We start from the raw sequence: 144,179 nt of genomic DNA, 5'->3' as shown, positions 1-144,179 counted from the left end.
TCTTATCATCTGAGTGCTTCATCACTGAGCTAATATAAAAATTCAGAAACTTGGCAGGCATGGTGGCTCACACCTGTAATCCCAGCACTTTGGGTGGTTGAGGTGGGCAGATCACCTGAGGTCAGGAGTTTGAGACCAGCCTGGCCAACATGGTAAGACCCCATCTCCACTAAAAATACAAAAAAAAATTAGCCAGGCATGGTGGTGGGCACCTATATTCCCAGTTACTCGGGAGGTTGAGGCAGGAGGTTCACTTGAACCCAGGAGTCAGAGGTTGCAGTGAGCTGAGATCATGCCATTGCACTCCAGCCTGGGTGACAAGAGCTAAACTCTGTCTCAAAAAAATAAAATAAATTCAGAAACTTACTGAAATTCCATACTCCTTCTACTTCACCTGAGTTTAATCTCATTGTTAGGCAAGTCATTTTGTTTTTAGTTTTTCTTTAAATTTTGTTCCATTCAGTTAACTCAACTCTACTCAATGCAACTGAGGTCAATTCAAATCAATTCGATTAAGTTTTAGAACATTCCATTCTGATGTCAAAACTGATATTGGACTTTGTAAATTATTTTGTGTATCTGTGTAAGTGATTATATGACTTTTCTTGTTTAGTTTATTAATATGGTGAATTGCTGTGATTGACTTCCTAATGTTAGATGATCCTTGACTTTCTAATATAGACTCCACTTAATCATGACATATTCTACTTATATCGATTTGTGGATTAGATTTTCTAAAATTTGTTTAGAATTTTTACATCCATGTTTATGAGGGATATTATTCTGTAGTTTACTTTTTAAATAATGTCTTCGTTTGGTTTATGTCATAGAATGAGTTGGGAAATGTAAATTTCAGTTTTTCTCAGAGTTTGTGTGCAGTTGGTAATATTTCTTCCTCTAATATTTGTTTACCTGGAAAGCCATCTGGACCTGCAGCTTCTCTGTGGAAAGTGTTTTAAACACAAATTAAAATTATTTAGAATATTAGAATATCTAGATAGGGCTATTCAGGTTACCTGTTTCTTCTTGAGTAAGCTTTAGTAGTTTATTTCTTTCAAGGAATTTGTGCATTTCATCTAAGATGTCAAATACATAAGTATAAATTTGTTCATTTTTAAAAATTCTTTTAGATCCATAGACTTTGTAGAGATGACATCTCTCTCGGTGCTGATATTGGTAATCTGTCTATTTTTTTCTCCTCATCTGTTTTGTTAGAGGTTTATTAGCGTTCTCAAAGAACCAGTTTTTTTAGCTTTCATCTGTTTTCTTTATTGTTTTTCTATTTTCTGTTACAATGATCCCTACTCTGATATGTATTACTTCAGTTTTCCCCCTTATTTTGGGTTTCATTTATTCTACTTTTCTAGTTTCTTAAGATGGAAACTAAGAATCATTGATTTGAGACTTTTGATTTATTCATAAACTTTATACTCTGGGTGAGGGAATCAGACAATTAAAAATAACCACAAAGCATGAGTTAAATAGCATGTCAGAAGGTTAGATGTGCTGTGAGAAAAAAAGAAAATGACATAGAAGATGGTTAGGATTGACTGAAAGTGTAGATGTTAGTTGAATGATTACAATTTTGAATAGAGTGCTCAGTGTAAGCCTCACTGAAATGTGGCATTTAGGAAAAGACTTAGAGCTGAGTTAGAGAATTAACCTTGCACATTTCTGTAGGAAGAACTTTCCAGCAAAAGGAAAGAATCAATGCAAAGGCTCTAAAATGACTGAAGTGTTGGAGCAAAAGCAAGGAGGCCAATATTGTCAGTGAGTAAGGAATGAACTAGAGTAGTTGGGAAAGAGCTTACAGTGTTCCAAGGGAGGTCCCTCTTACAGTATGGAATATGTGTTTTCTCCATTGGTAATATTCTAGCTGTCTTATCCCCAAAAAGGAAATATCTTACCCCCAAATCTTAACCCCAAAAGGAAAAAATATCTTAACCCCAAAAAGGAAAAAAGAAAGAATACACATTGCACAAAATTGGAAAATTAAAAGAAAAATGCCAAATATCTCTATTGACATTAACCACAAACTATTTATAGTTTTACCACTCGCTTTATCTCCTCTCATTTTTACCATCCCTGCAGACTGAACCATAACCTTCATGTGGTATTTTAAAGGCTCAGCTTTCAAGGGTAAAAAAATTGACTTCCTCATTTAAAAGAAAAAAAAAATTGGATTTGGCCAGATTCCACTGACATGTATACGAGTTTTTTCATGAATAAAATGGCAAAGGTGTTCTTGGAAAAAAATGCATTAATAATTTCTTTTCAAGGATCCCATGAACATTTTTGAAGAAATAAATTGTGTTGTCAGAAAGAATGCAAAGATTTTTCTCGCTGATTTAATAAAAATGGATGACACATTTTAAAATATTATCATGGAACACCTAAGTGTTGTTTTTCTTGTATTTTCTTCTTGGATATAGACTTTTTCAAGTTTTCAAGGTTTTATCATTGCCAGATAAGCTGGTATATGGAACAGGCATTGTGGCACTTTAATTATGGCCAGATTACAAAGAATTATTTTTAACTTGTGCTTCTGAGAAACTGCATGCCTTTTTAGATTTATATTCATCTATATACCCCTTCCATTCTTGAAGTGTCTTATGATGTCATTTGTAACTGTGCTCAGGAAGCAATCATGACAAAAATAAATAAAAAACAAATGATTGAAAAAGCAAGCAAATATTTTCTGATCTTTACAAAGATTCCATGTTTAAGTCAAAGTCTTCTTCAGGTGGTTTTCCAAACCAGTAGCTTAAGCAGACACATAAAAATGTTCACATTTGCAACAAGACTCTTTCTGTGGTCCACTGAGGCTGGCAGGCTCTTTGTCTTTTTCTGCTTTCATGTCCAGTAGCACTAGTTTGCCCACTTTGTACTTATGTACAGTAAATACTGCCTATGTACAGGAAAATACTGCTTTTGGATGAGCTAAAAAAATACTGATTTGATTAATGGAAGAAAATCTGTAGCTACAATCACTAGTGTTTGTCACTAGGTCACTCTCATATAGCCCAATCCTTTTTCCCCACAACACTAGAAACTGTGACATGTGGAGTCATAGTAGAGGAAACTAGACAGGTGAACTTAGCAGTCATTCATCTGAGTTCATAACAACAGTGATAGTGATGGCGACAACCACAATTTAAAAAGCAATTTTACATTTAATGTGGTTGAATTTTGTGAGAGATTAGCATATTGTTATAATAATATCAGTAGTTAATAAATTAATATTAGTTAAGCCTTACATACAAATTTTGAAACTGTGCAAATCTCTCCAGATTAAAAATTCCGTAAGCATCAGGAAATCTCAAAGCTTTGGACCAAGTGAATTTTAAACTATGTTTTATGCAATCACAACATGTTAGCAAATCAGTAGAGTAACAGAAATAGAGAACACATTTGTCAGTATTAGTCTGACATTACCTGAGATATGAAGGAGGCAAGGTCCTCAGTAATGGGTATCTTGCATAGAATGCTATCACCTTGTTATACCGTCTCACCTATCTTTGAATGCTAAGATGGGTTGTCTTGCAGATAAAGTTATCTTATTATGGATAAGTTCACCTTGTGAATATGGTTATCTTCTTGTAGGTAAGATAGATTCATCTTGTGAATACTCTGTCCATCTTGTGGAAAAGAACTTTGAAATTCACAGTGAATGAATAACTTGTATTAATATAAAATCATTCAGCCATTAGGTATTGACATTAGGACTTGAACCTAGGCGTTCTGATTAAACCCCCGCTCTTTGTATTGTATCCTGGCAATTTTTAAAATTGGGCCCTCTTTTAGTCCTCCTCAAGTACTGAAAATGATCATTGTCTCCTCCTCTTGTTTCTTTTGTCTGACTTTCCCATCCCAAATATTCACACCTGAGTTCAAGTCACATGTTAACGATAGATTTCAGAACTCGAGTAAAGAAAGTGGCCACATCTGATTATATACATTGGAATGCTGCTGTCTGAAGAATCTTGTTTTAGGATTCAGTGTCTTTCAACATCAAAACAGGATAGCCTGAGATACATCTGGTATCTTCTTGTCAGCATATCTTGTTCCATAGGCTATGCTGTAACAAGAAACATATGGAACCGGTGTTTGGTAGCAATTTCCAGCAGGGAATGGAAAGATGAAGGCAAACAGCTAGAGTGGAACTAGAAGGTCGTTCTCAAATATACACCTCTGAGTCTCCAGAACATCAGAAGGGTCCCCTCACCTCAGCATTCCATTCACCCTTGAAACTCTCCATTCTCCCTTAACCAAGGAAGTTTCTTATTTATTGTTTCATATAGCAAGCTTCCAGTGAGATTTATTTTTAATAGAAAGGCCTCTGACTGAAGAAAATTTTGTAAGCCATGAGAGAAGAGTTGAGGAGTGGGGTGAGTGGTCATTAAAGAATTCCTGGCATCTTCGGGGCTGGGCCTGTACTTTCCACTTGACCAACCCATGCTCTAGCACTAGATCCCTTCCTGTCTCTTCACTTCTACTGTTAATTTCATAGGGAGGTGAGAAAATATGAAAAGAATGTACCTGAGATGAGGGCTTTTAATCCAAAGGCATATAACTAGTTTTAATAGTCATCAGGTACTAAACTCATTTTGATTCTGAGAACTTCCTAAGTATCTAGGTTAGATCATGAGAGTGGTGGTTCTGCCCTTTTAAAGTATACCATTGCTTTGAAACCATTATAATAACTTCTAAAAGCATAATTTTCAGGCATCCAAGTATGTGATGGAAGAAAACCCATAACCTGTCAATGCTTTGCAATGATATCACTGCTCGATATACTAATGGAGCTAATTACCACACAGTTGTTGTATGAGACCTCTAGTCTATTAACATCCTGCATTAGTCACCCTGAGTAAAGACAGTATCTGGTCTTTTGCAGTTTTTTTTTGTTTGTTTTTTGTTTTTTTTAAATAATGGCAAGGATCACAGAGTAAGGTGCAAAATCGTTATGGTAGCTCTGGTGCTTTGTGAGGGTTGCAGGCCATTCTTTTTACTCTTCATTATCCAGTATGTCATCTTTGTGGGCATCATCTGAAAGTTTATTTCATTCAGAAGTGTTGCAAGACATTCTGATTTGACCATATTAGAATTACCCATCCTCCCTTTACAGCCTCAGTTCTTTATGGTTCCTCGTAAGCTTGACAGGCTTCATTTGGTATTGATGAGAGTTATTCCTGTTATAATGTTTTCTACCCTCTTTCCCAAAGCTTCTTTGATGCCAAATGTACGTTAGGAAGCAATACAAATCCTAGTCAATAGTTAATTCTTCTTCTTCTTTTTTTTTTTTTTTTTTTCTAGTGACATTACTTTCATGGATACACACTGGCAAGGATATTTAGAATTTTATGCTTTCCTTTTTATAAAACTACATACTGTCTTTCTTAACTCATTTTCCCTGTGAATATATACATGCTGCCAGAAATTATATTTAAACGACTTGCTTATTGAAGTAGTTACTGCAATTTTCATGCTTTCAATGTGAAGGCATTTTAGATTTGGTGTATTTAAGGGTGTAAAAGCGAGGAGAATGCTCTCTCTCTCTGCGTCCCTGCTCCCAGTTACTGCCTCAAAATTTGAAAACCACCTTCCTTCTTATGTAAAAGGACAAAGAGGCTGGGTCAGCTGCCTGAGCCTTGTGCTTAAATTGAAGTGTGATAATTCATGTCTTTTTTTCTTCTTCTTCTTCTTGAAGATAACTGCTATTTTCACCACGGAGAGGAAAAAAAAAGGGTTTTACTGTACATTTCTATAATGGAGCTAAAAGAGTTCAGCAGCCTCTCTGAATTGAAAGGTCTAATTAGATTCTACTTTAATGTAAGATCTTGGCTTCAAGGTACTTAACTAAAAGAGAGAGGGCTTTACAAGAGGAAGCTATAAAATGTTTAAACATAAGCATCTTAAGCATATAACTAGGAAATGAAATACAATGCACCAGATAAACTGGGGATTTTCTAATCCATTCCCAAAACTATCTTTTGTGCCAGCTTCCATTCAATGTGTTTCCTATTCTCATAAAGGAGGTGGTGAATAAGAGGAAGGTGAACTCTGAGAGAAAAGATCCCAGATAGATCTCCACATTTAAAATACAAGGAAGATGTTATAATACCATTACTTATTCAAAGAGATTATGGCTTCTTCTGCTTCTTCTGAAGGGCAATATTCCCACATTTTATTATAGATGAAAGATATGGAATGTCATTTTTATTTTTATTTTCTAATTTCTCCAGACTGGCAAAATAGAAATTCCTAATGAATTTACCAGAATTAAGAAATAGTAAGCAGTGCATTATTATTACTCAGTTATCCATATGGAATATTGAGATGAATGTTTCTGAAATGTTATCTGCATATGGAGCTTCACAACTTGAATTATTCAATGATTCTGTGATTATATGCCCTGAAATCCTAATTCTTTAAGACCTTTTGTGAATTGGGACTTTGCAGAGGCAGGTGGAACATGTAACTCCTCCATTTATCTAAGCCATTTAGTTAAAACAGCTGCCTGTCAATGACAGGTTAAGCTCAAGGGAAAAAGAAATTTCTTAGACATGAGCTCCAGAATCTGGAATTCTCTTCTACCCGAGGATTACTTTTGTAATTGAAAAACCTTTATGAGTCCTTCAACTCAGCAATTTTATAAACTTGCCTGTATTTTTCTTTTGCTTTCTCCCATTTAAAAACGTCTAGTGATTTTTACTGTGATTTTAATAGGAACAAGTATTTTTTTGAGAAAACATGGTTTCTGGCCTCTGTGCTGTGTTATGCAAAATTAATGAGGGTTAAGTTTTTCAAATAAGTAGAGCCTTAAAGGATGCTTTTAAATAAATGCAATGATAAAGAGGTTCCATTTGTTTGTGCCTGTTAACTTTTTTCCCTTAAAATAATATATTTGTTCAGGAACTTAAAGATGCTTTTCTAGCATTCAGGAAGCTGAGTGACTACTATGTGCCTACCACTCCAGAAAGAATAAAATCTCATACCAAACAAAGATAAATTGATACATTGATGCATTTTAAAATGGCTGGATGAATTGAGACAGGCTAGTGTGATATTTTCCAGAAAGCAAATGAACTGACTTAGGGCACCGGGCCCCACATTTTTTTTTTTTTTTTTGTAGTGAAATTACAAGTATATTAGAGTTCCTGTATATTCAGCTGCCAGTTTTCACTGTTGTTAAAATTACTATGGTACATCTGTCCCAGTTAATGAATTAATGTTGATATATTGTTGTAACTAAAGTCCATACTTTATTCAGATGTCACTATTTTTTCTCTATTGTTTTTTTTCCATTCCAGGATCGTATGCAAGGTATCACGTTGCATTTAGTCGTCATGTTCCCTTTGGTTCCTCTTTTAAAGTAAGGATTGTTCACACTTACCTTGTTTTTTGAAGATTTGACAGTTTTGTGAATTGATGGAGAAAAGCTACAGGCACCCACAAAATGGAACTTCTTCATCATTGCATTTATTTAGAAGCCCCCTTTAATGCCCTCCTTATATGAAAAATTTAATCTCTAACGTCAGGTAGAATGTCCATCATGTTGTTTTCTGATGTTGTTTCTCATGGTTAATGGGTTGGGGTTATGGGCTTGAGGCAGGAAGTTCACAGGGGAAAATTACTGTTCTATCATATCATCAGTGGTACATGTTATCAGTGTGATTTGTCAATGTTAATATTGATCAGTTGGGTGAAGTAGCATCTGTCATGTTTCTGCACTGTTAAGTTTCTTTTTCCCCTTCCTCCATACTGTACTTTTTGGAAGGAATTACATGCAGTGCACACTAAGAAGTAGAGAGTTTTGTGTGAACACTTTGAATGATGAACATTTACAAAAATTATTCGGCATTTCTCCGTGTGGGAGGTTTTGTGTACATCTCCACTGATAGAATTGTGTACATCTCCATTGATAGAATAAATTTCTATCACTGACTTATATCAGTATGGACTCATGGATATTCACTGTATACTGTGGGTTATAATCCAATACCATATTATTTATTTTATTGCTCAGATTGTTCCATCTTTGACCACTGAGAGATATTTCCAGTGTTGCTTTGACATGCACCTATCATTGTGTTTTCTAAGTACTTTCATAATTTCTGGTACTACATACAGCTTCAGGATCATCTTGTTTATTCTCTGTCCCAGCCCTTGCATTATCTATTTCTTCAAGGAGGCCTGGTTTGTTTTATTGATTTGCTCTTTGTACTGTTGTTACTGGGTTATTACACAGAGTTATTACAGTGTCCACCATGGTAGCATTATATAAAATAGCTGCACTGCCCTAAAAATCCTTCATGTTTCGCATATTTATCCAAACCCTTCCCCAAACCTTGGTAACCTCTGACCTGTTTTTCATTTTTATAGTTTTTGCCTTGGAACCCTGCAGTATGTAGACTTCTGACTTTATTCACTTAGTAATACTAATTTAAGAGTCATCCATGACTTCATATGGCTTGCTAGCTCATTTTTTTTAAATTTTTAAGCAGTATTCCATTGTATGGATATACCACAGTTTGTTTATCCATTCACTTATTGAAGAACATCTTGGCTGCTTCTAGTCTTTGACAATTATAAATAAAGTTGAAAAAATATTCACATGCAGAGTTTTTGTTTTTGTGAATGTAATTTCTCAAATCGTTTTGAACTATCTAGAAGAATTATTGCTAGATTAAATATTAAGACTATGTTTAGCTTTGTAAGAAATTGAAAGTGTTTTCTGAAATTGCAGCATGAGAGTTCCTATTGTTCCTCATTTTTGCCAGCAATTAGTATTTTCACGTTCCCATGCCCCAACCCCTTTTACCCATTCTACTAGGTGTGTAGTGGCATCTCATTGTTGTTTTAATTTGTATTTCCCTAATGACAAATGGTATTGAGCATCTTTTCATATGTTATTTGCTATCTGTATACTTTCTGTTGTGAAGTATCTGTTCCAATCATCTACTTACTTTTTCAATTTTGTCTTTGTTTCCATATTATTGAATTTTAAAATTTTGTGTATATTCTAGACGTAAATTCTTTATTCACTTTGTGATTTGCTAATACATTGTCTCTGCCTATGGTCTGTCTTTTCATTCTTTTGGTACTGAGTTTCACAGAGAACATATTTTTAATTTTGAAGTCCATTGAATCATTTTTATTTCAAAGATCATGTTTTTGGTGTTGTATTTAAAAATTCATCGCAAGCCTAAGATCATGCAACATTTTTTCTAGAAATTTTATATTTTGCATTATATACTTGTGTCTCTGATCCACTTTTATTTAATTTTTGGGTAATTTTGAGGTCTTTGAGTTCTTTCTGTGTGTATGGACATCCACGTGTTGCAGTATCACATGATGAACAGATTATCATTATTTTATTGTATTGCTTTTGAACCTTTGTCAGAATCAGTTGGCTGTATTTGTGTATTTCTGAGCTCTATACCCTATTCATCTACATATCTTTTTTTTGCCAATACCACACTACTTGATTCTGATAACTTTATAGTAAGTCACGAAATTCAGTAATGTAAACTTTGTTCTTTTTTAGAAGAACAATGGACCTAGGAGAAACTATTAGAGGACTTTTGCATTTCCATATACATTTTACAATCAGTTGGTTGACATCTATAAAAAATTCTTAGGACTTTGTTTGAGACTGTTGAGTCTGTAGACCAAATTAGGGAAAGTTGACATCTTAAAAATGTTGCACCTTCTAATCCATGGATATAGAACATCTTTTCATTTATTTAGATATTTGATTTATTTTAGAAGTGATTTCTGCACATAGATTCTATACATATATATATTTTAGATTTATGTAACTCTCATTTTCAGTGCTACTTCAAATAGTTTTTTAAATATTACATTACAATGGTTCATTATTGGTATATAAGAAAGAAAGCAACTAGATCTGAAGATTTACCTTTCATCCTACAACCTTGCTATACTTGCTTATTAGTCTCAGAAATGTCTTTTTCAATAGATTCTGTAGGGTTATTACAAAGACCATCATCTCATTGGCAGGAGAAGATGGTTGTATTTCTTCTTTTTGCCTTACTGGTACTGCCTATGGATTTTATTTTGAATTTGAATAGGAATAATAAGAGAGAACAGCTTTTCCTTGTTCTTGATGTTAATGGTAAAGTGTTCAACGTCTCATAAATACACTGTTAGCTGTAGATTTTTAGTATATCCTCTTTATTAGGTTAAGAACATTCCCTTTTACTTCTCGTTTTGCATACATTTTATTATGAGTTGGTGTTTCATTTTGTTGAATGCTCGTTATAAAAATCTATTGATACAATCATATTGTTTTTCTCATCTAGTGTGTCATCTAATCAATTGCATTGATTAATTTTTGAATGCTAAACCAGCCTTGCATTCCTGTTGTAAATTCCACTTGGTTATGCTTGGTTATGAGGCATTGTCCTGATGATATATTAAGGGATTTGACTAGCTCATATTTTGTTGAGGATTTTTATCTCTGTATTAATTAAAAATTAGTTTGTGGTTTTATTTTCTTGCAATATCTTTATTGGGTTTTGGTATTAGGGTAACACTGTCCTCATAAAATGAGTTGAAAGGTTCTCTTGCATCTATTTGTTGGCAAAAATTATGTAAAATTAGTTTATTTCTTATGTAAAAGTGTGGTAAAATTTACCATTCAGCTGGACCAACTGTTTCCTTTTTGGTTTTTGGAAGATTTTTAACTACTATATTACCTTCTTTAATAGACATAAAGCTATTCAGGTTATCTGTTTCTTTGTGAGTAGAGTTTTGTAGTTTGTGCCATCAGGTGATCAATTTATTTTATCTAAGTTATCAAATTTGTGGATGTAAAATTTTTACAGTGTTCTCCTACCTTTTAAGTGTGCAGGGAATCAATAGTAATTATCCCTCTCATTCATTCCTAATATGGCAGAGTATTCCTTTTTCTCTTATCCTTGGCTAGCCTGGCTAGAGAGTTATCATTTTTATTCACCTTTTTGAAGAAACAGAATTTGAGTTCATTGATGTCCCTTACTCACTTTCTGTTTTCAATTTTATTGACTTCTGCTTTAAATTTTATTTTTTTTCTTCAGCTCTCTTTAGGTCTGAGCTGCTCTTTTTTATCTAGTTTCCTAAAATGGAAACTGAGATTATTATTTTTATTATTTCTTCTTTTCTAATATAATATATAATTATTATTATGAATATATTATTAGCTGCATTCCACAAGTTTTGAGGTTATATTTTCATTTTCATTAAAATAAAAATATTTTTATGCTCTCCTGAGACTTTTTCCTTATTCCATGGGTTATTTAGAAGTGTGCTATCTAATTGCCAAATATATGCAAATATTCCAGCTGTCTTTCACTCCTTGATTTTTAGTTTAATTCTGTTGTGGCTTGAGAACATACTCTGTATGATTTCTATTTTCTAAAAAGTGTGAATATGCATTTTGTGGACCAGAATGTTGTCTATCTTGATGAATGCCTCCATGTGAGCTTAAGAAGAATGGATAATCTGACACTGTTGAGTGGAATATTCCATAATTGTCAATTAGATCAAGTTGATTGATGTGCTGTTCAGGTCATCTATAATCTTACTGATTTTCTGCCTACTTGATCTTTCAATAACTGACAAAAGAGTGTTGAATCCTCCAAATATAAATCTGTGCCATTCAGCTATAATTCACTCTTATTATGTAAGAGGCCTGTTGGTGTTGAGGTAGAGTGTGGAATGGGGAAGGAGGACTTTATAATCTTCTTATTAAGACTCAGTCTTTTAATGGGCCTGTGTCTCAGAAGTAAAGCCTTCAGAAGTGTTTCTGTTCCCCTTCCAAGAGCATAGCTTTTATCCCCCATTCTCTCACTTGCTTCCCTGGCTAGGGCATTCCCAATCTATTTACTTGAAGTCCTATTCCAAACTGGAATGTCCATTCCTGAACTAAGGTACGGTTTTACATTTGCCCTCTGCTGCATTCCTTACCTCTATAAACTAGGCTCTTATTAGGGGGTAGAATCTGTGTGGGTTTTAGGATTACTCTTCATCCCTTCCCCAGCCTACATTAGGAGGAGTTCTTTCTCAGGTCCCCACCATAAGGTCTTGAGGGATTTCTGTAATAAAACCTCACATAAGTGTGGGACCTCCCTAAGACTGCTATTCTCAAGAATTTCTCATTCTCACACTAGTCTGAACTTGACCTCTCTCAATTCATCAAAATAGCAATTTAAGCATTCCTATCAGCTAGGGATTACAGTGGCTTCTGCTCCAGACAGGCAAGCTTTAGGAGCTGTATCTCTCTGGATGCATCTCTCTCTCTAGATTTTAGGGTGGTAGTGTGTTCTGTGACTACGGTTCTCAGATTTATTGAAGAAACTTACTGATTTTTAGTTAGGTTAGCTTTTTTTCTTGTTGCAAAGTTGAGGGTGACAACTTCCAAGCTGTTTATGTGTTGAACTTAAACTAAAAGCTCTGATCCATGCTTTTAATTAGTTATGTAGCCCAGGTCTTATAATTTAACCTCTGAGCATCAGTTTCACCCTTGCTCTTGAAAAATAATGATGAATTATGGACTCTAATTTCCTACAAGCAAACATAATTGGATGCCAAACTGTTAATGGACATGGAGACCTAAACATGGGCCTTTGAAGCCTGTCAGCCACATAGGTAGTTTAAAGTCCCTGAGAGTGTATAGAGATTTATCTTAACATGAGTAAGCTACTGTATTAAAACATCACCAGCTCTTTAGCATTGTTTGTGCTAATCAAATAATCTATTATCAAACTTAGAATCTAAAGTGGAGTTTAACAGCTTGCTCTAATAATCAAAATATAACAATCACTCATGAATTCACTCTTTCAACCTTACATTTTCACTCCCAACCAGTGTGGTACATTCAGAAGATTATGCTACCTTCATGATAAAATGAATAAGGTTACTGAAGAAAGCAAAATGAACCAAGAAAAAAGCCAAATGAGTTTTTCCTTGATGTTTTATATGACAGAAGGGTTCAGTGACTTGATGTGATTATTCTGATAATCACTCATTTTCACAGATGCTTAATATTATGGATTAACATATTAGAACAATGAAAAAGAAACTATATCAAACAACAAGACTTAGAAACAAAATAAAATGTGTTGGTCTACATGATTGCAAGGCCTTTTAAATGATTCATTTAATATTATTTCATCAAAATTTTAAGCACAAGTATTTAGAAAGGTCGGAGTTAGTTATGGCAAGGTATAATTACATTTTTAAGCTGGCTGTATCCATCAACTAATGACCTTCTCTACCTCATTCTCAGACTCGAATAGAATTTGGAGTAACCTATGTTAAGTCTTTGGGACCAAATCATTTAGTACTGCTTAGTGGTCTCTTAAAACCAAATAGACGCTAACAAAAGTTACCATTAGAGTCACTGTTAGTAACCTACTAACAAAATGAAAGATAAAAATGACTCAATCATCTCCATAGATACAGAAAAAGCATTCAACAAAGTTCAATCTTCTTTCATGATATAAAAAAACTCTCAATAAAATAGATATAGAAGATAATTTCTTCAACAAATAAAGTCCATTTATGAACAGGCCACTTCTATTCAACATGGTACTAAAAGTACCAGCAAGCTCAATCAGGCAAGGAAAAGAAATAAAATGCATTCTAATTGGAAAGGAAGAAGTAAAATTATCCCTGTCTTCAGATGACCTGATCCTGTATGTCAAAAACTCTAAAGACTCAATAATTAGGACTAATAAATGAATTCAGTAAAGCAACAGGCTACAAAATGAACATGTAAAAATAAGTTGCATGTCTTTATACCAACAGTGATCTATCTGGAAAAAACATCAAGAAAACAATCTCAATTACAGTAGCATAAAATAAAAGTTTAGAAATAAATTTAACCAAGGATACGAAAGATCTATACACTGAAAACTGTAAAGCATTGATGAAAAAAATTTATGTATGAAATTCTCATATGTAAATGAGAAAATATGTTTGTGGATTGGAAGAATTATATTGTTAAAACAGATCTAGAAAAAGGAAATACAGTTTTACCAATTTAGCACAACTGAGGCAATTCTATTGCATTTTCAGGTATTTTCTCATGCCTGGGATCTTAATATTGTTATAATCATAATTTATACAAATCATATTCCCCTCTTTCTCTTAGTGGTAAATTAAAGGCACCTTTTCAAGTTACTGCTTTTTCTTAAACTGCTTTAGATGCCTAAAAACCCATTCAAAGATCACTCCAGTTTACTAACAAGGTAACTGGAGAAATGATTTCATACTTACAAACGAGGAGCAGCACTTGAGAAGTAACAATGGGACGTGTTCTAATTAAAAGCTTGAAAATGGTCTCTTGTACATTTAAAATAACATTTATTTATGGAGAGTAAATAAAAGATTAATAATCCTAGGTCGGAACTTGGGTAATGGCTAAGGCAAATAATTGTTGCTACAGTGATATTATCTGGATGTGGAAAGTCTTTGAATTATTGACCCGTGTCTTAAACAGAAAATGATTATCATTATGTTCTGGATCTTATAAAATTATGAATTTTATACAGATAGTTATTGTTGCTTCCTACAATATGTTAGTAAAGATAATATGTTTTCTTTATGACTGATACCACACTAAACTGAATCGACTACATCAGCATAATCTCAAGTTTCATAGGCTTGTGTTTAAGTACGTGAACTTCAACCCAAACCATATAATCCTTGCTTATTGCGGTGGATATTGTGAGACCAAATTTTTGTCAATTCTCATCAGTTTACATGAATTGTTGCTTTTACTTAACAGACTTTTATATTGTACATGAGGAGTGATTTTATTGTTCATATAAATAAGTTTGTACTTAAATTTTTGTTGTTAAAATAAAGCATTACTCTATTCAAATATTACTTTGTCTCATGATTGTTTGCTCTGTGCTTTTTCACAGATTTCACTGACCAGCAACACTCCAGTAAAAGTGCAGTCAAAATTTATGGAGTCTGCAGTAAATACGAAGCTAAAGTAACAGGTAAGTGAATCATAATGCATTCTTTTCAAAATACGTTATTTATTCATAACTCAAAAGTAAGTGTTTGATACTCCTAATGTCTGTTTTGCGTTTCTGGAGCACATATCATTCCTTGCGGAAAGTCGTATCCTTCTCAGTTAGATAAGAGATTGTTATGAATGACTTTTGAAAATTTATCTCATTAAGAAGAAGGCTACTGAGCTATCCAGATGACCTAGAGTGAAGGGTATTTTTTTCTGATTAATTTTTAAATAATATTGCTGAGATGGATTTATTTAAGGTTAGTGTGTGTTACTTGGATATTTAAATATTGTCTCATTAGACACATACCTGAGGTTATGATAATTCTAAAACATTTTTATATATTTGGTTTTTAAGGGTTAGTTTAGGTATCCTGGGTGCTTATTAAGTGCTGAATAACTGGTTGAGTTTGATGAATTCCCTGATATTTTTTCAGCAAATGTTTTATATAATTCTGACACAATGCCTTTGAAACCTCACAGATTCATCTTTGGAGACAGAATTGCATAGACTGTTCCACAGATTTGATGAAGGCAGAGTTCTGTGTACTATGTAATGGATTTCTGGATAATAGAGAATAGAATATTATAAGAAGATAGTACTTTTTGTTTAATTCTCAAGATCAGTCTTCTTGTTTTCAGAAAATCTCAAAACCAAGAGTAACTTGAGAAACACCAGGAATCTTTTCTCATATGCATATACACATAGACCATAGGTAAAGACGCATATTAAAGATTCTATACACATTCACATATGTAAGATTTTCTTTTCCTCTTTCATGAAGTCAGTGTGACTTGTTGGTTTTTCCAGCAAATCTTATCTCTGGAAAGAACTCAAAAATGGAAAACTCTGGAAAGAGCTCTATTGCCTGTTCTCTGAGCATTGACCAAAACTCACCAATACCTGCTTCTAGAATCTGTAGTAATTGCTAATACACTGGATCAGATGTTTGTTTGTGTTGACCTCATAGCCAGCTGCTGTGTTGGCCTATTGGCTGCTTAGAACAGAAATAGGAAGCAGCACACAAATATTTCCTTTGAAATTGATGACTGCAACATTGGAAAAGTATTGACGTTTATGTCAAAGAAAAATAATTATCAAGTGAAAAATGTATCTATGACTAATATTATTAGAAAATTTTCTGTAAAGTCAACCTCTTTAAGGTTATCGTGTAAGCTTCATTGTAGTAACACTGTTTACATGTGAAGCAATATAATTTTTTCATGAGAAAATATTATAGAAATTCAGGTTGTACTTTAAAAAACTAGGTTCTTTAAGGCCAATATTTTGAAAGGTAATTGATACGTTAGGCTACATTATTTTTAACTAGATAAAATTGATAAAATTTTGGTCATATTCCTTTTGCAAGAAAAGAAGAAGAAAGATATGGAATCTCTGGTTTCATCTGAGGGTCTAGTCACTATTTGATGTGTCTCTGATGATGGGAGAGGAAAGACTGGCTTTTTATATAAGTTCAATATTCCTGCGGTGCCTAACAGTCTAGTTCCCAGTATTCAGTCTGTCATCATCCATTTGTGTATCAACCAATCTCATTTTGCTCCAAGAAAATGATTAAATTGCTTAAGCCATAATTTCATTTGGGTTTAACAGTTTCAACTATCTTGTCATCTTGTCACTACTGTCATTGTCATCCAAATAATTTCTCAACTACCTAACTCTGCATAGTTTCATGCTTTCTGGTTTAAAACTAAGTAAAGCGATATGGTCTCTGCCCTTTAGGAGTTTATAATCTTAGAAAAATTTTGTTATGGAAACCCTGAAAAACCTCTATTTATTTTGTTTAACCTGTGATTGTTTTCCTTAGCTCTTTTCCAAGTTCCTATCTGCAGATATATTGTCTCTAATTCAAACGCAGAGGCTTGTAGTTCTGTGTCTGTGAATGCCTGCATGAGCTTCTGCAGGTGCACTTAAAAGCATGTGTCCATATCTTAATTAGGTGGACACATCTTATCAGGCCGTAGACTTGGTGTCATGGACTCAAAGAAAAAAAAAAGATGGTAGATGGCTGGGTGCAGTGTCTTATACCTTTAATCCTAGCACTCTGGGAGGCTGAGGCAGGAGGATGGCTTGAGCCTAGCAGTTTGAGACCAGAATGGGCAACATGGTGAAATTTCATCTTTACAAAAAATACAAAAAATTAGCTGGGAGGAATGGTGTGCACCTGTAGTCACAGCCACTTGGGTGGCTGAGGCAGGAGGATAGCTCAAACCTGGGAGGTCAAGGTTGGAGGGAGCCGAGATTGTGCCACTGCACTCCAGCCTAAATGATAAAGTGACCTTGTCTCAAAAAACAAGATGGTAGAAACATTTTCACAATATTCCAATTCAAATTTAACTCTGAACTCAATGCTTTGCCCAGTACACCACTCCTGATCAGAGATGAGTTGAGGGCACAGGAAGACACTTTTACTCAAAGTCACTTTGTTGCTTCCGGAGCAGCCTGATATTAACTTAATCCAGTGGCTCCCATCTAGGAGGCAGCCATTCCCCTCCTTCCACAGCATGGAGATGTAGATCCCAAGGTGCTACTGACTTCAGTCACCCTGTAACAAACAGAGGAACACTGAGAGTGGTCTGAGGGGACACAGGTGGATTTCTGCTCCTTATCTCTGTGTCTTCCCTAACACAGCCACCTCGAGACTGTGCACATTATTAATAGCTGTCATTTCTCTTTCTGAACAAATCACCTCCATGCAATTTGCACTCGAGGGTGCTGGAGAGTGTCCTGCCTATCTCTGTACATTAAATAACCTTATTGTGCTGCTGAGCCTGGCTGTGTCTCTCCCTTTCTCTGTGGCAGGTGTATTTATCATTTTCCCCACTCTGACATTCCTAGCTTCAGCTGCCAGACCAGGCCTGGTGCCTTTCTCTCAGTAGATTAGTTTGCATTCTATGGGATTAAAAAGGTTTAGAGAGCAACTGGGAGTTGGCAGGAAGAGCCTGAGCTGTTTGGAAATGTCAGAAAAGTGTCAAGACTGCCAGTTTTCTGGGGGATAAAATGGGAGGAGGAACAGTAGCACTTTTCAATCAGATTCTAGTAGACAAAACATCACAAGAAAGCAGTCGCAAGGATCTCTAAGATAATAAGAAATTCTTGTATTCTGAGAAGGGTAGGAAGAGAAAAGAGGAGGCAGTGGTGAGGGAGAAAAACAACTCTCTTTTTTCATGAGCAATTGAAAGTTGACAAATGGGACAGCCCAGTACATCACACTATGGTGTCACTCTTTGGTCTTAGTCAACCTTGTGGAAACCAGTCATGGGAAAAGAAGCCACAGGAAATGAGGTGCTCTGAAAACAAACATGTGACTAATGCATCTGGCAGCATCTCACGTTCCCATTTCATTTTTGGCTTATATTCTGATTTCTTTCATTATTTGTGGAGGAGGGGGCTTTTGTCTTTGATGTGTTTCCTTAGAGAGAGGAGACACTTCCTCGTGCTCAGAAAAAAGCCTTGATCTCCCAAAAGTTCTGAGCAGGTGACAAAGGAAATGTATGAAAGATTTCTTTTAATGCTCTATCATATGCTGAACTGCAACTGCTGAGAACAAAGAGAAATCACTGTATTTGAAAACTCTAAAAGGTAGATTAAGCATGAAAAATGAACCAGAGAGCTTTATTACTGTACTATATGTATATGGATAGATTGGCTTCACCATCCTGCCATTGTTTTCTGCCTTTACTAGGAGATGTATTCTTGGAAAGAGAATGTGATTAGTGCACCAAGAAAAAGGACTGAGACCTGAGAAACTTGGCAAAGCATTTCCTCAGATTTGGCTGAATTTGAAGTGAAATACTCATGTCATTCGGGAGACCTCCACAGGAGTAATTTCCCCCATCCCAAACATGAGCTTATAGCACATTTTTATGCCTTCTTTAGCAGAGAAGGAAGAAGGAAGAGCGAGGTTTTTGACTTTTTCTGCATGGCATGAAGGATGGGAGCAGTCTTTAATTACAAATCAAGAGGAAGAGTTTCAGTCAACCTCTTGAACTTTGTACCTCATTTGTAAAATAGGTTGGGTAGAGGGTGGTGACTGGCCCACACAATGTTTAAGTTTACTTGTAGAATCCTTACTAAAGTCATACCTGCAAATTTAACAGCTCAACTAAGCTAAGGAACTCTCTGCCCTGCCCAGGTGTTCTCTGTGCATATGTTAAGATGAAATCATTTTCTTTGATGTGATTAGTCCTTAACCAGACATTGAGAATTTGAGGGCCAGTGTCAGGGACATCTAAAGCTATAGGGTTGATCAATGGGAAACTTCTTTTTGGCCAAAGTGTTTTTTTTCAACCACAGCAAAGTCAGATAATTGCTTCTAAAGGAGAGCAGATTCCTAAGGGGATGCAGATGTGTTTCCTAGCTGAGTGAAAGAACTGGATTTTGTCTTCCTGGGATAAATCCCCTACTCAAGTTTTTTACCGATTAACATGTGTGAGGCTTCATTTCACCAATGAATCCTCTCTTCTGTGTCTCTGCCCTCTTCTTTTCCACAAGATTCCTCCCCTCTATGTGTATGCTCAAGCCTCCCTTCGTTACGCCTTCACTTGATGGTTCTACTCAGATCTCTACATCTTCTTTCATTCTTTTCACTTAGACATTAACACATAAGAGATAATGATGTAAAACAGGACAGCAAAGGCCCTCGCTCTCAGGCAAATTAAATTCTAGTATGCTGTGGGGAGAGATTACAGAGGAAAATGATGAATGATAAATACATCCATAAACAAGATGCTTTAACATAGTGATAAATACTTTAAAGACAATAAGACGAGGTGATATGGAAAGTAAGTGAGCGGTGAGACAGAGGACTTACTTGAGATTGTGAAGTCTGTAAGGTTTCACTGAGGAAATGACATTTCAACAGAAACTTGAAATGACAAGTCAGATCCAGCCTCTCAAAGTTCCATGACAAAGCATTCAAGGGAATAGGGGTAGAAGGTGCCAGCTTGGTGAGGCCCGAGGAGCTTGGCACTGAGAAGAAGGCCAGTGTGACTATGTCTCAGTGTGCAGCTGGGAGAATGGCAGGAGATGAAGGTAGAGATGGGAGGGCTGGATCCGGAGGACCTGAGGCCTGATGAGCTGTGGTTAGAATTTGGAGGCTCACTCTGGAGGATTTTAAGAAGAGGCTGACACAATCTGATTTATATTTTTAAAAATCACCCCTGCTGTTTTGTGGTGAACTGACTGTGGAGAAGCAAGAAGGCCAGTTAGGAAGCTACTCTAGTAGTGTAGGTGACACATGATGATGGTCTGGACTTGGGCCATCCATAGAGGCATGGAGATGGATAAGATGCAATTTTGAAATGAAATCAACAGTATCTGGGGATGGAAGCACAGGATTCTAAGAATGAATTTCAGGTCAGGTCTCTGGCTTGAGTGTTTGTGTGTGTGGAGATAACAGTGACTAAGATGGGGGAAGTTGGGGGAGGTACAGGTTTGAATGTTCATGAAGGATAAGGATCTGGGTTTGGCCTGCTTCCTTACATTGTATCTGTTTCAAATAAATATTATAATTTCCATGTGGGGTAGGGGGAACTATCACATCTTTTCCATTTCTAGGTGGTAGAACTTCCTATTAGACTGATACCATTGACCTCTCTCTGCCCCTTCTTTTCTGGGAGAATAACTCACTTGATTAGAACCTTTCTGAGAAGGAGCTAGTGTGCTTAGTTCTGCTTCTCCCACCAACTTTTCTCCTTGAGATTTGCCTTCAGTTGGGTTCATCATCTGGAATTACTGTGATCCTTCACTTCTCATGTCACATGCATTCAATGGTCACATCCATTCGATTGATGAGCCATGTTGATTCTCTCTGTTGTAGCTCTCTTGTGTTCCTTTTTTTCCTGTCATTCTCTGGGTGCAAATCCTCAAAACTTATCATCTGAAACCTTGACTGCCAGCTTATATGCTCCTTTGATGTTAAATGAGCATTTTGTGTCAATGACTTTCAGTGGGTTTGGCTAGAAGAAAGAAATCAAACTCCCTCAGACCATTCACAGTTTAGCCCCAAATAGCTCTTTTCCAAATCACGCTCTTTAAAAAAAAAAAAAGAAAGAAAAAAAGTGTGTGTGTTTCTTCATGGCAGTCTACATTGTCCTGATATTTTCTCTCCTCAAATATAAATGTAGAACGTGACAAAGAGCACAATAAACACACTGAAAATTTCATAGAAGTGTTTGTGTTTACACACATCTTCCTCTGGCCTCCAGCTCCACATTTTAAGTACTTCTTATCATGATGCTTTGCGAAAGTAGACTCTCAAGCCATAACTGTCAGATTAAAAAGGAAAGAATTTGGGCCGGGCGCGGTGGCTCACGCCTGTAATCCTAGCACTTTGGGAGGCCAAGGCAGGCAGATCGCCTGAAGTCAGCAGTTCGAGACCAGCCTGGCCAGCATGGCAAAACCCTCTCTCTACTAAAAATACAAAAATTATACAGGCGTGGTGGTGCGTGCCTGTAATCCCACCTACTCAGGAGGCTGAGGCATGAGAATCGCTTGAACCTGGAAGACAGAGGTTTCAGTAAGCCGAGATCATGCCACTGCACTCCAGCCTGGGTGACATAGCAAGACTCTGTCATAAATAAATAAATAAATAAATGGGAAAGAACTATCTAAGAGAATATATGATGTCCTGAATTCTGATAGACTTCATGAAGGCACCAGTTGTCTAAAGAAGGCAAGTGAATTAATAGGGGAGACGTGTAGAGTCAGAAAGAGGACAAGATAAACATTACTATGTTCAGTGTAATCTGTTTCTTTCCTTTTCTAGAACTTTCATGAAAGTCCCAAAGGATTCTCACAAGCATATTTTAAGATGCCTTTTGTGGAATCACGTCCTAGATTCCAGACTTGTTTTACCCCAATCTGCAAGTTACCTGGCCCCTTGCTGAATGATACAATGTAACTGATGTTCAGGAGTGTATACAACCTGATTTTTTGTTTGTTTGTTTCCTTTTGCTCTAGTCAAATATGTAATTTTCTGGTATTTACCCGAAGCTATGGAGCTACTCTTGAATAGCTTTGAGCACTCTATGTATCAAGATCAGATTTTTTATTTACATCAGAACATTTTTTGAAGAACACAAGGTCAGTACAAACAATGGTTCTGATACCATCAACAAGAAGGAGATAAAAGTGCACTGATCCAGCTGGGCGCGGTGGCTCACGCCTGTAATCCCAGCACTTTGGGAGGCTGAGGCGGGCAGATCACGAGGTCAGGAGATCGAGACCATCCTGGCTAACACGGTGAAACCCCGTCTCTACGAAAAATACAAAAAAATTAGCCGGGCGTGGTGGCGGGCGCCTCTAGTCCCAGCTACTCGGGAGACTGAAGCAGGAGAATGGCGTGAACCCGGGAGGCGGAGCTTGCAGTGAGCCGAGATGGTGCCACTGCACTCCAGCCTGGGCGACAGAGCAAGACTCCATCTCAAAAAAAAAAAAAAAAAAAAAAAAAACGCACTGATCCTCAAAAACTGAAAGTGGCAGTAATTTCTAATATGCTTTTAAAGTGTAGTGGCCCAGTGACCTGCTACTGATATCATATTATTACTATTACTAAACATTTTCAATTACTGAATAACACCTGGATCTCACAATAATGTTTTAAGATAAGCAAGGTGAGTATTTTAAATTCACACTTGTACTGATGAAGTGACTGAAGTTCAGAAGAAAGAAATAGCCCAAAGTCACAATGTTAGTGAGTAGTCCGGTGAGAATGTGAATCATCATCTATGGGTCTACACAGACACTCTTTTGCAGCATTGTTCAGCAGATTTACAAACTAGGATTTGACAGTATCCCAGAATGAATTAACCAGACTAGGGAAAATCAGGGCAAGTTTACACACACACACACACACACACCCCAAGGCAATTCATGGGGCTCAAGAAAAAGTACAATATTCGTCTTTTAGTCTTTCAGTTTTGCTACATTCAATATCTGTATTAATTTTTGTTTCTGGATGGCATGCTAAGACAGAGATAGCAGCTAAATAAAATCAAATGCTGCCTATCTTTCTGAGTTTCACAGTTTTTATCTAGAAGCTTAGCATTCACTAGATCTAACCAACTGCCATATACAATGTGAGAGAAAAAAAGTTTTCATAAAGATCTTGATTATCCCACCAGTTCTTTTTTGCATCCATGTCCAAAACTCTGCCAAATCTGGGGAGAGTTTCCAGTGGAAAACAATTTGGGATTGAAGGTTTTCCACTTTGTATAAAATTGGGATTGAAGCCATAGAAACAGTGCCTTTGGGGATGATATGGGCGGTGCCTCTTTTCATCTGGACACTGTGCTCTGAAGTCTCTGGTGACTTCCCACCTAGGGCCTTGGCTCATCCTACTCCAGCCTCCTGGCATGCTATTGCCCTTGCTGCTGGTGCAAATCTCATCCATATTTCTTGCATCAGACACCAGATCCAGTCAATCATATAGATTCAGAATCTGTATTTTGCTAGGGCTGCCATAATAACATACCACAAACTGGATGACTTACACAATTGAAATGTGTTGTCTCACAGTTCTGGAGGCTAGAAATCCAAGATCAAGATGTGGTTAGGGTTGGTTCCTCCTGAGGGCTGTGAGGGAAGGATCTGTTCTGGGCCTCTCTCCTGGGCTTGCAGGGGGCTTTCTCCTTCTTCTGTCTTCCCATCATCTCCTCTTGGTACTTCTCACATGAATACCCTGTTCTCTGCTGCTTGAGCGTGTTTTTCAATGCTATTCCCTGTATTTTTTATCCCTGCAAGTTCTTGCATACCTGGACAGAGTCTGTTTTCTTCATTCCTTTATGCACTGATCTAGAAGAGCATCCTTCACGTAGAAAGATTTTAAAAAGTGGATTATTGAATATCCACAATGAAACTCCTGAATAGGAGTCTTTGAAAGCAAAAATGAAATCCCTTTGGCAACATTACATTGCCTAGCTCTTTTGAACAGGATGTCCTAACATTTAAAGCCTCTCATCAGCTGAGAGTACATCAGTATTATTTGATCACATTTCTATATAGATTCAAGGATAAACCTTGCAAGAATATATGAGTTTGTAGTACAGATTGGGACTCCATCCGGGCCTCTTTTAATTCATATTCTTGTCTTTGATTCTGATTTACTTTCAGTTAGAGCACTGATTTACCTTGTTTGGTCTTTTCTCACTTTGTTCTTCATAAGCCCTTTGTTGGCTTTCTAAAAGTTATTGCCACTGAATTAGATTTTAATGGAGTTAATATATCAGTATGTTATTTAGTGTTTTAGTCTGTGATTAATCCTAGAAAAGCTGGGTGAGTGCCTTACCAGAGGGCTGCATGTTCTCCAGGTTGCAGCATTATTCATGTCAGATGCAAACAGACAAATACAGAGCAGCAGGAAAAAATGAGGTGAGGAAGCTGGGGAGTCCAGACTTTGGTGCGAGAGAAAGGAGGGGAGAAATGTTTTTATGCAAGCTCAGTTTTCAATTCTACGGTCTCTAATGAGGCAAGCAGACTTTAATCCTGCCATAGCTAGGATGAAAATGTTATTGATTCCTGATCTACGTTTAATGATGAATTAATAGATTTGCCTTTATATTCAACTACGCAGCACACTTAATCTAAACAAAGAGCAGGTCCTTAGGTTACATGGACCTGAGACTTAAGAGTTCTCTGTGCCTCTCTCTCCTTGCCCAATGAAAAGGAGCTTAATCCTTATTTTGCTCCTGAAAATAATATGTATAACCAGTTAAATCTGATCCCCAATTTGTATGAATGTGATAAAATATGCATTAGCCTCCCGCTATTGCTTTTCTTATGCACAGGCAAAGAGAACACCAGCAGAAAGTTTACCAGAACTCCCCTCTCAAACACAGATGGCTACAAAAACCTGAGAAACCTACGCTAGCCCATTTACACTTTTCTGTCCAAAAGATTTCCTGAGAAGCTGGAAATTCTGCCAGTCTGGGCTATGATGTCGGCACTTCCTCCTAGTTCCATTTTCTCTACCTGCAGCCTGGCTGGCAATGCATTTACTCCTTCTATGTGTCCTGAGCTCAGGGTAGGACAGAGTGATTTTTCTGTTTTTTTTTTTTTTTTTTTATTCAAGACACCTGGAGCTACAGGTCACTTTTGAAACCAGCAAAAATAGCCTGCAGTTCTAGGTTACTTTGACATAGGTAATGACTTAAAATTCCTCTGAGCTTAGATTTTACACTTATGATTCTTCAAATTAGCTCTCATTATCCCTGCAGGTTTCTGCCTTTTGAGCTTTTAAAGTCACAGATTTCAAATATAACCAGGGCACCAAAGTCCTTAGCTTCTAAAATCACAAACCCCTGTAGGATGGGAATGATAATGCATGTATGGTAGTGGGGGTAGTGGGAGTTATAGTTAGTGAAATAAAGAATTGAAGAATTGTCCTATGGTGAATGGAAGAATCAGTGCTAGCTATTAGCTACAAAGGTACCGGCTAATACCTCACTGAATCTGTGCCAGAACCAGACAAAACTTTAGTAGGGGAGGAGGACTATGGAGGGTTACTGAAAGAAGATATTACTCCTCTCATCGCTCCATCCTTTTACATATACATATTCTTGTGCCATGCGAAGCAAAAATAAATACATATATTAGGCTGGAATTTCATGTATCTTGCCCCGTGTTTGTGATTAGGTTTAACTTTTACAATCCTACACTGTGGGGCTTCACTAATATAATATTTCTATGGGCAACACATATGTTATGAACCACTTATGGGCATAAATAGCAAATATTATTTTTGTTACATATAATCAGAAACCTTGAAAGGGAACAAAGATGCCATCGAGACTGTCTGCGTGTCTCTGTGCAAACGTGACTGTCCTTACAGAAAGCAGTAGACATATGGCTATCTGGACTGTTTTCAAAGGATATGGACATCCCTCCTTTGAATAAATCATTCCTGCTGTTTAACAACCTTTACAGTTGGGACGTGCCTTCTCATAAAGAACTTGCTTTTAGAATTGACCAGGGTTTTTCCATTTTGCTGGGTGAGATAGACTGCTTTGCATTGTTTGACCACATACTAATGCTTTTGTAGAGAAATAATTCATTACATGGTGAATGCGGGAGGGTGGTGGATATTTTTTCCGAGAAGTGCTCTCTTCCCTCCCTTAAACTTCTACAATTTCAGGTTGGATTGTCTCACAGATCATCTTTTCCTTCCCCTCTGGGTTACCGTGCGTCACACTAGATGGCAGTAATACCCCAGTTTGAGAGTCCATTTTACATCTTCCCTCCCCCATTACAATCTTTTCTTGTCCATAGCAATATGGAATAAAACATGCAAATAAAATCCCTTCATTTTGTACAAGGTTCATTCAGAAAAGCTGATATACAATTAAAGCTGGTAATGAAAAAAATGTGTTAAATGATATAGAAAACTCAGGCATTGTGAGTTTTTTTGTGTGTGGTGGGTGCGGGGACCAGTCTCTGGTTTGTTTCTTTGTTTGTTATGGTTGTTTTTCAGAGAGATATAGTTTAATTACAAAAGAAAATTTGTTAGGGCCAAAAGTCTAAGCTTAAGTGGTAAGGTAAAAGTGTATTTCTGAAAAAAGAAAAGAATTCAGTCGTGCTATTAGCTTATTCTTTTCTCAAATCCTGTGTTTCTTCCAGCAGATTGGCTATGCTTTTATGCAACATTAACCTGGATTTTCTAGACAGAGATGGTCAGATGCAAGCTCACGGCCCTATCTATATTGCCCATTAACAGGGAGTAGAATAACTGAAAGGAAAACAAAACCAATGCAAAAGCTCCTAATACAATGAAGACCCCTTTTCATTGTGTTTGTGTAAACCTGGAGATTTGCAGATGATTTGGAAGGAGACAAATTTAGCTTTTGTAAAATATTCTTGGACAGCTAATCCAAACTTCCAGAATGCCCTACTAAGGGAGAACCATCTGAGAGTGAGATACAAAAAAAAAATGACTCTATTCTGATTGGCAATCATTCATTTTACATGTAAAGTAGTAAAAACATTATCAAAACAAGCTCATCAAACATTTAACTTGATGTTACTGGAATGTTATTGTTTTTTTTTTCCTCTTCCAGTTCACAGCCCTAGGCTTTATATAGAAATTTGCAGATGCAATGCTCTCATTTTAAAGGAAAGCATGCAATCACCTTTTAAAGGTAACTAACTACACAGAAAACTGAAGCAGCGTCATAAGAAGCGATGTGAATTCATGAGCAAATATGAAGAACGTTACTCACCCCACATGTGAAAATGCTCAGTGCATTATTTATAGACATTGTTTGACCAGGGAGATCAAGGTCATGTGTGGACTCCTGGGCAATGGGTCAAATCTTGAGAGACTGCCCCGATAATCCCTGCTGACAGTTTCTTGGATTGTGTTGGTGTACTTAAGTAGATGCATTTTCCAACTTGGAGGGAACAATGAAGAACTTTAAAAAAAAATTTAGTTAGCTATTCATTTATCTGACTTGATCACAACTCATTAATTTTGATCAAAAACAGTGTATACGGTAGGGAGGTTGCTCTATTCACATGCTCTTTTCCTAAACTCTCTGAATCATTCCACTAAGAGAAATATACAGTTAACCTTTCCCAGTGACAATTGCTCCTTGCCTTCTACCCCTCGCCAATACTGTTTCCATATATTCCAATGTCCAGAGTAAAGCAGACTCAATAATTAATAGTGTGACTCAGAAGAAAATACTAAAATCTTGGAATGCTTACTCTAGAAATTCTAATGGAAAATTATTTCTAAATGTTTTTAAAACTTATTATATGTTAAATATTGCAGAATTCCATATCTTTAAGTTGTCACCCATACTAGGCCCATTGTTTTTGTGTCACCCTTGAGTTCTCCTGTGTGATACAGAAGATGTAGACTGACTTGCTCAAGTAATCATGGGACATGATATTGAGGTCCTGACCTCTTCTAGCATTACATGGGCAGTGGCATAAGGTGAGGAGGTTGGGAGGAGTAGGACACCCCAGTACAAGCAATAAGGAGGTACATTGTGGAGAATTTCAAAACAACAGTAAACCTCACTAAAATAGGTCTGGTTTTTATTATGACCATGCACCAGCCATTCTAACAGTGTCAGTAATGAAACTGTTCCCCCTACCAAGCAGATCCTCCCCACTTCATGTCCCTCCCTTGAGGGCTGCTGAAAGGGGAAGTTCTTGATGCCTTCATCCCAGCTCAGAGGGGCTGTATTTTCTACCTAGGTTTATATGTAATACTAACATAAACAAAACAAAAGCCCGCAAGTTCTCTCATCTTGCCTTTTGTAATATTTCCCAACTTAGTCTCTATCTTTTCTTCAATTTTGATCTGGAGATTTCTTATAGTATTCTTGTGAGCACTGAGGATTTTTTGGCAATTACCATGTACTGTGAATACAGAACACTTCTAGATTGACCTCGGTTTTATTGACATCAATTCATTTAGCTCTTTCTTTACATCCAGGATCAGTAGATCAGAAATCATTGAAGATAACAGAATCCTTCATATTAACAAAATACTATAAAAGCAAAACCTGCAGGAAGAGATGTCCCTATTTAATAAGCAATGAAATTGGAGATAATAGAAGATGGCAAAAAGGCCTTCTGTGGAGGACAATGGACACAAACTTATTACCAAAGTCAGTATGAATCAGGGTAGCCCCTAAACAGGCAGCTCAGGATATTGGTTAGACACCTCTGCATCAAAGTATTTTTAGGACAATTAAATCTGTCAATGGTTGAATTATAAAAAAAAATATGAATGGAAAGCAATGCTGTCATCATTTATACAGCCCAAAGAGGTACATAAACAGGATCCAGAATTAAAAGCATAGATTTTGAAGTCATGCAAAATAAGATTGTAGTCTTGACCCTAGCACATACTAAACATATGACATTGCTTAAGCTATTATTTAAGACTTGAGTTCTCATCTGATTAACTGGTTTAAGATAGTATAACAATAGCATGTAATGGGGTTGCCATGAGGTTTACATGATACTATATAGATAAAATGCTTACCTCAGTTCTTGGCACAGAGAAAACTTTCAGTGCTTCTTAGCTGCTTGATTCCATATGGAGTTCCACATGCACAGTGAGTTCTCTCTGGCCTAGGCTAGTCACCATATAGGTCAATAGTGGGTTTACAAGCCTCAAGCAAATAATCACTCAGGCTTCTCCTCTTATCTTTCCATCTTTACTCACTTTCTCACACTTCAATCCCTTTCTCACACTTCAGTCCCAATTGCTTGGTTAATTAGATAGTGTCCCATGCCCTCTTGTCTGTGTATATATAACAATATTATACGTCTAGCATGAGTAGTAAATTATTTCCAGAGAAAAAAGGCAGAATCAGTGCAAACTGCAGTCAGAGAATTTTCCATGGGATGGGAGAAGCTGGAGGTCACCTTCAAAGAATAGACTGGATATGAGGAAAGGGAGCAGGAAGATCCATCTCCTCAGGGCTGGGGGAAGGTCACCAGCACAGGAACGTGGAGATGGGTCTTGAACAATTTGAAATCAGGTTGGTGAGGTGGGCAAGGCTGCATGGAGAGACCTCTGAATGCTGAATAGAACTCTATTGACAACGGAGGACACCACTTGGGATTCCAGATTCAGAACTGAGGTTGAGTTGTGGACTGAGTGCTAGGACTGAGATTGGAACTGGGAGTTCTAGTTAGGGTTGGAAACTGAAGCTGGGCTTGGGAGAATGCGGGATATTCATGTTTCAAAGCAAAAGTACCTGTATAGATGCATACATTTCAGAGAATCCAAATCTCTTGAGGTTAATCAATGGATTTCTGTTTAACAGCCTCTGTTGCCCTCTCTCTATATATGTGTGTATATAGTAATATGTTATGTGCGTGTGTGTGTGTGTTCATATATACATATGAATGTAGTATAGTTATTCAAAGCAGTGACTGGTCTTGTTGCGGGAAATGCTGTCTGGTAAGTTTGTTAAACTGAATTATAAAAATAAGGAATAACATTCGTTCAACTCCATGCTAGACACTTCATATATGTTACCTAATTTCATTTTAACCTAATGGAAATGGAGGAGAGAGATTGCAGTTGGGGTGGAAAGGGACCTGGAATCAAGGAAACCAGCCAGTAATCTGCTGCCAAAATCCAAATTGGAATTGATAAAGCAAGCTCTGGAGTGTGGTGAATGAAAGTGGGAATGGAAGAGAAGGGATAATATGTGAGAAATGTAAGAAAAGGAGCTATGACTTCACTTTGAAGCGGAGCAGGTAGAAGGGTTTTTGGAGAAGGAACGCAGGAAGATGTGGGTGAATTTAACAACTGCATGGGCCGCGGGTTCTGAAATGTTTCTAAGTTGCAACGTGCTCGTGCTAACATATAAGGGATTATTGTATTGTTTTACCTATCCATACAACTCTTCAAAAGGAATACTTGACCTCCTGCTGCACATTATCCTACTTTAAATAATGACCTTCCAGCTCTTCTCTGACTTTGTATTCCCCTTGATTCAAGCAGGTGAGGGAGAAAATACAGCTACAGGCTGGCTTACTTCAATTATATCAAACCCCATGACCTCCTCTTTTCCAATCAGGACATGGTTACCCTGGCAACCAGCTTCTCTGTTTTCTTCTCATTTTCTTTCTCCAGAAGTACAAGTTAGTTTACATAGACTGGCTGAAGAAAACCTATTCACTATGTCCTGCTTTTGACAATGTGGTTCTTCTAAAGAAATCACAGTGTTTCTCTTTCTTAAATGGGTCAGGATTTTTAAATGCCATGTTTCGCTGAATATTTTAAAATGCAACTTAAGCTGAATACACTAGGTCATGGAAAACGCGATCTCCTCATGAAAGCAATACATTTCACTCTCTCCGTGTTTGAAGCTGACATGGTAATAGGTGGTTTGGTGAAATCAGGAAACATTAACAATGCCCTCCTGAACTTAAGGTCCAAACTGAGATAATGAAATCATGATTTATTTTTCTCAAATCTTCCATTCTCCTTTCTTGTCATCATTCAACTGGCATTCACAGAGAGAAACATCGGAGAATTCAGGGATGAGCTGGGGTAGAAGATGATGTTTTTCCTAATGTAGTAGTTTTTGAGGAGGAAAGTTAATTGTTACAGTGGGCAAACAAGGTCTCAGGCCTCATAAGAAAGAATAGACCTTTGGTACAAGAAAAGATTGCACTCACCCTTCTGGCCTTTTTGTCCTATTTTTTTTATTCAGTACAAGTCCAACTGATATTTAGAGCCACCCACTAGAAGAGCTTTAGAAAAGATGTCTAGAAAAAAAATCAAGACCATAACTATTATTTTCTCACCAATATCAACTCATATTTGAGTGGTTTTGAACTACTTGCAGAAATTTGGTTTTAAAAAGCAAAAGGGAAGTTTAAACAAATTGAAATCGCTAGATTTATACTGGGGGATGACAAAATCTGGGCATCGATGTACATAGGTTGTTTGTTTGTTTGTTTGGAGACAGAGTCTTGCTCTGTCCCAGGCTGGAGTGCAGTGACGCGATCTCGGCTCACTGCAACCTCCACCTTCTGGGTTCAAGCAATTCTCCTGCCTCAGCGTCCCAAGTAACTGGGACTACAGGTGCATGCTGCGACACCTGACTAATTTTTTGTATTTTATTGGAGATGAGGTTTCACTGTGTTGTCCAGGCTGGTCTCAAACTCCTGAGCTGAGGCAATCCACCCACCTCACCTTCCCAAAGTGGTAGGATTACAGGTGTGAGCCACTGCACCCAGCTTATGTTAAAGGGTTTTTGAAAAATTAAATTGTTAGGGATTTGGGAATTCCTAAACTTTTAGAGATTAGTTTAGAATTTCCTGAATCTAATGAAAATAGGGTGGTCAAGGTGGACTTCACTTAAGAAACAATGTGGTTTCTTTAGGAGAATCAAATTGTAACCAATTTCTTTCTTTTTCCTTTTTTAAAAATTTTATCTAAAAAACTTCTGGTGCAATATTAAAAAGCAATATAGCCAGCTGAAGTGATGACCAACAGAAAGAAGAGAGGCAGCAGAGGGAAGGCCCACGAACCTCACCCCAGCTAGTCCCCCATGGGCTGGAGGCCAAGGGCAGACTGAGAAGGTGGCATGGGTGGTGGGAGAAGGAGGCAAGACCACCCACCAAAATGAACAGGTAGATCCAAACATTTATACAGGAAACATCTGACTGAATGGAAGAAGATCTTGGGGAGATGAGAAGCACCTCCACATTGTTTTTTCCTAAAATGTGGAGTTGGGTGGAGAGATTTGAGAAAAAAAAAAAAAAGGAAGGAAATGAGGGATGACCTTTGGGAACACTTGAAGGAAGAAAATTCTGGACAGAGGATATCTCCAAAGAAAGGTTCCAGAAAGGAAGTGTGTCTAAATTTTTGAAGAAGAATAACAAAGTTGACAAGGAGTAGATGATGTGAGAGTGAAGTCAGAGAGATATTAAGGCAGGGGAGAGGGTGGGGTAGCAGGTTGTTAAAGATCATTGTAGGAAATCGTAGGGCTGTTGCCTTTTATTCTATGGGATAATATCTGCTAAAAGCTGCTGCATGTTACTATTATTATATCCACAGCCTGTGACTTTGCAAAAACAGGGTTGGTACTCTGTCAGATTGTAAATATCGAAGGCTTGCAGGCCATATGATATCTACTGCAAGTGCTTGACCTTGGTGTTGTAGCACAAAAGCAGCCATGGGCAACCTGTGTAAAATGGCATGACTGCGACCCCAAAAAATGTATTTACAAAAACAGGCAGGTAGCCCACAAGCTATAGTTTGGCCGCCTCTGATCTAAAGAGTTACTCTGATTTATATCTATTTTTTCTGGAAAAAATTAAGCTTAGGGGAAATGAAAAAAAAAAAAAAAAACTACATTCATTGACTATCTGTTATGCATCAGAGACTGTCCTAGGAATTACGTGTGTGTGTGTGTGTGTATACACACATACAAATAGACATGTATTTGTAAATACATCTCTGTAAACTAGAAGAGGAAGAGAATATTCTCAGTCTCATAAAAGCTTTTACAAAAAAAAAAAAACAATAACCCTACAGATAACATGATACTATCACACATAATGGTGGAAGATTGAATGCTTCCTTCCTAAGATAGGGAACAATTCAAGAATGTCCACTTCTACCATTCATATTCAACGTATTACTGGAATGCTACCCAGTATAGATATACAGTATGTATATATACACACATATATACATTATGTAATTATCTATTTACATCCCTATAATTATCTACTTAGCCAAGACAGCTTTATCTCTCATGAAAATAACTTCAGTAGCCTCCTCCCTGATTCTACTTTGCATATACACCTCAATTAATTCTGTCAATGTGATTTTTTAAAATATAAGCATGCCAAATGTTTAAAGAAAGAATAATATTAATCGTATACAATTTCTTTCAGAAAACAGAAGAGAAGGGGAAGATTCCCAGTTCATATTATAAGGTCAGCATTACTCTGATACCAAAACCAAAGACAGTTACTGTAGGAAAAGTACAGAACAATATCCCCCATGAGCGTAGACACAAACATTCCCAATACAGTATTAGCAAATCAAATCTAACAACATATAAGAAGAGCAATACACTAAAACTAAGTGAACTTTATTCCTTTATTCCAGTAATGCAAGGCTGAATCAATGTTTTAAAAATCAATCAAAGTATTCTACAAATTAAAAATAAAAACAAGTAAAGGCATGCGATTATACTATTTGATGCAGAAAAAAGTATTTGACAAACTTTAATCCCATTCATGATACAATCTCTCTGTAAACTTGAAGAGGAAGAGAATATCCTCAGTCTCATAAAAGCATTTACAAACAAACAAACAAACAAAGCCTACAGATAACATGATACTATCACACCTAGTGGTGGAAGACTGAATGCCTCTTTCCTAAGATGGGGAACAATTTAAGAATGTCCACTTTTACCATTCATATTCAACATATTACTGGAATGCTACCCAGTACAATAAGGCAAAAGAAAAAGAAAAATGAAAAGAAAAGAAAAGGCATATGAATCAGAAAGAAATAAATCTGTCACAATTTAATTGACAATTATAATTCTATATTCTAGCAATGAGCAATTAAAAACTGACAGTAAAAATAAATATCATTTAGAATAATTCCCCCAAAAAGAGAAATACTTAGGTGTAAATTTAACAAAACATTCATAGGATCTATGTAGTAAAATCCATACAATGCTGATTTATAAAATAAAAGACCTAAATAAATGGAGAGACATATTGTAGTCAGGGATTGGAGTAATCGACATAGTAAAGGTAGTAATATTCTCCAAATGGATCTATAGATTTAATGCAATTGCCAACATAATACCAGCATGATTTTTTGACAAACTCATTGTAAAATGAGTTTGGAAAGGCAAAATACATAGAATTACTAAAGCAATTTTGAAAACGGTAAGGTTGAAGAAATCACAAACCCAATGTGATTTTGTGTCTCCAAACAGAGTGGTCCTGGTAAAGGGACAGACACATAGATCAATGGAACAAAATAGACACAGCTATGCAGAGCTGATTTTTGGCAAAGAAAGGACTACTGTTCTCTCTTTTGCATCTTCATTCTTTCAATTGGTCAAGTCTAAAACTAGAATCACCCTGATTCTGCTCTTCCTCTCACATCTTTATTTAACCTATTAGAAAATCCCGTCAGCTCTTCCAGAATCTGATTACTTCTCAACTTCTCTACTGTCCACACTGCAGTTTGGACGATTACCTCTTGTTTAGACTTGCAATAGACTTAATTGATTTCAATACTTTCACACTTGGCTGTCATATAGTCCATTATCCATCCATACTGTTACCAAAGTGATCATTTTGAAAGTTAAGAGAGATTATACCCATCCTTGGCCTAAAAGTCCCCAAATGGCTTCCCGTCTCACTGAGAATATAAACTAAAGTGATGACCAGGGGTTTAAAGGATCTTACATGATCTAATCTGGCCCCCACTATCTCTCTTCTCTCTCTTCTCTCTCTTTCTGTCTCTCTGTCTCCCTCTCTTATTGATTGTCTGAAGTCATACTGCCTTCCTTGATGTTTCTTGAACATGCCAAATATGCTCTAGCCTCCTAGTTTTTGTTCTTATGCTAGAAAATGTCTTTTCCCAAAGACTGAGAAGATTCGGTTTCTTACTTCCTGCAGTTCTCTGCTAATATAGCATCATGTCAGAGAGACCTTTCCTGACCATCCTCTATAAAAACAAGAATCTGCCTCTCCTTGGCATTCTCTACCTGCTTTATGTTTTAATCTCCATTTGGTACCTGCAACCTACTAGTTAGTTATATATTTTCTTCTTTATTTACTTATTCCACAAGTAGAATTTAACTTCCATGAGGGCAGAGATTTTGTCTGTTTTATTTCTTGCTAAATTTCCAAAATCTGGAATAGTCCCTGTTGTATCATAGGTACTCAATACATAAATGTTTAATGAATAAATTCAACAAAGGTATGGCCTTGACGCCCAACTCAGAATCTAAAAAATTCTTGACAGATCAACAAAGTTCTGCCTTCTATGAATGTGTTTTGAAAGTATTTTAATAAGCAATTTAGGTTGTATGAAGTATTACTTTTTTTTTTTTTTTTTTGCCTTTAACGTAAGCCAATTGTTTTGTTTGTTTGTTTTTGTCCAGTCCTCCAAAGTCTCTCTAGGGAAAACTCTTTATTCAGCTCTACAGTACATTGGTCATCATTTTATTTTCCATGATTTATTGCTATTACTTTAATAGTCTAGATTCCATGCTCAATAGCTTCCTATTTCTTCCTTAGTTATTTACCCCAAATTAAGAAATGCTGCTCCTTGGTGTGTGCTGGTTTTTTCCATGTGTTCCGCATACCCAGTTTTAGTACAAGTGTGTTGAAATAAAAGAGAAATTAATGTTTTGGCTTTTTTCCCCCATGTCTTTGTCACAGTTTGAATTGATAAAATCACACATTTCCAATTTGAAAAGAAATTGGCAAAAATTTACTAACAAATATCTTGTTTTCCCTTTAGTTTACTTAAAGACAAATAAAAAACCTAAAGTCTTAATTGAAAATTGATAAATTCTATAGAACTTGTGTTGAGAGCCTCCTCAACAGAATGGACAACACTTTTATGTGGCAGATCAAAATCAGGAAGGGGTTCAAAGTACATAGATAAGTTTATATAACACAAAAGCCATGAGGTGCTTCTTTTATACTCAATGATAATGAGACTGCTACAGTAAACAAAACAAAACAGAAGAAAAAACAAATGAGTAAGCACCGTGATATACCTAATTCTGTAGGAAATTATGATCAGCAGAAATGCTTCACAAGCAAAGAAACATAATGTTTATCCTCAAATCGTCTACAATCTAGGTCATAGGAGAAGCCAAAACCACAACTCCCACCACATGACAACAGATGAAAGAAAGACAAATTATTACTGAGTTTTGGGCTCCAAAGCCTCTTAGGGATATGGGGAACTTGTAGGGAACCCAGAGAAGAGCCACAGAGATGATTAAAGAGTTGTAAAATGGGGCCTTTGAGAACAGGTTAAAGGAATTGGGATTACTTAGTTTGAAAGTGAGGTGATTAAAAAGTGGTTTCATCATGGCTTCAAAAACTACACAATGTTAGCTAATTGATGATGGTGGCTAGCTATTCTCTAGAACTGGAAGAAACGCACCAAATATGCTGAGAGATTTGAGTTACACATATAGTAAGGGGGAGTTTTCAGAGATGGATGACAATATGGATGCTCAAAGTGTGAAATCATGTTTTCTTCCTGGTGTATTTAATCTTTAAAAATAGAGAAGAAATTTATACAGCTGAAAAGCAAAGGTAGAGAGCGAAAGAAAGCCATTTCTATTGGCCACAGCACTAGATGATTTCTCAAACTGTCTTCTGGGTATGTGACCCTTGCACCTTTTATCAGCATTTACTGAATTTTACAATAAGCTCAGCATTAACTCTGAGTAGAAAATCTGGAACCTTTTCCCCTCATCTTTAATTTTTATGTAACACTAATTATCTCTACAGATTGAAATTTTAAGTGCTTGGTATTTTGTATCCACTTATAATCAGGCACACCGAAATGTCACAAAGGGATTCATTGTTTTCTTTAGGAACTATTTTATTGTTCATTGGTAGATGATATGTAGTCCTCTGGTATATGAAGCCAGACTGGCAATAAAAATTACTTCCTTGGGGATTACAATTTATCTTCCACTGAGTATCTTCAGATATTTTTTGTAGAATAAAAAATCTAAAGTAATTTGGCTGAATTTTACCTTTTTACTTGTTAAAGACTAGTTAAAATAATGTGATGGTTGATGCAATGATTATGAAAGTGTATTTTTTCAGTCCAAAGGCAGTAATTCAATTGAAAAGCTCATTTAAAAAAAAAAAAAAAAAGGTATTCTGACACAATTCATCTCTCTTGAAGCTTGGATAATGTTTGATTTCTTCCAAACCAAATTTTAAACAGCCTAAGCAAACCAAAATTTATTTGAAAACCCAACTCTTATTGTTTGCTTTTTCAGTAGGGTTTTTTCTTGGCAACAAAGAGCCTGAAGTCTTAATAAAGCTGGGAACTTACTTAAATGCAGTGATGAAAAACTTGGGGCAATGCTTGGGGAAACTGTTTGCCAAGAAATTTTAGAACAATTGCATTTTAAGTATTGTTCCATTTAAGAGGTGGAATTAAACTTCTATGAAGCAAAACTGCCTATATGCCTTATCATTGGAGTGTGCTTTCCACAACCATAAATGAAATTAGGTTTCTCATTAATGAAGCAAATAAATCTGAATTTATTTCCTGAAAAGACAAGATATGGATTCCAGTAATAGTGTTTTAAAACACACTCTTGTGTACTTACCTACATTACAGTATTTCAAAGTAATAGAAATCTTGGCCATCAAAAGTATGTTCATTAATTTCACACTGTGCGCATATAAATAAATAGCTAAGCTCAGCATAGACTTTCTAAGTCTTTCAATACCATCCATTCATCTATTCTTTTAGCTTCATTTACTGTGATGTTGGAACCAGCTATTTAACCACATTTTTAGTGAATGAATTAATGCATGTTAGAAGTAAAATTGTTTTTATTGCATGGAATTGCTTCCACTTAAGCTGGAAAATAATTTTTAAAATGGAGGAAGGAAAGAAAGAAAATGAAGCACCATTACTCTGCATTTCCCTGTCTCCTATTCAGATACCTTACTCTTAGATTTAAAGAATAATAAAATAGTCACCCAATATTAGGGCAATGAGGTAGTCTTTGCAGTGACAGGATAGATGATACTCTGAAGAGAAAAATTTAGCTGACTTCTATACTTCTGTTTACACCCCCCTTTTCTTTTCTTTTTTTAAAAGTATTTCTAACCATATTTATTTTAATAAGGAAAATTGACTTATTGGAATGTAGGCAGCTGGCTTTTTATTATTATTATTATTATTATTATTATTATACTTTAAGTTCTAGGGTACATGTGCATAACCTGCAGGTTTGTTACATATGTATACATGTGCCCTGTTGGTGTGCTGCACCTATTAACTCATCATTTACATTAGATATATCTCCTAATGCTATCCCTCCCCGCTACCTCCACCCCACGACAGGCCCCGGTGTGTGACGTTCTCTTTCCTGTGTCCAAGTGTTCTCATTGTTCAATTGCCACCCATAAGTGAGAACATGCATATACCCCCCTTTTCTCTAGCATCCTGTTGCCAAGTTATAACAAAAATATTTCTAAGATAATTTGGAGTTTTGTTCAACAATTCAGATCAATGTTGGAGAAGGATGATCCGTTCTGCATAGAACACCTGTAATGAGAATAACCCATTTAAAGACATTTTACTTTACGTTAGTTGGGATACCAAAAAAAAAAAAAAAAAAAAAAAGGCACTTGGGTAAAATTATGATCACCAGCTTTTTACCTCAGAAGTTTTCAGAGATATGCTGTCTCCCACTAAGACTCCTATAAGGCAGAAATTAAATATCCACCCTTATCAGCTGTGCAGGCTTCCGTGTAGTCATGCCCACAGAGTTTAATCCAGACAGCAGTGTTTTGTCATCCACAAATCTCTTCTATTTTTATTTTTGGGTGTGTTTAGATATATAAATATGGTATTTTCACAGGCTAGGCTGCAAATTGGAGGCATAGCATGCAGCAGCAAAGAAAAGCTCATAGAAAAGGGGAAAAAATAGAGCTCAGGTATTTTCCTCTAAATTGACAAATGGGATGTTCCTGAACTCAAAGGAATTCTTTAGCTCACTATTGAATTGCTATTAAAAAATGTATTACTGAGAAAACAGACCCAAATTGAGACCCTATAGGAAATAGAATTTCAGTGTATTTTCTATTATTCACAGTAAGAATTAGCACCAGACTGTGCATGTCACTGTGTTAAATGTAATGCAAAATGAATTAAATAAAGGGGAAAAAAGGCTTTCTGCTCTGGAAATTTATAATGAAGAACATTGAGGCAGAAAGAAAGAGGAAAGATAGAATGTCACTTGTTATGTGGATACTCAAGGGAGAGAGCAAGTTGTAGTAATGTGTTTGACTGAATGGTTCTTGAGAGATTGCCAAATCTCTTCTTGATAAGATTTGATTTTGAAGCAACTCAGGTGATACCTAGATGTATAAGGATATGAATTTAATGCATGGTGGAGAGTAGGGCATTGCTGGATTATGGTAGAAGCAAAAGGGAAGCTCAAAAGATATTTCGCAATGACTGAAAAATAAGTGAAAGGGAACAGAATGGATTTGCACAAAAATATAATGGTATCCAGTTTTCTCCACTGTCTCTCTTAGAGAAATGCTTTTGTAATGTGTTTAGTTAATGTTTCAAGGAATTCAAGCTAATCATAGATATCTGCTGCAGAGTTTTGGAGCTAGTTCTGGTGGAAAGTTTAATGGCAAAACTTCTATGCACTCGTGAAATTTATTTGGGTGAAAGAAGCAGTTTTAAGCATTATTCTCTATTGGCCACTTTTGATTTCCAATATACTTGGTATTAGTACATTAGGAATATTATGAATCTTTTCAAAAGAGCAATGTTCATAGGTAACAAAGACTGTATGTATGACATACACAAAGGTACACAGTTTATTGTCCTAAGAGTCCATTTTAAGTTTATTCAACCTTCAACATCCATTTTTTATTTTCATTGAGGTAGCTGTGCTATTTTACTGTTGCATATACATTGAATTATGAGGATATAATAATATATTTATAAGGATGGTGTGACTAGAGTTTAGTTGTATATGAAATCTTGGAAATAATTTATTTGGGAATATGACAGTTATAACATATCAAGCCCTTTCAAATGTGTTTACCTTCTTTTTAAAGATTGCCCATTGCAGCCATTTGGACAGACACCAAGCTAGCTGCAGGAGTTTTTTTCATACCCTAGTAGCACCTGCAATGCCAGTGGGACAGAACCATTCACTCCCCCGGAAAGGGGGCTGAAGCCAGGGAGCCAAGTGGTCTAGCTCAGCAGATCCCACCCCCACAGAGCCCAGCAAGCTAAGATCCACTGACTTGAAATTCTCACTGCCAGCATAGCAGTCTGAAGTCAACTTGGGATGTTCAATCTTGGTTGGAGAAGGGGCATCCACCATTACTGAGGCTTGGGTAGGTGGTTTTCCCCTCCCAGTGTAAACAAAGCCACAGGGAAGTTTAAACTAGGCAAAGCCCATTGCAGCTCAGCAAAGCCACTGTAGCCAGACTGCCTCTCTAGATTCTTCCTCTCTGGGACGGGCATCTCTGAAAGAAAGGCAGCAGCCAAAGTCAGGGGCTTATATATAAAACTCCCATCTCCCTGGGACAGAGCACGTGGGGCAAGGCGCAGCTGTGGGCACAGCTTCAGCAGACTTAAACGTTCCCACCTGTGGGCTCTGAACAGCGCAGTGGATCTCCCAGCATAGCGGTCGAACTCTGCTAAGGGAGAGACTGCCTACTCAAGTGGGTCCCTGACCCCTGTGCCTCCTGACTGGGAGACACCTCCCAGCAGGGGTCAACAGACACCTCATACAGGAGAGCTCTGGCTGGCATCTGGCAGGTGTCCCTTTGGGATGAAGCTTCCGGAGGAAGGCACAGGCAGCAATCTTTGCTGTTCTGCAGCCTCTGCTGGTGATACCCAGGCAAAGAGGGTTGGAGTGGACCTCTAGCAAACTCCAGCAGACCTGCAGCAGAGGGTCCTGACTGTTAGAATGAAAACTAACAAAGAGAAAGGAATATCACCAACATCAATAAAAGATGTCTACACAAAATCCACATCCGAAAGTCACCAACGTCAAAGACCAAACGTAGATAAATCCACAAAGATGAGGAAAAACCAGCTCAAAAATGTTGAAAATTCCAAAAACCAGAATGCCTCTTCTCCTCCAAAGGATCACAACTCCTCTCCAGCAAGGAAACAAAAATGGATGGAGAATAAGTTTGATGAATTGACAGAAGTAGGCTTCAGAAGGTGAGTAATAACAAACTCCCCCGAGCTAAAGGAGCATGTTCTAACCCAATGCAAGGAAGCCAAAAACCTTGAAAAATGGTTAGAGGAATTGCTAACTAGAATAACCAGTTTAGAGAAGAACATAAATGACCTGATGGAGCTGAAAAACACAGACAAGAGAACTTCTTGAAGCATACACAAGTATCAGTAGCCAAATTGATCAAGTGGAAGAAAAGACATCAGAGATTGAAGATCAACTTAATGAAATAAAGCGTGAAGACAAGATTAGAGAAAAAAGAATGAATAAGAATGAACAAAGCCTCCAAGAAATATGAGACTATGTCGAAAGGCCAAACCTACATTTGATTGTTGTACCTGAAAGTGACGGGGAGCATGGAACCAAGTTGGAAAAACACTCTTCAGGATATTATCCAGGAGAACTTCCCCAACCTAGGAAGACAGGTCAACATTCAAATTCAGGAAACACAGAGAACACTACAAAGATACTCCTTGAGAAGAGCAACCCCAAGACACATAATCATCAATTCACCAAGGTTGAAATGAAGGAAAAAATGTTAAGGGCAGTCAGAGAGAAAGGTCAGGTTACCCACAAAGGCAGGCCCGTCACACTAACAACGGATCTCTCTGCAGAAACCCTACAAGCCAGAAGAGAGTGGGGGCCAATGTTCAACACTCTTAAAAGAATTTTCAACCCAGAATTTCATATCCAGTCAAACTAATCTTTATAAGCAAAGAAAAAATAAAATCCTTTACAGATAAGCAAATGCTGAGAAATTTTGTCACCACCAGGACTGCCTTACAAGAGCTCCTGAAGGAAGCACTAAATATGGAAAGGAAGAACCAGTACCAGCCACTGCAAAAACATACCAAACTGTAAAGACCATTGACACCATAAAGAAACTGCATCAACTTATGACCAAAATAACCAGCAAGCATCATAATGACAGAATCAAATTCACACATAACCATATTAACCTTAAATGTAAATGGATTAAATGCCCCAATTAAAAGACACAGACTGGCGAATTGGAGAAAGAGTCAAGACCCATCAGTGTGCCATATTCAGGAGACCCATCTCACATGCAGAGACACACATAGGCTCAAAATAAAGGGATGGAGGAAGATTTACCAAGCAAATAGAAAGCAAAAAACAAACAAACAAACAAACAAACAGCAGGGGTTGCAATTCTAGTATCTGATAAACCAGACTTTAAACCAACAAAGATCAAAAAAGACAAAGAAGGGTATTACATTATGGTAAAGGGATCAATGCAACAAGAAGCACTAACTATCCCAAATGTATATGTACCCAATACAGGAGCACCCAATACAGATTCATAATGCAAGTTCTTAGAGACTTACAGAGAGATTTAGACTCCCACACATTAACAGTGGGAGACTTTAACACCCGCTGTCAATATTAGACAGATCAACAAGACAGAAAACTAACAAGGATATTCAGGACTTGAACTCAGCTCTGGACCAAGCAGAACTAATAGACATCTACAGAACTCTGCACCCCAAATCAACAGAATATACGTTCTACTCAGCACCACATCACAGTTATTCTATAATTGACCACATAATTGGAAGTAAAACACTGCTCAGCAAATGCAAAAGAACGGAAATCATAACAAACAGTCTTTCAGACCACAGTGCAATCAAATTAGAACTCAGGATTGAGACACTCAAAACTACACAACTACATGGAAGCTGAACAACCTGCTCCTGAATGACTACTGGGTAAATAATGAAATTAAGGCAGAAATAAATAAGTTTCTTGAAATCAAGGAGAACAAAGTCATCATGTACTAGAATCTCTGGGACACAGCTAAAGCAGTGTTTACAGGGAAATTTACAGCATTAAATGCCCACAGGAGAAAGCAGGAAAGATCTAAAATTGACACCCTAACATCACAATTAAAAGAACTAGAGAAGCAAGAGCAAACAAATTCAAAAGCTAGCAGAAGACAAGAAATAACTAAGAGCAGAACTGAAGGAGATGAACACACAAAAAAGCCTTCAAAAAATCAAGGAATCCAGGAGCTGGTTTAGTCAAAAGATCAACAAAATAGATAGACTGCACTCCAGCCTGGGTGACAGAGCGAGATTCCATCTCAAAAAAAAAAAAAAAAAGACCACTAGCCAGACTAATAAAGAAGAAAAGAGAGAAGAATCAAATAGACACAATAAAAAATGATAAAGGAGATATCACCAGTGACCCCACAGAAATACAAACTACCATCAGAGAATACTATAAACACCTCTATGCAAATAAACTAGAAAATCTAGAAGAAATGGATAAATTCCTGGACACATACACCCTCCCAAGACTGAACCAGGAAGAAGTCAAATCCCTGACTAGACCAATAACAAGTTCTGAAATTGAGGCAGTAATTAATAGCCTACCAACCGAAAAACGCCCAGGACCAGACGGATTCACAGCCGAATTCTACCAGAAGTACAAAGAGCAGCTGGTACCATTCCTTATGAAACTATTCCAACCAATAGAAAAAGAGGGACTCCTCCCTAACTTATTTTATAAGGCCAGCATCATCCTGATACCAAAACCTGGCAGAGACACAACAAAAAGAAAGGAAATTTCAGGCCAATATCCCTGGTGAACATCAATGCAAAAATCCTCAATAAAACACTGGCAACCCAAACCCAAAAAGCGTATCCACCACGATCAAGTTGGCTTCATCCCTGGGATGCAAGGCTGGTTCAACATACACAAATCAGTAAATGTAATCCATCACATAAACAGAACCAATTACAAAAACCACATGATTATCTCAATAGATGCAGAAAAGGCCTTCGATAAAATTCAACACCACTTCATGCTAAAAACTCTTAATAAACTAGGTATTGATGGAACATATCTCAAAATAATAAGAGCTGTTTGTGACAGACCCACAGCCAATATACTGAATGGGCAAAAGCTGGAAGTATTCCATTTGAAAACTGACACAAGACAAGGATGCCCTCTCACCACTCCTATTCAACATAGTGTCAGAAATTCTGGCCAGGGCAATCAGGCAAGAGAAAGAAAAAACGGGTATTCAAATAGAAAAAGAGGAAGTCAAATTGTCTGTTTGCAGATGACATAATGGTATATTTAGAAAACCCCACTGTCTCAGCCCAAAATCTCCTTAAGCTGATAAACAACTTCAGCAAAGTCTCAGGATACAAAATCAATGTGCAAAAATCACAAACATTCTTGTATACCAAAAATAGACAAACAGAGCTAAATCATGAGTCAACTCCCATTCACAATTGCTACAAAGAGAATAAAATACCTAGGAATACCACTTAGAAGGGACGTGAAGGACTCCTTCAAGGAGAACTACAAACCACTGCTGAAGGAAAAAAGAGAGGACACAAACAAGTGGAAAAAACATTCCATGCTCACGGATAGGAAGAATCCATATTGTGAAAATGGCCATACTGCCCAAAGTAATTTATAGATTCCATGCTATACCCATCAAGCTACCATTGACTTTCTTCACAGAATTAGAAAAAATTACTTTAAATTTCATATAAAACCAAAAAAGAACCCATATAGCCAATACAATCCTAAGCAAAAAGAACAAAGCTGGAGGCACCATGCTACCTGATTTCAAACTATACAAGATTACAGTCACCGAAACAGCATGGTTTTGGTGTTTACATTACCAAATGTAATGTCTGTTTACATTACCAAACAGACAGTGTGGTAATTCCTCAAAGATCTAGAACCAGAAGTTACCCAAAGGATTATAAACCATTCTACTGTAAAGACACATGCACACATATGTTTATTGCAGCACTATTCACAGTAACAAAGACTCGAAACCAACCCAAATGCCCATCAATGATAGACTGGATAAAGAAAATATGGCACATATAAACCATGGAATACTATGCAGCCATAAAAAGGATGAGTTCATGTCCTTTGGAGGGACATGGATGAAGCTAGAAACCATCATTCTCAGCAAACTAACACAGGAACAGAAAATGATACACCACATATTCTCACTCATAAGTGGGAGTTGAACAATGAGAACATATGGACACAGGGAGGGGAACATCACACACTGGGGCCTGTCAGCGGGCGAGGGGATAGGGGAGGGATAGTGTTAGGAGAAATACCTAATGTAGATGATGGGTTGATGAATGCAGCAAACCACCATGGCACGTGTATACCTATGTAACAAATCTTCACGTTCTGCACATATATCTCAGAATTTAAAGTATTATTAAAAAAATAGAAAAATAAGGCAAGTTTAAAAATTTGCAATTATTTGGCACAGAGCTAGAAAGGGTAAGTAGCATAATATTGGGGTCATCATGACCAAACGAAAATATGATCACCAAAACAAAGTGGAAAATTGTTCCTAATTCATATGAAGACAGAAAAAGGGCGAAAGGCTCACATTGCAGTATGAAATCTAAATCTAACATTCTCTCTGAAAGGTACACATCTCTAGTGCTTTTGAATATAGCCAATTTTCAATGGTCATTTATATTTCAAGTGTGGTCCTGAGGGGGAATGACTAGATGTTTTCTCAAGCAGAGTTAACTCTGTGTGTGGGGTGGAGGTGAGGGCTGGGGAAGGAGGGAGAGTTTTGATAAGTTAGCAACTTGTAAAATGTCTATCGAAACAGCTGTATTCTGTATTGTTTGATCAGACCCTCAGCTAAGTTGTACTGCTTTACAAAAGAAAAGGCTTTTGCACAAGGCCCTCTTACTTTCTCACCAAAGTGAGTTTCTGTGCCTGCTTTAAGAAAATGCAGTTTGAGAGATGTGATAATTGAGTAATTTCGAGGCTGTCCAGAGTACACAAGGGAAGTTGATTAAAGTAGTAAAACATAGGCTCTCTGATTATGCTGTAAGTCTTTCCAAGCCAGAAGAACAAGCATTGTTGTGAAGGCTCTTTTGCTTAATAATTTGCCTTATTTGCTTAATAATTGCTTAAATAAATAATTGTATTTCAAACAACAAAAGAAACAAAACAAAACAAAAAAAAGTGCCCATTATATTGTAAATTCCTTAGGTAAGTTCATAAGGCCTTTATAATGAAATGAGTAACGCATAAAATAAAATAAATGTATTTTAGTGGTTGTTCATGGGTTGTAATTTTTTTTATAATTTCATATTTCCTCTTAGATTCATGGAGTACATGTACAAGTTTGCTACCTAGGTATATCACATAATGCTGAGGTTCGAAGTACGACTGAGCCCATCACCAGGTACTGAGCATTGTAGCCAAGTTACTTTTCCAGCCCTTTTCCACCCTCTCTTCCCTTCTTTAGTAAATGCCAGTTTATATTGTTGCCATCTTTATGTCCACAGGTACTGAAAGTTTAGTTCCCACTTAAGAGTGAAAGCATGTGATATTTGGTTTTCTGTTCCTGCATTATTTTGCTTAAGATAATAGCCTCCAGCTGCATTTATGTTGCTTCAAAGGACATAATTTCATTCTTTTTATGGATGCATAGCATTCTATGGTATACATGTATCACATTTTTTAAATCCAATCCACCATTGATGGGCACCTACATTGATTCTAATCTTTGCTGTTGTGACTAGTGCTGCTACAAACATGCAAATACATGTGTCTTTTTGGTAGAAAAATTTATTTTCCTTTGGATATATAACCAGTAATGGGATTGCTGGATCATATGGTAGTTCTGAGTTTGTTTGTTTTGTTTGTTGGTTTGTTTTTTGAGAAATCTCCAAACTGTTTTTCACAGTGGCTCAAATAAATTACATTCCCCTACAGTGTATAAGCTTTTTTGACTTTTTAGTAATAACATTTTTTTTTTTTTTTTTTTTTTGAGACCGTCTCACTCTGTTGCCTGGGCTGTAGTGCTGTGGTATGATCTCCGCTCACTGCAACCTCTGCTTCTTAGGTTCAAGAGATCCTTCTACCTCAGCCTCCCCAGTAGCTGGCAAGACTAACTAATTTTTTTTTTTTAATTTCTGTAGAGGAGGGGTTTCACCATGTTGCTCAGGCTGGTCTGGAACTCCTGAGCTCAAGCAATCAACTCATGTTGGTTTCCTAAAGTGCTGGGATTACAGGCATGAGTCATTGCAATCGGCCATTCTGACTGATGTGAAATGCTATGTCATTGTGGTTTTAATTTTCATTTCTCTGCTGATTAGTGATGTGGAGCTTTTTTTTTCATGTTTCTTGGCCACTTATATGTCTTCTTTTGAGAAGTGTCTGTTCATGTCTTTTGACCATTTTTTAAATGGAGTTATTTGTTTTTTGCTTGTATTGTTTAAGTTCTTTATAGATTCTGGACATTAGACTTTTGTCAGATGCAAAGTTTGACAATACCGTCTCCCATTCTGTAGGTTGTCTGTTTACTCTGATGATAGTTTCTTTTGCTGTGCAGCTCTTTAGTTTAATTGGGTCCCACTTGTCAATTTTTGTTTTTGTTGCAATTGCTTTTGAGAACTTAGTCATAAATTATTTCCCAAGGTCAATGTCTAGAATGGTATTTCCTAGGTTTTGTTCTAGGATTATTAAAGTTTGAGGTCTCACATTTAAATACTTAATCCACTTTGAGTTAATTTTTAGTATGGTGAAAGGGAAGAGTCCAGTTTCATCTTTCTGCATTTGGTTAGTCAGCTGTGCCAGCATCATTTATCAAATAGGGAGTTCTTTCCCCATTGCTTATTTTGTTGAAGATCAGATGGCTGTAGGTGTGTGGCGTTATTTCTAGGTTCTCTATTCTGTTCTATTGCTCTATGTGTCTGTTTTTGAACCAGGACAATTGCTGTTTTGATTATCATACCTTATGGTATAGTTTGAAGTCAAGTAAGGTGACATCTTAAGCTTTGTTCTTTTTGCTTAGGATTGCTTTAACTATTTGGGCTCTTTACTTTTATATGGTTCTGTATGAATTTAGGATAGTTTTTCTAGTTCTCTGAAAAATTATGTTGGTAGATTGACAGGAGTATTGCTAAATATGTCGATTCTTTGAGCAGTGTGGCCATTTTAATGATATCGATTCTTCATATCCATGAGCATGGAATGTTTTTCTCTTTGTTTGTGTCACATCTGAGTTCTTTCAGCAGTGTACCATAGTTTTTCCTGTAGACATCTTTCACCTCCTTGCTTAGATGTATTCCTAGGTATTTTATTTTTGTGTGTGGATATTAAAAATGGGATTACATTCTTGATTTGGCTCTCAGCTTGAGTGTTATTGATGTATGAAAATGCTACCAATATTTTTACATTAAGTTTTTATCCTGAAACTTTAGTGAAGTCATATAGCAATTCCAGGAGCCTTTTGGTGGAGTCTTCAGGTTTTTCTAGGTATAGAATCCTATAGTTCCCAAAGAGAGATCATTTAACTTCTTTTCCTATTTGGATGCCTTTTATTTATTTCTCTTGTCTGATTTCTATGGCTAGCACTTCCAGTACTACGTTGAATATGAGTAGTGAGAGTGAACATCCTTGTCTTGTTCCAGTTTTCAAGGAGAATGCTTTCACTTTTTGCTCATGCAGTATGCTGAGGTATGCTCCTTTGAGGTCTAATTTCTTGTGGGTTTTTATCATAAAGTGATGTTAGATTTTATCTAAAGATTTTTCTACATCTGTTAAGATAATCATATACTTTTTGTTTTTAATTTTATCTGGTGAATCACATTTATTGATTTGCATATGTTGAACCAAGCTTGCATTCCCTGGGATAAAGGCAATGTAATTATGGTGAATTAACTTTTTGATGTGCTCCTGAATTAAATTCACTAGTATTTTGCTGAGGATTTTCTCTTTTTTTGTTTATGTTCATTAGGGATATCGGCCTGAGGATTTTTTTATTCATTGTGTCTTTGCCATGTTTTGGTCTCCAGGTGACACTAGCTTCATAGAATGAGTTAGAGAAGAGTCCTTTCTCCTTGATTTTTTGGAGTATTTTCAGTAGGACGGGTACCAGCTCTTCTTTGTACATCTAGTAGAATTTGTCTGTAAATCCATCTGGTCTGGGGCTTTTTTGGTTGGTAGACTTATTATTACTGATTTGACTTTGGAACTCATATTTGTCTGTTCAGGTTTTAATTTTTCCCTGATTTCATATGGATTGGCTGTGTCCCCATTCAAATCTCACCTTGAATTGTAATAATCCCCACATATCAAGGTGGGGACAGGTGGAGATAATTGAATCATGGGGGTGGTTCCGCCATACTGTTCTCATGGTAGTGAATAAGTCTTATGAGATCTGATGGTTTTATAAATGAGAGTTTCTTTGCACAAGCACTCTTGCCTGCCGCCATGTAAGACATCCCTTTGTTCTTCCTTCATCTTTCACCATAATTGTGAGGCCTCTTCAGCCATGTGGAACTGTGAGTCCATTTAACCTCTTTCCTTTATAAATTACCCAGTCTCAGGTATCTTTTTTGAGCAGCATTAGAACAGACTAACACATGGTTCAATCTTGGGAGATTGTGTGTTTCCAGGAATTTATTTATTTCCACTGGATTTTCTAGTTTGTGTGAATACAGTTGTTCATAACAGTGTCTGAGGATATTTTGTAGTTCTGTGGGATTAGTCGTAGTGTCACTTTTGTCATTTCTGATTGTTATTATTTGGATCTTCTCTTTCATTTTTTCCTTGGTTAATCTAGCTAGCTGTTTATTGTTCTTGTTTATCCTTTCAAAAAACAAACTTTTGCTTTCATTTCTCTTTGTGTTGATTTTTGAGTCTCAGTTTCCTTCAGTTCTGCTCTGATTTTACTTATTTCTGCCCAGATTACTGGCACTGAAGAAAAAATAATTTGGTAACTCAATTTAGAGAAGATTGAGGTACTAATTTATCAACTTACCTTCATCATATTCATTGGATTTTTGTATTCAATTTGTAGTTCTATCCTTCTGTTTCCTTAGGATTTCTTTCTTTTAGTTTATTTCCTTATTTTTATTTGTATACTTATTTATTTTCTTTTGAAGCATCATTCATCTGAAAGATTAACTCTAAAACTTCAGCATGATAGCAGTGAAATGGAATAAATTCATCTACCAAACCAACTGGTATCACTTATTTTAAACCTTTGGTAATATGAAAGAATTGGTGGAATTTCTATTTAATATGCAATCATTTATTGAGATCCCTGGGCTTATAAATTAAGAACATTTGGAAATAATAATTTTAAAAAGAAATTATAGCAAAATCATTTTAAAATTACAAACTACAAATAGATGTGAAAAACTGCTAATTTGCAGACTGTTTGGATTTTATGTGTTGGAGAGGGTGGGTAAGGAAGAATGTGTGCATGTGTCTGATGGTTGTGGAGGGTGGGGAAAAGACAAACGAGTCAGTTGCTTAAGCTGCAAAACAAGTGAGTATGTACCTCCATTTTGTGCGGAGGGTTATGTTCTGGAACAATGAAAATTTGTCACATCCAGGAAAACTAAGTAACTGCCTTAACCTGCAAAAGATCCCTTCTTACTCCTCAATCTATTTAAAACACGAAGTTTCATTTCCACCCACCACAGCCTACTCACTGGTGCAAATGGCAAGAAACACCACATTGCTCGAAGGTCCCCTGACGGTCCTCATTAAGATGCTAGAAAAAAACACGCTGAAATACATTTGAGAATCCAAATATGTTATTTAATACCTGTTATGATTTATTTTCCTAAGGAGAGCTATGAACCCTAATTCATTTGTAGCAGAATTGGTTTTGTTCCTGACAATAAAATAAATGTATATTATTTCAGAAGATGCAAAGACTCATCATGTAGTGTGATAGTGATTTCTCTCTTTCAAGTTTTTCTTATTTCTCTTGGAAAAATATAACAATTCAAATTATTTTTCACTGTTAAGTGGACATAACCTTCACAAATCTGAAGAGCAGGAGAGGGAATAAAATGCTTAATGGATGGTAGGTTCCCATAAAAGTTAGATATCAAATATAATCATATTGATATTTTCACACAACAAATATGATTTTAGCAATGATCCTAAATTTTAGTTAAGATTACACCAATCCCAGAGGAACTGTGAAGTTTTTAGACCTACGCTCTTCATTATTTTCTAATGATCTTTGATCCTCCCTATTTTAACTAAAGTTTTTATTTCAGAGCAGAAATATTGTAGACAATTACTACTTTTTACAGATCTGACAACTTTATCTAGGAACCCGTCTTCTCTAGTGTTTGTGGACTTGCCTTAATACCCTTACTAATTTATTTTTCAAACATTTATTATCTGTAATGTGCGCTATACAGTGTGCAAAATTGTTTTTAATAATTGGTCCTTTCTTCGGTGAGTAAACAAAGTAGGAGAGGAAAATAATGCAACAAATATATAGACCAATGCAATAAAAATTATAAGAGTAGCACAGAAAAGAATACATATTGGAATACCATTACCCAAGAATACATAAAAGAATCCTATTACCCTCTCCCTTGAATCCTCAACTTGCATATCCAATTGCTAATGTGACCTCCTTTTGATATCCAACAGACATCTCACACTTAACATCCAGAAAACTGAGCACCTTATACTTCCCAAACCTCCTCTTTCTCTATTCTTCTTCAATTCAGTAAATATCAGCTTTACCCAGGACAAGAAAAATGAAGACATGTTGAAGTTCTCTCTTTATCTCTTATGCCACACCCCATCTTCAGCACATCCTGTGGGCTTTACCTTCTCCATTGCTGCAATTTTATTCCCAGTCTCCATCATGTTTCTCTTGAATGATTGCAGTAGTCTCCTAACTGATCTCCCAGTGCCACCAGGGATCTCCTTGATACATTTTCAGTAAGGCAGTCAGAGTGAAACCATTGTTACTACAGCCTTGTCACTACTCAACTCAGAACCTTCTAGAGGCTTCCCATTTCCCTCCGAATAAAACCAAGCCATGATCCGTGAGGTTCTACAAAATTTAGTTGCCTCTTTCTTCTGTAAACGCAAATCCCCATATCCTTCTTCTTGAACTTTCTAATCCAGCCTCACTTGCTTCTCTCTGTTCATCAAACACTGGAGATGGGCTCCTGACTCCAGGGCCTCTGCTTGGAATTCTCTTCTCCCAAACATCTGCCTGACTTTCTCCTTCAGATTTGTGTTTACCTGTCATCTTTTGGGATGCCCTGCCTTAGCTATCTTCTCTGTATTAGTTAGGTTAACCTAGCTTCTGTAACATCTAGACCTAAATATACATCCTGGCTCAAATACAGAAGATGTTTATTTCTCAGTCACACAATGGTCCATGGCAGAGGCTGCTGATGGGCGGAATCCTTGGTTGGTGGGGAGCTTTCCTCCATGTGGTGATTCGGTTTCTATTCTGTCTTGATCTCAAGTATTCCCTAGGCCAGGGACCAGCAAAAACCTGCCTCCTGGCCAAATCTGGCCCACAGATGTTTTTCTGATATTGTATAGCCCCCAACAATTTTTTTTAACATTATTTAAGGGTTTTGGGGTGGGAGAAGAATTTGCAAATGTGTATAGTTTAAAAAACTGAAAATATTGTATCTGGCCCTTTACAGAAAAAAACAAATTGCCATTCTCTGGTCAAGAGTCAAGGCCTTAGATTACAGCCAGATTAAATATGATAATGTAAATGCCTTAACAGCTTATACCTTCTTCATTCTTCTACTAAAGGCTTTAAAAAGAAACAAACAACAACAACAACAACAACAAAAAAACCCCAGTTTGTGAAACATACAAAAGGAGGTAGAGGGCTAGATTTGCCCTGAAGCCATAGTTTGCCATCTCCTGTTCAGGGCTGTTTACTGACTTTAGAAATAAAGTCCTTCTTTTCTTTTTTCTTTTCTTTTCTTTTCTTTTTTTCTTTTGTTTTCTTTTTTTCTCCTTCATTTCTTTCCTTCCTTCCTTCCTTCCCTCCTTTTTTTTTTTTTTTTCTCCAGGGTCTTGCTCTGTCACCCAGGCTTGGAGTGCAGTGGTACCATCTCAGCTCACTGCAACCTCTGTCTCTTGGGTTCAAGTGATTCTATTTCCTCAGCCTCCCAAGTAACTGGGACTACAGGCATGTGCCACTACTCCCAGCTAATTTTTGTATTTATTGATAGAGATGAGGTTTCACCCTGTTGGTCAGTTGGCCTCAAACTTGGCCTCAAGTTATCTTCCAGCCTCTCAAAGTGCTGGGATTACAGGCATGAGCCACTGCACCTGGCCAATAAAGTCATTTTCTAGCTTCAGTCCCAACAGACATAGTGGAATTAATATTTTTTTATGATTGGTAAATATGAAAACTCTCAGCTTAATATCCTCACCTTATGTTAAAAGAGAGGAGTTGTTCGTTAAGGGGAAGAGAAGAAAATGCATTTATTCCCTCTCTAGTGTGTTTCTGTTGCTCTGACTGGTATGGTATCCAGCAGTAGACTGGTGGCCAGTGGGAACAAAAAATTACAGGACTGGCAAGTCCTAGGGAGGCCTTGGTGATGATTTTTACTTGAGCTAAATTTTTACTTTACTGGCCTGCAGGGGTAGCTACAGGGAAAATAATTTTTGTACAAGTCAGGGCAATGAACTCTGGTTAAAAAGGGGACTTTCCCCCGTATGTCCTGATAAAGCTTAAGGCATAAAGCCCCTGTCAGTTTAAATATATCCCTGTTTCCTGTGGTCTCTGTCTGCATGCCAGCAACATTCACTGTGAATTGTAACATTTCCTTACATGTATGACCAGGATGATAAAAATAACTACCTCGTGCTAATAGAATTTATTTAGTTTGTGTTGAATTTCAGGCATACTAGCACACTGTGAAGATATAAAATTGTAACAAGCTGAACCAGTGACTACCATCCTTTGGAAACAGGAGAAATAAAATTTTCCTAGTGTAGGGGAAATAAATATTTGGGTGGAAAAAAAGGACGTGGAAACCACACTTGACAAAATAAAAAAAGTAACGGGTGAACGTTCCCTTTGTTCTCATATGAATTGAGTTGATGTCAGGTGATATTTAAGTTAACAATGAGGATGCTGGGAGAGAATTGGCCACCACATAGCATTTAGGTCAGTTCACACCAGTCCTTGTCTCCATTTCACTGTTTTTGCAAGATGTAGATTGTTGAAATATCTGGATTTATAATGCAGTTAAACCAGTGCAGGCAGCATGTTTTCAGTTCAATTAAACATGTATTTGCTGAGGGTCTGCTATGTGCCAGGCATGTTGCTAGTGGATGTGGATATCATAATTATTATGTGACTACCCCTGCAACTAAGAACCTATAATCTGTTGGAGAGAGTAGCAGCCAAAAAGACCATCGTGATGCAATGTGGTCATCACTGCAAATAAAGCTGTCATCACAGAAGAAGTTACCTAGGCTGGAAACCAGCAGGTCTGAGTCCAAGCCCCCAGTTTGCTCTGGTGACATTGGACAAGGTTTTACGGGCCCTCGCTGCTGTGTCTTCATCTTTAATATTGGGGAACAATACCTGCCTCAGAGATATGAGAAGATAGATAGATACAAGATAGATAGATGAATAAATAGATTGGGGGGGATAGGTCACCTATTGATAATATTTGGCATAAAGAGTGCTCAGTAAAGAAATTTCTTCTTTCCTTTACCTAATTTTAAAGCCAGATTAACCTAACACACCTGAACATATCAAAGAGATGATCAAAAGTAGTAATATTTTTATAGACAATGTAGTTTTTTCTTTTAACAGCCCTCCATACATTTTACAGGTACTTCATAAATTTCAAAACAATGTCTTTTTTGGCATGACATACATTTACCAGCTTGCCTTTCCTCACAGATAGCATTTCAATAATCAGCAAGACTCCCTTGTTTGTGAATTAAAGGCAGCTTGCCATATTAGATTCCTATATTATCAGTCAGTCTCATTAGATGTAATAAAAAACACATTTGGTTTTAGTGTGTCATAGGTAATACATTTCCTTTGTTCATTTATTAATCATAATTGGAGTGTTTCTCTTTTTTCTGTCTATGCCTTTGACTATCAGTTTTGAAATTCTTAGGATGATCAAGTATTTGCACAGATTTGACATCTGCAAAATATTTTGCAATCAGTCATTGGCTATTCGTAGTACAGTAATTAGCATATGTGAGAAAATATATGGTTTATACATCCACTTGTTAAAATTATCACTAATACGTACCTTTTCTTTATTTGTAATGTCAAAGGGTCCTTGTAATGTATCTTATTATAAATGTTTTAAATTATATTACCGGTGTGTCTTATTATACAATATTAGAGTAATGAAAATGAATTCATTACAGAATTCCACATGACTTGAATTAACAGAAACCTTCCAGTAGCATGTATAAATGTTTACTCCCAGCTGTGTGCTTCATCACAGCAGAATTAGATGTAAGAATATATCTCAAAGTTATCAGTGAATTTAAAAGGGAAATATGAGCCACTTGAAAGTACAGAAATAAATTTAAAAAGAAAAAAGAACAAGCCGGGCATGGTGGCTCACGCCTGTAATCCTAGCACTTTGGGAGGCTGTGGTTGGTGGATCACCTGAGGTCAGGAGTTCAAGACCCAGCCTGACCATCATGATGAAACCCCATCTCTATTAAAAATACAAAATTAGCCAGGCATGGTGGTGCATGCCTGTAATCCCAGCAACTCGGGAGACTGAGGTAGGAGAATTGCTTGAACCCAGGAAGTGGAGGTTTCAGTGAGCCGAGATCGCACCACTGCACTCCAGCCTGGGCGACAAGAGTGAAACTCCATCTCAAAAACAAAACAAAACAAGAAGAATAACCTTATTCCATCATCTATGGATATGCCTACAACACCTATTAAGATAATTTTCTTTCCTCTATTATTGTTTTGTTTTCATGGATCTTGACTCTAGTAAGTTTTCAATCATTTTCCAGTATATTGGAAATCTGGCCATTCAGGGAGATTTATTTTTCTCATATGTGATTACTTTCTTGCATAGAGTGAGACTGATAAAACTGTCTTGGCCGGGCGCAGTGGCTCACACCTGTAATCCCAGCACTTTGGGAGGCCGAGGTGGGCGGATCACGAGGTCAGGAGATTGAGACCATCCTGGCTAACACACTGAAAGCCCATCTCTACTAACAATACAAAAAAAAAAAAAAAAAACAATTAGCCAGGTGTGGTGGCGGGCGCCTGTAGTCCCAGCTACTCGGGAGGCTGAGGCAGGAGAATCGCTTGAACCCGAGAGGTGGAGGTTGCAGTGAGCTGAGATCGTGCCATTGCACTCCAGCCTGGCCAAGAGCAAGACTCTGTCTCACGGAAGAAAAAAAAAAAAAAAAAAAAAAAGTGTCTCAGGACCTGAGTTTTAAAAGCTGAAAAGAAACAAAGTCACGTGCCCATCCTGAAGAGAGGGTTGTTGAATTCTTGCCTAGACAAGAAAGAGCGGTTTAGAATCGCTAAGGGTATCAGTAGCATGGCATTGTGTGCTGCAGCCCCAAAAATTCATGCATAGGAATGTGTGTTTAATCTTAAGGATGACCAGACACCATAGGGACTTCTTCAATAAAGGTGGAAAGGGCAGAGACCCAGGCTGGAGTGCAGTGGCGCGATCTCGGCTGACTGCAACCTCCACTTCCTGGGTTCAAGTGAGTTTCCTGCCTCAGCCTCCTGACTAACTGGGATTACAGGTGCCCGCCACCAAGCTTGGCTAATTTTTATTTTTGTATTTTTAGTAGAGCTAGGGCTTCACCATGTTGGTCAGGCTGGTCTCAAACTCCTGATCTCAAGTGACCCCCCCGGCTTGGCCTCCAAAAGTGCTGGGATTACAGGCATGAGCCACCATGCCTGGCCATCTTCACTATCTTCTATGCCTACGAGCCAGATAGGGAAAGAAGAATTAAAAGGATAGAGTTCAGAGAAAAATATGAAGACTATTTTTCCATGAGAAGTTATAGAGAGTCACAAGACTAAACATTACAAATGTGTCGAGGAGAAGAGGAAATGGTATTCCCAATGGCGGAGAAAATTGGTGCAAGAAAATGGACCAGGATGATAGTTTTTCATGGAAATGTTATCAGTGTTGTCAGACGTCATATTAAGCATATTCCAGAGATCATTTGTGCATGGAAATAGAGTTCCCAATTTTTACAAATGAAGCATTCATATTAGTTGTGATGAGTGCTATGGAAAAAGATACGTGCAAGATGCTGTCTTAACACACACGAAGCCATCTTAGCAGGCTGGAGCTATCAAAAAGGGTTTCCATGAAGAAGCAAAGTCAGAGCTGAGTGATAAAGAAAACTAGGAGTGAGCCAGGGGTGTGGGAGTGGGGGCAGGAGTGGGAGGAGCCATGCAAGAGGCGTGGGTGTTTCCAACAGAGGGAATTGGGTCCTGTCCATTCCACTTACGTCTGCCCTGAATCTTTTTGCAAGGGAGCAGCAAAAGTAGGAAGAAAAAAAAAATGGAAAGGGAAGGTGGAAGGGGAAAAGAGAGGAAAGTCAGATAAAATTAATAAGCAAATGTTTAGCAGACTATTAGTTCTTTTCCACAGAATAAATGGCATATTGAATATTTTAAAACTCAGTTATCACTTTCAAGACACCATTACTTTGAATTATTTTTAAAATATCAAAATGATTCAGCCTTTCTCAGCCATCAATCTAACATATTTTGATGGTCTATGATTAGTTTCGAGTGCCTGACACCGAATTTGGTAATCAGGAGATATAGATAACAAAATTATTTTCATGCCTTCACGGAGCCTAAAGTGTAGTTTGACAAGGAATCACTATTTTAACTGGTAATTTTTAAAATGCATTTTCTCTTTAAAAAGTTATACTTTTTATAGAGATAAATGGGAATTACTAATATAATTCCCATTTCCAGTTTCCTGTCTCCGTAACAACTCCTTAAGAAATAATGCAACAGAATTAAGCAGTAATGAGCTAATGATTCCCATGCACACTTTAAAAACACTAATACATGTTTCAGAATTCTGTCAGCCATAGCAGATAACAACCAAAACAGTCCAAAGAAACGTGAGTTTGAAAATGTGGTTGTTAGATCGTAGTACTTAAAGTGGTTTTAGACAATTTACAGTGATTCCCTTAGAATTTCTGTGGAAATCAGTGTATCTCTATTCCAATTCTTTCAGTTCTGCAAAAGCATCAGAAACTCCTGTGCAGAAGGTGTGTGGGTGGAGGTTATGAAAGCACCTTTCATCCTGAGGGGAGGGCTGACTTTCCTACCACAGGCTGGGCTACACACATGATCTGCTTCAGAGACATGGTTTTTGAATTGCAAGAGTGACAGAAGACCAGACTTGTTTTTAAAACTGGGAAGTAAATTACAGATGATCTGATACAAACCCCTAATTTTATAAGAAAATCAATGATGACCAAGATGCTTAAATTATTTCCCTAATAACACTTCGTTAATGACATAGCTTAGATTATAACCCTATATCTTCAGTTCCTGAAACAACTTTCTTTCTTACTATGCCATGCTACTGTAAGTTATTTAGTGCAGACTTGAAAAAAAAAATAGCCAATAGATTTCAGAATGCATTTCTTTGGCAATCAGAGACAGATTTGAGAAAAACAGTAATTGTGAATAAAATTTGATTCAAGTATTTTTAAACAGGTGCTTCCATCTGAAAGAAGGGAAAAAAAGAACCTTTCTCTAGGCAACTGAACATGGGTATTATGTGAGCAGAAATGCAAATTGGAGCATCATTCAGTCCTCTCTCCCCATTCTCTGAAAAATCTTTTGTTTCTAAGTAGAAATTAGCTAGAGAAAACATCCCCTTTACAGGAGAGGCAGGGCACCCACGTTATCAGCTGTGCTGTGCCGTCTTCCTCTCTCCTCTTTTAGTACCTGGAAGGCACAATTGTATTTTCCTACTGGCATTACATTCTTCATTATGTAGTTTTTCCTTTATTCTGCATAACTCAAGAATAGTCCCAGGAAAAAGGGGGAGAGGAGGACAAAATGAAAGAGAGAGACAGCAAGAACAAAAAAGTCAGAAATTCATTACCTTTTGCAAAGTACTCATTACGGTGAAAAGCCACGAAGGACACAGGAGAATGTAGAAAATTACTATTAAGCGCAGAGAAATGTAAATATTCCCAACTAAATTGGGGACGAGATGTAGAATAAAAAAGCTTGCTGGTGGTAAAGCAAGCAGACGGGAAAAGAGTAATGGAAATGAAACACGTTGAGGCATCTTAGTAAGACCCACAAGGAGAGGAGAAAAATAATGATTTCGTCGTTTCTAGCTGAATGTATTGGATGAACCAATATCAAATACAGACTGCTTGTGGCTATTTTTAGCAACTCCCTCTGATTTCCTTCTATAATTCAGGAATGGTCTTTAGTGTCACAACCGTTCTTTTTCTTCCCCCTTCCCCCTCAACCTTCTGCAATGGTTTTATCGCAACTCAAGTCCCGCAAGATCTTGTTTTCCAAATGGACTTTTCAGTGGCCACTCTGATTAGTACAAAGGACTGCAATAGCAGCCCATCAAGTTATAGGCAGAGACATTATAGTGACTTTTATATCCAACTTTAATCTCAGGTTCAAACATAAAGCCTATAGCTACAATCTCAAGAATAGATCAATGTCAAAGGTAGCAAAGGAGGTCAAACTGAATGCAGAGAGAGCTTGAGGCGACTGAAAATCATATCAAGGTAGCAGGTCATCGTCATTCCACTTCATGAATACTTTACAAAGCAGGGACTGGTGGTCCCCAAACCATTTAAGGCTTTTATTGCTTTGCCAGGCAGCCTGTTTAGAATCCTGACTGTCAAACATTAGCACCTAGAGGGCTCTCCAAGGTTGGTGGAATTTTCAGTTCATTTGTTGTTCTGTCTACATAAGAGCAGTTGAGTTTGTAATAGACTCTTTGGTGCACTGGTATATTCATCCCTGATATCACCCTCATCTCTGCAACTGTGATGAAATAAGCAATGCTTTCAGGTTGCATACAGCAGAAAAACACAGCTGTGCACAGATGGTGAGTATTCCATACATTTGAATAAATTCAGCACATTCAAGTAAGTTTACTGAATAAAGGCGCAAAAAATGAAAAGAGAATAAAGGAAGAATTAATGAAACAAGAAAGGCAGGCAGGAATGAAAAAGGGTAGAAGAAATATAAATGGGAGAACAAAGGGAGGAAGTAAACTAGAGAAGTCCTAAATAAGAGGAAGGAAGCAGTGGGTCTTTTAGATTCAGCTGTAATGTTATTGACGTGTAGAATTCAATTTTTAACAGTAAAGCTATTTTTATAGTTGGTCATCAAAATGCCATTGAGAAAGATGTGGATAGGAAATTAATGGTGATAGATCATTTTGGATTTTTAGGACAAACAATTGGAGCTATAGCTTGTGAGGAAGACCCATATGTTATTTTCTTTTTTTTTTTTTTTTTTAATTTATTTATTATTATTATACTGTAAGTTGTAGGGTACATGTGCATAACGTGCAGGTTTGTTACATATGTATACTTGTGCCTTGTTGGTGTGCTGCACCCATCAACTCGTCATTTACATCAGGTATAACTCCCAATGCAATCCCTCCCCCCTCCCCCCTCCCCATGATAGGCCCCAGTGTGTGATGTTCCCCTTCCCGAGTCCAAGTGATCTCATTGTTCAGTTCCCACCTATGAGTGAGAACATGCGGTGTTTGGTTTTCTGTTCTTGTGATAGTTTGCTAAGAATGATGGATTCCAGCTGCATCCATGTCCCTACAAAGGACACAAACTCATCCTTTTTGATGGCTGCATAGTATTCCATGGTGTATATGTGCCACATTTTCTTAATCCAATCTGTCACTGATGGACATTTGGGTTGATTCCAAGTCTTTGCTATTGTGAATAGTGCTGCAATAAACATACGTGTGCATGTGTCTTTAGAGCAGCATAATTTATAATCCTTTGGGTATATACCCAGTAATGGGATGGCTGGGTCATATGGTACATCTAATTCTAGATCCTTGAGGAATCGCCATACTGTTTTCCATAATGGTTGAACTAGTTTACAATCCCACCAACAGTGTAAAAGTGTTCCTATTTCTCCACATCCTCTCCAGCACCTGTTGTTTCCTGACTTTTTAATGATCACCATTCTAACTGGTGTGAGATGGTATCTCATTGTGGTTTTGATTTGCATTTCTCTGATGGCCAGTGATGATGAGCATTTTCTTTAGTTTAACATTTGAGATGGGAGAATTAAGAACAAGCAAGTGGGAATGTGGGAATGGCAACTGAGAACAAGCAACTGATGAAGAAACAGACAGGAGCTCATGTGCAAAAGTTTAGAACTGTAGAAATAGATGAATGGCTATAATAGCAGAAATTCTTTGGCATACTGTTGTGAATTTAGATGCTGTATTCTATAACAGTGAATTAGTTATTATGGGTTGTTTATGAAAGTTTTACCTTCTATATTCCAGATGTCTGGCCACTACGGCCCTAAATTTATTTTTGAGTTAATTCTCACATTCTACCAAAAAGGAAATACAGGATACACACAAATAAGTGCCTTGAATGTGACATTCTGTCTGTCTCTCCCTTTCTCTCTCTCCCTCTCTTTGTCTCTCTCTCGCATGCACACACACATACACACAAACACAGAGAAAAATTCACTACTTAATAAACCCATGCCATGAATCACCTCTCTCTACCTCTACCTCTCTTTGAGATTCAACATCCCATTATCTAATTTTCAACAGCCTGGGAAATGCTTCCCTAACAATTTTAATGAAATAGCAGAATACAGACCACTATAGTTTTTAGGGTTCTGTGGAACTTATGGATAGGAAAACACTGGTAGCAGATATAGAAAGCATAATGTTCATGCACGTGTGCGCACGCGCACACACACACACACACACACAAGCACCTTAGCTCTCTGATACACAATGGATTAGACATGATTTTAATTTTTTTCTTAGTGCTTCTATGCATTCTTCAAATTTTCTACAATGAACATACTACCTTTATATTATATCATTTAATGAGAATATATTGCTGCTGTTGTTATTCCCATCCAAGTGACAAGGAGAGTAAAATCTGTATTTCATAGCACAGTGACTACTTCTTAGGATTCTTTGAAACCTTAGACATCAGTGTAGATTCTTAATTTTTACTTTACTGTCTTTCTACCCAGTCCCAGATTTTATTTTACGGATAACTCAGCAAGGCCTCCAAGACTGATCAGTGTTTTCCAGAAGCCTTTAGGACCATTCAGCTTCAGTACTATTTAACTTACAAAATGGGTATAGATTCAGGCAAACATACTATTCTCTTACAAACACCATTCTAATATATTTAAAAAATAAACACACCCCATTTTATATATGCATACATGTTGATCAAATTGAAAATTCACAGTCACTATGATTTAATTGCATAAATAGCTTTTTAAAAACTAAAAATGAATTTTACACCCTTATTGATCCAAAAATGGGAAATGGAAAAACTTTGGTTCAGTTGTTTAGCTGAATTTTAAAAGGATAAAAGTATGCCAGACATGTAACACATATGAATAGTGCTTCACTGGGGAAGTGATTATCATCTTTTAGAGCATTTATAAATTCAGTGAAGTGAAGAAGAAAAAGAGAGAGAAGATTCTTGAGCACCTAAGATTTCAAATGATTTTTTTCACATTGCTAGACTATTAGTAATGAATGTGGGATTAGCTAATATGCCTGTTAATCGGATAAACCAAATAAGGTACATCTATATTTCTTTCTTTTCTTTTTCTTTTCTTTTTTTTTCTTTTTCTTTTTTTTTTTTTTTTTTTTTGAGACAGAGCCTTGCTCTGTTGCTGGAGTGCAGTGGTGCGATCTCGGCTCACTGCAACATCCGCCTCCTGGGTTCAGGAGATTCTCCTGCCCCAGCCTCCCGAGTAGCTGGAACTACAGGCACCCACCACCATGCCTGGCTAGTTTTTGTGTTTTTAGTAGAGGCGAGGTTTCACCATGTTGGCCAGTCTGGTCTCGAACTCCTGACCTCAAATGATCCATCCACCTTGGCCTCCCAAAGTGCTGAAGTTACAGGCAGGAGCCACCGCGCCCGGCTTCTTTTCTGTTTTTCTAAGTTAAGGGAGAATGTGGCAAGAAGTCTTGTCATGATGAAAGATTCATCCTTCCTTTGTCCCCACACATTCAGCAGTGTCCTTTTGTTAAATTTCCCCCCGTAAGGACACTCTCAAATTTCAGCTGTGTTTAATATATATAATATTTGAAGAGTAAGGAGGGGTCGCATATAGTGTAATTTTCCTTTAGGATATCCCTGGCTAAAAGTCATGTGTTTGAGAATTGAGTAATAGGATTAGAAAACAACCTCTGCATATCTAAGACACTGTACTGCTTCTGAAGAAAATGTCCGCTCCATGGTCAGCCGTAATCTTCCTATATTTAAAAGCAAAGATTGAGAAAGAGATGGTTGTGAAATCATAACTGGAAATGAGAGGTACAGCCAAGGAGGTACACACACCGATCTCCGGCAGCCACATTACAGTCCCTAACAGCCCTCGCACACTTACGGTGGAGAACAAACCTTGAAAATTTGTTCTCTACCATAAGGGGAAGATTTGGGTTGGTAAATTCCTCCCTGAGCATTCTAGCCCCAGGTTTCATTATTCTTTATTCAGAAACCAAGGGCATGACACGTTTCAGTAGTGGTGGCAGAGCAACGTTCCCCGGAGTAGGCTTTGCATTGTTTTATTTGCGCTGATAGCAATTTTCTGTCCAAATCTGCCTTAGGAAGTTTTCCTCCAGAATAGATGCAAAAGTTATTTCACGCAAATGGGAGTTCCACGGGTCCTCAGACTCTCCTAGTGTCAACCCCAATATAATAAAAGGGCAGACAAGGAGTTACACTTTATTCTGCCAGCAAAACACTGCTAAATAACACACTTTATCATTCTGTGTGCATGAATGTGTGTGTGTGAGTGTGTGTGCACAAGTATCCCCACTTCTGGAGTGACTCCTAATAAAAATATAAACTTTGCTGCCTTTGTTTTTACACATTCCTTCTAATAAATCTTAAGCCCAACACATAGAAAGAAGCATAGAAACAACTCTTCCTCAGTATATTGAAGGAATAATAGAGGAATGTGGGTCTCCAAAGTATTTTTGTAATTGTAAGAAAAATAAATAAAAAATAGAAATAAATAACTTCATTATATGGAAAGAGTAGGGTTTGGAAGAGTGTATATTTCTAAATGTACTCGTAATTATCTGTCCTCCACAAATCATCATCTGAGTACATGTTTGTCTTTTAAGTTGACAAGAAATCTTTTGCCAAGGCAAATAGTGTCAGAAAGAGACTGGTACCTTTACAAAGTTTTGCAGTTTTCTTTTTCTTCAAAATTTTAAAGTCATGATTTAGTACTGTGAAACTAGGAGGCTGCTGTCCTAGCAGGTTCCAAGATTGATTTCTTTAAGTTCATCCTCGCCAGCCCCATTTGACATGTACAAACACAATCAATATAGTTATACCACAGGTAATCACTCATTAGAAGGACTCCATCTATTCCAAGCACTGCGTGTATCAATTTATCATTTCATTTTCATGCATGTCAGAATGGTATGTTTACCTTTCAGTGGCATCATCTGAAAAGACAAGGTTAATACCAACTTAATTTCACTTTAATGGTCATTTAAATTGAATACGTTGATGAACATGACGACTTGGATAGTCTGCTGAGGAAATTCAATCAGAAATTGTCTCAATAATAGAACTGTGGTTTTGATGGATGGTTGTTCATACTGTTTGATTTGGTCTCCACCCCTGTTTTGTAGCAGAGCAGAGGAGGAACATCACGGTGCCTGGGGCATGTTGATGAAGCTGATATTCATCACAGAACTGCACTCTTTTTTGGCCAAAGCCTGTTGCAAGAAATATCAGTTTTATTGCCCAGGGCTTTGAATGTTCTGTTTTTGTATATAATTGTCAGAAATAGAGTACACAAATTAATATTTCTATTGCTTTTTCGCTTGTTTCTCTGTGAAATTCCTTTCATAGTCAAGTGTCAGCCTTCGTATCAGTGTTTAATAAGACCTCCACCAGCTATGCCAGACACAGCTGGTCTCTCCTGTGTGACTTTCTCTGAATTCCACCCATAACACTTATCACATCCTTTTAGAATTATCTGTTCAAGTGTTTATTTCCCTGACTACATTCTGGTCTGCCTGTTCCTTAGCAGCTGAGCTGTAGTTATGTCTCTTTTAGGTGCATACAAAGCTTAGGAGGCACCTAAAAAGCACTCTATTGACATTAATATTCATTCATACTTGTGTTTAATAAACTTTTGTTCTGTGGTGAAAATTCTTTTTTTACTCACCTATTATTTTTCTTGTGTCCGTATTCCAACTGTGAACTATAGCATTTATTTTTGAGATTTGAGTCACAGGTCATCACTTCTGAAATGCTCATAGTTTAAAACTATACTTTCAATCATGCTTTCAAAATAAATGAGTTCATTTAGAGCTAACAGCCACCTGTGAAGATAGGAACTGTAATCTTCACTTGGAAAAAGGCAGAGAATAGTGATGGGGTCGAATAGGCTATGGTTTACTTATTGTGTTTTTCATTCACTCCCCCAATTCCATGTGAGTGGAGATTTCTTTTTTCATTCATTGGTAACTACTCAACAATCAGATAATCCCCAGGCATAGTAGATGTTCAATAAATATTTGATGAATAAATGATTATGTAAATGAATGAACAAATGTCACTAAACATATATCAAATGTCAGCCAAGCCTCCAATGCTTTCTTGATTAAATGTCCTGCCTTTTCTCCCTGTAGCTGTTCTAAACCTCATCCATTGTGATCAAGCCTTTCCCTTCCCTCATGGCCCGCCAGATGAACACCAGAAACCACCCAAAAACCACTTTCACAGAGAAGAAAGAGGCCTTGAGGAAGGAATTCCCTCACTTTCTTGCCCCAAGTATCAAGAGAGCACCAAAACTTCATTTTGGTCTTCTCCCTCACCCCTTCAGGGCTTAACCTTCCACCTGTATACTGGATTCTATTCGACTCTAGCTTCTCCCGGATGGTTTCTTATCAAGTATCTCATCTCTCCTGCATATTAATCTATTCCCTCTTTTTGTCTTCTTTCTCAAACCCTGAACATGACGCAGCCACTCTTACTCTCTAAATTATATTTCTCCTCTTGGTATCAGCCTCCCTTTCTTCCTTCATAGACAAGAGTCTCCTAGGAGTCTCCTTGCTATGTCCACACATTTAAATCTCATATACTTCTCCCATGATTTTATCTGATTTCTATCCTCACCAATGCTGCTAAATCGATGATCTGTGATCTCTTAATTGCTAAAATCAGTGAATGTGTTTCAGTTCTTACCTTATGTAGTCTTTGTGAAGTTTTGATTTCTCTTGACCTTTATGTGGATTTTATAACTCCTTTACTTTCACGACACGCCTCTCTGTTTCTACCTCTGTCTTAATGACCATTGTTCTTTCCTTTTTCCCTGTTCCTTAAAGTAACAATGCTTCCTAATGTGTTCCCTTGGTTCTCTGTTGCTCTTTTTTATATGATCCCTTGGAAAATTGTCCCTGTTCCAGCGATTTGGTTGCCACATAAATGCTGATGTCTCCTAAATCTAACTCTAATATCTTGCTTGAGTTTTAAATTATAAATCTAACTTTTCACCAAACCCAATATTCTAATAATTGCATTTCTTATTTTCCCTGGAACCTGTTTATGTTTGAAATTTCATGTCCTTTTAATATGAGTACTATCAATGCAGTAACCTAAACTAGATAATTGAGCCTTCACAATTTTTTCTTCATATGCCACATCTAATTGGTTGTTAATTCCTCTCAAATTGTATGACTGAATAGTTCTTATTGCTCTTTCTACTCATGATATTTTCACTTGAGTTTTTATCATCTCTTGTCTAGAAGACTGTAAAGGTAACTGAGGGCTGTCATTGAATCTGGTCTTTTTTCTCCTATCTATCTACCCTCTATATTGCTGCTATAATTTTATTCCTGACAAAAATCTTAATATCATACACTGCTGTTTTATTCTTTCAGTGCCTTTTAGTCATCACAGAATAAATGCTAAATTTGTTAGTTTGCCTTACAAAAAGATCTGGCATGTCCCTGACAGCTTCATCAATTAGGAATCTATGTTATTCGCTGTCCCACCCTCATTTTCTGCCAACCCTGTTCTGTTCGTTCTAATCATACAAAATCTTTCAAAGACCTCGAATTGTGTTATACCTTCATCCCTTTAAAAGTATTTAGTTGGTCTAGAATAATCTTTTTATTTGCCAGTCCTGCTTTCATCTGATAAGCTATTCTTTACTTTTTAAGATACAATTGTCAACAACTCTGTTATCCCTCCCTGATCCCATCCAAAGCATAATTGATGACTTAGTCCTTTGAATATCTGCCATGATTTGTTCATCAACATATATTTCTTGAACCACGGACTATAATTTTTCATCTTTATATTTCCAGGGTCTTACAAGAACATATAGTAACTGATCAGTAAATATTATTTGAATTAATTTAAAATTATCTATATTATAATACCAATTATGTCTTATCATTTACTTTTATGTATACCTACTCATTAATAATGAGCAATTCTTCATTAGTAATTAGTAGGTAAGTTTGACCTGATGACCTGCTCTACTTTATCGTTGGCTTTCTAATGTCTGTCATATCAGGTTGGTAAATATTAGGGTTGATAAAAATATTTTTAAGAAACTGAGGGAATTAGTAAATTGTTTCCAAAAATTATGTTGAATACTTGAGAGGATTGTTATATATGCTGGAGGCTGTTATGACTTAAAACTATTGCTTCATTTTTTTTTATTAGTTTATATTACTAAGGAGCATAGAGTGACAGAAAATAGGAAGTAGAACATAAGCTATAGTAGAGTTTTACTTGAAACACATGAAGTACAATATAAATATCTTATAAACATTTTAGTGAGGAAAGAACACTTAAAATGAGATCTGCTCTCTTAACAGATTTTTAAGTGTACAATACAATAGTACTGTTATCTATAGGCACAACATCGTATAGCAGATCTCTAGAACTTATTCATCTTTATAACTAAAATTTTATACCCATTGATTAGTAACTGCCAGTTTCTCAATTCTCCCAGTCCGTGACAAACATAATTCTATTCTTCGCTTCCATGGATTTAACTATTTTAGATACCTTAGATGTTGGCATGGATGTGGTAAAAACAGAACACTTCTAGACTGCTGGTAGGAATGTGAACTAGTACAACCACTGTGGAAAACAGTGTGGAGATTCCTTAAAGAACTAAAATTAGAACCACTGTTTGATCCAGCAATCCCACTATGAGGTGTCTACCCAGAGGAAAAGAAGTCATTATACAAAAAAGATACTTACACATTCATATTTATAGCAACACAGTTCACAACTGCAAAAACATGGAACCAACCAAAATGCCCATCAATCAATGACTGGATAGAGAAATTAAACTGTGAGATATATATATATACATTTATATATATTATCATATATATTATATATAAGATAACATATTATCTTATACATGTACATATATAATATACATATATTATCTTATATATTATATATAAGATAACATATATAAATGTATATATATTTTATATATATATTTTATATATATATTTTATATATATATATGATGGAATACTACTCAGCCATAAAAAGGAATGAATTAATGGCATAGCAGCAATCTGGATGGAACTGGAGACTATAATTCTAAGTGAAGTAACTCAGAAACAGAAAACCAAACATCATACGTTCTCACTCCTAAGTGGGAGCTAAGCTATGAGGATGTAAAGGCCCAAGAATGACACAGTGGACCTTGGGGACTCGTGGGGGAGAGGGTGGGAGGAGGGTGAGGGATAAAAAACTACAAATTGGGTTTGGTGTATACTGCTCAGGAGACAGGTGCACCAAAATCTCACAAATCACCACTAAAGAACTTACTCATGTAACCAAACACCACCTGTTCCCCAAAACCTATGGAAGTAAAAAAATAATAATAAATGAAACTTATATAAGGGGAATCATGCAGTATTTGTCACTCTGTGACTGGCTAATTTCACTGAGCATAATGTCCTCCAGGTTCATCCATGTTGTCATATATTGCAAGATTTCCTTCTTTTGTTTGAAATCAAGATCTTAAATATGTATCAGCACTTCCATGTTTATTGCAGCACTATTCACAATAGCCAAAATATGTAACAACCTACATATTCATTGGTGGATGAAAGGATAAAAAATATTGTATATATATTCAATGGAATATTATTCAGCCTTAAAAAAGGAAATCCTACAGTATAAAAATCTTAGAAACACCATGAAATTGTTTATTTGAATACATAAAATTAGGTTTTCAAGCATAAGATAATTTGCTATTCCTCCAGACAAAATGAGCTCTTAGAAATTATAATCAACTAAATGTAATTGTGATGAATTAAGTAAGAAAGAACTGGGAATGCATACACTTCTGTTTCAACAAAATTCAGAAGGATATAAAAGTGTGAGTAAAAAGGAAATCGGTAAACATCTTTCTATTTTGGCTAAACTCACAGTGTTTGAATAATGACTGTGAGTATTTTGACAAACACCTGCAGCCCACTTTACCCATCCTTGGTTGGATTTATTATACTGTACACCCAAAGCTGGGAACCCGCAGGTCTGTGATCGTTCATATTACTATTATATGAAATTAAACTGCTGTAAAGTCCTAAAAGAAGAGTTCTTAAGACCTTAGCATTACCTGTATATTTGCAAAACAATAATTCTGGAAATAATCCCCTAAGGATTCCAGAATAGTGAAAGCATATTTAAATCAATTATAGGGCACAGTCAAAATTCACCAGGCTTATATTCTATTCACTACTTAACTGGTGAGTGAGACCTTGATATCAAATACATTATTTTTTCCTGACATAGCCATAATATTATTTTCATATTTTGCCTAAAGCTTCAACTGCAGCACTAAAAAAAAAAAAAAAGAAAGAGCAAAGTAGTACCTGCTGGAATATATCTGTTGGTACAGGGCTACTGCACAAACTGTGTATACTTTTCTTGATAGGGAAGCAGGACGGACATATTGTATCCTCCTCAAAATGTCTCGAAGCTAAGGTCAAATTCCTAGTTCTTCCACTTATTCGTTATGTGTCCTCTGTCACCTTACACACATCACAATGAAGTGAAGCCTGTTCCTAACCTTGCGAAGTCTTCAGTTGCAGGTGGGGTGGGGAGAAAATGTATTTGTTGGAAATATGATAGGACTATCAAAATATATGCAATCAGCTACCTAAACCATTAAGTCAGCTTCATTCTGTTGCAATATAAAATATATTTTTTCATGAAAATAAAAAAACTATGAGAAATTTGACATGTTATTTCAGCTTAACCCTTTAATTTTTAACCTACCTCTCCTGCCCTTTTGAAATTATTTGTTAAGAATAAAAATGTATGGCTTAACATTGCTTAGCATCCACCATTCTTAGTAGCATTCAAATTTAATGGTTCGGAACCATATGATTTAAAGTGAAAGAATGATGGATTTGAGTTTTAGTCCACACCTGCTTTTGTGTGACTAGGACAAGTTACATTCTGAAGTTAGGATCTTTAAACTGAAAATGTATATAACAAAAATACTTACCTCATATTATAAATGTTTTGTGTGATAGCAACCATAAAGTGCTTAGCACGTTGCAAATATGTAGTAAGTGTAAAATAATATTTAGATTATTATTATCCCAGAGATTCATTTGTTGAGATAATTAAAGCCACTATTTTTAAAGGCCAAAGTCAGGGCAGGGATGGCTGAATATAATATGTTTTCGTAAAAGCAGATGTTCTTTTCTCCCAATTAAACTTCCATGGCCTGTGGTAAGGAAGCAGCAGTGTAAATACCTAGTTATTCATTAGAATTTCTAAAGGACTTGACTTTCCAAGGAATCAACATGAGAAGGACAACTTTCATGGATTTGCAGTTACACCGGAGACAAAATGAGGAGGGTCTGGATTTCTCTCTAGCCTGTGGGAATACAGCTGGAGTTGTACCAGTTGGTTAACAGTTTTGACTTGGAAAATAAGCTATAAACAAAGGGACTCAAACTATAGGACAATCTGCCAATAAGAAGTGAGAAAAAGTGAGCCAGAAAGTTCACTTGCTTAAAGATTCATCTTTGTATTCAGCTTAGGGAGTTACTTAGATAAATTTAGTTATTAAAGGACTAGAGGCAAAAACAAACAAACAAACAAACAAACAAACAACTCCCAGTGCTGGGTAGGGCCTGGTAGATTATAGAGCAAGCACAGTTTCCCTGCAGCCATTCTCCTGCCCCTAAAGGCAGAAAACCAGCTGATCTAGGGCTCCTCTCAAAACTTGCCAGCCTTGCTGCTTCCATGTGTGCATATTACATTAGTTATGTTATTGTCTAATAATATCTACTTGCTTTCTATCTCACAGGGATATAGTAAGAATTAATGGTATGAATTCTGCAAGCTCTTCAAGACCCCTAGAGATACGCAACATAAATATGTTATGTTTGTATACATTATCTCTTCAACTTGCTTTGTACCTGGTACATGCGAGAGGAAGATATATGCATTTATCTAGCCAGCTAACTGATATTTCTGATTTAATCATTACACAATGTTTACACATATCAAAATATCAAACTGTTCCCCATAAATATAATACAAATATATGTTGATTAAAAACAAATTTTATAAGGCATTTCTTTTAAAATAAAATCAAATTTTATTCTTTGAATTTTGAAAAGACATAATTTAATAATAAATGGTCTTGACTTTTTTGTATCCTCATCAATGATTTATTTACATGATAGCTATACTACTAATAAATATCTATACACCTAATATATTTTAATTCTTGGAAATAATCATCAGACTATTCTATCTCAGCATTATTTTGTTCTTGTTCAAGCACACCTGTTCTCTGCCTACTATCCTGGCTTCTCCCATCTTTTTATAAAAGCTATCTGAAATAAAGGGATTGGAAATGCACAAAATATGTAAATATATAAAATGCATAAAATAAACCCAATAAACTGTCAGTTATTATTTAGATCAAATCATTATATTTTTTTTTAGCAAAAGAATACATTTTATGCCCAACTAATTAATGACTAATGGCATTAATAGAATGCCATTCACTTCAGATAAATAATAATGACAGCAAAGTATTTTAATAAGATGAACGGCCAGCTGACCGGTGAATCCAGCCCCTTCCTAAGGTGTGCACCCAGTCCTGATTCATCTGAACGACACCTGCACATGAAGAGGACATGCTTCTGCAGATCCGTGTTAAACTGTTCTGTTTTTGAGGGAGGGAAACTTTCCATAGCAGTATGCTGAGAATATTTTTCCCCTCGGAGCAGTAATGAATTATTTAGTACTTGATTTGTCAAAGAAAAGCTTGGCTACACTACAGTGACAGAGTTATGCTGTAGAAATAGAATATTGTTTAAGAAATTATTGGTGCAAAAAAGGCAACTAAAGCAGAAGGCACAGTTGGTTTTCCAAATATACATACATGGCACTCACATTTATCATTATTCAAGGGCTTTATGGGAAAAAAATCCTAGCATGTTTTGCTTTTATAAAACTGTCTTTATGTCCTGTGTGCATCTGTTGGCTGGCTTTTTCCCCAGTCTCCGTCTCTCCGGCCTTCTATATTGATTTCTTTTAAGTATCCTTTTTTGTCACTTAAGTTGAAGATAAGTAGAATATTTCTTTTTATGTTATCTGCCTACTTTTTAGTACTTCTTAATCCCATATTGCATGGAATTATCTATATTAAATGTATTCAACAACATTTTCAATTCCTTTAATGTGTTTTTAAAATTTTTGAATTTTGCTTGTTTTTAACAAATATATACCCCTTTCTCTCCTCTCTCTCTCTGTAAAACTGGCAATTTTCACTATTCAAACTCCTTGTGCCTTAAGATCACAATACAGACAGTTCTTGCTTTTCCCAGTTGTGATATGCACAGATTTCAGTTATCCTGGTTTAGTTAAATAATGCCAATTCCCAATGATATGTTCAAGTTTCAGGTACCATGGTATATTAACTGTAAGTAATTGCATAAATTTCAAACTTTGCTGCTAGCCCTTCAGCTAACACATCATTACATACAGAGGAGCATCATTACCGTGACCAATCAAGCCTCTTCTTTCAAAGTCTTTTGGTGACTGATCCTTCACAGCTGTTACTCAGTTCACACACAGACAGCAAAGCATGATGTTGTCTTTCTTTCTTTCTTGTCTCCGCGCTAAAATCACATGACTGCACAAAAATAGATACTCCAAGTTGGGAACTGGCCATCAAAGATGGAAATGCAGCAAAGACACAAAACTTGCTAACACTGGAAGTGAAATCTGAATTGAACATACATGGAATTGTTCAAGAAATAGCTGATCTAGGGATGCTGACCCTGCTGCCCTAGACTTAACACTTTGCATCAGCTGCCTGGACTCTAGATATACAACCAGAGAATCACTGCAAAGGCAGACTTACTGACATTAATGAGGAAAACAATTGTAATCAAAAGGATAAAGATGTCCCAGATCAAGTGACGCTAACACAAAACTTCACACAAAAGAAAATCTCAGAGATATTTTATGTCATTTGGAAACTAAATAATAAAATGTTTACAGCTAATAGAAACTTAGCAAAGGAAAATTACAATCTACTAAAAGGTAGAAAAGATGCTCACTGCTTACTGTAATTTATGCTATTAGAAGGCAAGCGTTGTTCAAATGACTCTAGATCAGCATTTTACAAAGAACTAAAGCAGTAATTTTCTTTTTTTTCCTCGGAGAAAAGGTCTCGCTTCATCACCCAGGCTAGAATGCAGTGGCATGATCATAGTTCACTGCTGCATCAAACTCCTGGACTCAAGGGAGCTGGGATTACAAGCATGCGCCACCGTGCGCAGCTAATTTTTCCCTCCTTCCCTTCCTCCCTCCCTCCCGTCCTTCCTCCCTCCCTCCCTCCCTCCCCTCCTCTCTCTCTTTCTTGTTTCTTCTTCCTTCCTTCCCTCCCTCCTCTTCCTTTCTTTTCTTTTCTTTTCTTTTCTTTTTTTCTTTCTTTCTCTCTCTTTCTTTCTTTTCCTCCTTCCTTCCTTCCTTTTCCTTTTCCTTTTTTCTTCCCTCCTTCCCTCCTTTCCTTTTCTTCTTTCCTTCCTTCCTTCCTTCCTTCTTTCCTTCCTCCCTCCCTCCCTTCCTCTCTCTTTCTTTCTCCTTCCTTCCTTCCCTTTCCTTTTCCTTTTTTCTTCCTCACTCCTTCCCTCCTTTCCTTTCTTCCTTCCTTTCTTTCATTTCCTTTCCCTTTTCCTTTTTTCTTCCCTCACTCCTTCCTTTCCTTTTCCTTCCTTCCTTCTTTCCTTCCTTCATTCCTTTCCTTTTCCTTCCTTCGTTCCTTCTTTCCTTCCTTCCTTTCCTTTCCTTCTCTTTCCTTTTTCTTTTCCTTTTATTCTTCACTCACTTCCTCCCTTCTTTCCCTCCCTCCCTCCCTCCCTCTCTTTCTTTCTTTCTTTCTTTTTCTTTCCTTTTCCTTTTTTTTTCTTCTTTTCCTTTCTACCTCTCTTCTTTCTCCTTCCTTCCTTCCTTCTTTCCTTCCTTCCTTCCTTCCTTCCTTCCTTCCCTCCTTTCCTCCTTCCCTCCCCCATTCCCTCCTTCCTTTCAAGATGGAGTCTTGTCATCTTGCTTAGGTTGATCTCTAACTCCTGGGTTCCAGCAATTCTCCCTCCTTGCCTTCCCAAAGTGTTGGGATTACAGGCATAAGCCACTGGGCCCAGACTAAAGCAATACTTTTCAATGTATCTAGTGTTTGAAATGACAGTGTACTAAATAAATATTAGTTTTACTATTTTTCATTCCTCTATACATTTATAACTGACAATAAGAGTTTTTAAAGTGTTGGCAAAATTTTTTAAGGTCACATGACAATTTTCCCCACTGATAAATATGATCATACTGCATAGTTTTCCCTTGCACAATCATATTTACAGCATCGCTCTGCTCAGCCAAGCGAGAACTGCCTACAGGTTTAAAAGTTTAAAATATAGGATAGTTTGTAGTTCTGTCAATGTGGTCTCTTGGATTAAGACTTTAATTATTTAAAGTATTTACCGTATTTTAACATCACACTGTATACTTCATGACACACTGACTACTACAAATCAGAGGTACACCTTGTTTTAAGGCCATTGTCAAAGTGTGTATGTTCCAGATAATTCATGTCAAAAAAGTTACTGTTCAGGTACGAAAATCATGATCCTAAAGGACAGTAGAATGCTATCATTATTTTTATTGTAAGAGATGCCTGTCCTTTTAATAGCTAAGGACTTTTTTAGTTGGGGCTATGTTAACTGTTTGTTCCTTAAAGTTTTCCAGGTTTCATCTATGAACCCCATCCCTCTGACTTCCTACTGTGGTCATTTTTCACTTTAAAATTATTATTAAAAATAAGACAATAAGACAGAATTTTAAACATAATAAAATTAATGAATAAAAATAAACAAGACAGCCATATGAAGAATGCCTCTGCAATGTTCTTTGGCTTTTTATTTTGTCTTGCTTTATTTTGAAAAATTGCAATTGGGATCATTGTTCATTAACTTGCTTAATCAAACTTTTATAAAGCTTCTAGGAGTAAAGTTATCTTTCTAAACTCAGAAGCAAGGACACTTTTTTTTCCCCCCATAAACAGCCTTGCATCTTCATATCTGTGTTAGTTTTCTATTGCTGCTGCAATTAGTTACTGCCAATTTAGTGGCTGAAAACAACACACATTTGTTATCTTACAGTCTGGACATCAGAAGTGCTAAAATCAATGTGTTAGCAAGGTTCTGTTCTTTCTGGAGACTCTAGGGAAGAATCCATTTCCATTCCTTTTCCAATTTCTTGGCCTTCGTTCTTGTCCTTGCATGTAGCCCCTACTTTGTAGAACCAGCAACAACATGTGGAATTCTGAGGCTGCCGTCGCTCAGGCTCTCTGCAGTTGAGGAATGCTCCCCACAATTTCAAAGACTCACATGATTAGATAGGTGCCCCCGGACAATCTCCATCTCAGGATCCTTAACTTGAATCATAACTGCCAAGTCCCTTTTACCACGTAAGCTGACATGTAACCAGAGTTCAGGGATGGGCATCTTTGGAGGCTCTTCTTCAGCAGCCATCGTATGTGATAATGAGAATGAGAAAAGGGTTGAATTTCTCCTAACTAGGCTTTTATGAAACTCAGAGCCATGAAATATACTTAGTTGTCTTAACTTCAAGTTTTGCTTTGCCTTCTTGACCTTTTCTCTGCTATTTCCTCTTTCCTATCTATTTGCTGTTTTTAATGTGTTAAGTTTCTTATTATACGTGTGCTTTTACTACAAATGGGTAGTGGTTTTATTTTTTGCTTCACTAACAAGTAAACAAAAATAATATTTGCAGTGCATATTTAATACTTCAGCCTTTTAACTTGCCAAATAGTAATGTTAAAAAGAAAAAGAGCTGATGCCATATCCATTTTATTAATAATGCAAAAAATATAAAATGGACATCATTATAGAATAAGGGCATTTCTTTCAAAGAAAATAAAATGGCAAATTAATATTTAGTATTTATAACCCCGTCTCTCTAGTTTTATTTAAAATGCAGATAAATGAGATTTTGTTTTGATTTTGTGTACTTTTTTTCTTGTTGTGAATATATTGACTTGATCTGTCTTGAGTAACGACAATGGAAGTAGAGATCAAATGACAAAAGTATTTTGGTGTTTTATATTTATTCCATTTCACATGGGTAAACTGACCAAAATGGAAGCAACATACTTTTGCTTCATTCAATTTGGAATATTTGGTTTTCAAATAAATATTTAGTTGACCTTTCTCTAAATTATCTGGTAGGTTAGTTTGGATAAAAATTGCACATGAGGATATAACTGTATGTCCTCGCAAAATGGCAAATTCTCAAACAAGTACCATTTTTGCTGAGATGAATACAAATGCATTAAAGATGCCAATCATTTTCTCCGCAATTATAGACTTAGCACCCCACACCTCTCTTTTTGGAGCAGCTGCTTGCTTTCGCCTTTCATAGAATGTGTTTCCATAGCCTTTTTTGAGTGGACAATGAGCCAGGCAGCCCAGAGATAGGTCCCTGACTCAAACTAGACCAATCAAATTCTTGCTTCCAAGAACTTAGACTCAGAACATGGAGAGACTAGTTAGTTAGTTGGTAGTGCTATTGCTGTGAGCTCATGTAGGAACTGGGCTGGAGTGACTGTTTTATGTCATGTGTATGACAGCAGAAAATTCTAGGTGAGGAAGTAAAGAAAGAATGAAGAGATGCTGAGAGAGAATAAATGTTGAAAGAACGGGTGAGGAGGGGACTTACTGGGGCCACTCCAGTTTGTTACTGGTGCTTTGTTTTATGTTTTTGATCTTGAATTCCATGAATCCTTCTAATAAATTCATAAGTTTACATTTAGATGAGGTAAAGGTGGATTTTTGGTTTGCCTTTTGTTTGTTGAGACAGGGTCTGACTGTCACCCAGGCTGGAATGCACTGGTGCAGTTATGGCTCACAGCAGCCTCAGCCTCCTGTGCTCAAGCAGATCTTCCCACCTCAGCCTCTTGAGTAGCTAGGACTATTGGCAGTCACCACCATGCCCAGCTAATTTTGTACTTTTTGTAGAAATGGGGTTTTGCTATGTTGCCCATGCTGTTCTCGAACTCCTGGACTCAAGTGTTCTGCCTGCCTTGACATCCCCAAATCCTAGGATTACAGGCGTATGCCACCGTGCCTGGCTACAAAGTTTTTTTGTTTTGTTTTTTCTTGTTTTTGTTTGTTTGTTTTTTGGCATTCATAATCCAAAGGCTTTGTAACTAAGACCTTAATCTATGTGAACACTCCACTTACCTAAATTGTGAAATAAAATGTTTTGATGAATATCTTAAGGTCAATTAGGCATGGCTGGTGTAATATTTAATGAGTGCTTGTTATGTATCATATGCAGAACTGGGCTCTGGAACTGCAAGACAAGTAAGACATGGTATCCAGTCAAACACTTCTCCTGTGAAAGGAATAAGTGCAAGTCCTGCTCTGGGCCAGACAAAAGAAAGAAGCTCCCTTTACCGCTCATTTTTAATGCAGGATAAACCTTCAGTATTCAATAACAGTGTGTTTCCCTGTTAATGATGCTTGGATGTACTGCAGCAATTTTTATGATCATTCAGATCTGTCAAATTCAAATTTGACTTTTTATTGAAATAGAATGAGTATAGTAAAGGAATGCTGGAAGTGTGATGAATTTAATGAGAGAAGTTCCTAGATGAGATTTTTCAAGGATTCCATGAAATCCAGTTATACTTAGCTTTAACAACAAAAAAAAAATGTATTTTAGGGGAAAGGCTATTTGCAATTGTTATGCTTTTTTCCTCTGCCTCTGATGCCAAATCCCTTTATTTTGAAGTATAGCTCATTGTTCAGGAGCTCAGGCTCCTGAGACAGGCTTACTGGTTTTGAATCTCATCTTGCCGTGTTCTCATTAGGTGATTTTAGCTAACTCAAATACTTACTCTTGTTTCCTCATGATTAAAAAGGGGATAGAACATACCTACCCAATATGGTCATTTTGCAAACTAAGTAAGATAAAAATATAAAACTCTTAAAACAGTACCCAGTACATATTTGCTGCTGAATTCATAATAGTTGTTGTTATTGCTCTCTTTAAATGCATATGCAGAAACATAGCACAGCTGTGCCCATACAACAAACACAGTCAGCCCAAGTAGAGGGAAGCATGGGGTCTCAACTCATTATATTCTATAGGGCCTAAGGGATGGGAAGTGCTCCAATAAATAAATGTATGTAGAGTGACTACATTATGTTCAGTATCTTAGAGTTAAGTTAATTATGCAAGCCATCCCTCCAAAAATAAAAACAAATGATTTCTTCTTCCTTTATCCAGCTTTGCTATTCAGTAAAAATCAGTTTTATTGTTACTTATTTGAACATTGATTTTTCTCTGGTGCAATAATTAATGGAAAATGAATGTTTATGGTTACCTTTTTTTCTTCAGAGAATAAAGATGACTGGGATACAGAGAGTAAATACAGATTTATTTCTGACAATAGTAGTTTAAATAGAAAAGTTATATGCTAAGTTATTCTTTCTCTGTGAAACTTATACAAATCTAACTGAATTTATTTGATGGATTGAGGTTAAGTGAATGTGATATAAATATTTATAAAACACAATTGTATTATGTATATAATTCATATATATATACAGGTGTGTGTGTGTGTGTGTGTGTGTAATGGAGTATGTACTGAGGAATAAACTCAACACAAAAAAATAGTGCTATGAGATTTGAGATTTAAGTACCCCTGTCACAAAATGAGAAAATGAGAAGACAAGGAAATATATCTCAATCATCAAAAACAAACCTACCATGTGCCTCTAGGGTTATTCCAAGTATTTACGTTATGGGAAGGATTGGAACATTACAGTTACTAATTATATATAAAAATGTTCATCCTTGTAATGATCAATAAATGCTTAACCCAGATAAAATATTATACTGTTGCCACGTTATCCTGTTCAAGGAAATATATCCCTCGTGTTATCTTAACCGTCCCTCCCTGTATTAATCAAGTGTTGATGACCACGACTTAAGGCCTGAAAATATTACGGCAGAAAACCTTGGCGGAGGGAAAGCCAAATTGTAGTGCCTGGGGTTATTTATCATGCTGTCACTGAACACCTAGGGAAGTGCAGTTCCAGCTAATTTATTACAATGTTGTTTTCATTTTTACTGGGCGCAGAAGGACTCACACTGAGGCCATCGAGCTGTGATCTGCACTGGAACAGACGCAGTGACAATGCTACTACACTTGCACATTTTTTATGGCATGTATTTTTCCCTGACTCTGCTATTTTCTCATAACATTTAAGAATGTTCATTAAGCTCAAAAGAAGCTAAGATGAAGATGGAGGAGGGAAGGTGAGAAGGTTGAAACAAATGAATGCTGCCGCAAGAACTATGTGTATGTTACTTGCAAATGTGACTTGTTTAAACCCCGAATGTCTTACGTGGGGTGACTCTATCAACAAGACCTTTAAGCTGCAATCCAAATGTGGTGCCCCACACTGAAAGGGGTGACAGTGGTATCGAGCTGCTGGAATTGCTAACTCTTTCTTTTTCCAATATAAATGCACATAAAAATTGAAATTGGGGATAGTGGAGACTGATGAGTGGTAAGTCACGACACCGAAAGAAGTGAAGAATTTCTTAATCTTGTGCAAACATCACATAAGAGATTCTCATATTTTCCTCCCATACACTCAGAAAGCAGCGATTTTAAATACTCATTTAAGATTTGCCTCCTCAAACATATTACGAACTAGGAATCAGTCATTGTAAGTTGTGGATATTTCCTGATAACATGCAATAAATCTAAATAAATATGCACATATGTGTATATACATATACAGGCATACACAAATATAATTTATATGTAAAAACAACATCTAATAGAAATGTCTACTAAATATTTAGTTCAGTTTTGGAGCAGAAGTAAAACACAAAAATGTCCTTTATCCCCAAAGTTTAGGTACACATCTTATGTTAGCCCTCTCTCACTCTGTTGCCCGCATGCCATTACAGACTTCATCCGTATGAATGAGCATTTGTATTGGAGAGTGACGTTTTTGTGCATCAGTCATCTAAGAATGTGCAATAATATTAACAACACGTGTGAATATATGATATACCTATAAATGTAGAAATTACTTTCACACCTGTTATTTCATTTAAAATGTCCAGCAATCCCTAGGAACATAATAAAGTGGTTTGTCCTTTAGCAGCTAAAGTAACTGAGGAACAAAGATGTCAAAGGCCTACTTTATGTTACTACTTCATTAGTGATGGTGTCACAACTAGAACTAAGGACTAAGGGGTAACTAGATTGTGTCTTATATGGATATTTTAATAGAAAATTTGGATGTTATTACTGATGCTTCATACATCTATGCAGGTGTTAAGATTTTTTTGATGCAATTACACTTGACCCTTGAACAAAATGGGGAATGGAGCACTGTCACCACCACAGTTGAAGATCTATGTATAACTATTGACAACCCCGACATGTAACTATTAATAACCTACTATTCACTGGAAGCCTCACTGATAACATAAACAGTTGATTAACACTTATTTTATATGTTATATATATATTATATACTGTATTCTTAAGTTATAAAAAGGAAAATGTTACTAGGAGAGTCATAATAAAAGAGGCCAGGCCCAATGACTTATGTCTATAATCCTAGCATTTTAGGAAGCCTAAGCAGGAGGATCACTTGATGTCAGGAGTTTGATACCAACCTGGGCAACCTAGTGAGAACCCATCTCCACAAAAAATAAAGTAAAAAAATTAACCGAGTGTGGCAGCTTGTGCCTATAGTCCTCGCTACACCAGAGGCTGAGGCAGGAAGATCACTTGAGCCCTGAGGAGGCTGAGGCTGCAGTGAGCTGTGATTGCTCCAGTGCTGGATGACAGAGCAAGACCCTGTCCCCCCCAAAAAAAAGGAAAAAAGAAAAGAAAATATATTTACTATTCATTAAGTGGACCTGGATCATAACATAAAGGTCTTCATCCTTGCTGTCTTCACTTTGAGTAGATGGAGGAGAAAGAGGAAGAGGAAGGGTTGGTTTTGTTTTCTCAAGGGTGGTAGAGGCAGAAGAAAATCCATATGTAAGTGAACCCATGAAGTTCAAGCCCGTGTTGTTCAAGAGTCAACTGTGTTTAACTGGTTTGAGGGCACACACTAACATGATTACAGATTTGGCATACTTCGGGGCCAGTTAATTACATTATTACTGACCATAATCTAACTCCAGCTATGCTTCTTCTCTTTTGGGGTGTATCAGTCAAGTCAATAAACATTTATGGAGCCCCTACTTAGGAGGGCCTTGGTTCTAGGCTCTGGAAAGTTAGTTTACAGTATAAATTAAAAAGCAAATACTAAAACTAGAAAATAATCCTCATATCTCCCATTCTACTGACAGTGAATCAGTAACATTAGCTTAGTAAATTGAGAGATGTCATTTATCGTTAGAAAAAATTAACATTCCCCTGAAATTATTAGGGTCTAATCTCTCTGATAGCAATATCAAACACTAGCTGTAACTTTTTCATTTTACAGACTGAAATTAAACTTACTATTCTAGTTTTGAAAAGCTATAAAATAAAGGTCTTGGGAAATTATTTTGGCAGTTTCTCCAACTATAAACATAGACTTTCTCCAACATAATCATTGATTAAAGACATACAAGAAAAAGAATGGGTGAATAGATGTAAACATATCTCACCTAGCATTACTATCGTATTTAACACTGAAATAAAAGAAAAATAATTATAGATAAATTATCAAAAGTTGTACACATGCTAACAGAAAAATCATTTTCAAAGATTGTTAGTAATCTAGTTTACAGAATATTGAAGTTTACATTTTTTTTCACCTACTTTAACCAAATTTATTTTTGTCTATATCAAAGCAGTAAAAAGTTAACAAAAATGAAATTCTGGATCAACTTAAAAATAATTTTATGTGTTTTTTCTTTTCTGTCTGCCTTTTTAAAATCCTCCAAACTAAATATGTTCAATGTCCTCCATGTGAGATTTGTGTCCTCAATGTGTCTTTTGTTTGTGACAAGTATCTCTTCAAATAAAATCCTCAATAGACAATGTTGTAAAAGCATCCAGAATACTCTTATAAAACCAAATTCAGGCCTAACAATATAGAGAGGATCCTGTTTGCACAAATGCCATTGTTCTGGACTCTTTTCTCTTCCAAAATCCTCTCTGCTTCACTTCTTCACTCCAGCCTCTGTTGCCACAAATATGGCAGCCAGTATACACATATGGCTGAGAACTTGAAATGTAGTTAAACCAAATTGAGATATGTTGTAAGGATAAAATACATATAAAATTTCAAAGACTTAGTTGAAAAAAGTAAAATATCTGATTAATAATGATTATATATTTAAATTATTTATGTTGGATATGTTGGGTTAAATTATTAAATGTTTTATTATATATAAAGCATACATAGTATGTACAAAATATATTAGTAAAATTATTTCAATCTATAGCATTTGAAGCTTTTATATGAAAATTTAAACATGTCTGTGACTAACAATATATTAATCTACATTATTTGGAAAATAAGTGAAATTACTTATAAATAATTTATGGTGAAAGGAGAAATCACAAGGGATATTCAAAACTTTCCAACTGAACAAATATGAGAATGTAATGTTAAAAACTGTAGAATGATGATGAAACAATGCTTTGAAGAAAATTTATAGCTATGGGTTTATTGATTATAAAATAACGATGTACAGTCATCTTAGTTTCTAGCTTAAGAACTGAAACATTATACCAATTTTAAGGGCAATCAGAAAAACCTCCCAACCCATTTTATGAGGTTTCTGTACTGTTGAAACAAAGTCTGACAATGACAACTCAGGCAAACAAAAATAGTTTAGATCAGAAACTCTCATGATACACATGCAAAATTCTATAATAATCATTAGCAAATCAAATCCTCTAATACATCATGACATCATGAAATAAATACACCATAACCAGTGAGTTTACCCCAGAAATGTAAGCTTGGTTTAACATTAGGAAAAATAAATTGACATAATTCACCATACGAACAGAACGAAGAGAAAACTCCTTTGATTATCTCAACTGATGCTGGAAAGAGGCCTTGAAAAAATTCAACACTCATTTATAATAAAACCTCTCCGCAACTAGAAAATGAGAGAAACTTCCTTAAATAATGAAACACATCTATGGAAAATCTACATCTGACATTATAATTATTAGTTAAATATTAGAAGAGTTTCCCCAAACTTGACAATAAGAAAAACCTAAATAATGAAGAGAAATACGACATTCACCAATCTGGAGAGTCAGTATTTTCAATATAGTCTTTCACTCCAAACTTTCAAAATTTCATCAGGGTTTTGATAAAATTGACAAACTAATTAAAAAATTTCCATCTATTGTAAAACACCTAGAATAGGTAAAGGAATTTCTAACAGAAGTACAAAATTGAAAGATCTTTTTATTATCTGATTCCAAAATTTGCTACAGTGCTATGGTAATCATGAGAGTGTAGTAATGTACTAAGCACATAAAAATGGATAAATGTAACCCACCACAAATAGACCCTGTAGAACTAATTTGTGGCCATAGCACCAATTCAACTTAATGCGGATATCTTTCAACATACGGTGTTGGAACAAATAAATATTTTGACTAAAGACAAGAACTGTGACCTAGATGTTACTTAATGCACACCTTTAATCCAAGAAGAATTATAAACCTAAACATAAAAGCTAGAACAATAAAGCTTCTAGTATGTTCATAGCATTGGAATAGGACAATTTTTTTTACAGGATATAAGAAGCACCAAAATGAAAAGGACAAAAAAGGAAAAAAACGACAAGTTTGAATTCATAAAAATGAAAATTTAAAGATGTAAACACAAGTGACTGTGGTAGGCAGAATAATGTCCTTCACCTCAAAGATGCTTATATTATAACCTCCAGCACCTGTGACTATGTTACCTTGTATGGCAAATGGCACCTGTAGATGTGATGTGATTGAATTAAGGATCTGGAGATGGAAAGACTGTCTTGGAGGACCTGGGTGTGCTCAATTTCATCACAAGGCTTCTTACAATTGGAGAACCTTTCCTTGCTGAGTTCAGAGTAAATTACTTTGAGTGACTGTGCTGTACTTTAGTTAGTCAGGGATTTGTGGTACAGAAAAATGCTTAGAGAAATGCAACAGGCTTGGCTTGAAGATGGAGGAAGTGTCCACAGGTGAAGGAATATGTGCAGCCTCTAGAAATTGGAAACAGCAAAGAAAGGAACTCTGCTCTAGAGCCTACAGAGGGGAGTGCACCTCTGCCACCACCTTGATTTCAGCCCACTGAGACCTGTATCAGACTTCTCACCTACAGAACTGTAATACAAAATAAATCTGTACAGTTTTAGGCTACTAAGTTTGTGGGAATTTATTACACAGCAACAGAAATGAAAAAAGGCAAAGACCTGAACAGATACTTCACCAAAGATAAAAAATGGCCAATAAGCAAACAAGGTGCTCCACTTCATTAGTCTTTAGGGAAACACAAACTAAAACTAGAATGAGATACCATTCTACACCCACTAGAATGACTATTGTTTGAAAAAACAACAACAACAGGTAACCTACTCCATTGGCAAGGGTTTGGAACAACTCATGGAACTGTAAAATGACCCATCATATGCAAACTGCTCAGCACCATTGTGCTAGAGCTAAATATACACTCTATAACCCAGGAATTCCATTCCTAAGTGTTTATCCCCCAAAGAAATATAAACATATGTCTACAAAAAAACTGGACAAGGTTTTTCAGAGCAAATTTATTCGTAATACTGCAAAACACGAAATGACAATGCCATCAATGAGAAACTGGATAAGCAAATAGTGACCTATTCCACCAGAAAAATACTAGTCAACAATATTTTTTTAAGTGTACTACAGCTACCCATCACCACATGGATGAACTTCCAAAACATTATGTTGAGTGGCAGAAGCCATGGACAGAGGAACATATACTTTTTATTACATTGTTATAAAACAGATAAAATTAAATCCCCACTTCACAGTGATAGAAGTCAGAAAACAATTGGAAAGGATTGAAGAGAAAGAGAATTTAGAGCCTTTCTAGGGTGATGGTAACAGTCATATGAGGTGATGGTTTTGCCTGTAATGTAAGATGCTCAACCCCCTTTTAAATGAACCCTTAAGATCTGTGCATTTTATTTCACATAAATCTAAAGGAGAATTTACTCCAGCCTTGCACAGGTATATGTGAGTGGCACATCGCCTCACTCCTGTACTGCATACCTCCATTCTCTGCTGTGGCTCTTCTGAAGGGCTGAAATGGGGGAATGGGGAGAATTTGCTTTGCTCTCAGGCATGTGCAACCCAGGAGTGGAGGACCGTGAATACCCATTTGACCATCATTGTCCAGCAAATGATGGGAGCTAGCAGATAAAAGCTTCTCTTCTCTCATTCTCTAGGGAAGGAGATCTAAGGTCTATTCCATTAGTGTCCTCCGAGGCTTCTTTTGGGATAGAGTGGCTAACCCAAAACCTCACCCACATGCTGTTGCTTTTCTCTGCTAAATCTTTTATACCACTTTCCGAATCGCCAACTCCCAAGACACGTTACCACATACACTAACTGAATACAAGAATTTGTCTCAATCTCTGTTTGGGGAGTGGGAACAGGCTAAAGTGTCCTATTAAATATAACTTATCCTCCCCAGTAATATGGATATATATTTTTCCTATCACTGACCCTTTTGTAGCTATGGTATTTTTAATAAAGAGGTTGCCCTCCTAATATAATACTTACATATAATAATTTTATTGAAATTTATGTATCTTTTTTAGATTTATAGAATATAAGCAATCATAATCAGAAATTACTACATAGGTTTTTAAAGGTCAAATTTATTTCAGCATATTTTGTATATTAACTAGTTAGAATACTTGCAGAAATGTTTTGTCCACTTGCAATCCCTTGATATTGGCATATATCTCACTGTTTAGGTCCTGATTTGTGATTATACATTTGCTGAATATTCCTTTCACATTTACACATTAAAATCTATACTACAGTTTACATCTGCAAAACCCTTAGCCGTAATAGCGATCAAATTTAAAACTCATAGAGTTTTAAAGTTGGAAGCTTCTTTATGGCCAACTACTTGACAAAAAGTCATTCAAATAATATTTAATTCCCATGAGTCAGCCTGGTGTGATGCCAGTTTTGTGAAGTAGCCTAGTTTGCTTTCATTTTGTCTCTTTATGAAATTTTATTTCCCTGAAGGTGTCACCTCTCCATCAGAATGTATTAGTCAGGGTTTTCTAGAGGGACATAACTAATAGGATATCTATGAATGTATTAACTCACACAATCACCAGGTCCCACTATAGGCTGTCTGCAAGCTGAGGAGCAAGGAAGCTGATTTGAGTACCAAAGTTGAAGAACTTGGAGTTTGATATTCAAGGGCAGGAAGCATCCAGCATAGGAGGAAGATGTAGCCTGGGAGGCTAAGCCAGTCTAGCCTTTTCATGTTTTTTCTGCCTGCTTTATATTCACTGGAAACTGATTAGATGGTGCCCACCCAGATTAAGGGTGGGTCTTCCTTCCCAAGCCCACTGACTCAAATATTAATCTCCTTTGTCAACACCCTCACAGACACACCCAGGATTATACTTTGCATCCTTCAATCCAGTCAAGTTGACACTTGGTGTTAACCATCGCAAAAGGCAACTCCCATTCAGCTGGGGTTAGTCTGTCCTTACTGTTGTGTAATTGAAAGAAGGATTTGTTCTCTGCCCCAGACCTTACCAGCTGTGTATCTGTTGAATAAATCTCTTAACTGCTCTATACTATAGCTTCCTCATTGGAGGAGATTATATTTTCAAAAAACCATCATGGCAATATTTCTGATCCCTCATGCTCTTCCAGAACCTTACCAACTTCCTATTAAGAGGTGAAGCCTCCTCTCATCCTCCTTTTCTGCTTGGACCTGGGCAAGTTTTTGACTTTTATTTCTGGGCAGAAATAATACTACATGACTTCCCCAGCTAGATTAGGAAAGGGCACACAGCTTTTTCTTGGCTGTCTTTCTCTTGGGATGTTTGCCCTTGGAATACAGCAACTATGCTGAAGGGAAGCCCAAACAAGTTCACTTAGAGAGGTCAAATGAAGATGCCCACAGTGAGAGAAACCAAGGCTCCCAGACCACAGTCAGCATCAATGACCACATATTAAGTGACTGTACCTTCAGATGATCCTAGTTCCAGACTTCCAGTCTTCCACTGAGACTCCAAAACACATCAGGGAGCAGAGGAAGCTATCTCTGTTGTATTTCGTCCAAACACCTGAACAACTCAATCCATGAACATAGAAATTGTTGCTTTATGCCACTAAGTTTTGGGATGCTTTGTTATGCAGCCATAGTAACTGGTAGAGATTCGAGTACTGGGAACTACTGGTCGTCTGCCATTACAAACCCTAAAAATGTAGCAGCACTTTGGGGACTAAGTAGCTGCCCAGTCTGAAGGACCTTGGAGAGTGTGCCCGGTCATGGCCCACTCACAGCCCAGAGTAACAACAGGAACTGACAAGTGTCTATGGTTTCGGTGATGCCTTGAAGTGCTTCCAGATTTGATGGGAAATAGAAAGATGGGAGTTTGGGCATAGTTACTGGGAAATAACTTTCTTATTGACAGCATTAGGACTGACTTCCTGTTTACTATATTTTTCATCCTCCTGAGCCTTGATTTGTCTACTTTTGGTTCAGAGATATAGTATTTGATAAATAAAGAATACGGTATTTTGAATTTCAATGTTTTCTCAAGTGATAAGAGATCACTCCCTATATGTCATTCTATCACTTTCTCAATAAACATTTTCCTCTCCTTCAAGTCCCTTTTGTTTTCTTATCCTTTAAATCATTCTACTCCTATCCCAGAGTTTACAGTAAGAAAACAACTGACAGGGATACAATATAATTTATCAGCTTTACCATTTTCTGCAGTTTTAATAGTTCATTTTTCTTCCTATCTAGACAGTAACTCAGCTTGACTGTTCCATCTTTAAAAGCTGAGGAAGCCATGGATACAAAATTCCCACAAGATTCCTCATTCCTGGATCCTATGCTGGTGAAAGGGTGAGCTGAAAGGGATATTATTATGATGTTACTAATAACGCAAGTTTGTGAGCTCTGTCTCTTCTTTTATTGCCCTTTTTTTGTTTCAATTTTTCTTTTCTGTCCTTTACTTTTTCCCTGAAGTAAAAATGCGATTGTCAAACTGTGCACAGGTAAAGATAAAATGGTTCAAGGAGCACCCAAATGGTGCTTCCTGTCTTTCAAATAAACGCAACAACTATAGCCCAGAGAGATTTATCATTGCATTTTGTAAAATCCTTTTGGTTCACATATTTATTTATTTTTATTACACCTGCCTCTCCCCCTTACCTTCTTCCTTATACTCTATGGCTGCTGGTTCCTGTTTATCATTTATTTAAGGGGCATGTTTTCATTTATTCACAAAAAGGTGACATCACATCTATTTCAAGTGACAGCTACCAAATAGCCTAGTCTAGCCTGATTAAGTGCATACGTAGTTTATTTCCTTTTTCCCTAAAGAAGAATTATCCTCATGGATTGAAGGTAGGGGAGGAAGAAGTAGAAGGGCCTTTTGGAACACATTCATCTTTTACTAATAATTGTTAAAATTTAGCTAAGTTTTAAAGCCTCGTAGATTGGGTACATTCTATGTTTCTGAAAATAATTTCTTAATTGTTTGAAATGGGAGAGTTGCATTTACCAAGGTAATTATTCAGTAAAAAAAGGGAACAATCAGCTACTTGGAGGACTCTAATTTTATACCTAAATAAAACATAAACAGTTCAGTAGCCAGGCTAAAACCAATTTTCTACGAATCAGCCAAGTAAAGATTCGGAATGAACAGGGTACACATTTTGGCAAATATGTAACCTTGCTAAAGTAGGTAGGAAAAGCACAATGACAACGGCTTCTTGGGCCCTTTAAAAGTGGGAGACTGGGGATTCCTCCTCAGGTAGAATTTAGGTAGTAGTTAAGCATGCTAAGGAAACAAAATTAAGAGACAGTCTAACTTTCTGCTCATTAAGTGGTTAAAATTCTGTTTTTTAAAAGTCTAGATGAAAACAAAAATCGCTAATGCCAGCTAGAGACTGGGTGCATATTTTTTGATGTCAGGTGATTCTATCTGATTAGTTTCTTCTGTCCTGAGAGCAATAGAAACTTGGGTAAAAGCAACCGTTTAGGTCTATTAGCCTTCCTTGCTCTCCCTCATGCCTGGAGAGAATTGTGTAAACTGTATATCACTGTACATATCTCCTTGATCTTCAAATATATTGTTTATTTGTTTATATTGTTTGTTTGCTCTCCCACATTTTGCAATTGAGCCTTATAAATAGGCAGTCCAAGATTTCCCTCTCAAACTGCTCATCTGAAAACTCCAAAGACACATGGAGTCATACTCAGTTTAAAGGCATTAGGGCTACTTCCAAGTGCCAGAGGGAAGGAGAAAATGAGTGTCAAATCAATGAAAGTGATCTTCTTGCCTAGATCTTTTCTTGGTGCTGTGTGTAGGGCTGTGTCCACTACAATGTCCTTATTAATGTCCTTATTAGCTCAGTCCTCTGCACAGGACCTGGTGATACCCTAGAATTGGATGTAAAAAAAAAAAAAAAAAAAAGTAGGTTTTTTAGTTTAGACTCACAGACTTGGCTGTTCTTTCCCAGTCATGGCATTATGGCAGGGTAACTGAGCCCTGAGTGTGTACAGCTTCAGCCATGGACTCTGCTGCCATCCAGCCTTCTCCACAAAATGCCAGAGCTTGCTGAAAAACTCAGATGGCCAGTTCAAGCTCTTCTCTCCTTACAGGGCGTTCTCTGGGGCCTGTATTGTCCATTCCTGCCCCTATATCACGGTCACAGCCACTCCCACCCATGCGCTGAATCTCAAAATGGAATCAGGTTCAAAACTTTCACCCAGAAGGTCTCCTGAATCCAGGGAAGATTTACCCTGTGCCTTCCAGGAATGTGCCAAACAAGAATGGTAAGAAATAGTAACATTGGTTCAGCTAGAGAAACGTTTCAGAAGGGAAGATGACACCTCCTAGATTTACATTTTTTTATAACTAAAAATGATCATTTAAGAGCTTTAGAAGGAGGCAAAGAATTTTACCCAGACGACCTTCTGTCTAACTTGCTAAACAGAGAAACCTGGCAGAATGTTTGAAGCTCGTCTTACCAGGAGACCTATTTTATTTGCTTGGTTGAGTTTTTGTTTCATTGTGTTATTATTTGTGAAGATACCCAGTATATGACACTCATAAGTTACCTTAGTAAAGTTTCAGTTTACAAAATTAATACAGAAAAATTGGCTCCATTTCTATACACCCATAATATTCAACATGAGAACCAAATCAAGAATGCAATCCCATTTACAATAGCAACACAAAAAAATACCTAGGAATACATCTAATCAAGGAGGTGAAGGATCTCTACCAGTGGAACTACAAAACACTGCTGATAGAAATCATAGATGGCACAAACAAATGGAAAAACTTTCCATGCTCATGGACTGGAAGAATAAATACCATTAAAGTGGTCATACTGGCCAAAGAATCTACATATTCAACAATACTCCTATTAAGCTATCAACATAATTTTTCAGAGAACTATGAAAAAACTATTTTAGAATTACTATGAAACCAAAAAAGAGCCCAAATACCAAAGCAATCCTAAGCAAAAAAGAACAAAGCTGGAGGCCTCACAGTACCTGGCTTCAAACTATATTATAAGGTTACAGTAATCGAAACATCATGGTACTAGTACAAAAACAGAAACATAGACCAATGAAACAAAATAGAGAACCCAGAAATCATACCACACACCTACAGCCATCTGATCTTCAACAAAGTTGACAAAAATAAGCAATGGAGAAAGGAATCCCTATTCAATAAATGGTGCTGGGATAGACTGCTAACTATATGCAGAAGGATGAAATTGGACCCCACCTTTCACCATATACAAAAATTAACTTAAAGTGGATTAAATATTTAAATATAAGACCTCAAACTCTAAGAATCCTAGAAGAAAACCTAAGAAATACCATTCTGGACGTTAACCTTGAGAAATAATTTATGATTAAGTCCTCAAAAGCAATTGCAACAAAAACAAAAATTGACAAGTGGGACCTAATTAAACTAAAGAGCTGCACAGCAAAAGAAACTATCAACAGAGTAAACAGACAAGCTACAGAATAGGAGAAAATTTTTCCAAACTAAGAATCTGACAAATGCCTAATATCCAGGATATATAAGGATCTGAAACAATTGAACAAGCAAAAATAATCCCATTTTATAAGGGGGCAAAAGACATGAACAGACACTTCTCAAAGGAAGACATACAAGTGGCCAGCAAACAAATGAAGCACTAATTATCAGAGAAATGCAAATCAAACCCTCAATGAGATACCATCTCATACCAGTTAGAATGGCTATTAATAAAGGGTGAAAAACCAACAGATGAGGGCAAAGTTGCAGAGAAAAAGGAATGCTTAAATACTGTTGGTGGGAATGTAAATTAATTCAGCCACTGTGGAAAGAAGTTTGAAGATTGCTCAAAGAACTTAAAAAGGAACTACCACTTCATCCAGCAATCCCTTCACTGGGTATGTATCCCAAAGAAAATAAATGTTGCTACCAAAAAGACATGCACTTGCATGTTCAACACAGCACTATTTACAATCGCAAAGACATGTAATCAACCTAGGTGCCCATTGGTGGTGGATTCGATAAAGAAAATGTAGTACATATACAACATGGAATACTACACAAGCATAAAAAACAGTGAAATCATATTCTTTGCAGCAACATGGATGCAGCTGGAGGCTATTATCCTAAGCAAATTAATGCAGGAACAGAAATCCAAATGCCACACGTTCTCACTTATAAGTGGGAGCTAAACTTTGGACACTCGTAGACATAGAGATGGCAACAATAGACACTGTGGACTAATAGAGGAGGGAAAGAGGGAGCAGGGCAAGGTTTGCAAAACAAACTAATGGAAACTATGCTCACTATCTGGGTAGCAGCATCATTCATATCTCAAACCTCAGCATCATGCAGTATGCCCATGTAACAAACCTGCACATATACCCCCGGATATAAAATAAAACTTGAAATTACTTAAAAAAGAAGCTCCTTTTTTTTTTGACTTTGAGACAGAATTTTGCTCTGTCACCCTGGTAAGAGTACAGTACCATGATCACTTGGCTCACTGCAACCTCTGTCTCCTGGGTTCAAGTGATCCTCAAGTCTCAGCCTCCCAGGTAACTGAGATTACAGTCACCCGCTATAATGCCTGGCTACTTTTTGTATTTTTAGTAGAGATGGGACTTTGCCATATTGACCAGGCTGGTCTTGAACTCCTGGCCTCAGATGATCTGCCTGCTTTGGCCTCTCAAATGCTGAGATTACAGGCATGAGCCACTGTGCACAGCTCGAAACTCTTCTTATAGGTTTCAAACTCGTATTTATATATTTTAAAAAATCAATATATGGGATAGGGTATACAGCTACATGGCAGTTTAATCCAAATATAACTGTTAGTAATTTTAAAAAGAAAGAAACACATTAAGTGTTCATAGCAGCCACTTTTCCGTTGTTTGATAATGCATTATTCCTCTTAATTACTAGTATCAGAAATAAATGTGTATTATTTTTATAATGAGAAAAATACTAATAATTTGAAAATCAACATGCAAGAGTTGATAACTGTGGTTTTTCCTTGTTTTTTTTGAAAGTAGAAGTAACATAAGTTTCCAAAACATATGTATATAGTCTAAAACACAGAACTATAGGGATTTTTATATTGCTCTATGGTATAACTTTTGAAAAGAGAGTATCTGAAAATAGAAAAAAATATGGAAAATTGGTAGTTGCTGTTCACACAATTCTACTTAAATATTATTAGCTTCTATTTACCCTCATATTTGAATTTATCACCTGTTAATTTAAGTCAAATTTATTAAATTTATTTTAGCCTAAGAGTCTCTAATAGCAACACATTCCAGGTGCTTACTTGCAACTGTGTAAAACTTTACTGATCTTAAAACTCTTTCCCTAGGTGTAGATTTCATCACCTTCAATACCCTCCATCATGTTGTGTACTGCTATTATGTATTCAGTTAGTCTTTCGCTTTCCCCAATGAAAGATCTTGCTTTCATTTTTGAGTGTATTCTGACGAGGAAATGGCTCAAATCTCTTCATGATTTACTTTATCTTTCTTAGAACAATTTCAAAGTTTTTTGTGAGGGTGCTGACCTGACCTGTGTAAGAAGTGTTTGTGGATTGTGTTTTCTTGCTTTTTCAAACCTGGCTGAGATAATTCATTAGATGTTATTTCGAATGCCTCTTTTAAAAATGCCTCAATCAAAAAGGGACTCTTTAGGGAGGGCTTTGGCGTCACAGCTCTGCTTCCCACGTGCCCCCTGTGCCTTTATTTTCTCTTCAGATATATAAACAAATAAATGAACAGTCTAGACAGCACTTGAGAAAGTGAGAAACACAAAAAATAATTCAAGTAATTTTTTAGCAATTTCAAAAGTTAATAGTATTTTCCTGTGGTTATATTTGGATTTTGCATATACTTAATCTCTAATTAGCTCTAGTTCATAAGGAAGGTAGCTCTGGTCCTCAAAGCTTTACTATGAACCCACTCCCATCTTTGTCTATATGCCAACAAACAGCTAAATGTGTTTGTTGGCCTCAATGTTTAGGTTATGCTGGAGTAAAACATTTATAAAGGCATTAATTATATTCAAATATTATTAAAACCCTTATATTTAATCATTTTCTTTGTCTTGCATATATATATATTTGTTAAATTGAAGCACGTGAACTAATTTTGTCAATAGAACTCTTGCTTTCCTTCCCTTCCCTTCCCCTTCCTCCCTCCCTCCCTCCCTCCCTCTCTCTCTCTCTCTCTCTCTCTCTCTCTCTCTTTCTTTCTTTCTTTCTTTCTTTCTTCCTTTCTTTCTTTCTTTCTTTCTTTCTTCTCTCTCTTTCTCTCTTTGTTTCTTGGTGTAGGGGACAGGGTCTCACTCTGTCACCCAGGCTGTGATCACGGCTCACTGCAACCTCGACCTCCTGGGTTCAAGTGATCCTCCTACCTCAGACTCTCAAGTAGCTGGGACCGCAGGTACGTGCCACATGCCTGGATAGCTTTTTGTTGTTTTTGGTTTTTTTTGTTTGCTTGTTTTTGAAGAGATAAGGTCTCCCTATTTTGCCCAGGCTGGTCACCAATTCCTGGGCTCAAACAATCCTCCCATCTTGGCCTCCTACAGTGCCAGGATTAACGTAAGCCACCGTGCCCAGTGTAAACATTCTTTCAATAAAAACAACTACAAGTTACCAATTGATGCTAGGACTATTGAGTGTGAGATGTTGGGATACTGTATACTTACTGGGTTTGAAAATATCACTCACCCATTTGTTATCAATGGAATGTGTGCCTTTATAACAAGCAGATTGCACAGTGCCACCTTAACCAAGTGATTAATTAGCACCACCAATGCTGAAATAAAATTGAAGTTAAGTGCTGCTTGCTATGAAGCAATAAAAAAAGTACACAAGGTCCCCCATGTGGTATTGTTGAAAACAAAGAGCATAAATGTAATCAGTTATGAGGAAACAATCAAAGAGACCCAGACTGTGGGACAATCTACACAAACTCCAGCCTAAATGTTTAAAAAAAAAAAAAACACATGTCGGGGCCAGGTGCAGTGGCTCACGCTTGTAATCCTAGCACTTTAGGAGGCTGAGGCGGGTGGATTACAAGGTCAGGAGTTTAGGACTAGTCTGACCAAGATGGTGAAACCCTGCCTCTACTAAAAATACAAAAAAAAAAAAAAAAAAAAAAAAAAATTAGCCAGGCATGGTGGCAGGCGCCTGTAATCCCAGCTACTCGGGAGGCTGAGGCCGGAGAGTCACTTGAACCCAGGAGGCGGAGATTGCAGTGAGCCGAGATCGCGCCACTGCACTCCAGCCTGGGCAACAGCGTGAGACTCTGTCTCAAAAAAAAAAGAGAACAAAAAAAAGTCATGATTCAAAATATGGACTAAATATTAGTATAATTAGATTTATTGCTCACATGTGTTTAATTGTGAGTATACTGGTTATGTGGAAAAATGTCTTGATTCTCAAGAAATGCATGACAAAGTATTTAGAGGTGAAACATCAGTGTCTGCAACTTACCTTCAAATGGCTGTCCACCACCATTAACAAAGTATTAACATTTAAGATAGAAAGAAAACAACAATAGCTAAATATTGAGTTAATTTTTTAAGTGAAGAATAGATGAATGTTTGTTGTGCTATATTTCAATTTTTTGTAAATTTGAGAACTTTCAAAACAAAATATGGAACTGAAGAAAAAAAGACCACTAAATGTAGCAGGAAAATTATCCATTACGAATAAAGTTGCACAGAGTCCTGAAGTTGCATTTCTGTTTACTGTTTTTGCATTTAGAAACATTGCCCTGATGTCTCAAAAGGAATTGTGTCCTCCTACATAGTTAATGTGACTGCTTGTTATGTCTGCCATTTCCTGAAGGCATGTATTTAGTAGGTGCTGAATGATCTCTCCTACTCTTAGCTAAAATATTTGAAAACAAACAAACTGAAGGCAGCTCAAAGAAGCATGTTTCTTTCCAGGGTTTCTCTGTGAGCCATGTATGTTCATCCATAATCAGGTATCTATTAATGGCTTGAGATTGTTTAGAGGGTGAGTACAGAATAGATATCACAGAGAGACATCTGGGAGTGAAATTTGTGGCATATGTGACCATAAAAGTATGAATATAAATGTGCGGGTGTGGATAAGAGAGGGAATATATATGTATATATCACTAAATGATGTTTATAGCTGTAGCAAATTTAGAAAGAGCTATTTATAATTAAGAGCATATTGAATGGCTTCAGATCATCTATAAGAGTGTGCACATTCTCACTCATACATGATTTCTCAAGGTGCATGAGAGAATGACAGGAAGATCAATACCACTCTGACTGATTATAAGAGGCTGGAAAGATTAGGTTGAACATTTTCACAGACTAAATGACAATATAACAAATCAAAAGTGTTGAGGTCAAATAAAAGGCAGCTTAATTCCCACACCTCTGTGGATAGTACTGAGATCATACCTCAGCATGACACAGAATTAGCAAACACAGATGCTTGCTTATATATTTCACCTCTTTATGTCATTGGAAGCCATTGTTCCCATTATCTCAAACCCTCTCTAAGACCAGCAAAAGAAAAGGCTCGTTTTCCCTTCCAGTTAATTTACTATTTCAATTCATTTTCTTCCAAAAAACCTTAATATTACAAAATACCCACACAGAAATAAAATCAACTTGAAATTTCTTTGGAAAAAGAATCACTCCTTGGCCATATGTTAAATATATTCAAATAGGTCTGGCAGAATGTTGCATCTGTTCTTGTCTTCCCTTATAGCTTTATCAGTTTTAAAGGTCAATTGTGATGGTGTTTATTAAATAAAAAGAACAAGGGAGTTTGCTTCACCTTTAAATCTTCCACCTACTTTGCATTAGGCTCTCTCCTCAAGACGCAAAACCCATTAAAGCAATTTTACCGTATTTGTAGATTATATATCCTGCACTGGTTTTTCTTCCTTAGGAAAGGTCTTGTTTTCTTTTTAATTGGTACAGGTTAATTCAGAGTGTGAGTAATAACTGGAAATCGAAAAAAAAAAGTGTTATATGCATGTGTCTTGAATTGAATTAAGTCATTAATATTCAATAATACTCTTCTTGAATTACCAGTCAACATAAGTACTTGGGAATTTTGCAGATATAATTCAGTAACAAACACAGAAAGTGAGATCATCAATGTTTTTCGTTTGCGTATTATTTTTAATGAAAAAGAATATTTTAATAAAAAAAAGAATATCCATCCAAATTATGTTATTCTTTTAAGGAGAAAAGTGAACATTTTCTATTTATCAACTCCTTTTATTCCCATGCACGATATTACATGCTTTTCTGAGTAAACTGACTGGAAGCCTAAAGAAAACTTTAACATTTAGGTAAATATTTTGTGTGGGACAAAGCATTTCTGTAGGTTATCATTTTTTTTGGAATTGAGGTGGATACACTGGCAAAGGATATGGGGAAGCCATGCCCAGAGACATAGGCAGGCATCCAGGAGAAAGTGACATAGGGAGAATCAAGGACAGAAGGAGTCTCTAAGAAGGCAAGAATGCCAACTGGGTCAAATGCTGCTGAGAAAATAAGATAAGCTTGGCAAGGGTCCATTAGATTTATTGTCATGAAAGTCATAGGTGGCCAATTTGGAGGAGTGGTGAGCACAACCACCAGACTGGAGTGTCTTCAGAAATTCAAACCAGGAGCCAGCACTGGTTTCAATGTTGAGAACCGCGTACATCCTTCAGAACTGTCTGATGGTGAAATGGACTCCTTAAGGGATAATGTGTTTCCTGTACAAGGAAATGCTCAAGGCAAGGCTGAATTGCCAGTTTTCAAAGATGTGATGGCATGAATTGAAACATCTGTTGAGAGATGAAGAAAGGTATCTATTTAGTACCACTAAGGATCTTCCAGATACTAAAAACAAACTTTCTAACTTTTACAGGGTTTGGTCTTATTCAGCCATAAATAATAATCTTATCAATAATAGCATATATTATTATTATTATTTGAGACAGAATTTTGCTCTGTCGCCCAGGCTTGAGTGCGGTGGTGTGATCTAAGCTCACCGCAACCTCCACCTCCCAGGTTCATGCAATTCTCTTGCCTCAGCCTCCGGCAAGAGGCTGCCTCAGCTGAGATTACAGGCGTCCACCACAATGCCTGGCTAATTTTTGTGCTTTTAGTAGAGACAGTGTTTTGCCATTTTGGCCAGGCTGAACTCCTGACCTCAGATGATCTGCCCACCTTGGCCTCCCAAAGTGCTGGGATTACAGGCATGAGCCACTGCGCCCGACCAACATGTATTATTGATAGTTAAGTGCTTTATAGCTTATACAACATAAGTCTTGCTTACACAGTTTACCTAATCCTCACAACAATCCTAGAAAGTAGGTAGGCAGTCATTAACAGTAGAGCTGTTAAATGTTAGGGCAAAAGCTTCATCCCAGGTCTTCTAACTTTAAACGCAATGCTCTTTATATCACATTATAATTCTTCATATTTATTCACATCCTTCTGATTCATTCTCTTTTGATTCAGTGGTAGCCAGTGTTGCATTTTGTGAGGTTACAAACGGAAGAAAACCCTCTAACCACATAATTCACTATTCTGTGCTATAACCACATCTGAATCTTGGGTCATCTGACAAGAGGCCTGGGATAGGTGGCAGGAGTGAGGTAATGTACACTGATGATAATCATTGCATTTTTAATCACAAGGAACTATGACAAGTGGCTACCAAAAATAATGGCGATTTAGCCTGCTAAAATAGCAAAGACACATCATTTATATATTGAGAATATAGCCTCTGGGGCTCAGTGGGTGCCCAATATCTTTTAAACTTAGCTGCTCTCACATTATTGAATACAATATATTTCTTGTGAAAATGAGTTCCATGCCCTTAATTTCATTTCTGGATAAACATCACTAACTAATCCCACTTTCCTGCCTTGGACAAATTTGTGACATAGGTGAATACCAGAGAGGCTCATCTTCTATTAACAGATTCTGAAGGGAAATTGATTAGTCAGTCTGTGCCTCATCAAAAGTATATGCATCAGTACATCATGGTACTGGTATATGCTGGCTATGAACAAACATGCCACATGCCCATTTCTAAGTGCCACCTGCTCAAGCCACTATTCAAAGTTAGGCCATGTCATGGAAAAGGCCTACCTAGATGCTAGAGAGTGGAGAAAACCCTTTGCTACTTGCCCCCTTGAGTCTTTATTGGCAAGGTTGTTGTTGAAATTAACCTCAGTTGTAATCTCACAACCACATACATGATGGAAGTTCTCAAAATGATTTTGTAAGAATCAGGCAACAAAAAAAGGGGGAGAATTTTTGATGTTGGTGCACAATACTATTAAAATGAAAAAATAATTTTTGTCTTGAATATTACCCTATTATAATTAACATAACTTTTAACCTGAAAATGAGAACATGTACATTTTGATCTATCTGAACTCATTGAGGAAAGAGACAGTTTATGAGCTAAAGAAAATATAGGAATAGTGTTTTTATTTCATGATAGAGATGTACAGATTCTGAGAACTTCCTACAAGATTAAGCAAATAGAAGTCTCATGTAGCTGGAAGGCAAAAAGGAATTAGAAATATCTACAAAATCATAACAGAAACATCATTCCCTCAAAATTACTGGGAAAAGAGAAACTTTGGTTGACAAATATACAATCCCTCTAAATATAATCTAGAACAATAATGCCTGCAATCTAAAGTAAGTAAAGGTAAGAAGAAGGAAAAAACAAATGGAGAAAGTAAGAACAACTTTGGCCTTAAGAAATTAAAATATATCAATAAATAAAACTTTTGGAGTTATATATGTAAACATATGTCTACATAAGCAAAAAATGGATTGTGACAGCTAAAAGGTAGATAGTAAAAGTGTCAAGATTATTCTGAACAATAGTATATCTCACAATAGGAGATATTCTCTTCTGAAACACAAAAATATGGAATATCCTGTCTGCGACTCCCCATGTCAGAGAAGGCATGGTATTAATAGGTATATGACTATAGGATTAATTTTACAAATATTTATGAATACCTACTATGTCCATAGCATTTTTCTGGGTACTAGGGGAATATCAGCAAACAAAACCAAAAAAGAAATCCCTGACTTAATGGAGCCAGTGTTCTAATACAAGACATCAACAATTAAAGAATCATTAAGTAAAATGTATAGTATGCTAGAAGCAATAAGCACCCAAGGGGAAAAGTAAAATATACAATGAGATATGCAGTGTCAGGGAACAGGAGCTGACATCTTAGATGGGAGCCAAGACATCACTAACAAAGTAACTATTTTAGCATATGACTGAAGAAAAAGAGGGAGTGACCCAGAACAGTGTCTGAGAAAAGACCATTCCAGGAATAGAAAAACTTCTACCTCAATGCACACTTGAGGAGAAGTATGCATGGCTTGTTCAAGGAAAGCCAGAGGCCAGCATGTCCAGGGCAGGAGGAACAAAATGGAGAGTAGTTGGGATGACCTTAGAAAGATAACAAGAATTTGAGTAGATCCGGTAGCGCTTTGCAGTCATTGTATGGATTTTATCTTTTATCCCCAAATGACAATCCACCAGAGGGCTGCAACAGAGGAGTAATGTTACCTGTCTTAGATTGTAAGGTTCTCTCTGACTACAGGGTTGGGACTGCATTGAAGGGTAGCACTTGAGGAAACAGTTAAAGGGTAGCTTCAGAACTCCACATACTCATGCTGGTGGTCTGAACCAGGAGTATGACTGTGAGGATGGAAAGAATGGTTGCTTTACAGACACGTTTTGAAGACAGAGCTGACAGTACTGGCTGAGAGATTTTCTGTAAGTTGTGAGTGAAAGAAAAATGTCAAAGATGGCACCATAGCTTTTGAAGCCTGAGCGCTGAGAAGAATAGACACCCCATTTCCTGAGATGAGGGAGGAATTCGTCTGCAGGTGAGGTTAGGTTGAGATCAGGTTCTCCTCTTTTAGAAATGTCAAATTTGAAATCCCAGATTAGACCTCCAGCCGGAGTTCTTAAAAAGGCAGTTCGTTAGAAAAGTCTGAAATTCAGAAGAGAGATCTGGGCAAAATATAAATGTTGAGACTCATCAGCATATATATGGTAATTAAAGAGTTAAATCCATGAGAGATAATGATATCATTGAATGAAACCTTTATAGTAATTTTGAAGAAAATCATAACTAAAATATCAAATGATTTTATCACGATTTTATATACAGACAGCCCTTTGTATGTGTGGGCTGGGTTCCCACATCTCTAGATTCAACTAAGCACAGGTAGAAAAATATTCAATAAATAACACAATAAAAGTAGTACAGATTAAAAAAAGGTATAACAGCTATTTACATAGTATTTACATTATAGTAGGTATTATAAGTAATCTAGAGATGACTTAAAGTATATGGGAGGTTGTGTGTAGCTTAAATGCACATACTACACCATTTTATATAAGGGACTTGAGCATCCCTGGATTTTGTTGTCTCTGGGGGTCCTAGAACCAATCTCCCAAGGAAGCAGTTGAACCACTGTATCTTACTAAATGTGCAGATGTCCAGTCACTGTAGCTATGCATGCATAGGTATATATGGACACACTTTTATATATACATATGAATATATACATGTATTAATATTGTATAATATTAAAGATATTAATACTTTTTATAAAGAAAAACTAGCCATTGTAGGAAAAACTTGTTCATATGTATATCTAAAGAAGAAAAATACAGAGGTGTAAATTGGTGTTTCTTTTCTAGAGAAGCCTATCTCTACAGTAAGCTGTCTATCTATGTGTCTGTCTGTCTGTCTGTCTGTCATCTATCACAGTCTATTCCCACAAGTGCCTCATTTCTGACATTCCACCTTGTGGAATTTACTATTCATTCAAAGGTTGGCTGTCAGCCTTATGGTCCCAGAAAATGGATTTTATCAGTACAATGAGCCTGTATTGTGATAGACTGTTAGTGGTTGAGCAAGGCTATTTTTTTTTTCTTCTTGGGGACACACCAGACTATATTGCTCATCTCCTTTTCAGCTATATGTGGCAAGAAGCAGTGGAAGTGATGTATGCCCATTCCAGTGCTGGCACTTAAAAATATCTCATGCATACTTCTCTATGCTCTTTTCTTTTTTACTGAGTTGGATAAAAACTGTTCCAAATGATCTAAGAGCTACATCTGCATACATTTTTACTGTTTTGTTATTCCTGTACTATTAAGTGAATAAGAACTAAACATTTATTCTTTCTAAGCCATCATTGTTAATCTATCAAATAAGTAGATTAGCATTAATCTTTCTGTTCTGAAATACACAACAGAACACCAGTGAGAAAGACAACTGATATTTTAGTCTACATGGCCAGTCCTTCTCTCCTTGTAAGCAAAATAGTTGCAGTGCCAAGAAATGGCATGTATAAGGGCAGATTGGCCAGCTTGAGCCTACCAAGGTTTCCACAAATTCCTCCTGCAAACTTCCCCAATTTAAATGCAACCAATTTTTATTTTAAATTTTCACATTTATTTGAATGCAGTCTTGAGTCTCCCCTTCAGTTCTATACTTCCAGCTAATATCTTCCTAGATTGAAATTTTAAAGCTTCTAATGTAGATATGTATAAGAAGCTAAAACATAATCAAAATGTTGCTTGGTGAACACATATTTGGAGCAGAGAGAACTGAGTGAATTAAGTATTTAATAGTATCAGGATAAGATGGCCAAATATATTTATTAACAATAGAATAGGGATAATCTTGTCAATGACACCAGAATAAGATTAATTTTGATTTAGCTTTCCTATATCTGAAACACTCCTCCGAGGACACGATCGACAACTAATTTTGATTTTTTTCCATGCTTCTACTGCCTGAGCATCCTTGTTTTGATTAACCCTCCCCTTCTTCACACTACTGTTACTATGATGTCAGTACATTTTAATTGAGGATAAGTTGTTATCCATTTTCTAAGTTCTTGGGGAACAGGATGAACTTCAAGTCCAGAGATATAGTTTAAGCTAATAATATTTGGCCCCCTCGAAGGTCTTTAGAAACTTATTCCTATAATACCCAAAGATTAATGACACAAGCTTCTAAACCACAGATTTCAAAAGCCTTTCTTCTACTGAGTCCTCTTGAGAAAAAATTATCATGAACTCCCAAAGTTCATGCTGGTCATCAGTTGTCACTAACTTAGCCTCCTAACCTGCCAAAGCATTTCATCTTGGATCTTTGTAGATTAACTCTTACAACAGGCTTCTCCATATGTCTGCCAATTGCTTTGCTGGGAACTGCTTGCCCCAAGCATCGACATAACTAGTCCCTCCATTCCCCAGAGCACAGCTTACACTAAGCTCTCTCTATTGCAACTCTAGAGGTGACTGGAAAATAACAAAAGTAAAATACCAAGAGGAATTACAATTGCTGGGACCTGTCCTCTAGGCTAACTTGGGGGCAAGGTGAACCTCTCATTCACCACTTCAAGCCCATCTCCCTCCTTTCCTGCTCTAAGATGAATGATATGAGACTAGCCACTCCACTCAGGGGAAATCACTTATCCCAACCATGGAGATGGTCTTCAGATAGAAACACATGCATATTTCCAAATGTCTGTCCTATTCTGTCTTAAATTATGTCATTCACATGATGCCAATAGCTCAATATAGTTTGTGCTACATGAAGTCCTGTGCAGCTTTTGTCAAAATTTCCCTCTAAGATGAGATCAAAAAGAAATTCAAATCATTGGGATTTTTAGGTACTATACTCTTATTTCAATTCTGCCACATTGTTTTTCAGTACAGAGAATATTTAAATATAATTTTTTTATATTTCCCTTGTTCTCACTTTCTTACAGTTGGCAGGCAAACAGGTTTCCTGACCCATTCGTTATAAATCTAAAAGTGTTGCATGGGGGTCAGTCCTATACTAGCAAGAAGTCTATGTCCTGATACATGTGACCATCCCCATATTTCACTTTTTTTTAAAGAATCCTTTTCCAAGGATTCTTAGCCATGACTCTGGAAATGAAGTTTTTTAAAGAGGAGTCAAAAGTTATTAGGAAAACTGTAGACATCTGAAATGCCCATATGTTTCAAACACCACTATCAAAAATGCATGTGGTGTGTGCCTGCAAGACAGAATATAATTTAATCTTTTTTTAAAAGGCAAGGCCAAGAAAATGTTTTAATATCATTATACGTTACTGGTGGAAAAAACTCATGATTCCCTGAAATGTTACTTAATGTTTTGTGTAAAATGGAGAAATTTACCAGAAAGGTACTATAGTAATTTGGAGTCCACATACTCATAGATTCTTCTAATTCTAATTTGTCCTTTCCTGGTAGTCAGCAAGATCCTAATGCTTTGCTTGACTACTCAAAGAGGTGATTTCTTTTCGGTAAATTAAATCAATTTCCATTTGTTCTGGGTCTAGGAAATTTTATTTTCTCTTGTCTTTATTCAATTTTCAATTCATTCTTCCCAGAGCATAAATCAATGTCTTCCTTTGATTTCATGGCAGGTATTCCCATTTCTTTTGCATTATAGTAGAGCCAGAAAAAAAATCATTACATTAAGCATTATTCCAGGCTTTAAAGCTGTAGTGGTAAAAGTAATGAACTAATATCAGAGCATTTCTAATGCTATGGAAAATATCAAAAGCTTAATATCCAAATATATTAATAATTTAGGAGAAATAATTAGATTCTCTTGGATAGGTTTTCCATTTCAGCACAGTATTATGGAGCAGGAATAGTATAAACCGAGCGAAAAAAATATTATTCCTGTTTCAACTCTCAGAAGAACTTAGGTCATAATGATAATTGTATTAAGACACTTCTCTTCCTAGCACAATTCTACCTGTCTTGGTTTAGATTTCCAATTATAAATAGAGAGAACTAATATAGTTCTCTCTACGTATAATTATATATATAATTATAATATAGTTCTTTATATTATATATTATAAATATATATTATAATATAATAATATAATATATAGTTCTTTATATAATATATATTATATATTTTTATAGTACATAATATATTATGTACTATATAATTATATATACTATATATAACTACATATAATTATATATATAATTATATTGTATACTATATATACTATATATAATATATAAAGAGATATGTATTATAATACAATATATAATATATAAAATATATTATAATATAATATAATTATAATTATATGTATATAATATATAGCGAGAACTATATTAGTTCTCTAGGGCTGCCATTACAAGGTACCACAGACTGGGTGGCTTCAGCAACAGAAACAGAAATTTGTTTTCTCACAATTCTGGAGGCTGAAAGTCTGACCAACTTGTCAACAGGGCTGGTTTCTTCTGAGACCTCTCTCCTTGGCTTGAAGATGGCCATCTTCTCTTCCCTTTATCTTTACATGACCTTTCCTGTGTGCATCCATGTCCTAATCTTCCTTCTTAAAAGGACACCAATTATATTGTATTGGGACCACCTTAGTGACATTGTTTTAGCTTAATAATTACACTTTTGTATAAACTCTATCTCCAAATACAGTCACATTCTGAGGTCCTGGAGATCAGGACTTCAATAGAAGAACTTGGTGGGAGAAGGACACAAGCCAGTTTATAACAGAAACAATTATTCCTAAAGAGCATTATGTGTGGCCTGGTGGAGATCATAGAGACGTTTTATCAGAAAATTAAACACTTAGATAAAATTTGTGTCTGCCCTAATAAAAGGTAAAATATAAAAAATAAGAATACATACTTTTAACCATATGTGTCAAAACAGTGGTGGATCAATGAAAACTTTCAACTTTTTCTGTTAAATAGCATTGAGTGGTTCAATTCTTTCTCCAGCCCTGTACTCTCTTACTCCCTTGCATTCCCCTCTCAACATCTAGAAATATTTTCATGGACATTATGAATATAGGGCTTTGACATTTCCTCTGTTTTTGAAAGGAGTGATTTATTTTTGACCAATTGAATCAATATCCGGTCAGTTTCAAGAATTCTCTTATCATTATGTAACTTATCATTTAATCTTCATAGTTCATACATAATTTTTATTCTTCTTAAAATTATTAACCAATGCAGAAATATTGGATTAAAAAGTAGAATATTCCTAATGTAGATGATGAGTACAGCAAACCACCATGGCAAGTGTATACCTATGTAACAAACCTGCACGTTCTGCACATGTATCCCAGAACTTAAAGTTATAATAAAACAAAATTTTAAAAATGTAGAATATTTGTCTTAAATCACTATTTACCATAAAACAACAGAGTTGAAGATTAAATGAATTTTTAATATCAGAATTCATTTGTATCTGTTGATATATTCATGCAACACTAAAAAAAAAAAAAAAAAAAAAAAAAAAAGAGCTATAGCAAATGACATCATGTCAGAACCTTACTTCTATGGGTGTTGGGAATTACAGGTTAATCCTTGTGGCAGGGATTAGTGATGAGAGGAACCCAGAGCCACAATGTCTGAACATGTACTTCCTTAGTTTAAAAGTCACTTTTAGTGTCCTCTTAGATGAATTTGTAATTGTACAGTTTTTAACTGAGACTCTCTTAGAGCAATAAACTCAAGCTGATTTACATTCAATGCTGTCAAATTAATGGAAAGTGTAAAAATACAATAAAAAAAAGCTAAATCCCAACCCATTCAGGTGGAAAGTATATTGCATATTTATATCATGTTAAATATCCATACATTTAAGAAAATCCAGTCACTAATTAATGCTGAATAATTCAATTAATTGTCACTCCAGTTTGTGACAGGCTTATCAATTGATATTTTACATTATATGAGGAAAAATATAAATGGTTGATATTTTCACTTTTATCATCAATTGCAGGTGCTCTTTAAACTCACTCTTTATTGTTTCTGAGTTTACTTCTGCAGTTGCCCTTGACTTCTTTTTGTGGTTGATTCTTTTAACTTCAGAAATGTTAAATGGAGAGAAATCAGCTTAAGGGCTAAGAAAATCTCCAAGGTGTTTAATTCTGTGGCTTTACCGAAACATGAAAGCCAAGGACAATTATGGCTTAATTCATTTCAGTCACTGAGAGGTTTTTTATGTAGTTGTTGATATTAAAAATGTACAGCAATCAAAAATTTTCTTGTGGAATATGCTCCTAAGATGCCAAGATACATTAAAAGAAAGATCATTTCAATAGAACTTTCACTAAAAATGAAATACAGTGTCAAACTATAAAGAACAGAGATTAAATAAAGTGGACCAAATGGTTCTAAGCTTTCACAGCTCAGTTATTAGACCTGTTTGAATAAAATATACATGTCAGATCAAGACATTTGCTTTATCTCAGTTTATGTAGATGAGCACCTAGCAAACTGATAACAGTTTTTCAGCACTGATTCTCACAAATATTATATTTAAAGCCTTTTTGAGTGTCATTATTTTTAAATATTACAGTAAAATTATCTATGCATATATATAACAGATATATATATACACACACACATATATATTTATATTCTTAAGTAATTTATCATCACGACACATGCAACAAACCACAAATGCAAATGCTGGATCATATGTAAAATGTGAAGAATCATATGACATCTCATTTTATGTGGCCTGTTTTTGTAAAATAAAAAATACAATATTTTCTGAGAGCACATATTTCCTTGAACCCTAATAGCCTACAGAATATTGTTGCTCACATATTACATACTCAATAGATTTTTGTTTATTTAATTTAGTTTGAACTGGATAGACAGATACACACTTTGTTAAATGACAGGAATTTTTTTCCTCCCTCTTAAATTGTTTTTGGTTTAACAAAAATAAACCACTTGGATAAGGACCAACAAATCAACAACAACAAAAGCAAGAAATGGCTTTTATCTTTTATTATATATAAAAGGAGAATGCTGATTTAAATTCTTTTGCTACTTTTAATAGAAATAAAAAAGACTGAAGACTATAATTGTATATTTTTAGCTTTCTCATAAAAGAATTACAGTATAAAGTAGTATATAATTACTGACTATATTATGTGCAAGGCATTGTTCAAAGTATTTACAAACAAAAACACATAAAAGATTGAAAGAAAATGGATTATATAATAGATACACAAAGCATTCTATTAAAAATTGTGTATCATATAACACACGTTAATTTATTATAACACACTTAATTTATTAGAAGATAGACATCAGGATCTTTCTTTAAAATATTAATAGTGGAAGGCCTAGCCAGAGTAATCAGGCAAGAGAAAGAAATAAAAGCCTTCCAGAAGTAGTCAAACGATCTCTCTTTGCTGACAACATGATTTTATACATAGAAAACCCTACAGACTCTCCCAAAAGGTTCCTGGAACTGATACACAGTTTCAGTCAAGTTTCAGGATAGAAAATCAATGTACAAAAATCAGTAGTATTTCTATACACCAATAACATCCATGCTGAGTGACAAATCAAGAACACAATCCAATTTACAATTAACCACAAAGTAAATAAAATCCCGAGGGATACATCTAACCAAGGATGAAAAAGATCACGATAAGGAGAACTATAAAACACTACTGTGAAATAAATCATAGATGGCACACACACACACAAAAATGTGAAAAATATTCCACATTCATGGACTGGAAGAATCAATATCGTTAAAATGGTCATACTGTCCAAAGCAATTTACAGATTCAATGCTATCACTATAAAAATACGCACATAGGCCGGGTGCGGTGGCTCACGCCTGTAATCCCAGCACTATGGGAGGCCGAGGCGAGCGGATCACCAGGTCAGGAGACTGAGGCCATCCTGGCTAACCTGGTGAAACCCCGTCTCTACTAAAAATACAAAAAAATTAGCCGGGCGTAGGTGGCGGGCGCCTGTAGTCCCAGCTACTCAGGAGGCTGAGGCAGGAGAATGACGTGAACCCGGGAGGCGGAGCTTGCAGTGAGCCAGGATGGCGCCACTGCACTCCAGCCTGGGCGACAGAGCGAGACTCCGTATCAAAAAAAAAAAAAAAAAAAAAAAAAAAAAAAAAAACTAAGCACATCATTTTTCACAGAACTAGAAAAAACTATTCTAAAATTAATATGGAGCCAAAAAAGAGCTTGTATAGCCAAAGCAATCTAAAGCAAAAAGAACAAAGCTGGAGGCATCACATTGACTTCAAACTATGTTAAAAGGATACAGTAACCAAAAGAGCATGGTACTCATATAAAAACAGAAACATAGACACATATCAAAGTTTTTAACAATCCGATGAACAGCCCTGGATATCTTTGTACTAATATATATTAGTCATATTAGATAAGGAAGAATTATAATTTTATCCTTGTATATCTGAAAATTATAGATAGATTACGAATTATGACATGGGCATGATGTCTTTGCTATAGGTTTTCTGAAATCTCTAAAACTCTTTGTTTATATTAACTTGATAATTATTTGAATACGTAGGATTATGATGTTATTATTTCAAAACCTCAGGTTATACTATAAAAACCCTCTCCCATTTTGGTCAATCATCTAAAAGATTTCTGGGCATTCCCACTGTCCACATACACTAATTTAGGATTTCACCACAACCAAACTTGAAACTGCATTGCAAGTTGCATATGAATCTGAGGAATCACTTATTTGTGATTCTAACTGATATTTGAATTCTAACTGATGGTTAAAATTAACATTCTCTGAACAGGTTCAAATTTTAATACCTTTTCTTAAGAAAGAGAACCAAGAAGGCTATACTACAAAAAAAAAAGTGGCTTTTTTAAATAAAGAAAAAGACTGATTTTGTATTCCGTTAATCCCTGAATCTGAATAGATGGATATTCCTTTTCAACCAGGTACATGTACGTATACCTAATCTATATGTAAGATAATAGAGGAGACAAATAGAGAAAGAGATAAATGCAATCTGGAGTTTGACTTCTACTGCAAGAGGTGATAATCAAATGATATCATTATTTAACAATCTTATGTACTTAGGATACTTGCTGCTACAGCTTAGAGACAAGGACGTCAACCAGAATTCTATTCCTTCCATTTGTCAATTCATCTCCTCTATTGCCTCCTTATCTCAGTCACTCTCCCATCCAAAGCAGGATTATTAGTAGATCTTTGGGTTTGGCTAACCAATTTAGTGTCAGGATGAATGGAGAATAACATTTGTTCCAAAATGTATTGGGACAAAGAAAAAAATGATAAGATTAACTAGCTATGACAAAGTAACGCATGTATTCTTTCTTCCTAATTAAAGACAAATGTTGAACTGGAAATTAAAAAGCAACATATTCTGAGTAAATGTGATGCTTAAATTACTCTAATTTAATTTTTTACCTCCTTATCTCTGAAAAAAAAAAAAACCAATTTTCAGAGCAGGGAATGATAAAGATGGTTCACAGCAGGGTGAGTAGTTGGGAGGTTGTTGAAAGATGATCTATTCCAAACATAACAGATGACATGGTTTTGGTAGAATGTGACTATCAGGGCTACCTGTGATGATGACAGGACTTTCTATGCATACTTTATTCTTGTCAACAGAATGAGGAGTTGACTCTTAAATAATCTTTTCCATTTAAATAAGAACTTCAGATTAATTCAGAACAGGTCCAACTGGAGTCCGACCATGGTTAATAACAGCGAAGTACTGAGTCTGTGGCAAGAAATGATGTCCAATAGTCTTCTAAATATTGTTGGTTTCATATGAAAAAGAAAAATAATGAAAGTCTGACATATGAGATAAAAGTTTTATCTTTACTGTTGGTTTTTCTATGTGCATAGTCATGATGACATAATTCCTTTCCCTATGGTCTTGTTTATCTAAAAATGCAGTTCCTGGAACTTGGAAAGCACCTTAGAAGAGTGGGGAAGAGGATGTCATTGAATAATGTTCCTTCCTAAATCGCAAATCTCTATGCTAGGATTATATCATAGAAGTCTTCCTGAAACTACATTGTGAAAGAGAAATACTCTATCTTGGACTCCATCTCACTCTCTCTTCTTTATTTCTAGTTCACAATTTGCTTTCCATGTCACAGAAGATCCAGGGGGTTTGGTATTCCTTCCTAGAATAAATAACTATAACAGAATCTTCAGTGTCAGGTCTTCCATGGGACATCAACTTCCCAGAGAGCAGGTCGTCTCTTCCAGGTCAGGAGGACAAATAATCTGAACATGCGAAAGATTTTCACACAGTAAGAGGGAGATTTCATGAAATAATAATATGTTGGCTGCTTAGGCTGTGGCTCTCACTGCAACTCCCAGCACTTTGGGAGAGGCCGAGGCGGGCGGATCACAGCAGTCAGGAGATCGAGACCACGGAACCCCGGCCCTACTAAAATGCAAAAATTAGCCGGGCGCTGCCAGGGCTCTTTCAGAATGCAGCTACCTCGGGAGGCTGGAGGGTGAGAAGGCGGAACTCCGGAGGAGCCAGTGAGCCGAGATCGCTTCACTGCACTCCAGCCTGGCGACAGAGGGAGACTCCGTCTCAAAAAAAAAAAAAAAAAAAATTTAAAAAAAAAATAATAATAATATGTTGGCAACCATAAGCTCTAGCCAGATTATATATGAGTAGGACAAATAAATAATGCAAAATTCTTCTCCCTAAAGGGTTAATTAACGTTAGGTAAAATTCAGATCAGACTTAGGCACGTCTTTCTAAACAGCTTACACATTCATCTCAGTTTCAATTTTACTTACCCTAAATGCAAATCAAGTCAAATCAAAACATTTACTATGAGAAAGTGAGAAACATATGCCAGTTCGTGGTCTCTCTGTATACTTGGTATGGATTCATGCTACCCAAGAACCTCAACATGCATTTTAAATTCAGTGCTCTTTTGGTCAATTATATTCCCAAAAGTTTGTCATAGTCAACTGAAATGAAGCAAAGTGATTTTTCCTCTAGGGAGACACGAATTAGAATAGAAATATTGGTGATTCAGGCCACTCTTTAAAGTCCAGAGAGTGCTCTGGTTTCGGCATTAGGCACTAATTCAGTTTGTTTGACTGTTAAGAGTTGATCCTCCAGGCATAAAAGGATGTTTAGTCATCAAACAAACAGGATTACTGTATCTTGGACTTCTGCCACTGGAAACCATTAGTGGGGCGTGTCATGGGAGAAGGAGATGGAGATACAGATGGGGAAAGTTGGGTTCCTATCCGACAGAGACCCATTTCAATGAAATAAATTTAAACTTACTAAAAGACTTTAAATGCCAGTCCCTCTCTTTGTTCCCAGTCCATTCCATATATTCTTGGATTGTATAGAATTGAAAGGAGCCTTAGGTTCTAAGCAACTTGCCATCTGGGGCAAAAAAATATATATATCTCTAGAAAATAATTATGACAAATGGTTATCACAGACTCAAATGTAAAAATACATCTTATATTCAGTGGAAATTTGCTTTCTGCATATTTTATCTCTTGGAGATATTTTACCCACTGGAGCAATGAAGATCAATAAATCAAATCCCAATTTCTTTTTGACAAACCTGGCAGACAATCTAAAACAATTATATCCTCTATATTCGTTTTTTCTAAGATTAACAAGCACAGCTTTGTTATTTCCAGTTCTTTTTCATGAGCCAAATAGCATAACCTCACATATCTGTGGAACAGATTGTATTTGGAAATTCGGTTTCCTGAAGAAGTACTCTGAAGCCTTGTGACTTATGAGGTTATGAAGGAGATTATACTGGGGTTTGAACCATTGCTTACTGGGTTCAAAGTCAACTGCCCTAACACTATTAGATATTCTCCTCAACACATATGACCACCTTATTAAAGATGACCCCTTCCCCAAACTATATCAGCCAAAAGGAAAATTAAGACTTATCTATGAGTGGGTTTTCTTATAAAAGAAAAGAAGACTGCCAAAATAGATAATCTGTGAATAATTCAGGCACTGAAATTCCTTATACAGTTTCATTGCCCCACATGTCACAATCTTCTCTCTGGTCCCTCAATGTGTTTTCATTTTAATTTTAATATATCCTTGATGGTGGCTGCACCCTAAAGCCCTCTTCACTTGAAGTGGTAATTATATGGTTTTTAAAAGTTTAAACTAGAATGCATGCAGAGAAATACTGACTTATAAAGGTGTTGCATGTTGTTGCTAGATGTGAATTTGCAGGAATGGTAATGGCAAGAGTGTGTTGTTACATCATCAAATTAAATAGTTAAAACTATTTCCCCCATACATACATGCCCCTCCCCCCCAGCTTTATGGCCAATAATTATAACAGTGCACTTAGATGCAAGCATGGGTATTATTAAATAATGCCTGAAATTCAAAGTGGCCTCATCAGCCACCCGAGGCAATGCATAATTGCCCTGTTTCTGTGAATTACCAGAGAGCAGACAATGTTGCTGAATGTTATTACTTAAGCATTTTAATTTTTCACTGGGTAAGGAAATTAAATTCCAGCCCTAAAAACTGATGTGTCTGCTCAGGGAAGGGGTTGCTGTGTGGAGGAGACCTGGGTGCATAGTTGGAAAGGGTGAGGCTTGCGTTGAGAAGACATGCATGTTTCCTCTCTTGTAACACACAGGGAAGAGAATCTTCTTAGCCCCTGTCTTCTAAGGAAAGCAAAGCTCACTGTTCTCAGTTCACTGAAGACATAACTATAACAAAAAGTTTCTGACTCTGTCAAGCTTCTGTTTTAATTTTTTTTTTTTCTTTTTTTTTTTTTTTTTTTTTCAGACAGGGTCTCACTTTGTCGCTAGGCTGGAGTGCAGTGGTGCGATCTTGGCTCACTGCAACCTCTGCCTCCTGGATTCAAGCAATTCTGCCTCAGCCTCCCGAGTAGCTGGGACTACAGCTGCACGCCACCATGCCTGGCTAATTTTTGTATTTTTAGTAGAGACGGGGTTTCACCATGTTGGCCAGGATGGTCTCCATCTCTTGACCTCAGGTGATCTGCCCGCCTTGGCCTCCCAGAGTGCTGGGGTTACAGGTGTGAGCCACTGTGCCCAGCCCTTTTAATTCTGATAGCAGAAACTATCCTCCTTCACTAGAAGGCAGAAAACATGAGGCATTTAATATTATCACAAGCCACCAAGATAGATTCTCCTTGGCCCATGGTGCATCTTTACTGCTGTTGCTGATACAAGCAGCCATGCCAGATGTGTGACCTCTGCTAGGCTAATAGAGTGTGTATCTGTTGGAAGAAACTCAAGACTGCAAGGGAATGAGCTGTGTCTCTTGCAGTCTGGTCCCTCGTGGAGTAGAAAGCAATTGCTATATGAGGGACTAGTAGCAGGTCACACAGAATAAGCATTACATTTCCCTGTTCATCTCACACTTTATAAACTTTTCATTATGTTAGAGTTCATCCAATCACATTGCTGGAGTTCAGTTTCTTCGTTGGTTGTTTTTTGAGTGTTCTGTTTTGGTAAACCACGGAATCATTTTCATTAAACTTTGCTTTGGTTCACTGTCCTCATGTTGAAGTCCAGATTCATTAACATGACTTATGAAGCCCTTTATGATCTAGTTACCAGCATACATCTGTAATCTCACCTTTCCTTTGTTCTTCATGCCCTCTGTGCACTGTGCAAACTTTCAGTTCTCAGAATGGCCATTACTTTCTCTCTTCAGGGTCTTTGCAAGCTTTACCCCAATGCTTAGAAGACCCTTCTCATTACTTCTCGAATCACAGGACTCACTTGCCTATATTTTCATAGCTCCACTAGGCTGCAAGCACCATGAGGGTATGGAGGGTGTCTCTCCTTCACCATTGCTTCCTTAACACCCAGCACTCATTATATATGCCATCAACAACTGTTGAATAAATGGGTCGTGGGAAATTATTAGCCATTATTGTCATAATCATTAAACATTAAAATAAAAAGTCAAAAGATACTTCATATCACATCTATGACCCAGGAGGTTTTAAAGACTTAATCCAGTCTCCCTACTTGTGTGTCCATGGTAGAAATTCCTTTCAGTTCTCAGTTCCAGGAAATATTTCAGAATTGAGAAACTGGTTTGCTTTATTCATTCATTCATTCATTCATTTTTAATTAATTTATTTATATGAACTAACAAAATATGTTTTTTTTTCTTTTTACTGGCTGCTGTGAAGCACAGATTGAAATTTGAGGCTGTATTTGGCTCACTGATGTAATTCCTGGGTAAATCATATTTTACTTTAATTCTCTTTTTGTCTTTTTGGTTCTGAATGTCTGAAAGTTGCTTCATAGGATCCCTCATCTTTATTTTTATTTGGTATATTTTTGCAGAGTGAGACAAAAACATAAAATTGTTAAATGAATTCATTTTCATTTTGAAGGTTTTCAGAATTTTATGTTATTGCAAATTGGGCTCTAAATATGTTTTTCCAAATTATGCTATGAAAATTGAAAGAATTTCTTTTTAGAAATGGATAAACAAAGGCAGAGACAGAAAGTAATTTTTTTTTTTTTTTAGTTGTACAAAATGTCACTGCTCTTACCTGAATGAAACAAGCAGTTTTTCAACTCAATGCTGGAGTCCCATTTAAAAATATATTTTATGCCTTACACAAGAAACTATTAGATGGAAAATTCAGATTAAGCTATTTGGTCTGAAAATTCAGACTGAGCTACATATTATTATTAGAAAAGTTCTAAGTGATGGATTTGGGTTAACAGCTGCTGTTTTCCTAAAGAGGTGTCAGATGGTTCTAGAAATAATCATTTATCTAATCCTCCTATTGTATAGCTGATTTTTGCTAATTGATTTGAGCCTATGTTTTAGTCAAATATAAGCTCAGAAATATTCCATTAGTAACCATGTTTATTCCGCCTCAAAGAGCGCAGGGAAGATAAACCTTAAAGCATGCACTGCTGTGGGGCCATGTCTTGCCATAGTTTGTAGCCTGTGGTTTGCATGGATATTATGAGGATCTGATTGAAAGTAAAGAAAAGGAAAAAATACAGTAAATTCTCTTTAAGCTACTTTTTACAATTTTATTAGTTCAATATCTCCGTTTAAAAAGTAAGAATTGTAATTGTTCTTTCATCCTCTTATTTTGAACTGCACCACTTGACTAGTGAGATGTCATGATCACTTCACAGCTAGTAAAATGACCTCAGTGTTTTCTTAGTACATAAAAATGCTCATTGAGCTTTTACTGAAAATTATGAGAAATAAAACAGTTAAGGAAGCTAAAGGTCCTAACTCAGTGGATGTTAAATCTTAACTCATCAAATCTGGTCTTTCCAAGGATTTGAACTAACAATACTGATATTTTTCTGTGAGAACTGATTTAAAAAGCAATGCTATGGTTATTTTTTGTTTGTTTTCTGTTCTTGGTCTCTACATCTAATTGAATTGTGATATATAAAAATATAACTGACCACCTAGAACTGTGTTTTGATTGTGAAAGGCATTCAATGTAGCATACTTGATCAAAACATCCTGTGGTAGAGACTGCCATGAATTCCAATGTCTGGTTCTATACTCCTTAACAAGCACAACCAGTGACCCTGACCTTTGAACTCCATGCAGAGACTGGATGTCTTTGTGTTGGGTCACTTGAAGAGAAGTCAGTCCATTATGCATATGGAAAGGAGAGTGCATTTAATTAATACATGGTGACAAGGGGCGATAACTAGGTAGAGACCAGCCAAGGTAGGGTCTACCAGGTCTTTATGACTAGTTTTAGTCAAATAAATGGCACCAACAGTGACATATAATTTTGGTCCAAGGCAATTAAGAGCTCACATGCTGCCTCCAGGTTTGCTTACCGTGCTGCAACCAGGCCGAACGGTGCATATTGGACTGGAACCTGAATTCCTGAGTAAATGAATGGAGAAAAGCCCCTATCCGATAGATCAGATTTGTGTGAACCAAAAAATAAACTTTCAATATGGTAAGTCTCTGAGATTTAATTGTTATCTACATTAATATATCATCACTAAACCACATTGTGGTCCAACCTTTTCAGTTTCGTGAACACAAACTCAGTTCTGCCAGCTCAACTGTGCTCTAGTTTATTTTCACACCTTCTCTTTGGAAATAATAAAATGAATTAATATTCTACCTGTCTTTCTTGGGTACATGAATATCAATCAATCCAAAAGAACTTCATTGCTAATTTTTTGAAGAATGGTTAAGATTAACTCTAAAGTATCTTTGAATGGTAAGATTTTATAATGTTTGGGTACAATATAATTAATTTCCATGAAGATTATTGATGAGATTTAAAGAGTGTCTTAAAGATAACAAAATAGAAATCTGAGAAATCAACAATTAGCTCAAAGATTTCTTTGGGAAGACTCAAAGAATATAGCAAATATTTTGAATTTTTAAAAAATGGAACTATATGGTGAAACTGCTTCTAAACATTGGTGTTAGTCTAAGGATGAGCATGGTTATTGTCACATTTTTATTGATGTAATTTGAAACAAACAATAAAAAATAGATTGGGTAAAGTTAATGATGACAATAAATAAAATTTTATCTTTGAATATAAATAAAAATTGGCTGACATTTATTTATTTTGACATCTACAGTTATTTATTGAACTACTTACAACTCACAATGCGAGGTGCCGAAAATAGAGTTGAAAAAGATAAGATCCGTGCCCTCAAGGATTTCACCATTACTCTGGGGGAACAGATTAGAAAAACACATGATAGCAATACAGACTGGTAAGGATGCTATGAGTACATTCAATAAGCTAGGGAACCATGGGGTAGGAGTCAGGGGTAATATGAGCTAGGCAGGGAAGATTTTTATAATAGTAGTGTATACTTTGAGTCTGTAAGAGATATATAAAAAATCATTCTGCATTAGAATTTCTCTTTGAAGTAATTAAAATAACCAAATTAAACAATTTTCTATGAACTAGATAATTACTTCAAATAAAGGAAAGGCTAAGATTATGAGAGAGGGAGAAAATGCAAAATTGATGAGCAATGCAATAAAATAATGTAGGAATGTAGGAATATAGGAGCATTCTTACAAAATCTTTTACTTGACAATATATCAGGAAACACAAGGTCATCTTTAACAGACAACGCATAAGAAAAAGATAAATTATATACATTGAATCTCTTACTAATTACAGACACATGGTTATTTATCTATAAGTAAATACAAAGTCATTTTTTCCCATAAGTCCACTTCCCAGAGCCCTACAAGTCTGAAAAAATAGACTCCTCTTTTTAATGAAAGATTTAATTTTAACTATGAAAAGCTACACTATAATGTCAAATGTTTTCTATATAAAATCGCTATTGAGGAAACCAAGCATGGGAAAGGAAAGGATTTTTTTTTTTTTTAAATGTCTCTAGTAATAATTGGATAGGATAAGGGGAAGAAAGAGAGAAAAGTAATGGTATAATTTAAATTGATGTTTTAAGGAAAGAGATCATGAAGCCTTGGCCAAAATTGGACAGAAGAGCATTGATTTGATTTTTAGAAGCTCACACATGTTGAAATAGTTTCTTAACTTGTGTAGTAAACACTAATTCTGGCAAGTTTATTTTGTAAGTAACTAAACTGGAATAATGCATAGGAGAGGGGAGAGTCCCCTGACCCTGTCAAGAGTCTTGCCACAGGGAGGGTATGGGGGGTTGGTGGTAGCTTGTTTTCCTTTGTTGCTGGACTCAAACCCCTTGCAGGAGGTGGAGCATGCAGGTAAGTGGGTGCAGGAACCAGGGCTAGTGCCTTCAGGTGCCAGGGGCAGCATCTAGCAGTTGCCCACAACCTCTGGAGCCCCAGAAGGCATGTGTTACAATTAATGCTCTTTTAGCAGTTGCTGTTCACAGATGGCTAAGTGTTAAACAGCCCAGTGGAGAATCAGGGTGACATATACCCTGCCCTCTTGGAACTTGGGTTCTTGTCCAGCATACAAGAAGAATCAGGTTACATGGACTTGAAAGATGGTGAATGCAGAGGTTTTACTGAGTGATGGAGGTGGCTCTCTGTAGGTTGGGGGGCTGGAGAGGGGATGGAGTGGGATGATGATCTTCCCCTGGAGCTCAGCTGTCCCCAGCCAAACTCCTCTCTGACTGTCCAGGGCCCTCTTCAACATTCAGAGATTTCTATTTTTTCCTTCTCTACTGTGCCACTCTATTCCTCTGCCAGTAGAGTTTGGGGTTTTTATAGGTACAGGATAGGGGGCATGGAGGGCCAGGGTAGTTTTGGATAAAGGAATATTTGGGCAGGAAAAGAGCAATGCCTGTTCTCATTTAGGGCCACGGGTCCAGGCTTGAGGGTGGAGCTCTTGTCAGGGTCTCTGCCCTCCTGTCTCCTGTCTGTATCACATACAGTGTGGACTGCATGTAACATTCCTTCCCAATCTCTTTAATTGTATAAGTAACCTCAGGGGGTAGCCTCACCATCGTTAGTCAATGAAGGCAGAATGTCAGAAAAGAAAAAAGAGCAGCTTTGTAATGAGGAATGGATATAATTATAGTTATTATTACAGAGAAAATGAGGCAGAACATGTTTAAAAGAATAAAAATATGATCAAAGATCAATTTAAAATACATTCTCATCTTGCTGTAAATACCACACAATATACCTCTGAAAAATTTTGATCACATATTTAGATTGGCCCATTTAATATTTTAGAAAGTCCTAATGCATTCCTGCCCTCAAAACATTCAAATTAGAGACCCAAATTTATCTCATGTAATCATCATACACATCTAGATGTTAACATTTATGTCTCGTTTTTCTTTTCTATAAAATTGGAATAATAAGCCAGTTGTCCATTTCACATAGTGGTTCACTAGGATTTCAATTCTGATGTCTTTCCATGTTGCTGGAAAATTTTCCTTTATTGTATAAGTTTTAACACAAATTCCTTCCCACTTCTTTAGCTTTTTTCCAACCCTTCAGAACAAAATACATTTCAGTTTAATAAAATGTGTTGTCAAAAAGTATACTTACTTTTTAGCAAAGGTTAGGGTGGTACAAAATCAAGCATGGTTACAGCCTCCCACCTCCAACCTGTTTCCTCAATGGAAAGTATTTTGATATCTTCATCTAATAAATCTGCCTTGCCTATAGGGGATAAATGTGCAAGTCTCCCATGAGTTATTACTATTATTATTATTTGTAGAAAGAGTCTTGCTCTGTTGCCTGTGCTGGAGTGCAGTGGTGCAATCTTGGCTCACTTCAGCCTCTGCCTCCCAGGTTCAACAGACTCTCCTGCCTCAGCCTCTCGAATAGCTGGGACTACAGGTGTGCGCCACCATGCCTGGATAATTTTTGTGTTTTTAAATATTTTGTATTTAGTAGATATGAAGTTTCAACATGTTGCCCAGGCTGGTCTTGAACTCCTGGCCTCAAGTGATCCACCTGCCTCAGCTTTCCAAAGTGTTGGGATTATAGGGGTAAGCCACTACACCCTGTGAGATATCTTGTGTACAAAACAGTCTGGAAAACATTCTAGTTGAGAATCAGCCCTCTTCTCTACCAGAAAAATTTAAATATCTTTATTAATAAAGCAGAGTAAAAAGATACCAGGGCCAAAGTCCATCAGTGTGACCAAACAGGCCTGAATTCATCCTTTTGGTTGACCTGACTCCTTATGTTTCATTGGCCCTGCTACCGTATGACCTGACTCAATTGACCAACATTGGTCTTGCTATCAAAAAAAGTAATAAAGTGGATCCTGATAAAGTGAACGAGTCTGTACCTGAGTCAACCACAGAATGAACTTCTTGAAGTTGTGGTTACTCAGACCTTAGTGACATTGAAGATATTGCCAAAATCTGCTAATTATCCCCAAAGCGCTTGGGTCTCTTGGGCTCTGTCATCAGGTTACACCGTGCCTCCTATAGTTCCCTTTTTTGCACAGTGCTTTTGCTTGGATTTTTATTAGCCATTTGTCACAAGAGTCCTGTAAGACATACCAGCCATCATCGCTCTAGTTTTACAAGGCAGGGAGGCAAAAGAGACATGGATACATTAAATGATTTGCCCCTGGGCTCCAAGTCTTTGCTAGCCGGTTACGCACAATGTCACTGCAATCGGGTGCAAGTTGCTGAACCTTGTACCAGTGTGCTTGCAGTCATTTTTCTGGATTACGTATCTGTGTTTAGTGCAAATAAGCACGTGTAACATGAACAAGATTTTGTTAGGCTATTCTTCTACTGCAAGTCAGTTAGAAGGATAGATGCCAAAATCTCCACATCTTTGAGACACAGGACTGGTCTCTGACTTCCCATGACTGATTTTAAGTCTCTTAAAGTTAGTGGAGAAAAACAAGTGCAGAAGATTCCTGTGGGTCTGGAAAGCATTAGTGGTAAATCTTGAGTATAAAGCTCAGATACACCACTTTCCCTTAATGAACATCTAATCCAGCCATATAACACAGTCCCCGTTGTCAGGACTACACAGCTGCTATCCACATCCCGGCAGGGGTTCCAGTTTTCTTGGAAGAGGACTCCAAGTCCCTGCAATATCCATTATGCCCTTGAAATCATGCATGGGCATTTGGAGTAAATATAGCCAACAGATTTGGCTGAATGCAAACTGATCTGGACTCTTCACTATCCCTGAAATGCTTGAAAATAAATGTAGAAAATAAGTATGCCAAAATATGTATATCGATGTCTCTTCTTTATTTTTGGTAAATATTTAGCACTAATTGCAGTGAAGGCACTAAGATAAGTAATAAAAATGTAAAAAGTTTGAGGTAAACAAAGCATTTTAATATAAGAGGAATCCTAATAGTTAAACAGACATATAAAACAGAGTCAATAGGAGCCTGGGTAATCCCAGATGGTGTAATTTCCAGTCCAAGAGCAGAAGATCAATGTTCCAACTCAAGTAGGCAGGCAGAAATAAAAACAGGCAAATTCCTCCTTCCACCACCTATGTTAGATGCTGTTCACCTACACTGGGGAGGCAATCTGCTTTGTTGGGTCAATTGATTCAAATGCTAATCTCTTCTGGAAACACCCTCACAGACATACCCAGAAATAATGTTTAATCTGGGCACCCTGTGATGCAGTCAAGTTAACAGATAAAAGTAACCATCACAAACACATAATCTAGAAATACTTACATACACAGGAATACCTCTATAGGCATACATGTAGTTCTTTCTTACATCCGTTCTGCAAAACCCAGGTCAAGAAGACCCATCAATCACCGAGTCCTGGTATTCAGGCTTTTGTGTGGTTTCCTCTCATACTGAATTAAGCTGACCTGTGTAAGTCACAAGACATTGCAGGAATGATGGTGTGTGAGCTCAGGCTGAACGTAAAGGACTTGGAGACTTCTGCCTTGCCCTCTTGTAACACTTTCCGGGAAAAGTCACCTGCTAGATAAAATGAAGACACTCCAGAAGCCTCATGGGGGTGGAGGGAAGAGAGGCCTCATGGTGAGGAACTGAGGCTTCCTACTAAAAGCCAGCACTAACTTGTCAGACATGAAAAGTGAGCCACCTGGAAGCGCATCTTCAGCCCCTGTGGACCCTTTCGATGACTGCAGGCCCTGCTGACATCTTGACTGAAACCTCATGAGACGGCTAGAACCAGAATCACCCAGGTAAGCTCCTCCTGGATTTCTGACCCATAGAGACTGTATGAGACAGTTTTAATAAATACATTAAGCCTCTCTGTCATTGGGTAATTTATTATGCAATGATTAATAGATAACGAATACAACTTCTCTATTATAAATCAATATTAGCCACATTGTACTTAAGAATAAGGCATAATCTTTGAGTTGCTGTCATATGATTTGTGGTTAACTTAGTGAAGGGACACCTTGTCAAAATCCCCTCGTCACCAGAAATTCAAACTGAAAAGATGTCTGGTCAGAAAGGTTACAGTCTGCAGCCATACAGGGAGAAGCTTTCTGTCTGTTCGAATATTTAAGTCTACCTTAATTGTGCTCTAACCTATTCAAAGAGTCTGGAGTACTGGTGTGATTCTTTTAAAAATATTTGTTACTAATAGCTACGTTAGAATTTACAAAAGTACTAACTTAGAGATGATTTAATGTTATTCCTATAAAATAATTCATATTCATTATGAATAGGAGGAAAAAAGGAGAATTTACTTCAAGTGCTCGGGGAAAAGATGAGCACTCCAAGAAGTCCTCATGAGGAGTGTGCTATGCAAGTAAATACTATACATCCTGTGTGTCTCCATGGAAAAACAATCTGAAGCTAATCCACTCATAAAAATAGCAGATGAGTTATACCATTGAGTTAGTATTTTGTAAGGAGTCTCTGACAACTTCATAAAGGAGGTGAGGTTTTCTCATGCATTTATAAGAGACAAGTTTAATTGCAAAACAGGCAGAAAGGTTGCCTTGAAATCTCAGATAATCTATGCAATGCTCAGAGGTGGAATAGGAAGAGGAGGTGGAATAGGGAGACCAGGTGGAATGTGGGTGAGTTGATTAAGAGGGTGAGATGAGGATGTATACATGAAAATAAAATAAAATGAGTCATTCAAGGCGTGGTGGAATTAAGTGGAACTAAAAAACTTAGGCTGGAGGAGAAGGAAAGTGGAGACAGATGTGTGATCACATCATGTCTAATTGTATGTAAGTGCAGAGAGAAGAGCACCAAAGGTGTGGGTTTAGGGCCCAGAAAGCCACTAGCCCCTTAATATCCGGAAAAGCACAAAAAAGCATGGGAGTCAAGCTGTGTTTGCCTGGAAGAAGTAAGACAAAGACACAGACAAGCCCCCGTCCCCCACCAGTGAAAGCTCCTATTCTACCTGTTTCCTGATTCTGACCCATGTGTATTCACTTGTTTTATCATTATCTCATTCAAAAATGTATTCATTCAATTAATAATGATTTACTGAGTGTGTATGATATAGCCAGTGCTTGCATGGAACTCAGGTTACAGCTGGAAACCAAACAGATCTGGTCTTATACCCTCTGTACATCTTCTTCCTCCTGTTACCACTCTGTCCTGTCTTCAACCTCAGCTTCACTACTAATTTCTTACTTAATCATAACTTAACAGCTCTAAATAAGAATGTAAAAACATAGACAAAATTATCCCTTACTCAATATTTCTGGCAACGGCTACTGCTGTTCTCTTCTCTCTCTCAATTGTCTGAAAAGAGGAATAATACCATCATCTCCTCTTAATCTCTCAATCCTTAGCACTCTGATTTTATTCTCACCTCTGCAGGGAAACCACAGTGGACTTCTTTATGAGGTCATTTATGAATTCCTTCTTAGTGCTCTATGACATTTAAAGCAGTTTTCCACAATTGCTTCCATGTTATCTAGGACCTCATTATCTCTTGTTCTTCCTAATTCCTCAATGCTTCTTTTTTTGGCATCAAATGACATTATCCACTCAATGCTTTGCCCACAGTTTCACTCTATGCCCTAATTCATGTCCGTTGCATATAAGAAGTAAACTCCTCTGAAGACATCTTTTCAACTACAATTCCGAATAATTCATCTTTTCAGTAAATTTTTCCTGAGTGCTCACTGTGGTTCAGGCACAGTTCTAGATGGTGGAAATAAAGAAATAAAGCAAAATTCCCACCCTCGTGAAGTTTATTTCTAGTCAGCTAAGACATGAAATAAAGAGTGTGTCAAGAGACTATACATGCGATGATAAAGCACTACATAATCTCAACTCTCTCACATTTTTCTTCTTTCTCTTATGCCCAAATCTTGTCTTTCCCACTACCCTAAACACTTCTCTGAATATGTGAACTCAACTTATTTCAAACTATGAGTTCATCATGAATTCCCCTCTACCTGCCACCCCCTTAGGTCTCAGTTCTCATTCTCAGGGACTTGAACCATGATGTACCCAGTGGCTTCAACTCTGATATATTTTCTGTATTACCAGTGATATCATTTTTTCTAAAATGTAATACGTGTGTCTTTGCCTTACCCAAGTTCTCCTAGCAGCTCTCTGTCCAGGGTCAACCCCAAACTCTTTAGGATACCAGAGAAAGCCTTCCTGCCTCTGTCCCTTCTGTGTCCTTCAGGATACACTTTCTTGCCTTCACCTCTTGGCTCAAGCTCTTTCTTTTGCTAATCATGTCTCCTTTCACTCAACCACACCTCCATTTAGCAAACTCCAACTTAGGCATTCTTCAAGGTGACAAAGTAACATCCTCTTGGAAATATGTAGCATATGTAGCATTCTTCGCCTTTCTACTTGAGATCTGCATCTCCAAGGTATCTTTTTTTTTTTTTTTAGATGGAATCTCGCTCTGTCACCAGGCTGGAGTGCAGTGGCACCATCTCAGCTCACTGCAACCTCTGCCTCCTGGGTTCAAGCGATTCTCCTGCCTCAGCCTCCTGAGTAGCTGGGATTACAGGCGTGCACCACCATGCCCAGCTAATTTTTGTATTTTTAGTAGAGATGGGGTTTCACCATGTTGGCCAGGATGGTCTCAATTTCTTGACCTTGTGATCTGCTCACCTTGGCCCCCAAAGTGCTGGGATTACAGGCATGAGCCACTGCGTCCAGCCCCCAATGTCTCTTTATGTTCCCGTAACACTCAGAAACTTACCTTGTCATTGATTATAACCACAATATATGATAAGTCATTCTATTTCTTGTCTTTCTCCCACATTCATCTGTGACTTCCCTGGAGGGAAAGACAGTTTCCTGCATCTTTTCCCCCAAAGTATAGTGCAATGCTACCTATAGAGGAAGTTTAATAGTTTGCAATTATGAATGAACTTAGTACCTTACTAACCCACAAGGTTGGCAAGCAAATCGATACACTGTACCAGTATTATGCTGACTTATGTTTCCACATGCTTACAGGTATTGCGCTGTTGGAATATAGTAGTTCCCTCAGTCACAATTTCACCTTCTGCAGTTTCAGTTATCCACAGTCAATAGCAGTCCAAAAATATTAAATGAAAAATTGCAGCAATAAACAATTTATAAGTTTTAAATCACCCACCGTTCTACATAGCATGATGAAACCTCGTGCACTCTGGCTCTACTCTGCCTGGGACAGGAATCATCCCTTTGTCCAATAAATGCAAGCTGTAGATGCTCTCCACCCATGAGTCACTCAGTAGCCATCAGTGATTGGATCGACTATTGTGGTATCACAGTGCTTGTTTTCAAGTAACTCTTGTATTACTTGGTAATGAGCTCAAAGTGCAAATATTTAATAAGGAAAGAAAAAAACGTCCTATGCTGAGGTTGCTGAGATCCACAGTTAGAATGAATCTTCTATACATGAAATTGTGAAGGAAGAAAAAGAAATTCAGGCTAGTTTGGCTGTCACACCTCAAACCACAAAAGTTACGGCCACAGTGCATGATAAGTACTTAGTTAGGATGGAAAGACATTAAATTTGTGGATGGAAGACAAGAATAGAAATGTTCCAATTGATGGTGGTTTCAGGCATTCACTGGGGAGGGTACGGGCTTGGAACTTATGCCCTTTGAAGAAGCGCACACCACCGTCATTTCATACATCGGTATTCATACACAGCCGTGTGCTCTTCTGTAATTTTAAACTTGAAGTGGTAACTTAGGGAAGTATCCTCTTCAAGTCAGTTGCTGGGCAAGGTGGTTTTGTTTATTCTCAATTCTTAAGAGTCGAGCGGTGTCGTTTCCATGTGCAGTCATCTATTTTTAATCCAAGAGAGTCTCAGAATACTGTGAATCATTCCTCGGCAGCCATACCTGACCCTCTCATGCTGTGGCATGAGCCTCTCCCATCGCGTCTGCCCAAATAAAAACAAAGCAACTGTTGTTCATGTTTTCTCTCTGAAACCATCTGTCATCGTCCTCAACTTAATTTATGCTCCTTGCATTTATAGGAAAAGGGAAGAGAAGAAAAGAGGTAATTTGCAGAATATTATTTTAGAGAAAGTAATCTTTAAACTCTTCACTATTTACCTTACCTCCAACATCCTTTGTATGTTCAGTTCCATCCAGGAGCACATCGTTTGCCTGTGGTGTGACTCTTCCTTTCTCATTACCAGCAGTTAAGCTGCGCATAGTGTGTCAGAGGCTTAACTCATAGCCAATGGTCCCAGTGTCTGGTGGAGACAGAGGGACCCAGGCACTGTCAGCTATGGTTGAAAAGTAGATCCTGAGCTGACTTTATATTGCACGGCATGAAAAAAAGAGAGAGAAATTGTGACCCTTGGCAAGATCGAGTTTTGTGCAGATTTTTTTTTCCCTCCACAGCAAGACTACAAAAAAAAAAAAAAAAAAAAAAAAAAAAAGCAGTGTTCTTTGGAGACTCTTGAATGCTTACTCAAAGGCATACTGCTGCGCAGCTATTTTGTAAAAGTGGAGAAATGGGAAATGATCATGTTCCGAGGTAGCTGGAGGCTGTCTGGGCTCACAACCAGGCTGCACTTCCTTGGGAAGAATGATTACCCTGCCATATGTGGCACTCTGGAGAAGAATGAGACAAGAAGTGGCTATGAACTAAGTCATAAGAAAGTAAATTAGGCCAAGTACTAACACAAAAACTCACTACCACTTACTAATTATTCATTCATCAATTATTTTCTGAGTACCTACTTTATGCCCAACACTCTTGTAGGTGTAGGGGATAAATGAGTGAACAAAGCTGACAACAATAACAAAAAATATATTTTTATGATGCAACATTCTAGTGAGGGAAGAAATAAATAAATAACATACCAAATCAATGATAGCGTATATTAGAGAGGGTCAGGTGTTATAGAAAAAAACAGAACAGGATGGAGGGAATCTGGCGGGCTAAGAGAAGGACTGTCGTTTTAAATACAGCCACACTGAGAAGGTGGCGACTGAGCCAAGAGTTGGAGGAGGAGAGGAAGCGAGCTGTGTGGCTGTTTGGAGGAAGGTTATTCCCTGCAGGGGAACAGTGCAAAGGTTCTGAGGCAGGAACATGGTTAAAAGGTTTGTGAAGAATCAAGGAGAACAGGCCATCAGAGCAGCCTGAGCCAGGAGAGGGTTATAGGAAGTGAAAATGAGGACAGCAATGAGGACAGATAGTGCAGGGTCGTCTGGGTCATTGTCAGGACTTTCACTTTCACTCTGAAAGTATTGAGGGGACATCCATTAAAGAATTTTGAGCAGAGGGGTGGCATGAGGTGACTTCAATGTTTATAAAAGCTGTATTTGCCACATTGAGAATGGTTTGTAGGAAGATTGTTTTAAGTCCTGGTCACTAGGGCACTGAGAAATACAAGTTATCTTGTTCTATCGTTTTAGCAAAATAGGTATTATTATCTATTTTATAGATGAGGAAACAGAAAGAGGCAATCACCTGAACAGTTACATAACTAGAAAATGATAGGTCTAAGACTTAAACCATGAAGTAAGCAATAACGTATATGCTCCAAGCCCTATAGCATTGTCAATTCTGGTTTAATTGCACTGATGCTCAGGGTTACCAGTGGAGTGTTGTGTGTGTCAGGAAACAGTCTATAGACATTTGGAGTTACCACATGAACTAATTTCTGGGCCATATATGATTGATATAATTAAAAACTTTCACTAAAATTGCTGATGCTTTTAATAGTTAATCAACTAGTTTTCTGCATGAAGAAGAAAGGGTTCCCAGTCTCTCTTCAGAGATGTACCTGCAGATTGTTTTCTTCTCCTGTGCAAGGATTCCTGTATCATTGAAGAGGTAGAACCCTTGTTAGGTTACTAGAACAAGCTGAGTTGACATCTTAATAATTTCCTGATCATAACCCCATACTGTTTCTGAAAGATACAGTATTTTTCAGAAGCAAATATCAGAAAAAGTGATCAAACTAAATAAAAGCAGGGACCACAGGCATAATCAGTGGCTTTTAGTGAAGGCTACCTATTAAAGTAAATCCTCATGATTCCTGTATCGGTTTGTTTTTAACATGTAATATCCCTCCTTTTAGCTAAGAAATATGCAGAAAGGCTTGTAGGGAAAGATCAAAAAAGGTAAAAAACAAAATACAAAAACTGAAATCTGCAAGGTTTGGTACCTGCTCTAGAACCAAAAAAATGAAGAGTTAAAGGACTACGAGGACTTCTCACTAATCAAAGCAGGTGAGCCATCACTTTAAGATGCAGATCAAAAAGCAAAGATGCAAAAATATTTTCTGCAAATTTATTTGATTATAAATGTTACAATTACTTGAGGAGGTAATTTAGAGGATATTGTTAATTTGCCAACTTATCTGATTATTTAATTGCAGACATTAGTTTTCAAACCATTTAAATTCCAGACTTCCTGAATATAATCAGATATGATTGGACATGACTTTCCTGAGCTAGACTTGCCAAGAATATTGCTCTTGTTATTTACCTAGCAGCAGATGACCAAAATATAGGCTTCTGCTATTTTCTTCAGGTAAAATTTATTCAGGTTTCAAAGATCATCATAGAATTCAAAAGAACTGAATTTCAGAAATTTTAAAACTCCACTTGAGGGAAGAAAATCCCAAAGTTTATTTAAACCATATAAGGCTCACGATTATATCCATGTACTACCACATGAAACTGTTTTGCCTATGTGATGTGAAGCATGAGAAAATAATTAGTAGCATTCAAAGATCTGGCCTCACTTGGAGAAGAACATCTGGATAATCAATTTATTAACTAAAAGAATCTGAATGTTTGGGTGTAAAGAATTGTTCCTGTTCTTTGGTTAGAAAAGTGGACTTGAAGTCATTAGAGAGAAGTTCCTTAGGAGAAGGCATCTCATTAAAGTTTCAGTGTGACCTATTTTAAGCTTGACTGGAAAATACATAATAGATCCGATAGAAACCAGGAATAGAGCAAATCAACATCCCAGTAAAGGGTCTGCTTTTACATAGATGCCATAAAGATTCCTAGGCAAGTTGACACTTTTCAATTTATAGCATCTGAATGGAAACACAGTTGTATGTGAGATTGATTAAATAGGTTTCATTACTTTATAGTCACACTGTACTTGGGTTTGTGCATTGTGCTAAATTATTCTTACCAAATTATTTTATAAAAAAATCAAAGAAAACCTGTCTTTCGTTCTGATTCAGTCATAATATTCAGGGTACTTTTCTGTCATTTTATTTTTATTGCCCTCTGGAGATGGCTTTCAGAAGTTCATCTACACCAATTTATTGTATATATTTTGTCCTTGTTTTCTTATTGATTCAAAGCTACATTCACTTGTTTTTAGGTATACTTCTATATGAAGTAATGTGACACATCTTTCAAAACCATGTTACAAAGACCAGTGCTGTTGGAATCCTGAATTCTGATATTTTTTCAACTGCAGAAACACTAGCTAGCTATTGAAATTATAGCAAGTGTTTCCTTGTTTGATTGACTCACATCAAATTGCAGTGAGAAGCCATGAGTGGCTTGACTTTCTATCACTGAGGTATCTAATTCATTTTATTAGTCAGAAATACATTTTAACCTTATGGAAATAATTTTTTTTCATTAGACACAAATACATACATAAATACCCCTAGCCTAGGCACACCCCATATGTAAGAAAGTTAACACTAGAAGAAAAAGCATGTGCATGTGTGTGCTTATTTTATCTGTCTATCCATATGTAGATACTATATCATCAGATCTAGATCTAGATACATAGCTAACTAGATATGGAAATCACTTATGTCTGAGAAAAAGATATGGACTTACAGTAATACGGGCAATGCATTGCTGTTCTCTTAAGTGAGTGTCTTCATCTCATTTTACCTGTTGGATCCAGACTCCAAGTTACTAACATAAATCTGTCAGTCTCAAAGGCTATGGTGTAAGATTTCCTTCAGAGGAAAAGACATAGTAAAGCATACTATGTCATTTATGCTTATGCTATGGATTAGTTTAAAATGCATTAATCATTTTTGTCAATAATTTTCTTTCATCTCTCTGTTCTCACCTCATGGCAATGTCCTTGAGGCCATCATCTCCCCAAAAGGCACGGGGTGGAAAAAGAGGTAAAATCCTATTATAACTATTTTACTATTTAGGTTTAGCAGCTCTTCTAAAGAACACAGTAGAAAATGAAACACAGATGCTTCATTAATTTCATTATGATTGGTTTAGATGGTGCAAGTAGTTCTCAGACTTTCCTTTTATGCCCTGTCTTTGAACAGGCTTACAAAACAAAGATCATTGGCAATGATATGGTTTGGCTGTGTCCTCACCCAAATCTCGTCTTCAGTTGTAGTTCCCATAATCCCCACATGTTGTAGTAGGAGAGACCAGGTAGAGATAATTGAATCATGGGGCTGTTTCCCCCATTCTATTCTTGTGATAGTGAGTTCTCATGAGATCTGACAGTTTTATAAGGAGCTTTCCCTTTTGCTGGGCACTCATCCTTCTTCTTCCTCCTGCCATGTAAAGGCGGACATATTTGCTTCCCCTTCCACCATGATTGTAAGTTTCCTGAGGCCTCCCCAGCCTTGCAGAACTGTGAGTCACTGAAACCTCTTTCCTTTATAAATTACCCAGTCTCATGTACGACCTTATGCAGCGGGAGAACAGACTAATACAGGCAGCCAGTTAACATTTTTTTTAGCATGTCGCCTCTAGTTATCCATGGTGTATAACTATAGGAGTTCAACTTATATTATTATGTCCTAGTAATGTCCTTTTAACACTGTATTTATTGAACTAAACGGGTTTTCTTTCACAATCCCAATATAAAAATAACTATTCCTTGTATCAACTTCGATAATTCAGAAAATTGGCTATAAATGTGTTAGGGGATAAGAGATAGGCATGACGAATAAAGATTATAAATACTAAACAGCCCAGGGCATATTAAAATAGCAATAATAAAAATCGTACTATTCCATAACCAAATCAAGTTTTGATGGAAAGAAACACATAACTGATTGCCTTCTCATTAGAACAACAGAAAATCAGTTGTCCTATTGGGCTCTAATTGAGAAGCCAGATGGAGGCTGGCAGTCCGAGTGGCATTCCTGGGACACACAGAACCACAGGAAGCAGTGAGCAATAGGTTCATATTTCTATTTGCATATAGCCAGAACTGCATTTGACAGCAAGAACAGATTTCCCAAACCAAGCATCTCTCATCAAACATATATTCCTCTGGTAGACAGCAGGCAGTAGCTTCTCTTTTAACAGGCATTTTCTAGTTTTTATGCACACTTCTAATGATTTTAATGTAGAGAGAAGAGGTAGGTAGAAATATATGAATGATTTGAAGAAACTACAGATAATGAATTATTTCTTTGCTGTTTCTGAGTTGAACAAACATACTACTAGAACGAATAAGGATGTTTAGCAATATCAGAGGATGCAAGGTCTATATACAAAAGTAAATTGTACTTCTGTATACTAACAATGAAAAATTGGAAACTGAAAAAACAGCTGTGGTAGCATCATAATGTGATAATTTAGGGATGACTTTAGTAGAATGTGTGCAATACATTTACCTTAAGATTACAAAATATTGCTGAGAGACATTGAAGAAGACCTAAGCCAATAAAGACATACACTGTGTTTGTGGACTGGGAGTCTATATATTATTAGGGTATTTATTCTCCCCACAGTGAAATATACATTCAAAAACATTTCAATCAACATTGACACATAATTTTTGTAAGAAATAATAGGCAATTTGATTCTTAAATTTACATGACAATAAGAAGCAGTAGAGAACCAAGATGATTTTTAATGAAAATGGCAAAACAGACTACTTACACTACCTGATTTCAAAACATGATAAAGTTACTATAATGAAGATGATATGGTATTGACATAAGAATAGATATATAGGTAACTGAAATAGAATAGTGAGTTCAAAAATAGACATATACAGTACAGTCATTTGATTTTTGACAGTGTTGCCCAAGTAAATTAATGGGGAAAGAGTAGCTTTTCAATAAATGATGCTGAAACAATAGAATATTTGTACTTAATTATACCATATACAAAAATCAAATTAAAATGAAGCATAGGCCTAAACATTATATTTTAAACTATGAAACTTCTAGAAGACATGGAAGAAAAATTTTTGGCATTTGCTTAAGCCAAAAAATTTTTATGACACAAAGCATATGAGAGAAAAACTGATTTTGTATATTGTATAGGATGGGGTGGTGTTTCACTATTTCCATATTTCCAACATTTTAAAAAAGATGAATATCAAAATTTGCATTATAATTTAATATTTTTTTCAAAATTTTTGTTTCATGAAGATTTTAGAGTATAGTCCATCTCAGAATAACCTATCTGAAGCCCCTATTTGAGATTTCATTATTAACATTGAGATCTAGTTGTCCATATCTTCATCTTACAATTTTAAACTTTTCAATATGTCATAACTTTTTTCTCAAGTAGATATAAACCTTGAGAATCATCCTTGCTATATGCTTATTGACATGATTTATTAGCTGAAGGGATATATTAGTGGGCCAACTGGCATTTGTTCATGTTTTTATTACTTCTCTTAGAAAAGAGAGAGGAAAAGATAGCAAGGGAGAGATATGGGTTTTAGCAAAGATAAGAAGTATAAGAGCAAATAAGAGTGCTGTGTTTTCCTCTTTTTCTCACAGTGGTGTTCTGGCACAGCACTCAGGCTCATTGAACCACCTAGCTCCCTTCACTTCCACAACCAAGAATTACAAAATATATCTGAAGGGACACTGAAACTCTTCAAGGTGGCGATAGTGATGGTGGTCTCTTTGTTCCTATGCATCTCAGTGTCCTGTGAGTTTTCCTCTTCTGATGCCTTTACCATTATCTTCAAATGTTACTTGCTTATACAAAGAAAGGTTGTCAGGGATCTTAAGACCGACAAAATTTATTTGTATTACCAACTAATTATTAACTTGGTTGTCACACTGACAGTGAGAAGAACACAAGATTACAAATAAAGATCTAATATTTACTTAACTCTAATTCCATGATAAGCCCTTTTTAACTTTTCTCTTGCTTAGTTCTCAAAAATGTCATAGAATGCTAATGACTTTGGTATTATTTCCATTTTAAAGATGAGGAAATTGAGACTCATTGAGGAAAAAGGCACTTGACCAAGCCTAAAGAGAAAGTGGACAGCAGCGTTTTAATTCCAACTGAGATCTGTCTGAGGTCAGAATCTGTGCTCTTTTTCCTGCTTTATCCTACATGCAGGAGGATCAGTAACCTAGATTCACTTTTGTGGCCCTGTCAGTGAGTAGTGGCAAAGATGGTGCATTCCTCATCTATTGCTGTGTAACAAATTATCCCAATAATTACAGCTTAACATAGAAGTAAACATTTATTTTACATAATTTCTGTGGATCAGAAATTAGGGAGTAGCTTTGTTGAAATGCATCCACAGAATTTTAATTTTTTGAGTGATGGCACAGGGAGGTTTATTCATTGAAGGAAGAATGTATTGCTTGCATTTCCCCAGAAAAGGTGGATAGGCAACTCTACACAGGGTCATATGGGGAAGCGCCAGAAGTCAGGAGGCAGAGGAAAGAAGGGAGGAGAAACTATGGCCCAGAGTCTTTATTGTGTTTTCTGTGGAAGAGGCAAAGCAGGTCAGGGATAGAGTTTAGCACTGACTGATTTGAATAATGGGGGTTCTTGCACTGTAGGGGTGGTCTCTAGTTGTGTGATGCCTTCCTGGCCTTAGGTTGGTATAGGGCAGGAAAATATTGACTTGGTGTGTGTCAAATAAAGCAGGTGGTTGGAGGTACGGACTTGAGATTGAGATTGGCTGGTTCACATAGGAAATATGCATTTTTGGTCATCGGTGAGTTGTTTATTATCTCTGAATTTGCTAGCCATAGGAGGAGGAGTTTATCCTGCCAGCTAGGCCTCTAAAGATGTTAAAACGTTATATAATGTATTTTTAACCAAACGGGATGTATACAGCAGCCTAGTTGTGCCATTCTGACTTAGAGTCTCTCATGAGATACCAGTTAAGTCATCAGCCAGCATTGCAGTCCTTGAGGGTCTGTTGGAGGATCCACTTCCAAGATGGTTCATTCATATGATACTGGTTATTGGCAGAAGGCCTGAGTGCCTTTCAGTGTTAGTTTTGTATTGCTCTATAACAACGTGCTACAAATGTAATGACCCGAATGAACACACATGTGTTATCTCACAGTCTCCGTGGGTCAGGAGTCAGGGCATAGGTTAGATGGAGGCCTCTGCTCAGAGTTTCTTCTGAAGCTGAAATCAAGACATTGGCTAGGCTGTGTTCTAACTGGGCTCAGGGTCCCTCTCCAAGTTCACTCAGGTTGTTTGTCAAATTCAGTTCCTTATGGTTGTAGGGATGAGGTCCCTGTTTCCTTGTTGCTTGTTGGCCAGGCATCTCTCCCAGCTCCTGGAGGCTATCCTCAGGTCCTAGCATGTGGCCTTCTCGCAGCATGGCAACTTACGTCTTCAACAGCTGCAGGAAAATCTCTTTCCAGTCTGCTATGACAGTGTTACATAACATAATGTAATCAAAGGGGTAACTGTCCCTTCACCTTTTCCATATAAGGTTATTTGTTCATGCATGTCTGATGGTGTTCATATGTTCTGCCCACACTCATGGGGCAGGGCATGCACGTCAGGGGGTAGGAAACTTGGGGCCCTGTTAGAATTGGTCACATGTAGCCACTCTATAGGAAGGTTATGTTTCAGAAATATGAGTGTGTTATAATAAAGATGTTTTCTTCATGAAGCAATGTTCCTAAAATATATGCTGGGTAATCTGTGATCCACTAGTGAGTCTGAAACTTGGGGCCCTGTTAGAATTCTCTGTTGACATGAACATGGCAGCTGGCTACTCCCAGACCAAGCTATCCAAGAGACAGCAGGGAGAAGCTGCTGTGCTATTTCTGACCTAGTCTCACAAGCTCTGTACCACTACTTCTGCCGCGTTCTATTTTTTGAAAATATTAATAAGTTGCTAAATCTGCTCTACCCTCAAGGACAGGGAATTCGGGCTCCACCATTTGAGTGGATCTTATAAAAACTTGTGGACTTATTTTAGAACTACCGTAGATGGCATTTAAATACTTTAGCTCTCTGTCTAATCAGCTACAGAATGAAAAGCTTCAGCCAGTTGGTTATTAAGGTTCTTGGAGTATATATGTGCATGTTTATGTATTTGCCTCTTTAGTAACTTCACTTGTGCCTCCAGAAGGAATATCACTGGTGAGGGTATGACTCTTTCTAAGGAAAATATAATTTATGTTGAAATTAATTGGTCTTGAGTTTGTATTATTGCCTTTTGCCATCAAAGTGAACAATTTTTCCCATTTCTATAATTGAAATAATAGATAAGAACGTACATGAATGGTTTTAGTGTGTGTCTGTGTGTATGTGTGTATGTGTTGGGGGGATTATCACAACATCTTTTGCCACATTTCTAACTAAGAAATTGTTTTTATTGCTTCTTTTTTTGCAGAAGGGTTTTTTAATAAGTAACTTTTTCTTCTGAAATAATGGGTAGAGTTAACTTTGTCTGTTTTGTGAAAGGAAAGGGGAAAAGTGGAAAAAAGTCAACTTTAGTCATCCTGACCACCCTTGACATTCAGGGAAATATACAAATCTACATCGAGTTTTCCCATCAAGGAATTGCTGTGGTTTATGGCATATATCTCAGACCCATTACTTCATGGATTTAGTGGATCATGGATTACCCAGCATATATTTTAGGAACATTGACTCATGAAGAAAATATCTTTATTATAAGGCACTCATATTTCTGAAACATAACCTTCCTATATAGTGACTACATGTGGCTGCACTGCCTAGGAATATACATTAATAAAAAGCCTCTGTCATTAAGATACCTGATCTTAGACAAAACAGTTTCTTCTGGAGGGCCAAGTGAGCTAACACTATTTCTTGCTGACATTTTGTGAATTAAATACTGCTATGCAATTCAAGAGAATATTTGCCAGAGGAAATTCCATTAAAGAAAGCTACAGCCACGTTTTCTTCTTTTCAGAGTTTCCAAATCAGCAACAGTACAAAATTAATCTCAGAAACTGATCTTCTCAAGTGGTCAACTAGCTGTCACTTGATTTTAGCATTGTTTATTCAATAAGTTTAAATAATTGGCTGGGCATGGTGTCTCACGCCTATAATCCTAGCACTTTGGGAGGCAAAGGTGGGAGGATTGCTTGAGTCCAAGCGTTCAAGACCAGCATGGGCAACATAATAAGACCCTGTCTGTTTAGAAATAAAAATAAATAAATAAATGATCAATGAAGATACCGAAAACCATTTTTTTGGGCCCTTAAAATCCCACCCAAATTAAAGAGTAGAAATCCAGGCACTTCTTCAGGGTGCCATTATTCTAGGGCTACTAAAAAGTCATATGGCAGCACACAAAAGAGACACAGTGGAATGAAGAAGAAGGTTGGATGAAATATTCTAAAAATTTAACAACATAGGTATGGAAGAGTTATGATCTAGAAATGTCTAATTTCTTATGTGTATATATTTTTTTAACTTTTATTTTAGGTTCAGGGGTGCATGTGCAGGTTGGTTACACGGGTAAATTGCGTGTTGTGGGGGTTGGTGTACAGATTATTTTGTCACCCAGGTAATTAGGATAGGACCTGATAGGCAATTTTTCAATCCTTAACCCCTTGTCACCCTTCACCCTCAAGTAGGTGCCAGTGTCTATTGTTCCTTCTTGGTGTCCATGTGTATTCAGTGTTTAGCTCCCACTTATAAGTGAGAACATGTGGTATTTGTTTTTCTGTTCCTGTGTTAGTTTGCTTAGGATAATGACCTTCAGGCCCATCCATGTTGCTGCAGAGGACATGATCTCATTCTTCTCATGGCTGTATTGAAAAGTATTCCATGGTGTATATGCCCCACATTTTCATTATCTGGTCTACTGTTGATGGGCATTTAGGTTGCTTCCATGTCTTTACTATTGTGAACAGTGATACCTAATTTTTAACAATTTACTATTTGCCAGAAACTGTCCTAAGCACTGTATCTTTATCTTAATCCTCATTACCTTGTAAAATAAATACTATTTTATATGCAAATGAGAAGACAAAGGTACGTCAAGAAAAGTCAAGTAATTTGCCCAAGGTTGTCTTAGTGAGAAAGTGGCAGAATTAAGGTTTCACTCAAGGAAGGCTGATTCCAACTTGAACTTTTAAACATGATACTCAAAAAATCTGACTCAGCAGCTACTAAGGAATGTTAGTTCAGGTAATTCTGAACTTCTGATTTTTCTAAGTGAAATATCTAAGCTAGATACTGCCACCAGTAGAGCACCTTCTTTGCTCTTCCATGCCATATCACTCAGCCTCTTTTCTAAAGAAATACAATGAAACAATAAAGAATATTTGTTCAAAAGGATATTTCATTAGTTATATTTCTTTTCTGGAATAATACTACATAATAAAAAGCTCCCCAAATCTGTTTGTTTGCTTGTTTGTTTGTTTGTTTTGAGACGGAGTCTCACTTTGTCACCCAGGCTAGAGTGCAGTGGTGCGATCTCAGCTCACTGCAAGCTCCGCCTCCTGGGTTCACGCCATTCTCCTGCCTCAGCCTCCCAAGTAGCTGGGACTAGAGGTGCCCGCCACTACGCCCAGCAAATTTTTTTTTTTTTTTTGTATTTTTAGTAGAGATGGGGTTTCACTGTGTTAGCCAGGATGGTTTCAATCTCCTGACCTTGTGATCCTCCCGCCTTGGCCTCCTACAGTGCTGGGATTACAGGCGTGAGCCACCGCACCTGGCCATCTAAGTGGTTTTTAATGATTAACATAGCTATAATTTTTTCCTGTGGACAGGCCTATGGACTGACTGAGATGGCTCTGCTTCAGTTAAGGTTCTGGGATCCTCCACATGTGAGTCACCCTGTTAAAGAGGTATCTGGGGCGTGCTCTTCTCATGGCAGATGCTGGAAGTATAACAGCTATGCCAAACTGCATACCTATATGTCAGCCTGTGTTCACAGCAAAATGGCTTATATTCCATTGGCCAAAGCAAGTAATGTTCAAGATCAGAGCCAATGGGGCAGGGAAGTCATGACAAGCGTAAGGAGTGAACAAAGAATTGTGGGCAAGTAATACCATCCATCCCAAGTACCAATTCATTAGCTTGCTCATGTTTCAGTGACTTTATGGGGCTTTCCTCCAGAGCAGCCAGCCTTTCTTCAAATGGCACGTTACCCATGTTCTTGTTCTAACACTCTAATTCTCATAGTTTCTTTGTTTACTAGGGCTTCCCTTATTTTTTTGGTTATTTATTTGATTTATAGAGGAAACATTCTCTCTGTATGAAGCCATTCCATTGACTGCCAGTCTTGAGTATTCTATATCTGCATATTCACCCCATTCCCTGTACCAAGACACACACCCACACACGTTCTTACCCTAATGATCTCAAGACCATTTTTCTGGGCACAGTATACAATCTGCTAAGTCTTTTATCTCACCACTCAAAAATTCAGAAAGTAAGGCCATCTCTTTCCCATAAATAGGTCACAATGATACCATCTTCTCTAAGAAATCTTCCTCCTCCTCTCAAGTTCTGATTAATTGACCATAGAAATATGATCACTTAGGCCCTTGAACAAACTCTGTCTTAGCCCTAATCGTACTGTACAGCCTCTGTCCATTTTCTCACCTATATGCCCATTAAATTGTAAGATCCTGGAAGGCAGACTTAATACTATATCAAGTACCTAGAGTAGTGTCTGGCACTCTTAGATAAATGTTATTTCTTCTTATTGTTATAGTCGTCACAATTATATCCCTATACTTAGACCATTTTCTAGCACATAGTAAATGCTCAACAATTACTAATTGAACTGCTTTTTTTTTTTTTTTGGTACCTTGAAAGCAAGTATGACTAATTTCCCACCAGGAGATACAGAGTGAAAAGCAGCTGGCACTCACAGTGAGTCAGGACATCATTTACTGTGTCACATTTAGTAATCACAAAAATCATGTGGATAGGTTTTATCACTGAGGAATCAGAGAACAAGTGACTTGTTCAGGATTTGACAGCATTGACTTTAAACCCAGATCTGTCCTCCAAATTTGAGCTCTTATTGCAGAGGTTACAAGCATAGCAGCATTGTGAGAGTAGAGGCCGTGGTCATTGTAAACTAGGCTTGCTTCATTCGGTTCAAGAATGAGAAAAACATCTTTGCTCTTGGCTTGTGATATGTGTCCTGCAGGATTTTTACTTTCTCTCCTTTATTAAGTTTGTATATTCCTGATTTTGAAACAGATCATAATAGGTGTGTACTCCAAACTCATTTTCAGCCTTAAGATTGTGCAATCCCCAAACCCTATCTACTAGCCAAGAGCTTTGCCAATTTGATTTTCTAGTAAGACAGAAAATTCTATTGCAAATTTATCCTGAGGCTTATAACCGGTATCTATTGGCAAGATTTAGGAAGACAAACATAAAATGCACACTCTGTAGCAAAGCACCCTCCTAAATTGCCCCCATATTTCCTAGCAAATGTATCGAGGGCTTTTATACCCACAGTAGATAAAACTATGAGCCCAGCTCGTATGGTTCAGCATACTTCCACAACATGCGTTAAAATATATTACCTGTACCTGGTGTCATGTTTGCAATTTTCCCATGAATTAGCATTTATTTTCATTAACTCAGAGAGAAAGTCTGTAATGCTTATAAATTGATTTCTTTTGGCATGCTGATGGGATGAAACAGACACGAAATGCACAACAGTGCACTGAGGAGCATCAGTGAAAAGATGAACATAAACCTTTTGTGAGGACTGTAGCTTTAAAACCACCTAAATTGTCTTCTCTTCAGAGAGAGAGTCAAAGACAAAGAGAGAGGCAAACAAACACAAAAAAAGTCATGAACATTGACATTTGAGTCTTGTGCTTGGGCTACAGTTATACAGTGTCCCATAATATACTTTTCTTGGTAGAACCAAGGTTATTTTTGAACAGATATTTAATAATATATTCTTCCGTTAAGTATTAGTGCCGACATATGCTTTAGGTTATGTTCTTTTACTTAAAATACAAGGTTACCTCCTCTACTAGAAAACTTTAATGAAATGTTTCCTGATGCAATGATTTGAAGGCTGACCCTGAAGAGGCAGGGTTTCCTGTGTCCTGTTACAATGGATTTTTCATGTCCTGGGATCTCCAAAGGATACGGGAGCATTGTGGTAAATTCAGTCTTGCTACAGAGAGCTTACATATGTATGTACACTTCCCTCACCTTTCCTTCCAAAGGGCCGAGGAGCAGATGTTTGCAGATTGATTTATGCTCCATTATATTTAGCTGTCACTTCACCCAGAACTGAAAAGCAGTCATCTCTGGAGAAAATATGACAGTAGTTTAATGAAGTACATGGATACTGCAATGAAGGGCAGGAAGTGAAGGCTCGTGTGAATCTCAACCTGGTATCTTAGAAATGTAAGAATGGTTTCTCTGTCAGATATTCTGTGAACAAATTTGGAACATGGAATTAACATTCAGAGCGGACTTTGTAACAGCACCCCTCTGTCCCCTTCAGCTCCTGACACACAGCCTTTCATGACCCCTGGTGGGCCACGGGCACCACCCCTCTTCCTGGCCCTCTTCAGGAAAGCCTCTTCATGATGATGGCTGCCAAATCAACCTGGAATCTTGCTGTTTAAAAGTGATAAAAAGCTGGGGGTGGTAGCAAGTGCCTGTAGTCCCAGCTACTTGGCAGGCTGAGGCAGGAGGATAGCTTGAGGCTAGGAGTTTGAGACCAGCCTGGGCAACACAGTGAGACTCTCTCTGAAAAAAAAAAGAAAGAAATTTATAAAAATATTAAAGCCCATTTTTGTTGAGCACTCAGTGGCTTCATTTAGCCCCTTGTGAGGAAGCCAGCCCTTTTTAGCAGCCTTCATTTGGGAAAAGCGCAGGGCTAAGTTGTTTCTGGAGATACAGCCAGCTCCCAGTGGGCCATGTGGAAAGCATTCTGTCCCGTCCCCCACGCTCCACTGCCCTGCCTCCAACATAGCCTTCACCCAGAACCATTCGATTTGGGAAAACTATGGAATATGGTTTCATTTCATTTTCCATCCCAAGGGTTCCTCTTGTACAGTGCAAATCTTCCCTAGGGGCAATCTAATCTAATTGACCTTATGGAATATATTTCCTTCTGACTGGAGAGACCAGGAAAGGATGCAAATGCAGATGTTGGTTGTATGGGAATTCTAGGTAAAAAAAAAAAAATTAAAGATAAAAGGGATAAAAGAGAGTGAAAGAAGAGGCTGAAGGTACCAAAGCTGCATTGAGAATGTCTGCTTAGGAGGGGTTCTATTTTTTTTAATGATTTCATGCCTCTGCTCACTCACTCTAGACCCAAAATTCTAATGCTTTCGAACATCTCCATTTATGGGAACCCCTGCCCTTCAAACATAATGTCATCCAAGAAAAGTACCGTCTTCCTCTTTACTTCTTTATCTCATTGAGCAAATAAAACTTTGTTAACTCTTCTGTTTTATCATATGCTTTATTTGTTGCTTTGTGCAGCACTACATTATGCATTTATTGACATGTATATTGATTTTTAGTAGTATCTTGGTGCATAGGAAGCTTTTGGTTATTATTAGTGAGATTGGATTACATTTGATTAATCTATAGAGAAGCAATTTATGCTTTCCCTGTTTTGCTGGAGCTCATCTCATGGTTATTGAAACAAATAATTTCAAGAGTCTGGGGAGTTTCCTTGGGCTCTGAGTGGCCCAGTATGACACTGAGAACCCAAGGTGAGATTTGGGAAGGATCTTCTTACCTGAAGACAGGGCAGGCATTCTGTAAACACTCCATAAGGACTTCAACACACTGTCTGCACTAGACTGGCCATGCCCCTCTGTCTTCATCTCAGCCATTGCCCCCCATGTTTTGCAAGTCATGGTTGTTTCATCTGGGAAAAAGGTGTTTCCCAACAGTCAAATTAAACTCATTTTTATTTTTATCCAATAGTCAATTATTGAAAGCTTTCTGTACCCCAGGTCTTTGCTAGGTACTTTAATATGCAAAAGCAATTTAAGGCCTTCAAAACCACTCTGTGATAGGCATTATTACTTCATTTTACAGTTGAGAGTACTGGAGTTCAGAGAGGTTAAGGAAGTTTCTCAAAATCAAGCATCTAATACATGAAACAGACTTCAAATTTACAACCAAATCTGCTAACTCCATACCCAATATCTTTTTCACTTTACATCACAACTGCTCGTCAAAAAAGATTCAAGTTTTGTTCAGTCTTATTTGATTACTCCCAGCTGTTTATCACTTTCCACAAAGTGTGGCATTAACAATTTGGACTAAATCTGCCAGATCAGATTTGAAGTGCTGTCTACCACCTTTCTGAACAAATAATTTTTGCAAATATGGTCTAGTTCAATTAATGGAACCCAACACACTCAATTTCAGCTCTGATTCTTTGTGTCAAAGTGTACACCTGTTGAAAATAAATCACAATGCAATCAGGAGATCAAATGTTACTGTAGAAAATGTTAC

At 36.8% G+C, this 144,179-nt stretch overlaps 1 long non-coding RNA gene across 2 annotated transcripts; it reads right to left on the bottom strand.

Annotated features, from left to right (window-relative positions):
- Positions 1 to 97,986: 97,986 nt before the first annotated feature.
- Positions 97,987 to 125,032, bottom strand: LOC108585379. Of its 2 annotated transcripts, none has more exons than XR_001901594.3 (4): positions 124,844 to 125,032; positions 118,384 to 118,457; positions 115,386 to 115,646; positions 97,987 to 98,718 (listed from the first exon to the last, which is right to left on the bottom strand). It is a non-coding gene; the product is annotated as an uncharacterized LOC108585379 (long non-coding RNA). The 2 variants fall into 2 exon arrangements; XR_004184238.1 differs by lacking the exon at positions 124,844 to 125,032 and adding an exon at positions 122,878 to 122,948.
- Positions 125,033 to 144,179: the final 19,147 nt, after the last annotated feature.

Source organism: Papio anubis, chromosome 6, assembly GCF_008728515.1.
Source record: "Papio anubis isolate 15944 chromosome 6, Panubis1.0, whole genome shotgun sequence".
Lineage (NCBI taxonomy): Eukaryota > Metazoa > Chordata > Mammalia > Primates > Cercopithecidae > Papio > Papio anubis.
Note: the sequence above shows the minus strand (reverse complement) of the source record. Positions and strands in the feature narration are given on the sequence as shown.